The sequence below is a fragment of the Aphelocoma coerulescens genome, chromosome 1 (genome assembly GCF_041296385.1).
Source record: "Aphelocoma coerulescens isolate FSJ_1873_10779 chromosome 1, UR_Acoe_1.0, whole genome shotgun sequence".
NCBI lineage: Eukaryota > Metazoa > Chordata > Aves > Passeriformes > Corvidae > Aphelocoma > Aphelocoma coerulescens.
Window position 1 is genome coordinate 66,336,060 of NC_091013.1, and position 144,179 is coordinate 66,480,238.

The 144,179-nt window shown below is 41.5% G+C and overlaps 3 protein-coding genes and 2 long non-coding RNA genes across 10 annotated transcripts; 3 read left to right on the top strand and 2 right to left on the bottom strand.

The window, feature by feature from the left end:
* Window positions 1–23,815: 23,815 nt before the first annotated feature.
* Window positions 23,816–29,704, bottom strand: LOC138118881 (uncharacterized). 2 transcript variants are annotated; one of them, XR_011155317.1, is made up of 5 exons: window positions 28,752–29,704; window positions 28,272–28,522; window positions 26,231–26,495; window positions 25,889–25,972; window positions 23,816–25,428 (listed from the first exon to the last, which is right to left on the bottom strand). It is a non-coding gene; the product is annotated as an uncharacterized lncRNA (long non-coding RNA). The 2 variants fall into 2 exon arrangements; XR_011155316.1 differs by lacking the exons at window positions 28,272–28,522; window positions 28,752–29,704 and having other exon boundaries at window positions 26,231–26,641.
* A 410-nt stretch (window positions 29,705–30,114) lies between these two features.
* On the top strand, window positions 30,115–33,988 carry LOC138118889 (uncharacterized). Of its 3 annotated transcripts, none has more exons than XR_011155322.1 (4): window positions 30,115–30,378; window positions 32,196–32,305; window positions 32,633–32,673; window positions 33,396–33,988. It is a non-coding gene; the product is annotated as an uncharacterized lncRNA (long non-coding RNA). The 3 variants fall into 3 exon arrangements; XR_011155318.1 differs by lacking the exon at window positions 30,115–30,378 and adding an exon at window positions 31,293–31,360; XR_011155323.1 differs by lacking the exon at window positions 30,115–30,378 and adding an exon at window positions 31,487–31,542.
* An 810-nt stretch (window positions 33,989–34,798) lies between these two features.
* Window positions 34,799–79,855, top strand: RNASEH2B (ribonuclease H2 subunit B). 3 transcript variants are annotated; one of them, XM_069011191.1, is made up of 12 exons: window positions 34,799–34,839; window positions 35,058–35,452; window positions 47,648–47,719; window positions 50,644–50,751; window positions 53,017–53,093; window positions 55,636–55,756; window positions 62,208–62,272; window positions 63,472–63,577; window positions 66,619–66,697; window positions 67,478–67,520; window positions 72,538–72,618; window positions 74,557–74,688. In XM_069011191.1, the coding sequence occupies exons 1-12, from the start codon at window positions 34,814–34,816 to the stop codon at window positions 74,662–74,664; spliced, it is 1,281 nt and encodes a 426-aa protein (XP_068867292.1). In that variant the 5' UTR covers window positions 34,799–34,813; the 3' UTR covers window positions 74,665–74,688. The 3 variants fall into 3 exon arrangements, with proteins under 3 accessions (XP_068867292.1, XP_068867301.1, XP_068867310.1); XM_069011200.1 differs by having other exon boundaries at window positions 55,639–55,756; XM_069011209.1 differs by lacking the exons at window positions 72,538–72,618; window positions 74,557–74,688 and adding an exon at window positions 77,910–79,855.
* A 3,030-nt stretch (window positions 79,856–82,885) lies between these two features.
* Window positions 82,886–85,372, top strand: LOC138117375 (uncharacterized). The gene has a single exon (XM_069027606.1). It carries the CDS (start codon window positions 82,886–82,888, stop codon window positions 85,370–85,372), a length of 2,487 nt encoding a protein of 828 aa, XP_068883707.1.
* Window positions 85,373–123,392: 38,020 nt separating this feature from the next.
* On the bottom strand, window positions 123,393–127,721 carry C1H13orf42 (chromosome 1 C13orf42 homolog). Its single transcript, XM_069027620.1, has 3 exons — window positions 127,308–127,721; window positions 124,429–124,576; window positions 123,393–123,634 (listed from the first exon to the last, which is right to left on the bottom strand). Exons 1-3 carry the CDS (start codon window positions 127,719–127,721, stop codon window positions 123,393–123,395), a joined length of 804 nt encoding a protein of 267 aa, XP_068883721.1.
* Window positions 127,722–144,179: the final 16,458 nt, after the last annotated feature.

A 144,179-nucleotide genomic window follows, 5' to 3' on the forward strand; every position in this document is an offset into this window, starting at 1 on the left:
TTGAGTCTTGGTGGTGTGACTCACTTTCAGTACTAATTAAGGGCTGATTTCACAGCAACTGCACTGTTTCACCAGGATGGAAGATCCGGGGCAAGGGAGCTACAGGTGGATATGTGAGCCTTCTGATGCTGCTCCTTTTGTCTAGGAGTGCCGAGCCTTCTGCCCTGACCTTCCTCTGTGCTTGGCAGAGCAGAAGCAGCATAGCATAGGGGCAGGAGAAACTTGCACAGTCAGAAGTTTTTTTATTATCCCTCCTTGCCAATCTGGCACCTTTTAAGGACACTGTTTTCTTTTCCCCCTTAAAGAAAATACCATGACTGTTTTGCAATTGGGATGGCTATTTTAACTTAGCATGATTTATATTCCATTCCCTTCTGGCTGCCGTTGAGATTGGACCAGTCCTATCCACTACACATTTCTGATTTAGTACCGCCCTCACAACCCCTTGGTAACTTCAGCACAAGAGACAGGATGTTATCAAAAAGCTGGAGTAATGCATAGCTGCACCTGAGTACAGCCAGGGCAAGCCGCATGCTGCTATTTTGGGAAGCTTTTATGCCTTGTATTTTTCCTTTTCAAAAGCACTCATATTGCTGCTTAAAATACAGAATCTATTTTTAAAAGAGTCTGTTCTGTTCACCTTGGCAGTGTGTAATTACAGGAGAGACAGTGTGGACATTAATACAGGGCGCCTTTGTGGAGGCAGAAGGCACGAGGAGTTTGATTGTGAGTGCAACGCCAGTAATCAGCTGGGTAGGCAGTGGGGTGAAGGGGACACCTGGGTCCCAGGATAGGGGGAAGAGGCCCCTTGCCCTTCCCCATCTCCCATCTTCCCTTTGGCTAAGCCATCTCTACAGTCGTACTGCAAATTCAGTAACAACACGCTTGCTGTCGATAGCAAAAGATTTGCTCTGAATCCTTGCGAGGGTGTCACTTTTCATCAGAAATGACCACCTGCCTTTTAAGGGCTGAGGACTAGCACTGTCTAATGCGCACCGGAGTGCAGCTCACCGTGTTGTTCCCAGGACCTACAGAGAATGAGCTGTTTTCACTGTGTTCTTCCCATTCCTTGATTCTATATTTTCTTCAAGCCTATGTCTGTCTGTTTTGGGACTATTTTATAGAGTGATTTTTTTGAACCAGTTCAGCTGATAAATCAAATAATTAAGGGAAAACAAGGAACAACCTCAAAGCAAAGGGCTAACAGGAAAATCAGGGTTCCCAGGAAGGAACTGAAAGAGACAGAACTGTAGTAATAAATGAGAAATATCAAATACTGACTACTATGAGTAGTACTACTATGAGTAGTACTATGAGAATGAGTGAGTGTCTCTGAGACAAAAACCTGGAGCTTTCCTTCAAAAACAATGAGTGGAGGAACATGTTATCAAGGGCTGCCGTTTTGAAGGGACTTTGGCCAATTCATCAGCTTAGAGCTTACCTTTAAGGGCTTGTTCACTGGAATTTACAAACAGGTTATAATATAAATGGATCCTTTGGAATCCAATTTACCTCAAATTCAAATCTGCAGCAGTGAAACTACTTGCAATTAAAGGTGTTAGTTACCTGTGACACAGCGTATGAGGAAACCTGTTGTAGAATGTATGTACCCTCACTGAAGAAGGATTGGGATGGAAAGTCTCAGAGCTCAACAGTTCATGATGATGGGTTTTCAGCAAAACCAGGACCTAACTTAGCTTCAAGTAGAATATGAAAATCAGAACCCAAAGTAAACTGTATGCCCAATGGTATCTAAATACATGCTTTCATACAAGTAGATATTAAAGCTTTTCTGGGAAAGAAAGAAGAGAAAGAAAATAAAACCTTCATTGAGATGGCTATATTTCATCAAGCTAGCAAAACCCAAATGTCATTAGCCTTGTTTATTTTAAATTACGAGCAACAAAGAAGTTTTACTGGAAAATTGGTATTGCAGGATTCCAATCTGTCACTATTCTCTCATTTTTAAGAATAGCATCGAACTATTTAATTTGATTTTTTAACACACTCTTTTTAGTTTCCAGTATCATCCCTTCCACCTCAGCATGTATTTATTTCTAGTGGGATCTTGGGTGGATCTTCCTGGAGACTGAAAATATTTGGATCTAAATGTTTAAAGGTTGCTTCTTATTCTTGGTGACTGAGCTTATGAGTGAGTCGTATCTTGGTTTGAGATAGCTTGGATTTAATTTTTAACAAATTTTGAATAATCACGAAGCTGTACGCAGTACACATGAAAACAGCATCCTGCAATATATCAAGTTCATCACCCAGATACTGAGAAAAAAAAAAGCAAAACTTCATTCACAAGTATTTATCCACCAGATGAGACTTTAAAGTAGTAATGTCTTTGCTGCTTCAGTTTGCCCCACGTTGTACTGGTCTGTACTGGGAAGGCTGGCATAGAAGCAAAAGAGCAGATTCTAGTTTTAGCTCACCTGGCCCAGCAATTGGTGTCTTCTACTGATGGTGTTTCTGTGACATGCACCTTTGGTACTAAAAATTGGATAAGAACTGCCATCTTGTTCTACATGGTATACCGAAGACATAATAAAGTAAAAACCTTTTGGAATGCCAAAGTAAACTGACTGGGGACAAGACATTGGAGAGATATTGGACTCTAACAACTAAACCTATGAATTGCAAACCCATACCTAGGCTTTTTCTTAGACTGCTTCCTGGGCTAATATGCATAACAGTTGTATTTACTGGAAAATTGAGGATTTTTCCAAGTATATGTTCATTTGGCCTCTGATGCTGGATATATAGTGTGTCAGTTTTGAACAACTGTGAACTCTGGTCTGTGAGGTCAGTCATATTCTACTTGCAGGTTACATCTCTGCATCATGTGTTGCTTTTTGGCTCCTTGAGGACTGGAGTTCAGAAGAACATGAATAGGCATCTTAAACTTCACAGTTTAAGACTTCATGTGTATTTCTAGAAATTTAGACATATGAAACTGGCTTCTGAGAAAGCTCTAAATAATCTTTCCAGGCTACTGAGCATGTCAGTAAGCCTTCATTCTGCCAAAAACCCTTTTTTATCCCCTGAACTCCTGTGATACAGCTGCACTTAACTGTCAACTAACTTCTGTTTTGCAGGCTTTAGACTTACATTACTTAACTGAAAATTACTGTAATTGAAACTCTTCCAGTTCATGTGGCAAGACCCAGTGTATGCAATTATGGGTGCAGTCCACTGCCATTCTGTCAGAAACCCAAGATCAGTGTACTTCTTGTCTCACTCTTACTTAGGGTTGGGTGGAGAGGCAGAGGATGCTGCTGTGTAGACAAGGCAGCAGGAGATGTTCTACATGTGGAAGATGAGAAGTTGCTGCTACTAGTAGGGACATCTTGCTGCACAGAGCCATCTCTTGAAATGTCTCACATCTCTCCAGCCTTGGCTGGGCCAGCTTGCCTGACCTGGGCTCACCAGGGCTGAGACATAGGTCTCTACTCTCTTCTCCTTCCTTGGGGCTTTTCCCCAGAGCTTTTCTCTCTCCTTCCAGTCCCTGAGCCCCACCATGCTTGGACACCTCCCCCTCCTCTTCTAGTCTGTGCCGAGCTGGGCCAGACCTGCTGATGCTGGAGGTTTGGGTGCTGTGGGGGCTGTGGGGGAGTTGAGGGGCTGCAGGAGCCCAGAGGATGAGGAGAGTCCCTGCCTGGTGCCTGATAGACAAAGCAGAGCACCCGAACCAGCCATCAGCATTCCCACCTGTCTTCCTACTCCAGAACTGGGTGAGGCTTTTTTAACCCAGTTTGGCGCTTTCTCTCCTTCTTCCCTCTTATCTCTGGCCCTGTGGTGGGTAGCCACCTGCCCCACCTGCCTCTCCAGCACTCCCTGGAAGGCAGAAAGCTATGGGTCCCTGGGAGGAACAGGCAGGTGAGTCCAGAGCTTGGGGTTGCCAAGCCTCTTGCACAAGGTGGTGTAAATCCTCCCGTAGTCCCTGCTGGGAGTGGGCTTGCCATGGCTGGCCCAGTCAAGGGGGTGAGGTGCATGTGGAGTCAGCCCTCCAGAGTCTGCATTATAAAGCTCAGTGCAGAAGGATTTTACGGTGTTTTCAATGTGTAATTTAAAACAAGAGCAAGGACCAGGAGCAAACCCCTTCGTTCCAGACCCCTCCCAGTTTGGGGGATGGATCTGGTTGATACTGCTGCATCCCATGCCAGGTGCCTCCCAGTGACACCCACATGGAGAGGCAGAGATCCCTGGAAATGCCCAGATGGGTCTGGCCATCAGGGTTTCCATCCAAAAGGCTGCTGATAAGCCAAAACTTCTCAGACTACCCTCACTTTTATTACCATTATTATTATTCACAACCCCATCAAATGCATCCAAACCTGTCAAGCTGAGAGTACCCCGTTTGGAGCATGGAAAAAAAAAAAACCAAGTCTGAAGTAGGAAAACAGTGGGTTGGAAACGGGAAGGCTGAATGAGCCCCACCTGAAATAACTCAAAAAAACGTATTTTTGGCTTTAGCAAGTCAGCCAGAAGGATCCTATATGTTTTTGTATATAGTTCCCAGAGGACTTAAAACTGTAAGATTTGATGCTAAACCTATTTCTGTGCTGTGAAACCAGGGACAGCTGTACAAATATTTGCTGTTTTTAATTAAACCTAACATTGCTACTTCCTTCATTTAAGTTAGGTCAAAGGACTGGCAATTTTATGCTTTGATAGATGAAGAAAAACAGTTGTGGGTGTTGTGTTTTAGAAATATGTTATAAAATAAGAAGTCTGAGGGAAAAGGCCTCTGAGGCTATAATAGCTCTACCCTTGTGCTTTCTTCTCAGAGATGTTTTCCTTGTCAAATATTTTGCCTTATCCATATAGCAACTATTTCTGCTGTAATTCTGCTCATTATTTTTCCTTGAAAATACTTTTATTTAAGCTTTCCATATGCTCCCTACTTAAATTTTAGGTTACCTTCTCTCAGCTAAATTTTTTATAAATTTAGATAAATCTACTTTGTTAGGGGGAAATAAAGAGGGGCTAGCCAGGTCCCAGTCTCTTTAGACCCCTCCACTACATTGCTTCACTCGCTCAGCAGAATTGCTCACAATAATTCCCACTGGAGAAGTGCTGGTCTTTCTCCTGCTCATTAGAGAAGGGCTTTATTGTCACTATTTCTTCCAAAATCAGGGCTAGAATTACAAGCGATCAGTTCAGAGACCATTTTTTGATTACACAGGTAAGACCAAAGAGCACTGAGCTGCAACTAGCAGGAGGAAGTTCTCATTTCAACTCCATGGTCTGTTGCTTGTCCTGGGGCAAGTCCCTCAGTCTTCCACTGTGGCAAATGAGAATAATGATGTTGATTCCCATGGTGGCCTGTACAGTGAAACTTTCAGTTATTGGAGTTAATCAGGCTTTTAGAGGATGGCAAAGTTGACTTAGAATTAAGCAGTTTTCTTGTTGTTAAAAATTCTGCATTCATGAACATGCACTATATGTTGGAGAAAAGCCATTTTCTTTTTTGTTGTTGTTTAAAAATCAGGAAAAATGCACAGAAAGTCAGAATAATGCATTTAAACACCCAAGCAAATATTGTAAAGTTTTATTTTATTTTAGTGCAAGTTTTTTAGATTGCTTTTAAGTCAAGGTATAGACAAAAGACACCAAGAAGGAGTAAGATAAATGTTTTTCTTGTGTTGATCCATATTTTTGGTTTTGTACTGCTTTAGATTTTCATTTGCAAAAATTTTTGATATTTCAACTTTTTATTCTAGTGAAAAATCTCAGATTTTTTTGGGGGGATGAATGAAAAAGCACCATTTCTTCCCCTCTGCTACATATAATGAAAGGAAATGAGAGATTTTCATTTCTGCCTAGTTTTTTATTTCTGCTTTAAAATCATGTTTGATTGTACTAAATGAATTCAGTATGACAAGATTTAAGGGTCTTTAGTATGTTCTCAGTAAAGCTTGTCGTTATTATTATCAATGTTAGCATTTTATTACGACTGCCAGCAGTTTTACTGTTGCTGTTGCTGTGGTGCTGAGCATTAGTGTTGATGTTAGAAGAAAATAGTTGTTTTCCTAAAGAGGTAAACCTCATCTATCAGTTGATAAACATCTGTCAGCAGATAGATATCTGTTCCTTCCTACTGAGGACTTTCAGACTGGCTTGGCATCAGTGCAGGACCCATGTCAGGCACTCAAATCAAACTGCAGATGTGCTAGATAGTAGAGAATGGGTACAGGAGTGGGGAGAAAAACATGCGGATTTGCAGTTCATCAGCTTGATCACTTTCTAAGCGCTGGAAGTATGGTCTTCCTAGGTGGTCTGAAGTTTTGGGCTGGATGAACATTTTTATAATACTTTTTTTAATACACTTAAACTTAATAACTTAATAATAAACTTAAAAATGTTCAAACCATCTAACAAACCCGTATCAGGAACTTTCTTAAAGAAATACTATACAAGGCCAATTGCAAAAATGAGAAGTGGAAGCGTGTCTTTATTTCCAGCATCTGCCTCCCTATTTGCTCTTTGTTTATCTGTGTACCATGTGGAGTCCTGCAGATACTGAGCCATTGGTCAAGTAGAGAGTAAACCATGAGGAGATCATGACAATGCTAAAGAAATCACATGCTGTGACAATTACCTTTGTTGCCACTAGCACCTCCCACCTCACAACTAAAACCTTGGCAGAACGGGTTAGTTAACTGGTTTCAGCATGGTTCAGTGGGTATCCACAAGCTCAGAGGTTCTCTTCCTGGCACTGCTGCTGTCCCATCTGCATTGCCAAGCATGCCTGAAGGGGCAGAAATGGATGTAGGAGCTTTTGCCCCCCACTCCAGGACATAAAGGGAAAAGCCAGGTTTGTCCCCTGTGTACTTGTGCTGTAACTGAAAGTATTTCTATACTCAATGAGTTTTTCTCAATGACTTAACCATCCTTTCAGAAAAATAAGATGAATAGCTGCTTATTTTAATCTGGCAGCACTTTGAGCAAATACAGCATTTTTTCTGTCTCATGTCGCTCAAGGCTGAAAACCCAAAGAGCAAGAAAAGTCCTCTTCCCCCCTCGCCCTTCCAAAATGAAAGTCAAGATTTTGTGGGATTCAGCACAATCCATGGGATTTATGTTGCACCTGTTGAATTCTCATAAGAAATATCAATTAAAATACTGTGACTTTGGAAGGAACATAGGAAATCTGCAGGGAGACTCAAACTCCGTGTCTTTCCTGCACCTGCAGCAGTCTGCCCTCCCTGCTCTGTGCCTCTTGGACAAGGAGGGGCTGCCGGGCTGGTGCTGCGTGCCACTCCTTTTCCATTGGCGCATGGGGAGGAGCGCATTTCCCCCACCTGCGCCGTGCTCACTGTTTCTTGTTTGAGTTGGCACACGCTGAAGGTATCGGGACTATGAGGCCTTGCAGACATAATGCTGGAGCGTTTGGTGGTGTGGATTTGGGATGCTCTCCCTGCCCTTGAGTGTCTGGACTGCAAGGAGGGAAGGGGAGGCTGAGATTTTGTAGCAGTTGGCTCCAAAGCCCAGTCCAACCTGATACTAATTTCAAAAAAGCTCGAGTGGCTGTGAGTCAGTAAGCCTCTGTCCTCAGCTGGTGATAGTAATATTTATCAGAAATTTGAGTTCTGCACTGCTCTTGGTTGCTGCTCTTGATCTTTGCACATTACAGTGCTGGTGGCATGGCCCCTGGGGAGCAGGGCCTTAGGGAGTACTTATGCTCAGGACAGACTATGTTTCCAGGAAATGTGCTACACGTCTTCCCAGAATTCTGCCGTTCTAATTTGAACTTGATTAGGTTGTCCTGATTCTTTCCCTTCCCTTCCCTTCCCTTCCCTTCCCTTCCCTTCCCTTCCCTTCCCTTCCCTTCCCTTCCCTTCCCTTCCCTTCCCTTCCCTTCCCTTCCCTTCCCTTCCCTTCCCTTCCCTTCCCTTCCCTTCCCTTCCCTTCCCTTCCCTTCCCTTCCCTTCCCTTCCCTTCCCTTCCCTTCCCTTCCCTTCCCTTCCCTTCCCTTCCCTTCCCTTCCCTTCCCTGTTATTATACAAAGGAGGGTGGAAACTACTGCTGCCCAGCATGGAGGTGCTGGGGGTTGCTTTGCTGCTGTGCAACTGCCCACGGAGATAAGCCTCTAGGTATTTGTCCAGAGAAGTACCTGCCCAGTGGATATTAACAGAGCTTAGGCATAAACCAGGTGCTGAACAATTACAGATGTTCCAGAGAATTTCAGAGACCCAGTAAAATGCTTATGAAAAAGCAAGCGGAGGCTTTCAGGAACATGGTTTTGAGCACAGACATAATTTCTGCCATTTACTTGTCCATTGCTTTGGCTGGATGTTGACAGCTGTGGTGGTTTAGATCTGAGTAACTCAAGCCCACATTCAGAGGAACAGGGGATACCCTCAGTGTTTTCCCTGAATGAGGCTCATCCCTAGCATTTTGGTAGCACTCATCTTGCAGCTGTCCCCAAAACAGGCAACTCATCTCTCAGAATTGTGGCAATGGGGGTCCACATTTGTGGTCTCCCCCAGGGAAAAAGAAAAACAGTGTCCACATTGGGATGCTTGTTGATGAATGAGAAGAGGCAAGTAAGCTGTAAAGTGTTTCCACAGTCTCTGACCTTTCTCAACTAGAGGCATTTTTTTGTTCCTGTGACAATTTCTTCTGTTTAGTAACCCATGGTAGATCCCTTTCCAAGTGCTTGTCCACTGTCCCTTTCAACCTGTGGAGACACAATGTCTTTTGGCAATAAAGTCATGCCCACTGGCTACTTGAGGAATCACTTCCTTATGTTTGTTTTTAACCTGGCTCCCTTATAGCAGATCTGTCTTGTACTGAAAGGGACAAGTCAATAGTCAATCCTTCTCCTCGGCAGACAGCATTTTGCAGACCTCTTTTTCCTAATGTTCCTTTCCAGCTTCTTCCCATTCTCCTGCTACAGGTTAGTGTCCCCACAGAGGGCCAGCTGGGATTGTCCCTTCTCCTGAAAGCATGGAGTCAGCCCAGTACACTCACAAAACTATGAACAACTGAGTTAGCATGGGTGGCTTAGCACTGGTGTGGTGCAGACAGCCCACATGGCTGGCTCTGCTGGCTCAGCTCTGGGGTCTGGACTCTGCAGCCAAGGGCCAGGCACAGCAGCTGGGTGCTGCAGCCTCTTCCACCACTGTGGCTCTTCCTGTGGGGAACACTTGACCAGACTTAGGTGTATGTTTCTAGGATACAAACACAAAAATATTTTCAGTCTCATATGTGTCGTTCTGGGGAGACATTTTGCCCTCAGAACCGCCCTTTTTATATAACATCAACTAAATACACATTGCACCTAAGTGGAGATACTCTGTTAGAAACAAATGTGCTTATAAGCATTTGGAAGTGTAAAGGTGATATTTATAAAGTGACCAGAACACCCACTATGTGCTGCATAAGCCAGTGAAAATAACAGCTGCTGAGTTTTATCAGCTTTAGAGCACCACAGGAGCAGCACACAGAGTGGTTCATCTGTGATGTGTCAGTGCTGAGCACAGCTGACTAATGCACTGCTGTAGCTAAATACAGTGTAATCATACAGACACTATAAGTACATGATAAAATGAGTAGCAGTTTTATGGCTTTTCAGATGCTTTCTCCTAATATCCACATCTGTACTGTATTTGTGAGGGTAAAAGTAATGAAAATTCCTGCAAGTGAAAATAACTTTAGAGTATACCTAGGGGTGTTGTCTTCCTTCCAGCCCAGTGGTAAACATGTTGATGTTGGAGTAAAGAAAGGATTGTTATTGTTCCTGGATGAGTGAAGTACAACTTTATCATTCTGCATTAACTGTTTCATATGCTGTATACATTTTTTAAATTACTAACTGAAGGTTCATAAGTCACAGAAACTTTTTTTTTAAAAATTTTGAAACGATTAAGAGCTCCACATAAAATCTAGGGTGTAAAATCTGACAGGAACTGAAGAAAATGCAATTACCTGAAGTGACTGTTTTGTTCTCAGAACAGTTTCCACCATAGAAGGTTATTATTTTTTTAAATTTTCTGTGTCTCTGAAAGAGCTGTAATTTTCCTTACATGCAACATCAGGTATACTAATGGAAGCTGCAATTCAATGGTCACTGAAAGTCAGTATAAAGGGGCATTGATGCTGAAAGACACAGCCTTACCTTCTCCCAATCTGACCTCGCATTCCTGCTTGTGCATCACCTCCTCCGCCATAGTTGTGCAAAGAACTGGAGTGAGAAGCTGATCTAGGTTTAAACTTACCCAGCAAAAACACTTCAGATGGATTCCCTCCCCAGAAAAGCTAATTTTGCAGATATGGAGGCTGCCGTGCTAGCATAGGGAGGAATGCTGTGAGGTATGAACAAGTGATGGAATATCAGAGATTTCTTTCCTTAGCAATACTTTTGCCAATTTACAGTGTTCATCAGACTGTCACCACAACTAACCTAAGAGTAGAAATACTAATATTAGCCAGTAATAGTGGGAGTAGGTATTTATTTCTTAAAAACCACAAATAAATATAGTTCTGTGTCTTTAGAAGAGGGGCCATGAGAATGGTTCACATTTTTCTGGAAGTCTAAATACACATTATTTGGCATGGAAGGGAGTTGCTACAGGCTCGGTCTCACCTGTGTTAGCCACAGTTCTCTTTGCAGATGTGCTGAAGGATGTTTCACATGTTAAGAGCAAGTGACTCATAATTGGACCTTCTGGGAAACATTATGGGTCACCTAAATTCAGCAAAGAGTCCAGAGGGAGGAAACTGAGCTTAAAAGACCTGAGAGACTTGAGCTTGTGCTGAACACAGGATATCAGATGGTGGAGGAGGAACTGACTCTGACCAGAGGGGCCTGGAAAGGAGACTGGTTTAGTAGGGACAGACCTGTAAGTCTCCTAGTGAGAATATGAGCTGGGTAAAAAAGGCGGGAGGGAGTCTCTGAAAAATTTGGAATTTTGCAATAATGAAGCTGGCTTTCAAAGGGGAAATGTTCTTGGGAAAACAGGAAGAGAAAGAGGTTGAAGCAGAGCCAAAAATTAGGCTGGGTGAACAACAGAAATCATAAATCTGTGCACAGTTTTTACCTGCTCTCGAAAAATCCCAGTCATGAAAGAAAACTAAGCTTTCATGCTTGAGATCTGCACAACAACACATGAGCAGTTTCTGTGGGTGAATGCTCAGCTGAGCAGCTGAACAAGAGGCTGCCTCTTAGTTAAGAGTTAGTGACTGCAAACAGAGAGCTGTTTATGTTCACAGGAAAAGAATGGCATACAAATATCCTACTGTTAAAGAAACAAGGTCAGGTCAGGTGAATAAAATGGATAAGACATTGTTTGTATAACAAAAGGGGCTGAATCAGGACTTCAGAGTGGGGTGTGGATGAAGTTACATAAACAAAAACATTAATAAATCTGCTGTCAGTATCATACACTTGCCACTTATGCATGTGGGTTGGGTAAGGGGCCAACTAAGTACACATTCATCAGTAGATTCCTAATTTTAGCTGGATAAAACTTTAGTGTACCACTCTAAATGGAGTCATGTATATTTTCCCTTTTGTCAATGGAAAAAGAGGCAATCTCACATGGGGACATATTGCGTTGTCAAACTGTCACAGAACTCCCTATAAAGGATGTTTATAGATGGGTGGCTCAGAGTAGGTACCTTTTTTCTAGGTGGCTGAGTTTAAGCAGATGAATCCCAACCACAGAAAGTACTTTTCCTCAGAGTCATTGTGGAGTTTTCAAAATGTAAAACTAATTCCTGAGAAGCTGAATGTAGCTTGCAGTCACTAATGCAGTACATTTCCATCTCCCCAAAATTATTTATTTCTGCGTCTACCCATCTTCCACATTTATGATGGCAGCCCCCACTAGATTTGACCAAAGAGGTATTGTTTTGCCATTGATGCTCCCACGATACATGAGTTCATCCGAGTCTCCTGTTTGGAACAAGCATGCAAGGGGCCAATCCATTGAGCACAATTTATTCCAGATCTTTGCAGAAATATACAATGCTCTTGAGCCTGTACAGATGTCTAGCCAATAGGGAGTTGTTTGGCTACACAAGTTTTTTATATATTTTTCAACTAAATCAGAAATCTGAATGCAAAAGTCAGCACTCAGATGTCTGCATGGATTTGTGACTCTCCTGCCTGAGTTCTAAGGTTATAAACCAACTGAGGGATTAAATTCATATGTACATTTTTTTTTATCTGTCAGACCTAAGATGAATAATACTGCTCATTTACAGAATTAGAGAACATTTAAATGGGAAAGGTTTCTTTAAGCCATTGAGATTAAATCATGGATCTTTTGAGAGGGGTTTTAGGCTGGTTTTGATAGCATTCAGTGTCACTATTTTTCACAGGAAGACATCTCTTCTGCTAACTCTGATGGTTTCCCATGTGTATTTTTCAGAGCCTTGTCCACTCCAGCTTAAAAATACCCAGAAATGGGACATATGCTGGCAATCCTGAGGTGTGTACTAACATAAACCAAAGTCATTTCATGAAACTGTAATACAGTTCATTTTATTCAGTCCTTTCAGGAAGCCATATGTGAAAGAAATGGAAGACAGTAGAAAAGCGAAGCCATTGGCAGTGAGTGCACAAATGCTCAGTTGCTTCAACCCACAGAAATGGGTTCAAGGATTATTATAGCTCAGGATGTACACATCAGGTTCCTGAATCTTGTCAAGCCCATCCCTCTGACCTTAGTGCTGTCCTCATCATCAACCCACCAACAGCTAGTCAGGTGAGTACGTGAGGATTGTGTCCCACCTGCTGCCAAGCCCTCATGCCAGAAAGGGGGGTCTGGACTCGCCACAGGCAGTCCAGAAGCAAGAAGGTGGATGCAAGCCTGAACTTCTGCCCTTGGGGAATATGGCCCAGTGGGACCCTGGTGGATAACTACCCCACCTCTATTTGCAATCACAGTTCCAGCTGAGTTAAATGCTGAATTGCTGTGTCCCTCCACCCCTGCTCCTGCTGCTGGAGAACCTCTCTGAGCTGGGAGGGCAGCACAGGGCACTCAGTGGGTAGGATAAACTCTCTTCATGCCTGTGTACAAGCAGCACAACTTAAATCCAGCAGTGATGTGGAACATCTGGCCCAGTGTAACTTATAGGCAGACTGTCCTTGCCTGCAGATATTAATTGCAGGCAGCAGACACAGCTATGCAATGCCACTTCTGAGTATTTGTGGGGTGCTAAGGAACAGAGGACCAGGAATGAGTTCCAGTACTGGATCCTTTATTTACCCACTCTACTTACTGGTTTATTTTCTCCCTGGCTTTATTTTGGACCCCAAATAGCTCTGTCCAAGATAGTGCCCAATCACAGGTTTTAGTCAAGCCTGTGCTAGTTTTGCTTCTCTCCATCTTATACCACTCCTTAATGCTATTCCAGCAGACTTTTCACTGTCAAACTCCCCCATATGCTTTTATGTCACAGTCCAGGGCATGAAATGTCAACCTCACAGTCTTGCTGTAAAAACATCACTGATGGCCTTGCAGGCTTGGCCTACACTTTTTTGGCAAAGTTCAGCTGAAAAGGTTGCACTGAATAATGCTGACACCTGAGGGCAAGATCTACACATGAAGCCTGCAGGAAATCCTGAGCCAAGGTGGCATGGCTTGGGAGAAGGCTTGCCCCATGCAGTGTAGACTAAAGCCAGTTGCCGCCTGCTAAATGGACACTCTTAATCTAGTTAGACCTTTTGCCAGGGTCCAGATTAATAGAAACTGGAGATTATATCTGTTCCAATTTTCAGATGACGCCCTGACTTCCCTTTAGCTTAAGGTGCTTTTCAAATGAACCCTAGTTTTTCTTGGAGTAGTGGTGGATGTTGCTGCCAGGAACATATCACAGACCCTACAGCTGGGGCCGTGCTGGTAACTACATATAGGGTATGGGCGTCGACCAGCCCATGCTGCTGAAGCTTCAGAAAAGACAGTCCCTAAACTCCCATGCCTCACCATTGCCTGATGAGGGAAGAAGGAAGGCTGTACCTTTTACAAACAGCTGGAAGAATCCATTATGAAGTGGTGAGGCAAAAATAGGGTCAGTCTGGAAGAAAAATTTTATATGTGCAGTTAGCTTTTCAGTATAGGAAGAAGTGATGACAGCCCGTTCACTTCCATCCAAATCCCTCTATCATCTAGTCTTGGAGAGGACCAGGGTCTCTACATGGGGCACACTATATTTTTAATCCAATTATATTATGGCTCAGTCCCTTTCCTACAGCTCAAGCTAAAGCACTAATACAATTAGACAGCAACTGAGTTTAACAGCCATAGCCATAAACTTGATGGTTTGCATAAATTAGTTGGGAGTTTCCTTAGAGATTTGCTTAAAATACTGAACTTTGGGTTTTGTTTTTGTTTTTCTTCCAAAAGTAAAAATGGAGGCTGTTACAAAGGCTATAAATACAAAACTGATTTCTCTAGAAAGAGGGGCCTGTGCAGTGCATGTTCTTATTTTGCAAACATTGTCATGAGCTGCTATTAAGTTCAGTGTGGCTTTGCATCTCAGGTAAGAGCCTGCAGTTTGCAGGATTGGCCTTAGATCCATGGAAGTGCATGCCAGCCCTTCCACAAATACAGCATTACCTGTTTTCACCTTGTATTTTTCAATCAGATGTGTGACAATCAAATGTGCAATTTCTACAGACAAATTGAAGAAAGTGAATAGAAAATAAAAAAGGAAAAAAAAAAACAAAACCCAAAACACGACTGTCAAACTGATGGCAGGAGTCAGGGATGGGCTTACAAGGGAAGGTGAGGATGATACGGCTGTGCTGTTAACATTATCACCAGCCAGAGGAGCAGCATAACATGGGAGCCTTTGTGTAGCTCCACTGCAGGCCACCTCCCAGATCAGAGCTATATCTGACCCTGAAAGTCCCTCACAAAATAGTCCTTGCAACAGGAAAAAACCCTCCTCAATTACTGACAACTTCTTGGTGTTTGCTGTAGATGATTTGCTTTCTAATGCAATTATAAATTAACATCCCACTACTATAATATGAAAATTAACCCAGATTTAATTTTATTTTTGCTGCTCTGTTAATTTAATGCAATATGGTTTGGACAGGTAAGCATTTAAAAATCGTAATTCAATTAAATTGCCACTGCTAAGGTATGTCCCTGACCAAAGAGCACTGAGTTCCTTAGAGTGGAAATTTAGACAAAACACAATGTCTCCTTTTTGTTCTATGATTCTATTAAGGCAATGTGCCTAAATGGAATCCAATTCTATTAGATGTGTTAACAGGATTGTAAAACACATATGCATGTTTTGGTCCTGCTCATATAGGCAAGATGCTATAGTTTTTTTGAATAGTTGGAGGAAGTGGTTAGTTTTCCTGTGTAGATCTTCATTCATGCACTTTTAAAATTTTAATACACTATTGGACATTTTACAATGAATCCTCTGTATCTTCACTCACCTGAATGCCCCATGGTCATGCTGAAAGTTAACTGGAAGATGTAAAAAGTCCAGGGGTATAATTTTCTATTTTCTATTACAGGCCAAAAAAAGGGGGGAGGGGGGGGAGGGAAAAAAAAAAAGGAAACTTTTGGTTCTGGCAGACTTCATTTGAACCATTTCTGATTTTACTTACCTATAGATTCATACCATGTGGTGGGTTATTTAGAGTTTAGAGTTTATATTATGGATGGTTATAGTTACTTAATATAAGAACATTTGTAAAAGAAACATGTGCACTGGATACAATACATACTCTATCTCTTCACAAGTAGAAAAATCTTGCAGAAATCTTCTCCCTCACCCCTCCCAAAGATGTGGGACTCTGTCCAGGTGTCTGTCTGCTTTTGCTCTGAATTTTCCATGTGTGAAATATATGTAAAGCTAATTCTGTAGGTCATACTCATGGCAGAGCTAGAACCAGTTAAACAGGGCTCCCAAACCAGACCTAGCAGTTTGCTCAGCAGGTGAGTGGGGACCAGACAGAGTGGCCAGATGGATGTCAGATTTCTGCGACTTCATCTCTGGCTTCCACAGAACATGCATTGGTGAACGAGTTTCAGTTTTGGGCCTGAAAAAGGGTGGCAAAGAAGAAATGGTCTGGGTCAGCTGCAGCCTCTGAGGAGAGTGGGGTGCTGTAAAGGGTCCAAAGACATCCCCAAAGGGTTGACAGATGAGGCACAGGGCTATGGCAGACCAGCCACCTGCACCTGTCTAGGGCAGCAGCTGGAAGTCAGGAGAGGTACAGCAACACATCTCAGTCCCCACTGTGTGGTTATATTTAAGCAACAGTGTGCACTTTTTAATGTTTTGTTACAGTGCCTTGTACTTATATTTTTTCAAGTGATTTTAAATAACTTTTAAGTGACTAAATAAATAACCTCAAATGAAATATATAATTAGACTTTTCCAAACAAAACCTTTTTTTTTTTTTTTTTTTTGGTCTTTTTTTTTTTTTTTTTTTAACAAAAGCAGTGCTTTCCAGTATAGGTTTTTGCAGAGAGTACTGTTTCTTGTCTGGAAGGTCAGCCCAAGTAAAAAATTCCCAACAAGCTCTATGTTGAAAAAATGGTGGGGTTTTTTCAGCCTCTGAGATCCTGAAAAGTACAGTCTGGGGCAACTGTGACTTTTCACAGTATTTCATACTGGCTCATTTGTCTCACTGTTTATGTAGATAGGGGTTGCTAAGAAGCCTTTTCTGGACCTTCCCATCTCAGATGTCTGGGACACTTTTTACTCCTTCATTTTGAAATCAGAGTGAAAGGATCTTTTCTCCTCTCTTTTCACTTCTTTTCATCATGCCAAAAGCTGTCTTGAATTATGCAGCTTTTGTAAAACTCCTTGAAATGTGTTTATATAAGAACAAACCGTAAAAATTGAAGTGAAAGGACCAAATCCTGTGCTGCACTTACTCTCCATTGATGAGGTACTCAGGGAAAGACTGAATGGCAGCATGTGAATAAGGGCAGAAGAGAGATTAAATTATGCTCTAGAGGAGGTGAGGCACCATGGGCAGGCAGTGCAGATTCCGAACCTACTTCCCTATGGATCCCATATGCAATGGTGGATGGTTTATTCAGGACACTGACACAAAATAAAGATTGAGCTTCTTACCCACTTTGCATGGCAAACTCATGAGGTAGCTGACAGCTGTTTCTGTAGCAACCATACTTAGGCAATTTGTACACTGCCAAAGAAAACACAGCTTGTCTTCTCATTATAACTGGTTTCCTCATGGCTGGTGCACTGGTACTGCCCAGTATGGCATGCATGCTGGGCCATGGCTTGGGAAGGCACTGTGAGAGAGAATGGCCCCTACACAGGAAGAATGTGGACCTGTCGGAATGGGTGACAGGAGGGCGGCAAAGATGATCAGAGGGTTGGAGCACCTCTCTTACAAAGTCAGGCTGAGAAAGGTGGGAATATTCAGTCTGGAGAAATCTCTGGGGAGACCTTATACCTGCCTTCTAGTACTTAAAAGGGGAGACCTGGAAAAGGAAAAGGACTTTTTACAAGGGCATGTAGTGCTAGGACAAGGGAGAATGGCCTTAAACTGAAACAGGGTAGGTTTAGATTAGTTATTAGGAAGGAAGTCTTTATTGTGAGGGTGGTGAGGCACTGGCACAGGCTGCCCAGAGAAGCTGTGGATGCTCCATCCCTGGAAGTGTTCAAGGCCAGGCTGGATTGAGCTTTGAGCATCCTGGTCTAGTGGAAGGTGTACTTGCCCATGGCAGGGGAGCTGGAACTAGATGATCATTTCCAACCAAACAATCCTATGACTATATGATTCTTTATCCTCCTCGGAGAGAGGCTTGCAGGCTTGCAAATGCACTCCACAGCTATGTCTTGAAGGCCACCAGAGTCCTTTTCTTTAACACTCTTTGGCACTGTCATTGCCAACCAAATTTTAGTGTTTTTTTAAAACTAAAGTGAAATTACTAGAATTGACTTACTACAAACACTGCTTTCTGACCAGTCACTGAGCCCCCTCCTCTTTTACCAGTGTATGGGTAAAGAGTTTCTAGGTGTTGAAAACGTGTAAACCCCAGTGACTTAGGCTCTCTCCAGAGAAGACAGATAGTCTAATTGTTCCAAAATTAAAACTTACACTTTAAATTGCCAGGGGCAGATCCCCACTTTATGGAAGCAGATGTGCTTGCATAGGCATCTGGGGGAATTCATGCCAGAGGAGGAACTGGGTCTAGAATTTGATCCATTTTAAAGAGACCCTTAACAAAACAGATCTCAGTTTATGCTTCTGGGCATGAAAAAACATATACATTTAATTTTAAACATTCATTTAATTTATTATCATATCAGGTAACATTTTGTGGGGGTGGCTTTTAGTGACATTCATTCTGTTTATTCCAAAGAAACTGGGAGGTCATCTTTGTAAGAGACCTCTACTGGAAAGCATAAATATGCCACAGCAGAAGTCATGAAGCCAAAATAGCCCATCCTCTGATTCTCCCCTATGAAATAACAGCTTAGTCATAGCATTTACAGGACTCCCAGAGTGTCCAGGTATTTTGAAGCAAGATGCAACTCTGTCTCTTACTCGAATTTACTGCACAAAAGTAAGTTGCAATAGCCAAATCTGCACCTTCCCACTCACGTGGCAGCTGTCCTGTTGCGGAGACCAAAGAACTAGCTGGCTCTAAGAGCCTCCCTTGTAGCAACCATGAAGTGTACCTGGAAGACACAGCACTCCCCAGCCACACCTGACTGGTCTTAATCACTGCCACCCCAAAGCCACAGTATGGGGACTGTAAGGGACTTCAGCCTTCTGCTGGGGAAGAGACTGGAACAGAAAAGGGTTTCATGACTTTCTTGCCCTCCCACGGATCTGTTCACCCCCACCATGTCACCACAATACCTTACCAGCACAGGACTGATCCTCTCTGGAACCTCCCCCCTCCTGTGCAGTGATAAGAAGCTTCCCTGCTCTTTACTGTCTTATAAATAGAGGATAATGCTTGGCTTTATGAATGTGACTTTGCCTGATTTTTGAGATACTGACACAATGTGTATTTGCAAAGACTGTTCCTTCCTCTGGCCATCTGAGTACAGTGTTAGAGAGAATATTTATGTTTGGATATGTGAGATCAAAGACTTAGGCAAACAAGGGCTTCAACAGAAAAATAACAAATAGAAGACACTTGTAAGACCTGAACACAGTTGAAAGCAGAATGAATATGAGGATAAATACAGGTTCCTGTGCAGCTGTATGCTCGAAGGAAGAGATCAGCCATAGACACAACACTCAGGCACAAAGGCAGAGTGCTACAAAGCATTTACAATATTGTGTTTGCCAGGGAGTGTCTGAAATAGGATCTGAACTGGGTACTGGGAAAATCTATGCATAATGATCTCAGCCAGCACCAGAAAAGGCAATGAACATTCCTACTGAGGTCTGGAAGGACCTAGAACAAGCCCCAGAGATTGTGTTTTCCCAACCTGTCATAGCAGAGTTAGCAGCTGTGTTTTGCCAGTCTGCTGGCCAGCACAGCCTTTCCCCTCTGGTACCAGGGGACTGTTACTTTTCAACCTGGTTTTGGCTGACAGGCAAGAGATTTCAAAGGACCACTTTTCTGCAAGACAAAAGGGCACGTGGAGTTACTGAGAGATGATGTCAGTGGTTTTGCAGCTAATATCTGCATGCTGTCTTTTCCCCATGGTAGCTTACTTCTGTCCCAGCACAGTCTAGTAGCAAAGCAAAGCTGCATTACAATTAAATCACTTAGGGGAGAAATCTCCCCCAGACCCCTGCACAGGTTACAGTGGCCCTCACCTACCCTCCAAACATAGACTCTATTGTTTCTTTCCTTCTGAAAAAAATAACCTAGAAGTTTGATTCCTACATTTTGTTTCCTGCCAAACCTTCCCATTCATTTGCCCAGAAAAAAAAACCAACCAACTAACCAGCCAACAACAAACCCAGCAAAAAAAACCTTCTTTCTTTTAGCTCTAAATAAATATTTTATAAGTACAAGCACTCTAAATCTGTTCTCTGAAATCTCTACTGACATACCTGGTATGGTCTAGAGGACAGCATAATTTGACAATAAATTAGAAAGACATGTAGATAAATGCCTGGCTTCATGCACTTTTAAGCTCATAAAGAACAGAGATGGACAATACTACCAGAACTCATGTTGCAAATGGCAGTAACTGTGTCCACAGAGCAAAATGTGGAAATAAAGGGACAAGGCACACACACATGCTGAGAAATGATTGTCGAAACTAATGTTGAACACAGCAAATTAGTCATCTTGAAGTAAGACACACAGAAAAATTAAGACAAGCAGAAAACAGAGGAACTGACATATTTCAGGAATTGTGTATTTTTCCCATGCAGGTCACATACCTAGGAGCTATGTGCTTTACAGGAATTTGTCCATTTAGTGCCTCGATGCTGATGGTTCTTACCTACACACTGCCTGAATGTGTGGTGGTTCTGGTTTGCAGTTCATAAAAGCAGTTATTCTGACAGCAACATTTTATTTCTGACCCATTGTGTTTCCATTTTCCCACTGAAAACCCCTAAAAAATACATCATGTCATTTTTTGAGGGTGAAACTGTTAATAGCTCATTCTTTTTATGCATGTTCACTATCTTTTCTTATTGTTTCTCTCAGGGATCTTCTGTTAAATGAAAAATAATATAAATGATATATATAAATAAATATATATATAAATATATAATGAAAAATAATCGCACAGATGCTATTAAATACTTATTACTAAATACTCAAATTTTAAAAATTACAATGATTATACAGTCAAGTGTTAGCTAGACAGCATAGAAACCCTGTAGAATATGTGAGATAAGTGAGGCTGGTTTACTGCATACACTTATACAGCATGGCCTCCTCAATATTTCATTTGGAAATTTAGGGACATGGGATATGTACCTCCACAATAAAGATGGGTGATGAACATATTGTTCTTCAAAACAGGGCTCAAAACTTTTCTTCCAGAAGCCTCCTACTTCTCAACTGCAGGTAGGACCTGGATCCTACAGGTGTCTATATGCAGGTATTTATCTGGGAGCATGTTGTGCAAGCTCCTGTTGCAGTCAGCTGAAATCTATTTGCTACTGTCAATGGAGTTCCTAAATATAGGTGTCTGGTTGAGATTCCATAAAGAGGTATCTATACAGGCTGGTAGACGTGACAGAGAGTTCGGATAGGACTTAGAGCAAACCAGAACGCTGCAGCAGCAGCAGCAGGATGCTGCAAAGATACCCTTTACTATCTGACTCTTTACTGTGTTTCAGCAACTCAGTGAAGCCCAGTGACTTCTGGTTTTGGCTTTATTGTGATCATAATAATTGCACTTTTCAACATATCATGCCTTTATTGAGTGACCTGGGCCTGATCCTGACATGCAGGATAATTCTGAAGAAGCTGTACCTGACACTTTCAAAGGGCAATGATACCCTATGATGCACAGCAATGAAAAAAAAACCCCACAGTTCTTTCAGACTAAGGGCTGCTCTAGCACTGGTGGTAATCCCGCTTCCAGAGGGAGGTTACATTGGATAACCAGGAAATCTTTAGGCATCTCTTCCAGCTGACATTTCTATGATGCTATGGGCCTGGCTTACTCAGTCCTACACAGCAGAGCATCTTCATAATCTCTTCAAGAGATCTGTTCCATTCTTGATTGGAACCTGAAGTCAGTATTTACATTTTTCATAACTTTTTTTTGAGTCTGAATTGGTTCAACAACTACCCTGGCCATGGGCTGTGTCTCTACATTTGTAAAGGGTCCAGCATACCCTCTGTGCCACACAAATAACAATGCTTCTAGAGACTGCACCTGTCCTTCTTCAACTGGATCTAATTATATGGAGGCCTTACATTGAGAAATATCTCACCAGCTTAAGGAAAAGCTAAATATTACCTTAAAGCTGATCATGTATTTAAGTGGTTTTCAGAACACAGGCAATCAAAAAAAATAGCAGGTATTGATTTTAACCAGACCAAGACTATTGTTCCATGAGCAGGAAATTCTTCCTGATTGTCACAATTCATTGTATTTATATAATCTTCTGACAAATTTAAGCTGTTAGGAAGTGTGAAGGTGTGCTGCTACAAATGGAAGGAAATAAGGCTGAGCTCGAGCACGAGGTGCAGTTGTCCCCACTTCTTCACTGTTAGCTCCTTTTCTGCCTTAGCTCAAAATAGTTCTCCCCAAAGCAAACATAAGGGAGAGAGGAGTTGTAAGCAGGCTAAATGGGGGCACTGATGGTTTCTCTCTTTTATTTTGTAGTAGAAAAAGCACTGGTGAGACAAGCCTAGAGCAGCTTGGGCTAAGAGATTTCACAGAAACTGCAAGCAGCAGTGGAAAGGGGGAAGGAAGGGTAGATAACACCGGTGCAGTAGGTGTGTTAGTCAGAAAGCACCTCAAGGCTGTCCAGCTTTGGGGGCCTCTGTTGCACAGTGTTATGGTGAGTACTTGTACAATTGGAACAGCTGCATCAGCAGTAATGCAACAAAAAGGCCCAGAAGAGGACATTTATATGTCATTTATCCTTTTCACCTAAGAAATTATTTCAGAACAGAATTAAATAACTGGATGTAATTGAACAGACATCCAGCTTAATACTTTTGTTTGTAACATGTGATAACTATTTTTTTTTTTTTTTTGAGAACATGGTGTTGGATTCTCAGTTGACTCATTCATTGTGCAACTATCCACTAGATTTCCAAACACTGAGATTTATTTCTTTTCATTAAAAGTCCACATTATTATTTATATGGTCAAGAACATAAGTAATGTTGGAAAAAAAAAGTATTAAAGTCTAAGAAAAAAATATTCAAATCAATAATAACAGAAGAAAAGAAAAATATGTAGTACATATTAAAAATGAAAACAATTGTTATAAATATAATGGCCTTAAATGTTTGCTTTTATGTGACAGATGTTTTTAACAAAATGTCTATGTTGGCAGTTTCAAGCACACTTATGATTTTAATTTGTGTAATATTCCCTTTTAGTATTGATGTCTATTTACAACATCTGTGAAGGGTCTGTAACCTGAATGTGACAGGGAAAAACTAACAGACTGCTATTGGAATCTTTCCACTGGATCCATGTAACAGACTATTAACAAAAACCTTAAATAGCTATTCTAATCATCAACAGCAATCTTACACAAATTATATCAGACCCAAAGGACACGATTAACTTTAAAATGCCTTACAGACCTGAAGCATAAATTTTGCTCCTCCTACCTTCTTCTGTAGAGTCAAAATCAGATCATATCACAGGCACTGGTTTTAGCTAGGCACACACAAAAACAGTATGCAAGGGAGGCTGCAGACATGCAGGCAGGGTTCCACTTTCATGACAAGGAAAGCACATTTCTGAGTATTAAAATTAAATGTAATCCTTTTTTTTTTTTTTTCTGTTGCTGTTCTATAAATCTCCAACTGGAATTCCCATTCTGTAACAACTCTTTCAAACAGCTGGAACTTGGACAACATCCTGGCATTGGGAGGCATTAATATGTCATTGAAGTGATACCACTGATAGAGGCAGATACAGGACTTCTGCTGGAGAAAAGCCAAGTCTTACCAAGATGGTTTCACATAATAGGAAAGTGTAAATGAGAGAACATGGGTTGGGGTTTTTTGCTATTAATTTCTTAATATTTGCACCAAAATTTGAAACGCTAACTGTTATTGTTATGTCCCAGAGGTCTTTTCCACAGAGTTCTTGCTTGTTCACGCCTTCTAAGTCAGGAGCCAAGATTCCCCCACCTTTTGCCACTTAGGCCCTCTCTTTCCCTCCCCTCCCACACATACCCTTTGTTTGACCCCATCTATACTACAATAACTATTTAATTAACAACAGTTGTTAAATTTGTTTATGGCCTGACCTTGTAACACAGTTTGGCTGGCCAGTTAAGATGGAGCCAAACTGTTTTATATCTCGGTTACAAAAAAAGCCTAGGTAGAGACCTAAGCTAAAGAGCTTTTTTTAATAAAACTGAAAATCAAAATGCAACAAAAGAAGGTCATTCCATTTGAATCCCCCGTTGGCCTCATCTACCGTGGCTGTCCAAGCTGCATTATAACCAAGACCTTGACAACAGAGCCCAACAGCCATTGATTGCTAAAGTTTTCTATTTTTCATGCAGTAGAGGAGAAGGGGGGCAGTCCTTTGAAGGTTTTTATTTAAGGCAAAGCTTTTCATTTAAGGTAAAAAGCTTTCTTCATCTCTAACCCTATTTTGCTTGGCATTTGAAAGTTGGGTTTAGTTTCTGTCAAGACAGCCCCAGGCTCTCTGACAAATCTGGGTCTCTGCTGAGTACAGCTGCTTCTGTCTGAGCCACTGACATGGTCCCATGGGTAGGAAATGTCTGGTGTTCCCTGCAGTTACTCCTTCTTTCTCTCTCACTAGACGTATTTCACTTCTCTGTTTCTTTCTCTTTTTATCCTCCTTTGCCAAAATCCTCCTTATTTCTTGTGGGTTTATTTACAATTGCTCTTTCCTTTTTCTGCTTTTTGTCCCTCAGAATTTCCACATTAAACCACTTAGGACTTGAGCATAGAAGTCTTAGTTTACAAAAAAAAAAAAAAAAAAAAAGTGTTAGCTTTGGTTTACCACTCTACGCCTAAGTTAAATGTGGGAGTCCTGTGAGGCAGAACTAAGATATCCTCCCCAAGGACTGATACTGTCCTAGATGTGTTCTATGTAATTCACAAATTATATATTGCACAGATAAACCAAGTGGATTTTTACATATTTCTTAGGCTTTCTTCTTTTTTCAGGTAATAGTTTAATACTTCAGTAGTTTTAATACCTCAGTGGAAATACCTCTCCTTGAGTCCAGGATGGTTCCCCAAGCATTCTGCTGTTTAAGCAAAACTGACTTGTAAAATTTTATTTCAACGCTGTAAAGAAAAATGTGACTGCAGTTGGGTCTAGAGCCAGACCATAGAAGGCTTAGAGAGTACTTGCATGGTGGAGAAGAGAAGAAGCGAAGCCTCGCTGCAAGCAAAGGAACTCACCTGCTTGCCTTCTGAAGACAGGTTGGTTTTTGGTGGCAAGGAGAACTGCTCCTCCTTGTGCCAATGTCACTGCTCACAGAAGAGGACTCAGCACTCCTGTGAGTGCTGTCTGTGAAACAAAGCCAGCCCAAGTGATCAGAGATTTATTAGCACTTTTCATGAATGCATACCTTGGCCAAACCAGCACTTAATTAAAAAAAAATAAAGTGAGCATGGGTGGACAAATAGACAGGCATTCCGTACTGTGACTGTCAAGGTCTTATAGCAAAGTCTTCAGACATTCACTGAAGAAAATGAGGTATTCTTACTCCTAAACAGCTCACTTCTTCTGTTGTGAAATTGAGCTCAAAACAGGCTTCCTGTGAGACCTCATCCACTTCCCAGTCACATTGGTGGTTGAGCTAAGCACAGTGGAACGGCCATCAGAGTATCTCCTCGCTCCGGCTTCATCCTAAGAGGACAAGAAGGCACAAACCTTCATTTTATAGTGTATTCTTTGTTATCCAAATGTGCCAAAGATTTCAGCTTGAAATCAGTCAGATTTTTTGACTACAGGCTCAGCTGGTTTCTTCTTTTATTCAAACTGACTTATTTCCAGTTCTGTTACTGTCCCTTTGAACCAGCAGTTCTCCAGTTCTTTTGTGCATGTTCCAAAAGAGCTGAAGAGAATTAAATCATAAAATAGTAGAGGTCTGATCCACCTGAGTGTCAAGGAAAAATTAAAAATGTATTTTGGAGAAAGATTAGGGAATCACATCAGCCACTGGTCTGGGTACTTTCAGAAGACACAGGTATATTAGAAAAGCTGAGTTCAACTGGTGAATGGCTTTTCTACAGAAGTTTGCGTTCAAGAAGTTTTAGTCTTCTGTTCAACTCACTAACAATGTACATAGCAGAATCAGTTCCCTTACCTGAAATGAAATCTTGGACTGAACTCTTCTACATTTTTGAATTAAATTGTTTCAGATAGACACAAGATTTGGACTTGTATTCAACTATTTAAAAAAAAAAAAAAGTTTTAATGAAACTAAATGAAAATTTATTCTATTTTTCCAGTATTTTTCTACATTATCTAGAGCAATATTAAAGCAGATAAACCACTACATTAAATACACGTGCTTCCTAATTATAATTAATTTTAGCATAGTTTCCCATAATTCCCACAATGCGGCAATCTGTCTGTCTGCCTCTCCTGACTTCCATGGACAGTTTCAATCAAAATAGAAAAAATAAGGCTCAAATTGGAGTCTTACCTTAGGTTTTTACCTTGACCAAACATTTCAGGAAACTGAAGAATAAGCTCTCCTAAAGAAAAGTTTACAGTCAGTGTAGACAGTTGAATACCTTTGGATCTCTCTGAAGGCAGACCTTGTCTGCAAAATTAGATGCCTGGTCTCAGACAAGCAGTGATGATCTATTGTTCCTTTTGGTAGGGCAGAAACGCTGAAACAAGGCTGGCTTTCTTGAATTTAAGCTCAAGTTAGGTCCCTCAGGCAGGCTTAAACCCCTCTCAAGCATCTACAAAACAATGAAGTTTCTCTGGAGGACAGAGGTCCTCAGACAACTTGCCCCCACTGAGACAGAGACACAGTGAGCTCAGCTATGGCAGGGCCAGGGGGCCAACAGCACACCCCAGCCCTGAGTAAGCTGCAGCATGTGATGAGTCTCAGCTGGCTCAAAAAGTACAGAGGACCTGGGCAGGGGAGCTGGGGTTATGATGAGGGAGGCTGAAGAACAAAGACAGAATTCCATAAGGAACAATTTGTTCCTTTTAGAATTTGTTTGCATTCATTAGTTCTGCTGCTCACGAAACAACTTATTCAAATAAGTCAATTGCTTTTGTTTACTCTCGTAAATGCCAAATGCATTCCAAACTCAGCTGCTGGAGTAATGGGTAAGCCTGTCCTTACCATACCAATAGCTTTTCCAGGACATCAAATGAAAATCCTCTGTTGTAGGAATATATCTTTTGTGGGCGGATTTGCTGATATTGCAATCCAAATGCCTAACTCTTACAGGAACAACCATTGCACTGACTCTTGCTTACATTTTTAATCTTTCTTTGGCCCCTGGCCATATCCTAAATAAATGAAACATGCCTGTATTGTTCCATCCAGCAGACAGATGATAAAAGGTCTGTTTCAGACTATGGGCAAGTCAGTCTTCAGCCAGTCACTTCTAAAGATATGGAACAAGTACAGCAGTCTTTAAGTTTAATACAACCCTTTCACATTTTAAATCAATTTACAATCTTTCTTTGTAATCAGTTTGGTTACTTCCCAAATCCAGTACAGGGGATGTTTTACTGCCAGTTCTTCATTTCTGGTATGATGTTCTTGATAAGGGTTATGTCAAAGACAACAATTCTTGATCTGTGCAGAATCTTTGAAACAGCATCTCACACAGGTCCTTTGTTTCAATAACGCTGTGGATGGTACATAAACCTTAACAACTTATTCTTCTAATTATCTGCCTTGAAGGTCACAAAATACTGTTAATGATGTTCCAAGTAACAAGGACCCTTTGCCTCCTGGAATTCCCCTTGAGAACATACTTGGCTGAAATCAAATTTTATGTATATTAACAATATAATCTTTTTGCAGAGCTCACAAAATAAGACTTACTTGCAGTAGTGAAGACACAACACTTCATAAGCCAATACATAATTCAACTGAGAATACTGATTTTCAGTCTGAATTAAAAGCAATATTAGAGTATAGCTAGTTTCAATATGATTAACACATGCAGCAAGCTAAGAATTCACCAAATACCTAATTACCAGTAAGATTCATTTTGCACATGAATTCAGGAGACTTTTAAAAGATAAATGAAAAACTGTTCTGAAGTGAAAAGTTTTGTATGGTATAGGAGCTGAAACCATTAACTCAGAAACAACTGAAAATCTTAAATTCTTAGATATATCTTCATATTTCCACAGAAAAGAGCCCCTTTTTTTTCCTCAAAATTTCTACAGTCAGAAAAAGAAGAACATAGTCAAGGATTCCTGCATGCCTGGCTGTCCATTTGGAGCCATGGCAATCACTTTGCCTGGGCTGGCAGTTCTGGGCAAATGGACACAGTGCATGCTTCAGTACCTGCACTCATCTGCAGCTGTTACACAGTCTATTTCACACATTACAGATGCAGATGTACAGTAAGTTTTCTTCATATGCAGTAAGTTTTACACTTCCAGAAATGTCAAGCTCACAATGCATTAACTGGCCATTTCTATGAAATCTTCACCCACAAGTCCTAGAAATGGGTGAGCCTTGCAAGATCTATTTGACTACTGACCTGTCATGCCTGCTTGCCGTAGAGTCCCATTTGGCAAAAATTCTCACTAGGCACATTATGAGCCATACTGAAGCATGGCTGTGTTTAAACCAGTAAATAAATCAACCCAGAGTGCCTTCCATGGACCCAAGGGAAGAAGGATGATGCTGATGCTGTACTTTTTCCGCAAAACAGGGTGGCCCTGTGTGGTGAGTTGACTCTGGCTGGGTGCCAGCTGTCCACCAAAGCCACTTTGTCACTCGCCTCATCAGCTGGGCAGGGGAAAGAAAATATAAGGAAAGGCTTGTGGATAGAGGTGAGGGCAGGGAAAGATCACTCTACAATTACTGTCATGGGCAAAACAGACTCAACTTGGGGAAATTAATTTATTGCAAATCAAAACAGAGCAGGGTAATGAGAAATAACCCCAAATCTTAAAACACCCTTCCCTCACCCTCCCTTCTTGAAGGCAGGGCTCAACTTCTCTCACAATTTCTTTACCTCTTCCCTGCCAGCAGCGCAGGGGGATGGTGAATGGGGGCTGCAGTCAGTTCATCACACATTGTCATCACACATCCTCAGCAGGATGATTCACTCTTTCCCTGCTCCAGCGTAGTGTCCCTCCAACAGGAAACAGTCCTTCACAAACTTCTCCAACATGAATCCTTCCCACAGGCTGCAGTTCTTCATGAGTTGCTCCTGTGTGGGTCCTTTTCATGAGGTGCAGTCCTTCAGGAACAGGCTGCTCCAGTGTGAGTCTCCACGGAACCACAGGTCCTGCCAGGAGCCTGCTCCAGCACAGGCTTCCCGTGGGGTGACAGCCTCCTTTGGGCACATCCACCTGCTCTGGGTGGGGTCCTTCACAGGCTGCAGGTGGCTCTCTACTCCCCCATAGATACCCATGGGCTATACCAGGGGCTGGTGCCTGGAGCACCTCCTGCCCCTCCTTCTCCACTGACTTTAGTGTCTGCAGAACTGTTGCTCTCACATTGTCTCACTCCTCTTTCTGCCTGCAATGGTGCAGGTTTTTCCCCCTTCTTAACTCTGTTATCCCAGAAGCACTACCACTGCCACTGCAGGGCTCAGCCTTGGCCAGCGGACGGTCTGTCCTGGAGCCGGTTGGCACTGGATCTCTCGGACATGGGGGAAGCTTCTGGCAGATTCTCACAAAAGTCAGCCCTGTAGCCCCTCCTGCTACCAAAATCTTATCATGGAAACCCAGATCACACTGCTTATATTACTTACTGGGGCAAAGTCGTCTTGTCCTTGGCATTGTGCTAGTGCAGTGTCTGGGAAGTTTACTAGTTGGCACAGGACTAAGCCTGGAGTTGCTACCAATTAGACAATACAGATGGTTTCTGGATGGTGTTTGAGGCCATGATCTAACCCTGTTTATTTTACTTCTCCTGATATCACTCACAGTTACAGTAAAGAAGTCACAACCAGGAATAATGGAAGAGGCAGGCAAAGCCATCTGTGTTCTGTGGGACTTGGCCACTCCAACAGTGGAAGAACCAACAATTTTTTTTTAATGTTTCTTCATCTGTGAGGGCAGTGTTTATATTCTGCATTAAATGAGGCTTCTTGGACTTAAAACTCAGGTGTCTCAAACTGCTATAGACCTTCCTGTTCTTTCTAAACTCACTCATGCCTGTGCCTTCTGCTTACAGCTCACCCTGCTTTCACCTGTAGGCAAAGTTCGGTTCTCACACAACCACTAAACAGCCCACACTTCTGGCCCCATGGAGGGATTTCTATGCATAACCACAGACGGGCATAGGCAGATAACCCCTGCTATTATTTGGGTTTTAGAATAACAACAAAACAGTAGTTCCAAATTCACCAGTGAAGATAATTTTCTAATGAATTTGAGTTCTGTAGGTGATTGAATTTTCCTTTGAACTATGGCACAAGCTCAAGTTCTTGTTAGACATCACATAATCCATGCATATGTTAGCCATTTTACAAATGCTATTATTCAAAGCTGGGAAGCCTTCAGGAATATTCACACCTCCACGTGTTGTGGTGTAACCCCAGCTGGCAGCTGAGCACCATTGCAGCTGCTCACTCATTCCTACCATCCCTGGTCAGGAGGAGGATCGGAAAATCTTCAGCCTCATGGGTTGAGGTAGGAACAGTTTAACAATTCAAACAAAAGAAAATATATTAATAATACTAATAAAGTACTAAAATACTATAATTAATAAAATAATATATAATATATAAATTTTATATTTATACATTATATAAAATTATATAATAAAGTTATATAATTATAATAAAAACAATATTCGTAATGAAAAAGGAAAGGGAGAGAAATAAACCCCCAAAAAGCAAGCAGTGCTCAATACATTTGCTCACCACATGCTGACTGATGCCCAGCCAGTCCCCAAGCAGTGATCAGCCTCTTCTGGCCAGCTCTCCACAGTTTAAATCCTGGCCATGATGTTCTGCTGTATGGAATATCCCTTTGGCCAGTTTGGGTCAGCTGTCCTGACCACGTTTCCTCCCAGGTTCTTGTGCACCTGCTGGCTGGCAGAGCATGGGAAACTGAAAAGTCCCTGATTCAGAGTAAGCACTACTTAGCAACAACTAAAACGTCAGTGTGTTGTCAACATTAAGATATATTCTCATACCAACTTCAAAACACAACACTGTACCAGCTACTCAGAAGAAAATGAACCCTATTGCAGCTGAAGGCATGACAACAAGAAAGAATAATTACAAGGGAGAAATCTTGGCTGTGATACTTATATTCCACTGCCTTATGGCATTTGAACATCAAAAAGCTCATTACTAAGGCATTTAGAATTTGTATTTCTTTATCTCACAACCCTCTTCTTCCCTAGAAGGGTCACTAATGTAATCTAAGATACCCTGAAGTATGTGACACATGTACATGCAACTAGAGATTATGACAAAAGACCTATGAGAGGCAGTGCCCTACTGGACCAGAAGTGGGTGGCCAGGTGTTCCCACTCTGCAACCAAATTGAGCCTGCAGTCAACAAATGCCATGAATTTTAGAGAGCTGAAGGGCTGTCCAGAGATGGGCATCTGTTTTAGGGGGAGATCAATGTCACCTGAAGGATGTTTCTTTCCTCAGCCTAGGTGTGTGCTCTGATAAAATATGGAGCTGCATCAAAGGTGTCTGAAGTCAGTGACCACTTACTGATGGAGGAGTCAGACATGCATACAAATACACAATATGCTCCCCTAAGCCCCACTTCCTTAGGAGACTGGGCTATAACCTTGTTTACTGCAAAGGACAAAGTGATTTCTGCTCAGAGCTGGTTAGAATATTTTTCACCATTGCTTGAGTGCTTTTGAATTAATACTGTTATTTTCCTTAAAATGGACTACTTTCAGTAAGAGAAGTACTTGCTTAGACGAATGCTGTCATGAACAACTATTTAAAATAACTATTTTTCAGCTTGACAGATTGAACTGAAATTTCAGTTAGAAATTCAAATGATGTTTTATTGGTTTACAATGTTGGTATGTGTTCTTTCAGGTCAATGCCATCTCTGTGTTTGGCCTCCATATTTTCAAGTTGTTTCAATGCTGCACATGCTTTGTTTTGAATAAAACCAAACAAAGCCCATGATGAACTTAGAACAGTATTTTATACTAGATAACTTAAAATGAATCATAATTATCTTGGTACATCAGCTAAAGTTATATGTATCACTAGGCCTTTTACTGGGATTAAAGGTAACCCTTGCATCCATATATACAGGTGACCCTTAAATGTGCAGAGCAATGGATTTAAAGCTATGCATGTAAATGCTTGAACCACTGAAGCATAAAATAGATAAACATAGCCCATATTTGTTGAAACAGTGTACAATGAAACCTAATCATGTGGAAATATTTTTGTCTTTTAAATGACAACCTTGACTTAAAAATGAATCACACTTCTTTCTATACATTCTTTTGTTTCTAGCTCCGAGCAAAGTTTAAAAGTGCCTTCACTTAAAACTAGTGTAGGGGAGGAGGAAGAGGTAAATTCTGCAGCTGAAGGTGGACAGAAGTAGCATTTCTTTGGCAGCAAAAGTAAGTAATTTTTGTTTGGCAAAAAGGGATGCTTGTATTTGCACAGATATTTGGATTATAAGAAGGAGCCCTAGGAGAAATGAATGAACAGACAGCATGCAGGTGAAGTCTGAATGCAAATCAAATGGCTCTGAAATGTGGAAAACAATTGTCCTCAGATTGGACGCAGTCCCATATTGGATGCATTTAACTTTCTGGACTTAATGAGTCATATGGACCCAAATGAGAATACCCATGTGCATGAAATTAAGATCTGAGTATTTAAAATTATATCACCACAGCAGTTCAGATCAGTCTAGTGTTTTAAACTTCAGCATTTTCTTTCAGGGAGACACCACTACAGTTTAAAAGTGTTGGCAAGCCTGAAGGTAAGGTATTTAATTCTTAAGCAAATAAGATTTTAGTATCATCAGCTCCTGACAGAAATCCCTAATTAGTTTATCTTTTGCTTATAATGATATAGTATATCCTCTGTTTATAAAGGGGAACAGTTTATATCAAGTGTGCAGGAGTAACAACAGAAAGTTTTAAATATTTAACATGTATAAATTACTGCATTGTTTTTATTCCAAAACTGATGTCATTCTAGAGCCTTGTCCAGGCCTATTTGAGAATTTCTGTTTAGGCCATTTCAAAGTATCTGAGAAAAACATTTCTATCTGAAAGTTCCTGGAAAAAGACATTATAGATCCCAAGGCCAATATACATCTAGAGATTGTGGGAGATGCTCATAAATCAAAAGAAATGAACAGCTGAAATGTTCATTCAGCTCAATTAATGGTAGGAGTACTCAGCACCTCTGAAAATTAGCTTACTTACCAGGTGCCTAAATAAGGATGGATTGGTACTTTGAAAAATGTGAGCTTAATAAGTCACTTTTGTAAACATTCAGCAATGTTTGCTACAGTATTTCCATCACCCACTACAGTCAGGGAGGAAATAGGAGCTCTGGAACAACTGCAGCTTATGCTTCTAGACTTGATCCTGACACACACTGCATCTGGAGGCTTGCAGACTTGGATTGCTGTCTTCTCCAGAGCTTTGTTAAGCTCAGTGGTGTACAACATGCTAAAATCGTTGTTGTTTTCAGGACTAGAAGCCAAATTTTATGGAGAACCCTTCTTCTGCATGCAAGTCTTTCCTTCTAGGAAGGTTTCAAACACAGCAATCAGCTCTGTTCTGCTCTTCCTGTGGTATTGTACAGATTACAGTGGAACTGGCAAGCATCCTTCTCTCTTTGCTAACACAAGTAGTGAGGAGAGTTTTACAAGACCCATCAGTGAGTGTTGCAATCCAGGCATACGCCACGGCAAATTGCAATCACTCTAAGAGCAAGTGATTTCTCTGGGGACTTCAAAACACATGGTGCAATGCGGTCTTTGGCACTTAAACCTTGCCTTACTTCAATCAGTGGAAAAAAAGTCAGAAAAATTAAAATAAAACAAATTTAGATTAATGTAATCTCAGTGATGAAGGTATATGCTCAAACTTCAGGAAATTATTTTTTTCAGCCTTACATCAGCTCAGCTGTTTTGCATATGCTGGCCTTGGTTAGTTCTGCTCTGTTTTGGGGAATAGATGTTAGTATGTTTTTAATATTTGTTTCATATCTCTGAGATTTACAATTGATATGTATACTTTAATACTTTTGATAACATAGTATTTATTCCTAAATCTCTGGGAAGGTGGCCATCCCTTCAGTCTTGTGTGGGTAAAGCCAAGTTTATGTACATATATATCCACGTGCATGAAAATAGGCATTTTGTGTTGTGGTTATGGCTCCTCAGTGCGATCTGGAGGCAAAGAACCTATTTAGCAGGATCATATTGTACACTGGGTACGATGACTGCTGCGAGAGAACTGTGGCTCTGCCCACAACCAGCCTTACAGGACTGAGGTTCCATTGAATGGCCAAGGCTGGCAGGCACCTCTGGAGAGGGTCTAGTCCAGCCCCCTGCTCAGGGCTGGGCCAGCTACAGCGGCTGCTCAGAGGAACACCCAGTCTGGATTTTAATACCGCCACTGATAGAGATGGCATGGCTGTTCAGGACAACCTGCTCCACTAAAGACACTTCTTCTTACATTTAAATGGAATTCATTTCAGTTTGTGCCCTTTGTGTCAAGCCCTGTGACACTGTGAGACAGAACTACTACAGTACTGACAAGTCGTGAGAAAGAACAAGGTGTGGCTGGAGATGGGGGCCATGCGGAGGTAGGGCAGCACTTTTCCTGGACAAACACCCTTGTTCTAGTTCCTAAAGACGAGCATAACAGAGTACAGTGCAAGCACGGGAATGATGAAGCCAGGAAGTGGGCATGGACTGCAGAGAGACATCAAGACCACCCAAGCCCCCCAAAGCCCTCCCACCCATTTCCAGAAAGGTCTGAAAGATCGGACTGCGTTTGGTAACTAATTTACATGGGAAGTGAGAAACCCGTCTTCAGGGTGGAGAAAACCTATCCATAAAAAGGTACCCTTCCCAAGCCGGGGCAGCAGCCCACAGGACCATGAGCGGGATCAATGCTGGAATCAGGTCCGGCCATGTCTTCTCCCTTCTCTTTTCCTCTTTCTTTCTCTCTCTCTTTCTCTCTGCCCCTCTCTAACTCATCTTTTCCTTTCTTTCTTCCCTTTCACCCTACCCCTATATCCAAAACCCACTAAGCCGTGTGCTTACGTAACAGGCCACGGACTAACAAAACAATTTCCACGCCAAGCGAGCAATCACTAATGAAATTTTCTGATTGTTCGCAGACCCTGTGACTTCTATCGCTCCTTTGGACCACGAGCGTTTACGAGCCCCGGGTGCTCCCTTCGCCTTGCGGGCGGGACATCACACGCACCCGAATCCCGCGGGCCGGGAGGAGAGCAGAAGCTTTGCCGCCGCCGGCCCCGCCCTCCACGGCCGTACCACCCACTCCCTGCGTGTGTCGGGAAGGGGAAGAGGCGGAGCGGTGGCGCAGCCGGAGCCGTCCCCTCGCCCCGCTGCCGCCCGGCCCCTTCCCGGCGCGGCCCGCCCCGCCCGCCATGTTGCAGCGGGAGCGGCGGGCTGGCGGGCGCACGGAGCATGCGGGGCGCACGGAGCGGGCAGGGCGCGGAGCGGCGTCCCGCGGGCGCGCACCCCGCGCAGTGGGTGCTCATTGCCCCAGGTAACCCGGCGGGTCCGCTCCGCGGAGGGGCGGCTCTGCCGCAGCGCCGAGCTCTCCCGCCCCGCTGGCCGGCTCGGGCAGGAGGCGGGCGCCCTTCCCCGGCGGCTGGGGCCGGTGCCGCGGCTGCTGCGTGCGGCCGGTTCCCGCCCGGGTGTGGTAAGGCGGATTTGAGACACGGCCTCTACACGAGGCCCCGCAGGGTACCCGCCCTTCCCCTCCAGGGGCCCGGTTTCCCTCGCTGGATCAGTGCGTTTGATTTGTATGGGTCGTTAGGGTTTTGCCACGTGCTCTTGCCACCGATGTCCCTGATGGGTCTCGCTGTCCCCTCCCTGGAGCTGGCGGCCTGTCTTGCCTCCATCCCCTCAGTCCATTCCTGCATTTTTTGAAGGAAGCGGTTTAGTGCCCTAAGCCACAGCTGTCAAACTGGCTTCAGCCCTAAGCCAGAGTGAGATCTCCTCTTTATTCTGAAGCAGCAGAGCTCCACATGGCAGCTCTGCAGGTATCCACCTGCCATATTCAGGTGCAATAACCACCAAGGCCTTAAGCTCTGTGTAGTGGAGGCTTAGTCTCTTCCACTCAGCCCTGAATCAATGGGAGGATGCCTTTGCTCCCTTACATGTATTTCTGCCTAGTATCAGGTTTAAACAAGGAGATCACAAAATGCTTTTCTGTTAAAGAGGATGAGTGAAACAGGATGTACTCAAATGCCAAGACACTAAGAGGAAAGAGACATAATTGCCTTTTCTAGTTTGCTTTTTAAGGAAATGCGACTTCCATGATTATCTGTGGGCTGGCTTTGAACTGTGGCTATTTCTTAGCCCCACCCATAACTTAAAAGTGTTAATAACCAAACGTGATAAAAAGGAGGAGTTCTTTGGAGTAATTTTATGAGCTTTGCCTGTGATGATGTGAGAAATGTAAATGGCATCACTGAAGGAAAAGTATAGCAAGAGCTTCGTTCAGCAAAGGTTGAAAATAAGGCAGGAGCTCAGTCTTGAGACATACACCCATAAGAAACCAGGCTTGTCTAGTTATATGAGAAACAGAACCAGTTGTTATGATTTCACTGATTCCTCTCTTCCTCTTGTTTTAACTTTTTGCTTCCACCCTTTGGTATGTGACATGCTTGGTGCCTAAGAAAGGAATTAATAAAGTGAGTAATTCCTTTTTTAATACTGACTCTACGCAGACTAGGATTTAAAGCTGAATCTTGTATCAAATGACTGGTTATGCTAACAGATGTCCATACTGTGCAAATATTTACAAATATGCTTAGCTTATGCATGAGTAGTCAGTTCTGTGCAGTAAGTTAAATTCTTCAGTAAGTGTTTGCAGGATTGGAGCCAGAGCTTGTAACTTTCATGAAGCCAGACAGTTTGTATTACCAATTATGCCAGCACAGCTCTGACAAAATTTATATAGTACTCCAGACCTGTAAGAAAGTTTATTAAGCCTTAGTTGAACTTCAAAGCACATGGTGATTTTAAAAAAAAGTCTGTGGCTGATAAATTCAGAACTCCATAGCTGATGAGACTTGCCAGCCATATGAATGAGACTGCTGAAATGAAACATTTAATGATTTTAGTTTGGTTTTAGCATTTTCAGAAAAGAGTTTAGGTTAATGTTATCACTTTTCAGACTTGTATTTCTTAACTGCTTTGTTGAATGAGTCTCAGAAATATTTCATTCACTGTTTAGCAGAATGTGTAGTAGGAAGACGTGATTACTTTCAGGAATAAAGATGGCTGCAGTTGGATTTAGAACAAAAATGCCCTTTGATGGTAAAATTCTATTCATATGACAATCTGTATCTTCATCATACCTGTATGGCATTGTGCTACATACATACATAAAAACAACTGGTGCAAGTAAGTACAGGGTTTGTTTCTGGATGTGAGTTGAATGCCATTTGTTACTGAGTCTGCCAGTACCTTCTGGTTGTATGCAGCCTGTTTATGTTCTTGTATCTGTGGCCATTATCCTGTGCATAGCAGGAAGAAGAGGCAAGGTGTGGTTTCATTCTAAGCAAGAAGCTCCAAAACTTTTCTTGAAGTAAAGGCATTTTCTAAGGTCTTGGTTTCAAGTGCTTAAGTTAGTTTGAACTAGTCACCTGGGTGGCCTGTCTCCCAGAACACCTTGAAAGGTTCATAACATACACCATCCTGCCCAACCTAATAGCATCTCCACCTGGATGTATGCCATTTGTCTTGCTTTGATTGTGACTAGTTCTGCAAGGAGACTAGATATCTTAGTCTAAAAAAGAATGAGGTCTGTAAGGAGTATAGAAGTAAAACAACGGGAACTGAAACTTGCCATCTTAAGTGTCAGGATTTGTCAATCATTCAGACTTAGAAGTTCTACTGTAGCTTCCTAGAACAAGGCAAAGATACAGCTGGAGGTCTGAGTGATGGTGCATGTGTTGCTCTGATTCCTTACTGTGTGCTAATCCATTTGACTGTGGTTTTACTGCTGATGTGACATGTAGAAACACTTAGCTGTGAAAAGTACTTGTAAAGCAAAGGTGAGACCCTTTCTTACTTGGCTTTCAGTGACTGACAGCATCAGAGTGATACCAAACACGGCAGCTAGAAAGCATGCAGATTTCATTTCCTAATTGCCATAGAAAGTGAGCAGAGTATGCTGTCTGCTTTAGTATTGAAGGTTATGAAATTACTACTTTTTTTTTTTTTTTCAGTACACACCTATTTGCTGTGATATTGCATGGACAATAAATTGCTGCTCTGCCATTCAGAGCATGTGTGATGTCTGAGGAGATAAATTTTGGTTTTATTTCTGATTTCGTAGTTTTTATATTGGTTTCAGTGTTCTGGAAACAGCTCAGAAACAAAGAATTTCTTCTGTCAGGTAGAACTGCCCATGTTCTCTGCTGAAGTCATGATTCTGGCTAGAGGAATAATGCAGTCAGAGTGGGGTTTTTTTACCAATGCTGTGAACTGTTTTTAGAGGGACAGACTGTCACTTTCTGTAGCAAGTGATTAATTCTGTCATGTTTCCAGTACTGTAAAAGTTTGATAATTAGTGACCCTCTCATGCCTGCAAATCACAGACAGAGGTACAAACCATATGCTCAGCAGTTAATTTGCATGGTTTGTAGAGGTGGGTGAAGGTGGGGAGGGGAAGCAGAGTTGACTAAGCTGAGAGACAGAGCTGATATTCCGTCAGCAGGCCAATCTTCCTGTGCTCCATTTCAGTCAGTATTTGCCTGCCTTCAATCTTTCCTATGGCATTCTTTCCTTGTTCACTGTTGTTATCAGCAGGCTGGTAACAGTCCTTGCCTTCGCCAACCCTTCTGCCACACCAAGAGACTTGGGCTGTTTGGCATGGGAGAATCACACAAAGGGAAGTCCAAGTAGGAAGGGAAAAGGAGGGTCTCAGACAGTCATATCTGAGCTGACTGCTAAGCACTTCTAGGTGAGATAGCAAATTTTACCATTAGAAATGGTAGCTTGCCCTCGGCCTGCTGAGACATCTTGTGTGTTTCTGCTGATACTTGCTTTTTTTCCATGAAGGCAGGACAATTTGACATGCAAATGCAGTCATATTTTTGTTTTGTTTTAATAAAAGCATAATGGTTCCTTGGTTAGGGATTGAACCACCAAGGGCAGAACAAAGAGGAAAGCCAGAAGTGGTGGGAGAGGAGTTAGGAAGTGCTGGTCTGGTTGAGAAGGTTGGGTGAGAAGAGTGGTTAACCATGTTAATCACTCCAGAGAGGCTGGAAGCTGCTGATCTATGTTGTGCAGCCTTATTGGGAATGTGTAGTGAAAGATTGAGAAATGGATGTGAATGGCCAGGAGAGAAAACAATGGACAAACAGGAAGAGGGTAGATGGAGGGATTGGTCGTGTGGAGGAAGGTGAAAGGACAGAAAACTTGGGCATGTTGGTAGTGGTAGAGCTGTGCATGCTGGGCTTGGAATAGAGTCAACTCTTCAGGCTGTTTCTGCAGTTGCAGATTAACTGTGCAGTGGATATACAGGCACCACATTTAGCCTGGGGCAGGCTCGGCTCAGAACTAGCAGTTTATTAGTTCAAGTGCTGTGCCATGTTAACATATCTCTGCTGTTTCCAGAACCAGCTTTGCTGTGCAGCTGCTTTCAGGCAGTGTCTGAACTAATAAGTCCTGATGGACCAAGCTGGCTCTGTGTAGACCCACTTGGGTGTTTCTGTGCTGTGCTCCATGTTCCAGGAGATTTTATTAGCTTGGCTGGAAATCTGGATCCAAGCTTGCTTTGTGCGGAGTGGTTGACGTCGATGGTTAAGAAGACCTCCCGAATCTGGAGTTCTGGAGGAATCATGGTACAGAGACACCAAAGTGCTAACGACTCCTGAAGGACACACACAGGCTTCCTCGGTGGATGGCTGAGTTTCCAGATGGTGCTTTTCTGCATTTCTAGTGGTACTTGGGTAGTCAAGGCTGTTACATTACCCATGTATCCAAACTCTGCTTTACCCTTGAGAATGTAGAAATTCCTGTACAGGCTTTCTGTTGTTGGTCTAGCTACTGAACAGGTACAAGAGAAAAGTAGTAGCTCCTGGTGATTAAACTGTGTCTCTCTCATGGCTACAAAGTTCCTAATGGTGTGCTGTAGTAGAGCAGATTTCTGTCTGTATTTACTGAGTATCCATGTACTTTAAAAAAAAAAAAAAATCCTGCTACTTTTTTGTGTGAATATAGGAAATTTCTGCTTGCCTTTTTGAGCTGGTCCCATGGAGCTACCATTTTTTATGTGTTCTCTGAAAATCATAAGAGCTAGAAGTTATTTTCTAGACTGAGAAATACTGCTGAGACCCTATCTAATTTTAGGGCTATCTAAATCTAAGGTTAGGGCTTTGGAAAACTCTTGAATACTGTGGTAAAGTCACTGTGTATGACATAGATCTGATCTGGGCTCTGTATAACAAATAAACATTCTTACATAATGGCTTCAGAACCAGTCTTAACCAGAATCACACTAGCTGCTTAACAGGATTGGTGTGAAGGACAGTCTCTTTTTCAGTATTCCTCAGGGATAGGTGTTATGTCAGAACTGGAACTATTTATATCCTTCACTGGTTTTAGCAAAGAGGTCAGGAACTGAAGACAGTTTTCTAAGTGTGGTGTTCCACTCTACACCGAAAGTTAAGACTGATGTATTTAATATAGTCTGTCTTTGTCTGTATTAGGAAAATAAGTAGGGTTTAGCTGCATGCTGAAAATTATTTTCAACCTTTATTTTTCTGAGCTAGACAAGTTTAACTGAGCACATTTTTTCAGTCTGCCGTTTTCTTCAACAGTAAATTGATTAGCTCTTTTATTGTTTTATGGGAACTGCCATATGAATAGAACTGAAAGGGTTGCAACAGGGGAGGGAAATTTAACAATCCTATTATTTTTAGGAATTACTTATTCAAAAATAAAAGGAGCAGTTTCACATTAGACTTGGCAAATTGTTTGAACAAATCTCATATATGCCGAAAGTCAAATGGAGGCAGAAATAAATGGACTGTGATGCCAAACCATGGGGCATCAGCACATATTAAATTAATCCTCCATCCTTTCAATTGAGACTAAGAAACTTTTGTCTCCATGAAGTAACCGAGGAAGTATTTGACTTGAAAATTTTGAGAGAAAGCGTCGTAGCAAAAGAAGCTGTGGAATACTTAATTCATGAAAGTAGTTTGCTTTAAAAACAGAAGCAGGTAGGTTTTGCATTAATTTTTTTTTTTCCATCCTTGCACTTGGATACATGCTTTCATTTAGTGTTTAAAAAACAATTCAGTTTATCTGCTATGAAGTAGATCACACTGCTGGGATGTTAGGGTACTTGAATCAAAAATTGTAATGAGTGTCAAAACTGGGCAGAATACTTGAACATTAATACTTTCCAGAATAATTTAGGTAAAGAACTTGGAATAATGTTTATGGTAAACAAATATGTATTGGTTTTAACAGCTGAGTCAAAACATCAGAAAGCCTATATAAAATATGTGCATATATTGATATACCTTTTTAATAAGCTGAATGTGGATATGCTTAGTTTAGAAGTTAGCATTCTGTGGGTATATTTTACTAAACCTCCCTCTGAACTGGCATTTGCATCTCCTGAACAAAGCCTTTTGCCTGCAGGTAATTTGCACTATTTCTTACATGTCATCTCCTAAAAGGCATACTGAGCTCTGCTGTGAATAAAGCAGATAAAACTGGCAAGCTAAGGAGCCAGAAGGAAGCATAGCAAATAAAATAACTGAAAAGAGATGTTTTAATGTGTAACACCATCTCCCACTTCTGCTTTCTGCCATCTGGCTTGGAAGAGACCAGCTTATGCCAACTTAGGCCTCTCTGCACATGGGAATAGGGCTGATTCAGCCAGTAATACAGCTGCACCAGTGGTGACCCTATAAATATTGAGAAGGGAAGTCTGTAGTTTTTATCCTTTCAAGTGATAACCAGTTCTTGAACTTCTCAAGACTGACCTCCCCTTTATTCAGCTGAAACTGTACACATTCTGCCAAGCATCTAGACTTCAGTAATGGATGAATTAGTACTGTCCATTGCTAGTGAGTCCATGAACATGTTTTTGTTTCTTTTTTTGACATAAGAAGTGAACTGTGCCAGCATAGGGGGAAGCCAAAAGATGCTTTCAGGCATAAGTCTTAAAATTTAGCTGTATTGCATAGCTGTGTCCTGGAGCAAAAGACCATTCAAACTGTCTAGTAGCATTTCTTTGTGAAGCAGTGGTCAAGATAGAAAACAGTGCAATTTTTAGATACTATCTTTTATTTTAGAATGTTCTAAATTATGTCCCATTGAACATTATTTCCTTACGGCCCCAAATAATAAATGCCATGATAACCAAACTGATAATCATTCTGTGTTTTACAATAGGCATGCAAAAAGTCCCCTTACTGAAGCGAGTGCTATGTACAGTCAAAGAAAGAGTAAGGTGGTGAGGTAACATCAGGTTTACATAACTGAATAACAATTCAGATATTTCCAAAAATCAAGTGTGGGCAAGTACAAACCCCTACCCTCTATGTAAGCACCTGTAAAATTTGCAGACGTACTGTTCAATGCTTCCCTGAGTATTGTGAGCCAGGGAAGCAGCAATGTAGTCCTGTGGCTCATCTCCTGCTTTCTCAACTCTGTAAATTCATGTGTGATCTGGCTCTCTAATTAGTGTACACTGGTCAAAGACACCTGTGTCACATGTGGAGTAGGATATATTCTATACCATCTGCTCCTGCCGTGGGTTCTGTCTCTTGTTCCATTGAGCTTACTGATAGGATTGAAAATTACTTCTTCATTGTGGCTGGTTATTTCTCACCTGGATCAGTGAACTGAGCTGATTTGCCGTGGGGCCGTGAGCTTGCTAGTTTTGGTGGAAAAAAGCAGCAGAGATGCAAAACAAAAAGGGAGCAGAGTTGGGGATCCCAGGACTGCACTTTTCTATGGCCTGTTGTAGGAACCCAGATCTGTGTCAGCCTGTGGTCTTTGATCCTTTGAAGCCATTTATGAAACTGTATCCTCAGTCTGTGCATACCTGAATTCATTTATTATGCTTACAGTTAATTACCTTGTAACATAGAAAAATTAGAAAAAAATTGGGTGATACAAAGTACTGGATTTATTAATTAATTTTCACTGGGCTTTTTTCAGGGCATACTGCACGACAAAGGACATGGGCACTGAATTGAAGCCATTTTCTTCAGGGTTGAGATTCTAAAAAGAGCACAAACAAAATGTTTATTAGATCTAACCTATCTATATCCTTAGGCTACATAGTTTAAAGTCTTCCATAAAATGTCTATTTAATGGGCTCCATCATAATGTCTCCATCTGACACACCTTTCATGCACAGTTAGAAGTTAAGAAGGGAATGGAAAAGACTTGTGTAGGTGACGTATGGTTTAATATCTGTTTTTAAATGAAATCTTAACTTTATATTTCCAGACTTAAATAGTCCTTTTTCTTTGCAGGGTGGTGGTGGTTGGGAAATTTGTGCTCTCAGAGGGTTTTTTCCTCTTACGCAATTGACAGATATTTACAGCCTTTTTGCTTGCTTGGCTGGCAGCTCTTTGCATGGGAATTCCATATAACTTGATATTAGTCTGTTATATACAGTATTCTATAAGCATTTTTTTTTATAAAAAGAAGGTGAACAGACTTTGCATCATCCATAACAGTGTCACAGAATCTTAGTGGGAGTTTTACATTGTTTTTCAATTTATTTATGTTCCTGTACCAGGTAACACTTTTTCTTTTAGTGACCAAATTCATTAGTGCCTTATATCTATCCATTGTGGAAGAAATTATTGCCAGAAATCCTTTGACAGCTGGTTCATTTTCAATTTGTTCTGTTTATGTATCTTACAGAATTTGCCTGGTTGTATGTCTGACCTCCATGAAATACAATAATCTTTTCTCCTTTTCTGTAGTGGAAAGCTTCATTTAAGCTTCCATAGTCTCTTTTGCTCAGCTTCAGGATTCTGAGGATGTGTCTGTAGACTCCAAACTGATGGATACATCGTGCACATTTTTACGTGGACTTTGTGTGATCTGGTTAATAGTGCACAAACAGTAGACAGTAACTTGAGCAAAGGGGACATAGTTACTGGCCCAGTGTTGGAATTGTCCTGGACTGTGTTTACCTCGGGACTCCCTCCGCTGGTGTAGCTGTGGTGGTGCTGCATCCGGATAGCACTGCAGTGCCAGGGGTGTCTGCAAGCAAGGAGACAGAGCCATACACTTGCAGGGGATGATAATAGGTGGAATTAAGCTTTGGGTGGGTTCAGCTGCCTCCTGGAAGTGTCTGCCCTCTGTCTTCCCGGGCAGTTTGAAGACTGGCTTGCTGGCTGGGATGCCTCCTTGAGACAGGATTAATTTAGCCCCTCTGTACCCTTCTATCAGTTTTTTATATCATTGTAGTCTATGTTGTCCTAGGAGAAAATCATGCTGTAATGACATGTTAGTAAGGCGACCTGACTGTGGGTCACTGTTGGTAGAGAGTGTACTCATCATCTTACCTCTCTCCCTAAGTATTCTTGTAGATGAGCAAGTTTCTCAGGGCTGAGCTATGGGAACTGTTACAATAACCATAGTGGCAGTCATCTGATGTTTTTCTTTAGAATTTAACAAAACAGCTGTTCCTGTAATGTTACTTTTTTGTTTGTTTTCTATAAGGTGATTTCTTATCTGGATGTGAACTTTGAAATTGAAAAAAAATTCCCAACCTAGTTTAACTCTCAGTTTTGCTAGAAAATGGCTACAGTACTGCTTTTAAAGAAGTCTGTGTTTACTTAGCTGTGAGAGATCCTTGCTGAAATACAAGGACTGATAAATGTAATGGCATTAAAGAAATCCAGTTACCTTTCCTGGATAAAGTCCAGAACACAAATAAGTTAGGTTTGGACACCTAACATCAAAAATCCCTTGCTCAGCATTTTCCTAGCCATGAAGTATTTAAATTCAGATAAATAGGGCCTTCTTTGCCCTTAAGGCCATGTTAATGTTGCATTCAGTTTTCCAAGCAGGCATTCTCCCAATTGCCTCTTTTTTTTGTCTGCCAGCTTGACATATAGTAAAGCCAATCTGTAACAAAAATATACTTCAGATGCCCCTGGAAATGGAGTGGAATATTGCCTACATTTTGAGGAAATTGAATGTTAAAGAAGCTCAAAGCAACCATTTTTGCCTTTGCCCAGTCCTTCCCTTCTTCTTGTGTGTGTGTATGTCCCTTCAGGCAAACTGTTTTCCATGGCAGCTGTGTGGAGAGTGTGACATAAACTCTGATCCCATCGGCGTGAGATACTGGGACAGAAGCCTACAACTCAGACTGTTTGTTAGGGTTTGATCCCTGCTGTCCTCATGCAGTGGTGAACCCCTTGGAGCCTGAGAAGCACCAAAGAACTCCATGGGCAGTGCTCTTCACATGGGAAAGAGCTCCTGGGAGGGCCAGAGGGGCAGAGCAGAGGGTGCTGAGCCTGGGGGATAGCATGGGGCAGACCTGGATGATGGAGGGCGGTTATCTGGGTTGGGAAGGTAGAGGATTGATGAGGAATAGAAGGGACAATGTATCCTTGGGTTTGTTACACTGAGTGCTTCCCTACCTACCGGAGTCTCCCAGGCTTAGCCAGAGATGGATAAATTCAGTGTTCAGGAAGAGAACATCTCAACCTAGTAAAGACGCGAATGTCATTAAAAATAGCAAATTAGGAAGGATTGTCGACTTAATTGTTCACAAGATGCAACTTCAGGCTCAGCTGGACTCATTCCCAGTGTTCATCAATCTATGCATGAAGAAAGCAGAGCAAGTGAGCGCTAAATGTTCCTTTGGGTTTTTTTTTGTTTTGCTTTTTGTTTTAAATTTTGAAACTCACATTTACTGTGTATATTTTAACATGTTCATGTGAAACACATCAAAGTAAACACATGCAGCATGTTTCTTGCACTATCATTAATCACTTCAGTGTTTTAAAAAGTAACAAAAAATACACTAATGTTAAACTGTGGTCAAGAATTGAAATATACACAGCTCTAGAAATTGGAAGGTCGCCTTTGCCAGGGCAAATGTAGCTTGACAACCGTGTGTTTATGTATCAGCATATGAAGCAAGTCTGGTTAGCGAATACGGACTTTTTCCATTAAAAGTCCTCAACTTTTACTGAAACTTTTTGAAGCAGTTTTTCAAGCCACCTGAAGACTCAGTTAAATTTTGAAGGGAAGAAAATTACTCTAAATTCTCTGAGCCGCTCTGAGAACTATTACTCTCTATCACTTTTATCACTAAATACATTTGGTTTTTGTGTCCTGCATATGTCTTTATTTGGGCAGCTTCTGTTGGTGACACAACTGAATAACAGGGAGTGAATGTGAAGGTTGAGAGTTATTTGGGGCTTTTTTTTTTTTTGCCCCTGAGGTGTCAGTGAGCAGCCAAGAGTGAGAAGTCCACTCGTCCTTTTCAGGTATGTTGGGGCTTTCAGCCAGGGTGGAGGACAGCTACTTTCGGTTGTTCCTACTTCCCTGTTTGCCAAAGAGCTCTGCCAGCTCCCTCTTCACAAACCTGCTGGATGTTACTGAAAGGGGAAGGACAGTGTGACACTTCTGTTCCTTTGAATAGTCATGCGGTCTGCCTCTATTGCTCCTGTCTGCTTTTCTCAGCAGCACTATAGCAAACATCAGCCTGATCCCTGTCAGTCCATTGTCTGGGGTCTGGATACTGGTTATATATGTGAAATGTTTTTAGTAATTTTCCTTGCTCTGATGAATGCCTATATGAAAGGAATTGGGACTGAACTGGCAGTGTGCAGGCTAAGAAGGATGATGCTGTCATGGTGCTCTTTACTGAGATATGGGAAGTTGTTTTCATAAATATAAGTTAGACTTTCCCTACAAAGAGGACTTGGATAGAATATAATTAACTGGGGATACTTATAGATGTGGTTTTTTTGTACTTGAGTCAGCGTCCTTGTGGTAGCTGTTTCCTTCTTTTTTCAGTTTCATAGAAAAAAATATACTTTTGTGGCTCTGCTTTTTGTCTTCTGTTTGTTCAAAGATACAGAAAAGAGAATAACTGTAAGGGGCTTAAGCCAGAGGTGCTATATTCTCGCAGCATCTTTTACTTGTGGGGGGAATTAAATGCACTCTTTATATTTCAAGTTTGTACATAACAGATAAATGTGTGCATGTTTTTCACAGATGTAACAACTAGAATAAGCTAATTCCTGCATAATCTGACTTCTTGAAAGCTTTAAAGGATCACAGTTTCTTCCCAAGTGTATTTTACCTTTTGCACTTTTTTAATGTCCAGATTGTGCTTGGCCTAACTAACCAAAGCATTCTCATTGTCTTTGTGACTAATCAGGGCAGCATATCAGTTCATCTTACTTAACTGGGATGTCAAATTTAGGAGCTCTCTTGCCTGAAGGCTCTCTAGGGGGAAGTGGTTTTCAAAATCTAAATCATCCCCAGGTGCATATCTTTCCTGTGACAGATAGAGAGTGCCAGGAAGTCTGGAATCATAATTTAAGTGCCTTGATCAGGTAGGATGAATTTGGGTTGAGGCATATAACTTTTAGGCAGATGTGTGTGTGTGTGTTTTCAAAAAGTGTCAATCCAATTAATTCTGAATGTCTTGGAGAAGCAGATGTGAAATACTTCACAATTTAATAGTTCATAACTTTTTCCTCTCCCCTTACAGAGGCTGCTATTGACCCCCCTAAGACACCTGACAGCGAACCCTTGTTTACAAAACTGCGCAATCCAAGCACAGGCAAGTTCTGGAATTGTGACATGAGCCGGTTAAAATTCTGGTTGATACTCTCCACCACCAAAAGATTCATATTTCGCAAAGCTGAAATAATGATGATAGATACACGTTTTAAGTGCCAAAGATACTGCTCTTTATGCCAGATAGTTAATGCTGTGCAAACATTTAGGATTTCTTTTATAATTTTAATTGGTTGAACTGTTTATTCATCAGGAATATTGGCAGCACAAAAAAAGGGGTGTAATTTAAGTTCTGTTTTTAAGTGCATTAGTTTTGGGGAGCTTACAGTGTTGGGTGTTGAGTCCAGGCTTTTTTTTTAAAATCCAAATTTAGTCTTCTTAGCATTCATTTTATGCTTTAAAATAAATAGAGTTAGAAGAAGTGATTCAGTTGTACTTACCAAGCTTTTTGGGTCTTCTCATTTTTAAGTCTTAATTTTCTTTTCCTGGCCCAGATCATGGTGTCTCTTTTCTCCTTAATAGAGGACGAGGCACTTTGAATTCAAAATACATTGGAAAGACCAGCAAATGCAGGCAATAAAATGACACCACCATCCCATGGTTACTTTCTTCTAGTCAGATTGTTCTTTTTGCCAAGGATTTTTATTCTATGATTAATTAATAATTGGAGTATGAGATACTGCAACAGAAACTTGCAGTAAGCCTTTGTTAGGGTTAACATTCTGCTTGAAAAATGTTTGTGCTTGCAAGATATTTCATGCTGGTTTTTTATCTTTGCTTAAGCTCGTTTATTTTCTGTAGATTTAAGTTTTATGGTGTTGGTCTGAAATTGACTGCTTGTATTTCTATGTATTTACATATATATGTGTAACTGAAGTCTTCAAATACATTTTAGTGTGACAATATAGGAACTGTACTTGTTCTTGAAAGAGGAAAATTGTCCAAAATAATAATACAGAAGGTAAAATCACTTCTTCATCCTGTTACCTATTTCTTGATTGCTCAGATTTACAGTGGGAATATAAAGCCACATCTATTTTCCACCTGGGTTATTATTTCTTGCTGTAGCGTATTGACTTTGTAGTTTGTTATGTTTTTAAAAGCATAGATGTTAATTTGTTTTTTCCTCTGTGTAAAAAGAGATCTGTTTACCTTGTAGAATCAGAGATCTTGGGAAAGTTTTCTGGGGAAAACCTAAAGTGCAATGATTGCCTGGGTATGTTCCTTTAGAATTTACAGGACCTTATTTATAGGCCTGCATAAACTTTCAGTTATGTAGCCTGTTACAAATATGAAGTCTGAAAATGGAAGAACTGAGAACACACTATTAATGTATTTTCCTTACCTTTGGGTCTAACAGATGAATTGTTGATGCCAGATATTGTATAGATAGGCACTGAAGGGCTCAGCACACTACAGAATTCATGCTAACCACGTTATTAAATAAAAGCGTGGTTCATCCTTTATATAGACAGGTAAAAAGGACAAATTTCTATCACTTACAAAGACTATAAAGTAGAATCAGACTGCAGTTCAGAAGTACCACAAGAAACGTCGGAGAAATTGTGAGCAAAGCTGCCCAAGTTCTCTCTCCATCCCCTGGAGTTTCTGTCTAACAATACTGTGGTGACTGTCCTTTTAGCATAATGACATAAATTAAGGAGCTGTACTTAGGTAATAAGAAGAGTCCCTTTCCTAAGATTTTGTAGCTCACCACTGGATTTGGCTAGCACACTCACTTGTAGGAGTCTTAAGTTGTTCAGTCAGCACTTCTGTGAGTAGTTTGATGTGGTGCTGATCAAACTGTGGTGTAGACCCTTGTTGAGGGTGCACATGGTAATGATTGAAACCTCTGTTCCCCCTTACGACTACTCGTTGCTCCTTTCCTCCCCTACCCAAAAGAAAAATTATCAGAGAGCTGAAATTATATCCTTAAGTGAGGTTAAACATCTGGCCAGCCTTTTGGATAAAGGGGGAAAAAATGCATTATCAGTCATTTTTGGGAATTCATGTGTCTGCCCATTTTAGCTGACCTCCCTCCACACCTGGGGATGTCTGCAGACTGAGAAGAGCAGTGCTGATGTCAGCTTTCAGGGCTTACACTGAGGCTTCTCTGAGCCAGCCCATGATCTGCAAGTCAGTGCAGTTTTGCAATTTATGTGTTTTGAGCAGGACAGCCGTGCTGTAGTTGCTCTTGTTTCTTGAAGATAGATTGATAACCAAGACAGAAGCAGACCAGCCAACAGACTCAGCTGACCACATTTCAGTGGCCCCTTCTGTAGGTGTGGCAACTTCTCATTTTAGATATGGAAAATGCCAGTCCTGTTTGCAATGTGTTTGTCACCCTTTCATTGTAACCCAAAACTAATGTGAAATGGTAGAGCTGTACTATGGGGTGACCTAAAATAAAGTTTTCTTTTCCTTTCCAAACTTCTAAGGTTCGGATGGGCACTTCAAACCAACTTCTTCTAGCTTCCTTGTTTACTTTATGTATCTACCCATACTGAGTCATCACAATCCATTTTGGTGCACAAAAAAAAAGTATTTCAAGTTGTCCACGAAAGGTTTGAAACTTTTGTTCCCCTAACCCAGAGTCTGATATCTTCAAGACAAATGTGATGGAAGGAGAGGGAATTCTCTTGTTTTCCACCTTCCCCCTTCACTACAGAAAAAAAGCTGATTTCTTGAGTGATTTTGATTTGGGTTTGGATCAAAGGCTTTGTGTTGTAAGATGAACTATTCACACATCTTATTTATTGATTCAAATTCAGTTTCGTTTATAGAGCTGGTAAATGAACATCTGTATATAATAGTGTTTTTGTCTGAGCTCTCTTTGTAGTGAGTTTATGTAGAAAGTGTGTATGTTTGTGTGTCTGTATGTATATAAGGCACATTCTTCAAACATATTGGGTATTCTTTTGATTTTTGTGAAAGCTTACAAACACAAACCAGATTTCTTTTCAACAGGGGAAGCAACCCTTTACTTATTCAACAGTGGTGCACAGCAGCTGTTTGAAGTAAAAGCTTTTCACGAGGAACATCGGTCCTGGTTTATAGGTCAGACTGTTCAACAAGGTGAGTTGGATAATGAATCTTTCCCCCATCTTTAACTAATGTTTGTACACAGACCTTCCCTCTCTCTTCTAGTAAATTTACAGGTGTTTTTTCTTGTTGTTTGAGGCATGCTGCATCATATCCCCACCTTCTGATAGACTCATTTGCCATATGGATTTAACCAGGGCTGGGGGCTTTGTCAATTCTCTTTAAAAGGTTGCCTTTGGCAGCCTCAATTAGACAGATGTTCATTTGTCATTTTTTGAAGGGGAAAGGAGGGGTAAGTAATTCAATTGTATTTAAACTGAAGTGCCATAAAATACTTAGCTTTCCTTGTCAATCACACCAGCAAGTCCTCTGTGTAAGTTAGTAAGTATTATCCTATGGGAAAGAAAAAAAAGGGCTAGAACGCCTTAGCTAGCTGAGCAAAGTGGTGTGTTAGAGCTCCAAGCAGTGGAATGTATGGTCTTGCATTCTTTTAATTATGTCTTTAGTCCCCAGCCTGAGTGCTGGGTTTTCAGGAGAGGCCTGCTGTCTGAAGCTGCCATTTCAGTGTTCTCTCTGAAGTGAGCTGGTCTGTACCCTCTTGGACATTCTGTGATCCTGCTCGCTGTTCTGAAAATGAGGAGGAAACCTTTGTAACTGCTTGTGACGGCTTTCACAATGCCTTTTCAGTAAGGATGTTGTTGTAGCAGTGTTTCTCTGCCACCATGTCCACAGACCAGCATGTGCATAAGTATTAATTCGGGAGATTAAGGTATATTTATTTTATTCCTTTTCATTAGAGAAAAGTCCATTTATAGTAATAAATAAAAGCAGCCCTTCCAGACATATGCCTTCTTTAATGGTAATGTCCCAAAGTGTGTGCTAACTTTTAAACATCCTCTGCAGGCACATAAAGCAATGCAAGCAGTATGTCTCTGAGCTTTTCCTTTTTCCGTCTTGGGGATGAGCCAACAGACTGGGTCTGCTCCCTTCTCCCAATCATGTCCACATTGTATTCTCTTTCTCCCTTTCTAACCTTTATTTTGGCCCTTGGAAAACAGGAACTTGGATTGCCTTAAGGAATCATGCCCTCAGTTTTTTTTTAAAATACAGTGGAAAAATGTTTCCTGAATGTTACGGCTGCTGTATCTCTGAAACGGTCAGAAGAACAGCACAAAATGCTGTGTGTTTGCAGTTAAAACAAATTACCTGGTTATCTGCAGAGAAGGGCAGAGGTCTTTATACACCTCTAGTGAGTCTGAATCTTTAGAACAAAGAAAAATAACTCTTCCTGGAGGTTCAGTGGAAAGCAGTTGAGTAGAAGCTTTGAGAAAGTGGTAGTGGTTTTTTTTTCCTTCCGGTTTCAATATCAAAGCTTTCATGTTTGTAAGTAGTTTTGATGCTTGCTTTGCCTTACATGGAGCATAATGTTAGTAATACACGTTAGGTTGGATATCAGCTTTGCCCAAACCACATTCTTCCAACATGATCTTGTGTTAGTTTTAGGGCCATCATAATAGCATTTCCTTTTCTCTAATGATCTTAGTCATGTGACTTGAAACAAAAAGGTTACATTTATTTGCTTTTGGTTTGCTAATTACTGTCAAATTGTCATCAATTATTTGGTCTCATTAGTGAATTTCCTTGATGTTACATTGTTTCCAATTATCTGCAATTATACAAAAAGCCTGACTAAGCCGTTGTCCTGCAATGAGCTCCAGATGGGCAGAGGTGTCTGTTTCAATGGGAGACCACGTTCTTTCTTTGTGTGTAACCTTGAATACAACACACTGAGCCATATTTTCTGATCTGGGTGTTCCATGAGGAGACTGCATCAGATGCTGCCTTTACTGATGAGAGGCAGCTCTAAGGTAACTAGCTCTTGAAATTCTTTCTTGTCCTGCCTGTCTCTTCCATCAGCACAGCGTTGCCTTGGCCAGTGTTGGAGGTGGAGTATTGCTGAATCTCCCTGGTATCCCAAACCAAGTCTCTGTTGCCCCCAAATCTGCCAATAGAGGGCAGCTCCAATTTTGCTGGGTTTAATACAGTCCAGAAAAAAGAGAAAACTCAGAGTACATGAAGCCAGAAGTCCTGAAGTGGAACTTTTGCTTTGGTTTGGCACGGTAGAGAATTGAGTTATCTCTGTATTTTTAATGTAAAAGTACAGATACAATTTTCCTGTTTATTAAAATACGGGATACTTACTAAAAAAAAAATGCTCTTCACACTCTAAAAAGCATCCTAAACCCTCAAAAAAGTCAGTATATTGTGTAAGCTTATTTTTGTATTTCTGTCACCTAGATGGGCGCCTGCTGTTTGTTACACCAATGGACCCCTTATTTCTGATACTTTACTACCTCATAAAGGCAGACAAGGAGGTAAGCCTGCTTTACTTTTTTCTCTCTAATTCTCAGGAGAAAGCATTATTTCTGACTTCAGTTCTGGAGAAGTTATGTTAATTTTACAAAGAATGGCTTCCATAATAATGGAAATTTGATTTGCATTTAAAGCAGAGTTATCTTAATACCTAGAAGTATTTTTATTTGCATCAAGTTTTTTGGTCGCTAAATTATGTTACAAGAGTCAGCTTTCAATCTCAACAAGCACTAATCACCTCCTTTTTCAGGAGAATAAGAGAATCTCTTTTGTCTTTTTGTGAGAGCCTGTCCCAGAACTATTGAATTTAAAATGCTGACATGTCATCAGATCAAAACAAACTAGTGCCCTTTCTGAGACATCAGTAGACTGGTTATTTTGGGAAAAAGGGAAAAAGAAAGAAAAATTTGGGTGCTATGGAGCGGGAAAGAGGAACATTTCTGTGGCAGTTTGAACTTAAAAGGAAACATTGCCTTTTTAGAAACAGTATTTGTAGAGGTGCTGTATCATAGAAGAGCAATGGGATGATCGAGTATCCAAAAGTTGGGTAATTAATAAATGGCTTCATTGCTTTATGGTGGGTGTAGCAAAACCTCACTTAAATTTCTGAAATATGTCAAAAGTCATAGGCAAATTTACTGATTTATTTTTATAAACAGCATGTGAAAAAAAAGGCACAAAATGAAATGGAGATGTTGATTTTTTTTTTTTATTTGTTTTGTCTTGTGGAGACAATAGTTTCACTTTATGCAGCCTAAGGGTTTTTGCTCTAAAAAAACTAAAAGGTTGCTTGCTATTTTCTGCTTTAGAGTGCAAGTGGAAAATGCAGGAGAACAATTTTTATGGTGAAGATATAAAGTCTTCCTACACCTTTGTAATAGTACCTTATTGTTCTGTAATCATTTTTAACTGTTTAAGATACAGGGTGTGCAGAGGTATTCTATGTTTCAGTGGTCAAGATGGTCCACCAGAAGAAGTCATTCCACAAGGAGTAGTTCAGCTTGTTCCCTGGGCACTGTTTGAATTCATCATACCTCTGAAAGCTTTATACCAAACTTAAATTAGGGAAGCAGTAAATCTCCTCTCTTTATGTGGAGGGGTGCCTGAGTAAAGGACAACTCCTGCTGCTGTTTCTGTGCATAGGAAGAGTCCTGTGCTGCCCTTCACTTTTTCAGTACATTGTTTTCTGGTTTCTAGGTGAGGCATGATGCCAGAAAAATGCACAGAGGTGTTCTGGGTCCTAAAAAAGGGCAAATGCGTTCCTGCAGCACCTTGCCTAAGTTAGTGTATTCTACAGTAAAGGAAAGTCTTGTTGCAAGGTTTGCTTGAATGCAGCACGATCACTTCTAGCTTGAACTAATGGATATCATTGGATATCTTAGGATCATCCTTTGCACTGTCCTTTGATTTTGATAGTGTGATGCAGGATTGCTTAGTATGTCTCTGAGCAGAGCCATCTCCTATACAGCACCTTGCTTGACTTAGGCTCTGTGCCCGTGCATGATGTAAATGCAGCTGCCTTGCTTTGGGACACAAGCAGGTTGTCTATAAGAAAGATCTTATTGCAGTTTTATTTTTGTGTCTTCTAACTTCTTTTTGCCCCTGTTACTGTGCCTTTTCCTTTTTAAGGAGAAAAAACCCTCTAAATACTTTCTGGTTTTGCTTTTTGTGTATTTGGGATTTTTTTCTTGTTTTTATTGTGATTTTTAACAATAGATGGTTGCTTTTATTAAGCCTCTGACTGTCTAGCAAGAGAATTAATTAATAATGAAAGCAGTATATCCCAAGTGGGTTTTTTCATGCAGACCAATATAATGAGTTCAGCCTTGGCTCCAGAGACCACGTACTCTCTAAGCATGAGAAGCTCACAGAGTCTTTGTACTGATGCGCTAAAGGATCTTTCCAAAAGGAAGGTTGCCAGTTGTGCCAAACCATGCTGAATGATTATGCATTGTTTGGCAATGGCAAAATTTGTTTGATGGTTCTGTCATGTGTGGGGCTATTTAAGTTGTGCCAAAATCACTTTATATCCTTACTCTGGCCAAACTGGAATTGACTTTGCAGAGGTGAAAGGTTAATACTGTGTTCCAGAAGCTGCCCTGCTCCTTTGAGATTTATCTTTGTGGAAGGAAAAGCAAAATTAGAATGGAAGCTATGACACTGGGTTTAATCCAACAGGTTTTGGTCTAAAACACTATTGGCACACACTGACTACTGTGTCTTATGTCATCTTCCAAAAAATCCTGCTGTACTTCACATTAGTTTCTCCCCATGTTGTTCTAAATTTGGCCTTTTAAGTGCAGTGTTTGAAGAGTTCAGCATTTTGCAGGTATTTACTGGTCTGAAATAAATATTTATAGCTTGCTTTGTAATCAGTTTCACAATGTGTCATGTGTTACCATTCAAAATACGATGTTCTTTAAATCCTTTATTTTAAAATCACGGCCATTGCATGCATATATATTTATATATATATGTGTAGTGTGTATATATGTGTCTTAACATTTTAGTAATGCTTTTGTAATCCCTTTGATGTATTTTCAGCAGCAAGGAAAGTTCCAGCCACTTGATCAAGTTGTGCTAGACTCGGAATACCCTAGCTGCCCATTGCTGCTGAAGTGTGCAGATGTTAAGCAGTACATACAGCATGTAACAGAAGAAAAAGGTGAAAAAAAGGGGTGGGGGGGAGGGCAGTAAAAAAAAAAAAGACTCAATTTGTTAGTGTCACCTCATTACAAGAAAGATTTAAATATTGTTTTTTGTTTTACTAAACAACCAAAGTGCTGGACACAGCTGTACTTTAAAAACAGAAGCTTAGGTTTAAAGCTTGTCGTTGCAGTCTTGTGAATAGAAATGTGTGGATCTCCGATTATCTGCTGCAACTCTGCAAAACTCATGCAGTCTTGTTGCTAGGTGTCATACAAATGATAAACTGATCAGAGCTGGCTTCTTGACATTACTGTATATGTTGTGAACTCTCTTTGACTTGGATCAGAATTTTACCTCTCTCTACATTATTTAGTGTAGGATGGTCTGGCATGGAAGAAGTGGTCCATTTGACTTTTTTTCACCCTTTTCTTACAAAGCATTGAAACAATAAGTAGAAAAAAGCTGGAGAAGAGTGCATATGCTGCTGAGAAAGGAGAATACAAGTTTTCTGGCTTTGCATAATTTAGTGTTGTGGGTTTAAGCTTAAAGACTTAATTGTTTTAAAATACAAAAGTTGATTGGGATGCATAAGGATATGAGAGAGAAAACTCAAATGGAAAAAGTTAGCAAGCTATCAATTCTATACATAGTTTTCTCAACCTTTGCTCAGAATTCCCTTTGGTGTGGGGGCTTGCATTTTATTTGAGGACAAATATGTGCTTTCTAGGGAAGGGAAAAGGAGCATGACATAATTTTCGCAGGTTTGGAGATCTGCAAAACGTGCAAGACCTCAGTTTTTATTTTTGGTCCTTTAAATAGCATTCTGCTTAGGCTTGCTAGCTCCCTGATAGGGAATGGAGATTTCCCTGCATGCACATGGAGATCTACAGGAGAAGGTACAGGAATCTTTTGCACCATCAAGTGCAAAACCAGTAAGCTGTCTGATTCTTATGCACTAGAGCTCCTCCAAGGAGTTGAGGTTAAAGTTAAAGGATAGATTGAAAGCTACATACGTTAAGAATTTTCTTTCATGAAGCAAGCTGGCCCTTGTCATTTATATATATATGAAGAAATATTTAAATGATCTACAGATAATTGGGAAGTGGCTAAGGAAAGGTGATGGAAGAATAAAAAGTCTGCTAAGTAAAAGACCAGACCTCCTCCTAGCTGTATAGAACATTAAGGTATTTGTGTGGGATGGAAGCTGTAAGTTGATTTAGGTGCACACGTTTTTAACTATTTCGGGCTTGATATGGTGCATATGCAATAAGGTGGGGAAGCTGCATTTGAACTTCAGAGCAGGACATGTTTCCATTGAAAATGCTCACTAACAAGAGAGAAGAAAATTTAGGTAGCAAGGCTGATGTCAAATTCTGTTTGGGACTGGGGTGGTTGGAATTATGTGCTTCTATAAGCACGTAATTGTGGAGTAATACTACTGTTCCTCCTGGATTTCCGAAAGAGCCTATAGAAAACATTTGGTGACGTTTGGTATCATTTGGACCAAACAACCTTTTTCTTTGGGTGAGTTCTGACCTTGGAGAAGGCTTCTTTAAAGACAGGTGCATCTGAAATGCAAAACCCCTTTTTCCTTCTCATGAAGTGATAAGTATTTCCATTAAAAAGTATTTTTAAGCTTTCAGGCAATTGCTGTGCCCTGCAACTTGTCTAACACTGGATAAGTAGCCAGGGTGAGAGAATATCTGTTAAACTTCTGTGTACAGAATCACAGAATCATCAAGGTTGGAAGAAACCTTCAAGATGATCTTGTCCAAGTGTCAACCTAGCACTGCCATAATCACTCCTAAACAGTTTTTCCAAGTGCCACATCCAGACTTCTCTTGAACACTTCCAGAGACTGTGATTCCACCACTGACCTGGTCACTTCTTTCCAAGGCCTGACCACCCTTTCAGTGGAACAAATTTTTCTAATATTTAATGTGAACAGCCCCTGGTGCAACTTAAGGTCATTTCCTTTTGTCCTTTCACTTGAGACTTGGCAGAAGAGACCGACCCCCACTTCATTGCAGCCTCCTTTCTGGTAGATGTGGAGAGCAATATGGTCCCCCCCTGAGCCTCACTGAGAGTAAACACCCCCAGCTCCTTCACCTGCTCCTCATCAGACTTGTGCTCTAGACCCTTCACCAGCTCCATTGCCCTTCTCTGGACTTGCTCCAGCACCTCAATGTCCTTCTTGTGGTGAGGGGTCCAGAACTGGACACAGGATTTGAGATGTGGCCTCACCTGTGCTGAGTACAGGGGCACAATCACTGCCCTGCTCCTGCTGGCCACACTATTGCTGGTACAGGCCAGGATGCCATTGGTCTTCTCGGCCACCTGGGCACACTCTGGCTCATGTACAGCCACTATCAACCAGCACCCCCAGGTCCTTTTCTACTGAGCAGCTTTCCAGCCATTCTGTCCCCAGCCTATAGTTCTGCAGAGGTTTGTTGTTTGTTGACCCAAGTGCAGGAGCTGGAATTTGGCCTTATTGAACCTCATGCCGTTGGTCTCAGCCCATCAATCCAAGCTGTCCAGATCCCTCTACAGAGCCTTCCTACCCTGCAGCAGATCAGCACTCCTGCTCAACTTGCTGTCGTCTGTGTACTGACCGAGGGTGCACTCAATCCCCCCCATACAGATCATTGATAAAGATATTAGATAAAGAATTGGCCCTGGGGTCACCACTAGTGACCAGCTGCCAACTGAATGTAACTGCTTTCGTCCCCCCTCTCTGGGCCCAGCCATTTAGACAGGTTTTTACCCAGTGAAGAGTGCACCTGTCCAAGCCATGAGCAGCCAGTTTCTGTAGGACACTGCTGTGGGAGACAGTGTCAGATGCTTTTCAGAAGTCTAGATAGACAACATCCACAGCCTTTCCCTCATCCACTAAGTGGATCACATTGTCATAATGGAGGTCAGGTTGGGCACCCTTCTGAGGAGGTGAAAAATGGTGCCACATCCTTTTGGCTGTCAAACCTAAGTCTGCACAGGAACTTGGGTTTATTTTTTTGAAGGGGCACTTCCTCCAAACAACAGTACAGCCTTTGGGCAGTATCTATGTTCCCAAAACAAAACTTTAGAAAAAAAAGTATTTGCTATAGACAATATCTTGTGTCTTGGTCTAACTTCTGTATCCATTCTGATACTGTGTTTGCAGTTGTTACCTGTTGGAGCATCCTCCCATAAACTGCATTCTGTTAGACAGTAGTGAAGATGCTTTACTGCTTGGGTTTTTTTTCACTTTCAGTAATGTATTATGTACACCTCTAAGTTTGTGTCATTTTGCCAACAGATTATATTAGCTGTTAAGGAAGTTGTCTTCACTTCCTGGGTTTTGTTTTGAAATGTGAGGTGAACAATGCTTTTGTCACAAAAGCTGTACACACACGCACACATCAGCTTTATGTGATGTTCTTGGATTTTCCCAGGCATGTACTTGCATGTACATGCTACTTTTTTCTTGTTCAGGTTTGGATTGGGTTCAGAGTAACAGTGAGGCTTGTTCTTAGGATTTCTTTCTTTTTTTAGAACACCAAGAGTACTGTTATGCAACAAAACCATTGGCACTTCCTTGCCTGTCATGCACACATCACCTTTCTGTTTAATCCACTTCTATGTGTTTCATATTCTCATGTCTTTTATTGCCTGTAAAAAATACCAGCATTATGACTTAAGGTACTCGCTCTTTTCTTGCTCTTAAGACCTGTTGTCCACTTTGTAGCCTTCCTTGTTTAAGGAGTAGAGCATTAGGGCAAGAAGTATCAGTTGTGTTAAGGCTTCTGCAGCTCTGTTCTGCTTGACAGAACCTAACAACATAATTATTTCACTCTTCATTCAGTCTTAAGACATTTAACATCTGTCCAACAAATTTCTTACCCCAGAGCACTCACAGTTTACACTTACTGAATTAGCAGAAAATCCACCTTCCCTGGCCTCATTCTTGAAGGGCACTGAAAATTCATTTAGCTGAATTAAATTCTGAATTACTTGCTTTAGTAGTTGTGGAAAGGGTGCGTTGCAGCTCACTAAGTCTGGGTGAGGCAGGTTGTTTGCTAATAAATTTCGACATTGGATTGAAAGTACAGTAGAGATGGTTTAAGAAAAGGTTATGAATTCCAGTTCTAGAGTGTTACTCTTTTTCATTTTGCAAGGCAAAAGCTGCACTGTGATCTTGTCTGATGTGATTAACATGAAGAGCCAAGAAAACTTACCTGATTAGAATAACTAAATAATATTGCCAAGCTTGTATTCCCAGAAGGAAGGAAAAAAGGGGCCATATAAGTTTCAGAGTTATGGAAAACACTGAGAAAATAGATTTTAAAATGTGCTTTAGGCAGTTTGCTCAACAATACATCAGGGAAACTTCCAAGTCTACATAGCGATTACCCGATCACTGAACATATTATTTAATTGTAGAACCACTTATATTCCATCTGTATTTCTCAAACCCAATCTTTCCAGATGTCTCAGACCAGTTTTATAGGCACCAGACACATTAGGGAACAAAAGGCTTTCCAATATATACTCATATTATCAAACATAGTCACTAACTCTCACCAATATCAAATGTGCATCACATGTTAAATCCACGTTCCAATATTGAATCCTTTTGTCAGCAGTTTGTGACTTTCTTAACTCGGTTTAATTCTTCAGAGGTCTCAAATATTGTCAGTTTCTAGAGTTTAATAGTCAAAACTGTCAAGCACACAAAATATTTTCAAACAAAGTGATCTCTGAAGAGTTCAGTGTAATTATTTTTCACATGTTTTAATGAAAATGGCTTCACAGTTCTACGTTTCCTTTCCCCTAACTGAGTCACTCTGAGTCATGCTGTTGTGGGGGAGTCTGCCTGGGAATCCAGACCAGAATTACTTTTCAGCATGGGTTGGGGAATGGTGCCTGGAGGATGTCCCTTCCTCGAACTTTCTTAGATAAGAGAGGAATCCATGAATTGTACTCACTGTACTTGAACCCAAACTGCGTTAGCCCGTTGAGAAGCAGGTTCAAGTACCAGAGCGTTTCTCTGTTTTCTGCTTCTTTTCTTTCATTTTCAGAGCCATTTAAAGGCTTCTAAGTCCTGAGGGCTGCAGCCAACAATGTCACAGCTAATTACTTTACCTGCAACTCATCATAAAGCAAAATGTATATTAGTGTATTTTTCATTTTTGCTCTGATGAATTTTTGTATTTTGCTGTTGTACAACTGTTGAGACAGATTTAAACTTTTATCTTGCAGATAGCTTTCCTCGACCTCTCCATACCCCCTGCCATGCATACAGAAAGAGCACATAATAGTTCACTATTTGTGTGCAATTTGAAAGAGCCAAAATAAACTCCAAAGAAGGAAATGCTGAAGGAATCATAAATAATATGTTGTTGTTTGCTAGGGAGAAGGAAAATCCATGAAATGACTGTTGGAATATGACGCTGTATCAGTAAATGACATGAAACAGATGTAGGTATTCATGATAATGGTACAGGAGATTAAAACTTATTGAAATACCTGTTAAAGAAAAAGACTGAAGCAGCACGCTCCAAAATCTCCTTTGAAATCTTATTAGGCATCTCATTCCATTTCCCAAATGCAGGTTTCTGCTGAATTTTTATACTGAAGTTTCCCTGAGCCTTTGTAATTTTCTCTCTTTTGCCTGAGTGTTTTGAACCCACATATCTGCAGATAGCTGATCACCTGTGAATAGCAAGTGTTCACGATACCCTCGTTATCGCAGGGGAAGCACTCTCCGAAATTCTTATATCATCGAGTTAATTTGTGTTTCTCCATAAATCATGAGTGAATCATGTACTTCCTCCCACAAGGAGTGTGTTTCGCTATTTTGAGTTCCGTATTTTCTTTTAACGTTACATTGAATTATGTAAAAGGTGGATAGAAGTAAAAATTCTGCTTTAGTCACTCTGACATCAGAGAGGAAGAACTGACAGGGAAAGAGGTTATTGAAGAGGTGGATGGTTTAGCTTCAGTAACCAACTCCCTGTCATAGCCCCTTACTAGGTGCTGGAATTCAGCACACAGAGATTTAAGATAATATGTTGTTAAAAGAAAAAAAAAAAGAAAATTGTGGAACCAACATTCTGTGTTGTGAACTATGTAGTTAAAATCACCAGTCTGGTGACACAGGACAGTGAAGGTGAAGTGAAACTACAAGGGCTTCAGAAGAGTCTTAGTGAATTCAGGCAGCCCAAGATTACACATAAATAAATAAAATATGTGCTTTGCTGGATTAGGTTCTAATTAAAGAACGGTATAATTGTTCAGACCTGTTCATATCACCTTAGTCTGTTTATTTTTTTGTTTCCAATATTTTTGAGACTTACTGCCCTGGTATCAAACATGTACAAAACACAAATTAACTTTTATATTGTATCTACAAGTTAAAAGATTTTAAATATATTGGAAATGGAATCCAAACTAGATATGACTTTTTCCTCTTGCTTGTTTTTTGTCAGAGATTGGCAATCAGAAATTCCACAAATACAGCCAAGAGAAGACACTGAAGTGGTTAAAGAAAAAGGTACTGTGTTTCTCTTTTGCTTTAAAAATTGCTATATGTTTAAAATGGAAATGCTTATTAGCTTGTCCATATTTGCATTTCAGCCATGTGCGAAGGTTCAAGGTACATGTCCTGTCCAAGAAGGACAGACATCACAGTAAAGTTGCTGCGCTTGGGAATGTGATAAGGTGTTAGAGATATTAAAAGCTTGTTGCATTTCTCTTTTTGATGGGACTGGCCATAAAAGGGGTGTGGGTAGGAAGAGGAAGCTGTCAGCTTATTGCTGAAGGCTTTGCATAAGGTGAGGGGCTTGCCTTTTGCTTTGTCCCTTTCCTAGATGGGCTAGAGGAGAGTTTTGATTGTTAGAGCTTTTAAATTCTGCCATGCTTTGAAGCTGGACAGAACTGCCTTGGTTTTGTGCTACAAATGTGTTTCCTGAAGGTTTGGCAGAGTTCACTCAGAATGGTCCTGGTTTGGTTGCTATTATCCTGATCCAATCACGCTGTTCAAGAGGTCTGTACAGTATGCCAGAAGTAAACTAGTGTTAAAGCTAAGCTTGATGGGGTCTTTGTTTTGGTATAAAGGTGAATTTCATTTTACTCATGCACATGTGCCCTTAATATGATGGCACTCTGTAGAAAAAGATGGTCTGCATCACATGATGAGAAGGCCTTGTCATTTAAATTAATCAATAGAAGCACAAAATCTGGTCCACTTTCCACAGTGCTGAGGCATGGGAAATACCTATTTTGCAATGACTACCTGAATGTATACATGTGAACAGGTACCTGTTTGTGTTGTTGAAAATACCTGCTTCTGACAGTTCTCTCTGTTGGATCCAGCACAGCAGTGCCCTGTAAAGTCCTTAATCTTTGATTTCCACCAGGACTGCCTTTGCCATCTTCCTGAGCTCAGGTGTTCTCTGAGCAGGTGTATTTCTCACCTGTACAATCATGACTGTTGGATCTGAGTAGCTAAGCTCATCTTAGGGTGCTGCAAAAGTGGTTCTGTGTTTCCAAGGCAACATGTTCAAAGACATGCTAGTTTCTTTGAGTTTTTTGAGCTCATATGCTAGTCATTACAAATGTATATTAAATTTCACCACAGTCCATAACTTGAGTGTTTTATATGCTTGAAACAAAATTACAAGAGCTTTGTCACTGCATTAGCATGTGCAGAACAATACTGATACAGACATTTTATTCTTTGGTTTTCTGTAGGTTAATCAAACAGTGAAAGCACTTAAAAGCAACAGTATATCAGTAGGTGAAAGGGTGCTTGCAAGTACATTTATCAACAGTAAACAGATCACAGACACTCAGGAAGGTAAGAAAACGAAACGTGGTAATGAATTCCATTTTTGTGAAGTCACATAAGTTGAGATAAAACACATGATTAGAAACTAAAATATATTGAAATTGGCCTTTGCAGTAAATTTATTCCTTGTACAGAAAATTCCATGTAAGTTGTGACTGTGTGCTTTGGCTTTTCCACATTCTTTGGTATCTTCATCAGATGACATTGTAATTAACAGTAGGTCTCAGCTGGGGTTCTCTTAACTTCTCCACAGTTCAAGGAGAAAACGTTTTTTTCAGTGAAATATATGCTGAAGTGCTTTGCTGAACTGAGACTGTCTTAAATAATAGGACACATATTTATGAGTTCCCACCCAGTAAGTGTCTCTGTATTAGAACACGCTTCTTTTTATTATTATTTTTATTGGGATGCATGGAATATTAACATATTAGCATTCATAGAATTCTTCCAAATGTTGAAGGGATCTTAGGAAGTCATAATCACAGAGAAAAAGCTCCTGGTCCAAACATTACTTTAGGCAACAAATGCATGGTATACACAAATGTGTAGTTATTAAGGGCAAAATTTTAGTAATATGTGTACTAAATTGTAACAATGCTGTTACCAAAAAGTCTGGTGAGATCCTGTTTGCTTCTGTTCACCATTTTGCTGAGGAGGGCAATGTCCTGGATGTTACTGGTACGAAATTTTGTAGAGAAACCTGAAAATGGACTCGGAATAAAATCTTCAAATGTTAATGAAAATTAAGAAAAGTTTAGAGCAAGATGAACCAAAGCAAATTGTTTCTTATTGCAAAGACATTCAGAAGTCTTCATGCTGTAGAAAATTAAGGAGAAACAAAGCAGCTTGCTGACAAAGTGGAAAATGAGCTACCAAGTAATGATATCAAAGGAAACAACATAAATGAGATTTAAGAGGCAAATAGTTTTATAGAACAGAGATGTAATATACGGTTTTTAAAAAGAGACAAAGTTGCAAAACTTGTGACTTTAACTTCACAGTAGCTTTTAATCTTTTTCCCAACCCCTGTTTTTTTAAAGAAAGGGGAAAGTGTCCTGGCAACAACCACCCTGACTATGCTTAAATACTTTTTCTCTGGAATTTGTAATTAAATGTTTCATCTGTAGCAGTTTTTTTCCATCTTTCTCTTTATTTATAATGACATGGTTATAATAGTCTTTTTAAAAACCTTGGGTTTTCATATTTAAGAGAGCAACATTGAAATTGGGAATACTGTGGTTGAAAGCAGGTGAGTTTTGGAGGCAGTCCCACTGTATGTGGCAGGGTGAATGACAGGAAGTCATATGGACATTACTCAACACTTACTTCTAATAAGGCTCATTTTCTTGTCTGATCCTTTCATTGCTGTGACAGTGTAATTTATTTCTGTAGAGAATTGCTTTCATAGGGGTTATTATGAAATTTCAGTACCTTAAAAATAGGTGGGTATATGTAGTTAGCATCTACAAATGTTGTAGGGCAAAATTAGGGGAGGATATAATGAGAGCAAATACAGAAGTTGGGGAGGTTTATCTTATGAGACTTGAATATTTCATTCAGAAGACAAAGGAGGGAGGTGTGCAAGTATGCCTGATGTTTGACAAAAGGTTAATAACAAAGCTAGGCTAAGGTGAGAACACAGACTCCCTAGGAGGCAAATAGTGGTATTTTCAAATTCGTAAATGAAGTCAGTGAAGATTGCTTCGAGTCAGAAATGCAAAGGGAATGGATTTTGTATTTAGTATGAAATAATAGCAGTTGTCTTAGACTCACCATTCAGTGTCATAATGAAAAGAGTGAAATTATGGGAATATTTTTCTTAAGCAATAACTTGGACATACTAAGTACTGAGGTGAAATTGTCTTGGGTTGGAATTATTTCTTGTTCTCTCCTGACCCTAAAGTAGGCTTAGAGAGTGCAAATCCTTGATGAATTAGGCAATGAGAGAAGGAGAAGTGCAGATAGGTGATAGCAAGAATTTATTATCAATATAGTTGAAATGCATATGCTGCTGTCAGTTTTTTTAATGCTTGCTTCTTCGATGCCAGTTTGCATTGGGTTTTTTAGGTTAGAAAAAGAAAATGGAGAAAAAAAAGGAGAAATTTATCTCTGGCACTAAAGAAATAGTTCTTTGCCACCTTAAGGTTGGTATACCATGTGCTTCTGAACTCTCTAAGTGTTTGTAGGCATATGAGCAGATAAACTGGCCTATTGGAGTTGGAATTCAGAGGTGAGATTTTAACTTAATGTCTGTCTGGCAAATGCTTCCTGTGCATGGGTGCAGTTACTCCCTGGCAGCCTCAACAAGAGCAAGTTTAAAAAGTCCAGCCCACGATCAGTAAGTGCTTGTGTAGAACGTGACCAGAAAAGATCTGGTTTAGGACTTCATGTTATAAAAGGGTCACTTTTTTTTTCCTCAGTCTCTCAGAAAAACATTTATAGCAGGAGTGCCCTGTACTGAAAACAGCTTCTAGTAGTTCATATTTCCACAGATAATTATCCTGTCTTGCCAGTGATGTTTAGATAGGCCTTGGCATTTTCTATAAAGTACTGAAAATTAAGTACAAGACTTTGAAATAGACTCATTGTCTCATCTAATTGTTTTCAGTTGAAGCCAAAAAATGTTCTTTAGTACTGAATCCCTTGCCAAATAATTGTAAGATCCAGATGCTTTAAAATTAATGATTGCATGTTCTGTTGAGTCAGCTTTTTACTTTTGCAGGTTTTTAAAATTTAATTTCTTTGGAAAAATACATGATATCTAGTACTCTCAGAAAGTGAACAGCTTTTGTAAAGTACATGCAGCAGATATTAATAACATGTGCTGACAAAGTGAGTGTAGTAAGTCTTCACTTTTTAAATAAACCTACAAGTGTCATATAACATAAACTACTCAACACAGAGAAGCATCACAGTGTATCCATTAGAAGTCTGTTACTATTCATTCAACCTTATGCTTCATGGTAGCACATGCAACATGGCTAGAGCAACATGACTATGTAACATGAATGTTCTTTTTCTTCTTCTCGCTCCCTGACCTCTTCCTGAAGACTATGTACGGTATGCCCATGGGTTAATATCAGAGTATATTCCTGAAGATCTGAGTAAGGAGTTGTTAAAATACTTGGGGTAAGTATTGTTCCAGCTAGCTTATAGCTATACATGTCATGTATTAATGTCCATTCAGTCATTTCTGTTGAATACTGAGATTTGTTCATCAAGGTTGCAGTGAATGACGCAATGAGATTATATTTGCCACACTTCAAATGTGATTTTTTGAAATGTAGATTATGTCTTTCTGGCTTTCCTATGGTGTTAAGGACTGTGAGCTGGAGGAGATGTAATATTAAAGTTGGATATGTCTGTTATCACTGTTGCATGATGAAACCCTGAGTGATATATCCTCTTTTAAAGCAAGTGGGAAGAAAATCCAAAAAACTAGTTTGTCCAGAATTGTCAAGCACAAACAAGCAGAGCCAGGAGTAGAGTCCTCATCCCCAGTCTTCTTTCTTTTCCCCTACTCACTCAGTGCTGCTTGGGTTTGACTTTACTTATCTAACCTGTGCTAGTTTATATTTAAATCTGGAAGGTAAGCCAGCATCCTCATCCTGGTGTTCCCTGCCAGCAGCAGTCTTCGCTTGGAGCATCACTGGGACTCTGTACCTACTTATCAGTTCAATTCTGTTCAAAGGCTTCTGTTATAGTGGCCTTTGGAAAAGTAGAAGCCCCATAGCTGAACAGTTTCATAAGTCAGAAATACAGAGTCCATGAGCTGCTTTTTTTTTTGCAAGTGCTTGCCACATGTGAACAGCTGATAACCAAAGCAGCCTTCATGAGGAAGGAATTCCAAACTTTAGGTTGTGCAATTAATCCGTCTTAATTTATAATTTAAAATCTTTTGTTCTGCAGGCTCACAGAACTTAGAAGCCCAGCACCAGAGCCACCACTGAAGGTAGGAGAACATTAAGATATTGATAGATACATTGTGTTGTAAGTTAATTTTTCTGAATTATTATTGAAATTGGACCAGACCAAGCACTGGGTACAATACAATAAGTCAGGTGGCCTTGTGAAAAGCCAGTCTAAAACACAAGAAATTTAGCAGGTAACTCATATTTTTTAATATGGAATATTTTGGTTGGTTTTCCTTTTCAAAAAAGGGGAGGGCAAGAGAGAGGTATATTTTATGGGTTTGGTCAACAGTCTTTTCATACATGTTTTGCTTATTTAGTTTTATTGAGGTTGATGGGACAATATGACCTCATAGGTTTTCTTTCATATATAATTTATGAGGACCCTGAAAGGGACCTCCTGGGTCATGGATTCCCAGACAACCATGTTGGATAATCTCTCATACACTGACCATTCTTCACTGTAAGTCTCATTAGGATTTTTTTATTTCCATTACTTCTCCTGGAATAGTGTTTTATAACCTCATTCCTCTGATGCTCAGAAACCTTTCTGTAAATTCCACCTTGAATTTATTCATGGCCAATTTATTCCCCTGCCCTTTTGTGCTAACTTTATCATTCTTTTTTCAAATTGAAATGGCTCTTTTCTCTTTTCTCCCTAACATTAGTTCTTTCAATGTGTAAAGGGAAAACATAAATGCTTTGCGTTTTCATTTTGAGAAGCCAACTTGGTTGTGTAAGATGGGTTCTCCATTCCCTCATTCTAGAAACATTTCTTTACACCTATTCCAAGTTGAATTCAATTGTTTCAAAGCAGGTGACCAGAAAAGTGTGTAATTATTTCTGATAAAACCTTTACTCATACAATATGATGACATTCTTCCCTTCTTGTCTTAACTAGAAATACTTTGTCCCATTACAGACTAGAATCCCAATTGCCTCTCTTGATCTGTGATGTACCAGATAGCTCTCTGTCATGCTGTGAATAGTTAAGACACACAGTTGGGGTTTTTTTTTCCCACTGCAGTTTTTACTTGATCAGCCCTCAGATTTACAAGAAATTCATGCAGTTAGTTGCTGTGTACATGACCTTTCACTTCTTCTGTACATTTAATCTGGTTTTAATATTTCCAGTCTTGAAGGTTCCCTGGCTTTTTTTCACAGTGTTAAAAGCTCTTTAGGTATTCATAATGGTACTCAGTGGTGTACATTCAGCAAATGTTAGCATTCTATTATTATCTTCAATTAGCAATTAACTAGTAACCTCCATCTGATCCAATCCCTTTCTGCATTATTTGCCTTTGTTTCCCTTTTTCCCAGTTTCTCACCTACCTTAAAATACTTATACAGTATTTGTTTTCTGTAATTTCAGCTGCTTAAGTGGCACCATGTCAAGTCCTCTGGCAGTCCTTCACATTCTGTCACCAGAAAATGTGTTATATTTGAGAAAATAAAGAGATGTTAGTGGGCATTACCTGTGTTTAGTTTTTAGGCTGAGACAGGCTGAGAAGGTTGGGGTTGTTCAGCCTGGAGAAGAGAAGGCTCCAGGAAGACCGGTATCTAAAGGGGGCTACAGGAGAGCTGGCGAGAAACTTTTTACGAGGGCATGTAGTGACAGGACAAGGGACAATGGCCTTAAGCTGAAAGAGGGGGTAGGTTTAAATTAGATGTGAGGGTGGTGAGGCACTGAACAGGTTGACCAGAGATGATGTAAACTCCCCATTGATGGGAGCATTGAAGGCTGGGTGAATGGATGGGGCTCTGAGCCACCTGGTCTAGTGGAAGGTATTCCTTCCCTTGGCAGGAGGGTTGGAACTACATGATCTTTAAGGTCCCTTCGAACCCGAATCACGCTATGATTCTGTGTTTCATTTACTCTTTAATTATTCTTCCTTCTTTCACTTTTTTTCCCACCTCGTTCTCCTGAGACTTACCATGACTTTTTCTTCCTTCTTACATTAGAGATGGGTCCATGGCTATTCTGCACTAATATGGTCCCTGCCTGATAGAACATATGCCAGGTTCTGCCTCTCATCTTGTGATTTCTGGTGAGGTCTTCCAACTGGGTCAGCATACTGAGTTTTACTTCTATCTTGAATAGAGTGATTTTTGTCCTCTCTTCTGCCCCTGTGCGTAACCTCTTCATTTTTATTGAAAATGATTTACGGAGGCAAAGGAGTTCGTCCATTTTGGGTCCACACATAGGTTAACTTTAATATCTATCCAATCCTTACAGTATAGCAGCTTCACTTTCTCTTTTTTTAATTCCCTTTTTGCCTCTGTGGCTAAACAACCTTGTACTGTTTGTTTTAATTTCCTTTCCAAGGTCTTAACTCAGCTTGACTTTTTGGCAGCTCTTACTTAATCCCAGTATTACCTGACTCCTAAACTGATCTTTTTTTTTAATATCTGTTTTTCCCCCAGTCTTTTTCTTTCCCCATCCATTGCAGAATTCTACTTACACATAGTGTCAGTTGGATTTTTTGGGGGGTGGGGGTGGGTGGTGGAATATGCGTGCATCTGTGTGAGCCAGGAGCTGCATTTATAGTGCTTGGTCTGAGAAGCTTTTCCTCCAAGATTTTTCACCCTGTTTGAAGTAAAGGATCCAAAATCACTTCTGTCTTTTACCTTCCAAGCATCTTCCTCACACATCAAGTCCCTTTGCTTTGCCTTAGACAAGTAAGGCATGTGGTTTGCAAAGTTTGCCCCCCTAGAACCAATAACCCCTCTTTCGATTATCCTTTCCATTTAATTTAAACTGAGGCACTGTATGTCTACTGAAAGGAGATTACGTACCACACTGGCCTTTCCTGCAATGTCCCTGCTACTTACCAAAACAAAGTCTAAAATAACCTCCTTTCTGGCCGATTCAGTGACTGTTCTGTTTAGCAGCATGTCAGCTAGCACATAGAGGAATAATTGAGCCCTACTGTTATTAATAGCATTTGTTCTCCAATGGATATCCACAGATATGTTATTTCCATGTGGCTGGACAGTTGTTCTGGCTGCAGAGTTACTTGGCCCTTTGATTCAGTTAAGAATTACCTTTATGCATTGTAAGAAATATTAAGCACACATCAGGAGCCAACTGATAGTCATTAGCTATATAACCATGTTAAAACAACTGTATTAAACTGCATGTGATGTACATTCCATATTGTGTACGAATAGCTTTTATACAGTTGGGATAGTTCTGAGAATCTATTTTTAAAAACAGTTTTATTTCAGCAGTTTGGTTACAGAGGAAATGAGGCCTAGAACTGTTCAGTTGTTGGGCAGTGAGATCTTGCTGAGGATCTGATTAATTTCCAGAGCACTGACCAGGGTGTGTATGATGTTTCTGTATTTAAGTCTTTGCAACTTCAGAGATTAAAACATTCCTTTATTTCACAATCTCAAGAGGAGCAAGGTAGGCTTATACACGGAAACTTCTAGTCTCCTTCAGACTATTTTTAATCACTTGTGTTGACATTTCTCTTCATGAGGGCAAGGTGTATTAACAGACATAATATATGGTTATTGCAAATAAGAAGGTTCTGACATGTATTTCCTATTTCGGAAAAGTAATTGCATGTTTGGAAATTATGTTAAACTCTGAAGGGAGGAGAGATGTAGAAACTTCAGTGATTAGCAGAAAAACAACTACACATTCTTTTCTTGAACAAGAGCGAACTGGGTATGGCCTGGACTTTGTGATTTGATGATTAAATCAAAATTGCATGTTCTTTGTATTAATTGTAAGCCGTTGATCTTGTGTTGTAATCATCGCACTGTCCGGTTTGTCAGCACAGTGAGTCCGGCCATTGGCAGATGATGAGAGACATTTACAAAGAGTATGTAGGCTTTGCTACAACTAAACAGCAAATGTTTTGCTGAAATGCAAACATTTTTGTTGTAAGTTTTAAAAACTTGTTTATCAGACTCCAAAAAGAGGAGAAAAGTAATTTTTCATTAGATTGTCATTTGAAAATGTAATCACAGCACAGTAAACAGCCTCCTAAAGAGGCTGATCCAGATTCCATTGAAATCAAAAGAAAAGGCTGCAGTTGGATCTGGTTCCAAGAGCTGAGAAATCTAAGCTGCAGACCTGGCTTGTGTGCCAAAGAGAGAGAGAGAGGGGGAGAGAGAGAGATATCACAAGCACCATAAACAAAATGAATAAAACAGGATCTTAAAATGTATGGTACCATCCAAGTTGCTTGCAAAATCACTCTCCTTGGCACAAAAGCTGGGAAGGCCACGGTCTAGATTTCACAGGATATTAAGGACAGGGTAGTAATATCAGATATATAATAATAATAAAAATACAGTGTTGTAAAATACTACATACTTTTTTTTCACTTTTGGAAACATACCAGAAAGTTTTCACCTTTAAACTAAACACATGCTCACAGTTTATGGAAAGAAATATTCATTTTTACGGCCTGATCATGTGAAGTGCCGAGAACTGTTCACTTGTATTATTTCTGAAGTTAGAAGGCACACAGCACATGCAGAATCAAACTTCTTAATATCCTGTTGGATTCAAGTGATGAGTCAAGTCAGTGGAGCTATGGCAGTGTTTCACTGTTGCCAGCCTGTAGAAGCTAATTAATTCTAAAGGCTGTGAACAGACAACAGAGTAGATGATGATCCACTTGTGTTGGCAGATAGCTACAACACTGGAGTTGCTGCTCAGGTCCATGAGATCATGAGCACCACAGCTCCTTGACTGTTAGGCACTAACTTCCAACAGCTGCTCCAGAAAGTTCTCTAAATAGACTGACACCAAAGTCCCAATCATGGCTGATTTCTAACAGTCATTCTTCAGAAGGCTAGGAAGAAAATGCTTCCCATGACACTGAATGGTCTCTTCTGAATGCTGTAAAGATGGTAAATATTCACATGTAAAGAAGACGATTGCAGACGGAAATCTTCCGCTCTTGCTGCTGATTCTTCAGTTGACTGCCAGTCCTGTTTTGGTGCTATGGTTACGTTTTAAAGCCAAAGCTTTGAACTTCCATGTGTGTACATCATGAAAGTGGTTGACAGAGCAACTTCCTCACTCTAACATTTCAGAAAAGGAAATGGTCAGATGTCCCTGTGGAACCAGAAGAAGACTATACTAAATTTAACAGTGACAATCTGAAAACCAAAAAGGTAAGCAAGCCTTGCATTCATACACGTTTTGCTAAAGCGTAGATTAATAGCAACTATTAGCACAGAGTGCTTAACTTTCCCCTTCAAAACACACCACAAAACTAAATACAAAATTGTCTGACATCTGTAATTATATCTCTTCGAACTTTTCATTCAGATTTAATATGACTTTGACAATTTTAATTTCCTATTCTTAACTGTTTTGTGCTATTTCTGCTGGGCTATATTTGACCAGTGAACATTCCAGTGAGCCTCGCAGACTCAGACACACGTGTTAAGGTGCTCAGCTAATGTTTGTAAAGCTCTTTGAGATCTTTACATGAGAAATCCTATGGCTTAGTGATAGCAACTGTTAAATTTCAGTTACTTGAAAAAGAAACGAAGATGGCAGCATTTACTTATGGAGGGATGCTAGGACATGCTTTATTTTTACCTAGAAATATTGCTTGTGCACTTACTTATGTCAACTTAATGAAGTTAAATCAACACAGAACTTACTGATTGCCAGCTCCAACGCATGTTTGGAGGCCAGTCCAAATCTGAGTCCAGCAGTGCCTGCCACTGTACTATTCCTAGGAGAGCAACAGAGATGTGAAAAGAAATAGATCCTCTCTGCGTGTGCCAAAGCTGTGAGGCTTGTACTGGCTTGTTTCTCTGAACATTGAAAGAAAATGAATCTTCCTCCAATCCGTGGGGAACCGAAAAGGCCCGCTGTGCTGGTCTTGTGACCTTCAGTCTAATGCTGACTACTCGTTACCCTTTGCAAAGAGAAGCAGCTGGTGACAGATACATTCCTTCCTCCCCCCAAAACCCCAGATTTTTCTGTACTCAGTGCACATTCTAGTTTTGAAGTAAGAGGATTACCCCCTAAGTGAAGGTGATAAATAGTTTAAAATATGCATGTTTCCCCCCCTCCGCATTATATACTATAGCTTTTGAACTTAGCATAAGGATAGAAATAATAATAATAATTCATTTTAACATTAAATGTGATTTATTTCTGAAATAATGAAGTACATTGATGAGAGAATCTGGGAAAGAAAAGACAGCCCTTGGACTCTGTACAGTATACTACTCTTTTTAAAATCCTTTGGCAGTAGTTTTGTTTGTAGAGTAACACAGACAATCATACTGTTGTTGTCTATCTCCATCCTATCCATAACCATCTAGCTGATCCCAAGTACTGTTATTGAGAAGTCCTGCAGACTGAGGATTATCATAAAGAAAGTTCAATGCAAAGTTTTCTTAATAGGGAAAGCAGCTAGAGATTTAAAACCTAACACTTTAAAATACAAGAAAGAAAAGAGGTTGGCTCTATAAAATGTGGTTCATAAAATGTGTTTTAGGTGTAGGAGTCTGGGAAGTTGTCCCAGTGGCCTCAAAAGTGCTTTGCAAATGTTAGTTACCTTCTTCATTCCTTGTTCTTCCATCTCTTTTCCCTTGATTTCACTGTGCATAGAGTCTTTGATAGTAAATCAGTGTGAATTATTCATCATCTGTAATGCAAGTCTGTAATTCAGCCTGCTGACAGCATAATCATGAGATTGAGTCGGAGGGTACAGAATGCATCTGCTCTGTTGTATGCATTATTCCTCTTAATGTACACTCAGGGATTATCCCAAAGTAAACGTTTGATTTGGGATACCTCATTGTGCAGAAAGGAAAGATGTTTCACATCCTTGTCCTTGTAGTTGGTTTTCTGTCTTTGTCTAAGGTGAAGTAATTCACAACAAGTATTCTTCAGTTTGAATAATCTCAAATTTGTTTTTTAACGATTTTGTCCTACAATTCAAAGCCTGCATAGCATTATCTTTATAGCTGTATACTAAAAACTCAGTTCAACTTAGTGCTTGACTTCTGTATTTAGGAGGTTGTAGCATCTGTTTCCCCCCTATGGAGATGCTCTTTAACTGTTTCTGTTTATCATTTCACTCACAGGCAAACACCAAGATGTCTGCAGCACAGAAGGCTCTGGCCAAAGTTGATAAGAGTGGAATGAAATCCATTTCTGCTTTCTTCAGCTCCAAACCTAAAACATCAAAATAAAAACTTGTTATTGAAAGAATTTTATACAGGTTATTTTTATGTTAAGCTAAAGAGGCCTCCTGGAGTTTTTTGTTAGTATAGTGTATGCAGGGCATGTCTGGGTACACGGTGGAGTGTGATGGAGAGGTCTGTGAGCTGGAAGGGCACAGAGCTGTTGAGCCTTAGTGGGACAAGGCAGCACCATGATATCAGATATTCCATCCTGGACTGGGAAGATGGCCCAGCTGCAATAACATGGTGTGGTGAGCTGAGAAGTAAGGCTTAGCAGGGTACCATACTGTGCTGCTGCTTCTTCTAGAGCAAGCCTAGTCAAGCTGACCAGAGTTTCCTCCATTACACTTCATTCTGGGCTGAAAACGTGCCCACCTTTGGTGACTTTTTTTTTTTTTTTAATTGATAAGGAGCATTATTTTTTAGACTTTCTGAGTTTTTTACCCAGTATTACACCAGAGTAGGATGGCATCATTGCATTTTTATTTTGACCCAAGTATTAAGTGCTGATGTAAGCGTTGTCATTGGCGGCATTTTATCGAGGCAAAGATAGAGTCTGTATTGGGATTTGTGTTGTTTTCAATATGCTGGAAACAAGTGGCAGTTAATGTCAATGTACATGTAATGCAATAAAGTGCTTTGTGTAACAAACTTGTGCTTGCTGTATTTACTGTATGCTTCAAGAGTTAGGTTGGGTTTCAGCACATTTTTAAGCGGTTTTGGTATTTTCCTATTATAAATTTTAATCCTTAAAGAGTTATGACATCTCCTTGGCTTTTGTGATAAATCTCTTCGCACACAGCAATATAGGGGCATTTTTATGTTTAGTTCCAAGGTCAAGAGGTCCTTATGAAAATAATCAGGAAAATTTGATTTAAAGGCAAGAATGGACGGGGTTTTTTTTAAGAAGCCTGTTTGGAGTTGGCTTCAAAAGCTTAAGTATGAGTGTCTTATCAGATAAGGTTTAGTTTTATGAAGTTTTGCACAAGGTAGGACTGTTACTTAAAATGCACTACCCACTCTTTCCTGTGTTCTTTCATCATTAGAGTATTCCTGTATATTTAGAGGGATTGCTGATGTTGCAGCTTCCCTGAATCACAGAACTGAAAAAGAGATGGAGTCACTGGGATCATTTGTACATATCTAGCCAGTTCTGCACAGTACTCAGTGTCATCCACCAGTTGTACTGAGTCATTACTATGGATCAACTACAATGTGTGTTTTTGAAAGACTTAAAACACGTCATTCTTTGCTACTTCAGCTCAGTAGAGAATCTGCTTGTATCCCTTGATAATGTGAGTTTCAGAGAAATTAGGAAATCCCCCTGTTTGAGTTACTATGCAATTTTTGCACTTCTGACTTACTTGCTGCCATTTACAACCCTTGGATTACAGTGATGTCTGTTAGGTTAAAAAGCTCTGTGGCACTCTCCAACCAGAAATGAAAGAGAAGCCTTGCCATGTGTTCTGTGCATTTTTGTAGTTGTTGTTGGGCTTTGTATGCCTTTCAAACTGGTAGTTTTTACAAAGTGTCAGATGTAGTTTGTAAATCCAGAGAGTCAGCATGGTTGGGATTCCAGATAGAGTAAAATACTTGGAAATTGATAGAATTATTATCTCTGATAATAAGTAGTGTTTGGTGAGCCCAGAATGAGCAATTCTGGTTATGAACTGGAAGGGCTAAATTTTGGAAAACATTCAACCTCCCAAACTCATGTGAATAGAAGGGATGTAGAAGTGATGGCAACTTTTGAAAAACACCCATCAAAAATGCAGGATAATGATATGGGAAAAAAAGGAAAAAGAACAGGCACATTCTGTCATGTTAATGGAGAAGCTCTGTGCAGTAAGCAACAAGTTAGGGAGTGTTTTGATAGAAAAAAGGAGTTATGTATCTGTTAATGAAAAGCCAGCTCTGAGCACTAGAAGATGCTGAGAAAGCAGACAAGAATGGGATGGGTGTTTGTTGGAAAACCAAGAATGGGAGAGAATTATGTTAGAAACAGGAACTATGAAGCAGAACAGATACATGGTAGAAGCTCTTCTGGATATTTAAATATGCTAGTTTTAGGGATTGGGGTTTTAACAGTTCAAAAGTTTAGTGAAATACATTTTGCAAATGCACCTTTCCATTGACTGAACTGTTCAAGAACCTTCTACAAAAAAGTCCCAGTTACTGTGTTCAGAATTTGGGACAGACAGAACAAATCTGGTAGAGATGAGAGTCCTTCGTGTTGACTTCTGAGCTGGGGTACCAGGTTTTATTTTTTCTTGCTCTATACATGACTTTCACATCTGCTGCTGTGCTCAAGGACTAAGTCTAGAGTTCTTCCTCTGTGCAAAGATGCATTGTGCTTTAGTGCCACATCTCTACTTCAGCTGTCAGCTATGCCGTAACTTACCACAATAGTAATTTTATTAGTGACTGTGTTTTTGGTTGAGCAGGAATTTGTGCGTGACAAAAAAAATAAGCCATTTCCAAAAACCATTAGAGCTTTCATGGGAAAACAAAAACTCTTTTCCCTTTAGGAAAGCATGAAATACATTTACTAACTTTGAAACTTCCTCGACATGTAGCTGTGAGAAGTTATGAAGAGCATATGGTGCCAAGTGCATAAAACAATATTTCCTACCACAATAAGGATTTAAATATAGTTACTCTGCCTGGCCAGCAGTAGCAGCAGGTCGTTACGAAGTGCTGCTTTGCTATTTCTTCCTTGGTTAGCATAACAGGGAGCAATATGCCAGCAGTATTATAGAAATGTGGTCTTACTTTATTTCTTTTTCTGGGTTAGCATGACATCTCTACATGTTCATGTAAATATCTGATGAGCTGTGATGCTTTCATAGTTGTTTATTTGGGATTAAACAACTCTTACATTTTCACTTTTTTAGATTTGCATAGCAAATGGATTGACATCAGTGTTCATGGAAAACATGAAAATACAAGCACTGACTTGGGGACATGTAAGGGTCAAACTGGCACATAATTTTCAGTCTTAAGTAATAATAACTAGTTCTAAAAACCTAGTTCTATTTGTAGAAGTGACAATTGGTGATTTGAATATTTTCAGTGGAAAAGGTGGCATAGCTGGCAGAACTTGCATTCAGATCTGAAATCTGGAAGGATTCAGTGTGCTTGTTTTCAGGTGTTAGTTGCATCTGACGTGATGTTTATTGGAGCAAAATTAAATGCATGGATGGTTTTTTGAATAAAGTAATGTTTTTGACTAGGGTTTTCTCTTTCCTTTGTAGATGCCTGAGAAAAGACGTGCAAAGAAGAAATGAAAGGAGCATAAGGAGACTCACTAATATTATTTTAACTTGCCATAATCACAAAGCTGCTTTTGAAGGCTTTTTTTACGCACTTTCTGAAAAATAAATGTGTGACATTGGACATGCCTTGTTCCAAGAAAAAGCAAATCTCAGCAGATTAGCATTGTTAAATACGCGGTGTGTTAAACATACACTGCTTCAAATTTTATAGCTTACACTCGATTGGTCTGTCGGGCCCTTCCAGGAAAGCACTTACGAGCATGCCTAATGTTAAGCACATGAGCAGTGATCCTAAAGTCAGCCGTGTTGTTCATGTGGGTAAGTGCTTTGCTGGATCAGCGCCTGAAGTCCTGTTAGGTGCTGAGCATCCTGATCCATATCCAGCAAAGCACTTACATCCATGCTTATCTTGAAGTGGAAGAGCCAGTCTAATATTTGTGCATTAGTGTTCACCATAAAATCTCTCTTGGCACTATGACTCATATGCTTAAAATTAAGCACCTGCCTAAGTATTTCACAAGGTCAGACCAACTACATCCTTGAGCATTCATGTCTTAAATACTTGATTTTCTAGGAATTTTTTTTTGGTACTCATTTTTTTAACAGAATATATGCTTTTAGTGACCGTATTTACATGTTTTAGAATCTGTATAGCAAAATATGTTTGTATAGAAAATATGTTGTATGTAATTTCCTTCTTTCTTTTTCAAAATCTATCCAAATTCAGAAAAGTGGCCTTTTTGGACTAGGAGTCCAATGTTCAGACATAAAATCAACCAAAATTAAAAAAACCCCAATGTTAACTCTTTTTAGGACATTTACATTTTTTAAAATAATTTCACTGAGTTTCATTTACATGATTTTGTCCAATGCTGACCTGTTATACAGAAGGTGTCACCTAGCCTGGGTTGTGTGGACAGTCTGACTCTTAAGTACTAAAGCATTGGGTAGGTTGTGTGTTCAGAAGGGCAGATGGAGAAGCCGTATTTTTTATTTTACTTCTTTTATTCTAGGGAATTGAAACCTTACAAACATGTATAAAATAACATGTACATTTTGTGTTAAGAACTAAACCAAAACCTATGTAATCCTTCAGGTTAAAAAAAAGATATAATTATCCTTTTTTTATTAATGTAAGTGACACTTTCTGTGGAGCGAACTTCAACCAAAATGTCAGCCTGAGTCTACATAAAACATGCAGAAGGTGGATGTTAATGAGATCCTGAAGTGATTTCTGTCAGATGCAGTCTGATGTTCTTAACTTAAATACCTGTGTATCAAACTACTATTAATATCTAACTCTTTGCTAGAAAAAAATTTTAAAATTAATAATTGACAGGATTTTGAACAGAATGAATGTTTACTTCTGTGAATTCCAGCTGGCACCCCTGTTCACAGACGCCTACAGCAAATGACCAAAATGTTCAGTAAAGCTTGAATGTATTTGAAGCATCCTAGGTAAAAAGTAAACAAATATTTTACATCACCTCTGGCAAATTTTGCCTAACTTTGAGTAAAGAAAAGCTCCAAGAAGACTTTATCATGACCTTTCTGGAAACTAAATTCTAAGGCAAGAGGCAATAGCCTATTCAACTTTTCAACTGATTCTGTTCAACTGTTTCCAAAAATGAAAAACCTGAACTGTTAACTATTTAGAAATCATATGTGAAAGAAAATGTAATCTGAATGCCTATTTTAGGAATTTGCACTGAATTATTTTTGTTAGTCTGGTTAGCAATGGGCACTTTCCTTTTTAAGGAAAAAAGTATTTATTTTAACATAATTGTTAGGAATACTGCAAGAATATTATATGGGTCCAAAATGAAATTTCTATTTTTCTAGCTTACATTTAAAAACGCTTGATGTATGAATTAAGATGATATATTTCAGTATGTGGTTCCATATTTTTGTAATATTTTATTTTTAATTCATGTACAAGAAAGAAATAAATGCCTTTGGAGTAATTTGTTGATTATTTCTTCACTAGCATCACAGAGAAAATGCAAAGAAAAATGTGGTGCAGTCCAGCTACTGATGCTGTTACCCTCCACAGGGTAGTCAGTAATTTTTGGACAGAGCTGAAGGAAATAATGAATCCTGATATAAATATGAATCTAAAAGTTCATTAAGACAGATTCAGTGATGCAATTAGGCTAATCCCTGAGTACCTTACTGTACAGATGTTCTAAAGAGAACCCATCTCTGTGTACATTCAGTTGTTGGCCTACATACTCTGGATATTTTCATTTTCGTGAATGTGGTGGTGAATCCCTGAGCAACGGTGGGATGAGGAGAGTGAGGGTGAAGAAAATGATGTGATACTTGTGTACCTTTTTACATATTTCACATTCTTCGCCATCACATATGTGATACATAGGCGCTCCGTGACAGACTTACAGAGAATTGATAAACAATTATTTTCCATGTTTTTTTATGGCAGACAGTTAATCAAACACAGCGGGAAAGCTGTTCCTCTGCCAAAACATTATCCCGGTATCACCCTGATACTCTTAAGTTGGTGACATGAGGCTCCAAGGCTGTTAGGAGAGTTACAGCCATTTCATTTATAAAATCAAGACAACAAGGGGCAAAGCAAAGGTGGTGGGTATTTTATTTGGCTGTCAAGTTGGTTTATTGGTATTAATGAAAACCAAACAAGAAAAGAAGTAAGGTTTGTACCATTTCATATACCCATCACTCACCAGCACTTACCCAAAGAAAGAGAAGTACCAGTGCAAACGACAAAGCAATAGGGCAGCGTCTATTTAAATATGAAGTAGCATTTACACTTCTTAGTTCAATGAAGTCATCTCGCGCAGCATTGCAAAGACTAAGGAAAACAGCACATTGCTTTACATTCTTAAAGATCTTCTATAGCCCAGGTGTCTCCAGCTGAGCTCTCTAGTACCCCCTCTCTGCACAACTGTTGCCTTTAAGGGTCTGTCTTTTTAGGCACTGCAAATTGCACTAATTTTTCCAAAGCTCCCTTTTAAAATGCATTGCATACCCTGAGATAGTTGCAGAGCAAGCAATACTGTGTCAGGTAAAACACTGCCCCAGTGAGGCTCATCGGTTTTTAAAAGGGGAAAGTAATAGGAAGGTGAAAAGGTCTGCTTTAAAATTCGGGTTCTGATTTAGGGTTATGGTCATTGTTTTGTTCACCCCTCCTCTCTTATATCTGAGGGCCTGATTCTTCTTCAGAAGGTGCTAATTTGTTATAACCCCATCTCCCCTGACTTCAGGCCAACCAAGCAAACTGTATCAGAACAGGAATCCACATTCATGAAGACAACCAAAATCAAACCTCTCTGCAGCCCCGGTTGTGAATGGAATCTTCACCACTTCCTCTTGAATTCCTTGTGCAAGCTGGCATTGCTACAGGTTCATCCAAAACAGTTGAGACTTGACTCAGTAGGGGTGAAAGTGAAAAAAACCCCAACCTGACATACTTTCTTATATTGTAGTCAATCCTACGCTGGACAAGCTGAGCAGAACAGTTAGAGGCACAACAGTGAGGATGGAAATGAAGAAGACGGCAGCAATGCTGGCTCACATGAAAAAGTTGATGTTAAAAATGAAGGAAAAGTAGGCAGTGAGGAGGAAAATAGTGGAAAAGGAACTGATGAAGTGAATGTGGAAGAAGACCACAATGGGGCTGGACACAAAGAAGGGGCAGCAATGCTGGTGCAAATGAAGAAGACTATGTTTAATTTATGCTGAATTTCTCTATTGCATCAGTCACGCTACAGCCTTGCCAGGCATCGTCAGGAATCTGGTGCCAACTGAGTGGGCATGCTGGATGCAGGGATTGGGCTGCTGTCATCAGCAATGGGATTTGCTGCTGCACCTTTGCTCCGGATGCAGATACAGCAGCACTGAGCTCTCAATCCTGCTATTTCTTCCATATGAGGTAGATCCCCAAGTGCCGTGCCCTGTGCAGAGCTTACATCATCTCCAGGCAGCGGCAGAGGACGCTGGGCGGTTTGCATGGTGTCCGCAACTCCTTACATGTTTCACCCTTCTCCTGGCTTCAATTCCCTCCCCCAGCATCCTGTCCCATCACATCATCTCTTGGTGGTGCAACCACTGGACCACGCCCTTTGTCCTATTTCAAAATATCTGGGTGCCACCAGTGCCTTTAGGGCTCCTAATTAGTGAGTACCACTTGCATCAAGTTAGTGGTGCTGCGGAGATGTCTCTTTGCCTTCGCCTGTGTCCTCCCTGGGACTTGTATCAAACTTGAGGCCTTGTATCAAACTTGGAGCCTTGTAGCAAAGGCTCCAAGAGCACCCCCACAAGCACAGGGCTCAGCACCAAGGGAACCAATCCCGTCTCCTCGCAGGGGATGTCCAGGAGCAAAGTATCCCTGGATCTCATCATGCAGTTGTATATTTGACAAGGGTTTGCGGGGGCTTTGTCCTGTTTGGTGAAGGAAAGCCGTGGGGGCCCATTCCAGAGCGGTGGGTCTGCATTTTGTGGGTGTCAGGGCTTTGGCTGCCCGGGGCCATTCCGAGGGGCTGAGCTGGGGTGGGAACAAAGGGCAGGGCTTGCCTGGCTGTGATGTCTCTGGTGTCTGTGTCATCACAAGGCATGTCACAATGGGGGGTGCATAGAAACAACACCAGCAGGCAGCGCTGCCCCAATCCAGCCTGGGCGAGCGTCGAGTGCTCACGCAAGCCAGAATCTGTGCTGGACGAGAGCCGGAGCACAAACTCGGGCATCCGGGAGAGTGCTTCCCATCCTGCATCCGGGGCCCAGCCCCTTGCAGGAGCTCCTTGGACACAGCACAGCGCGGCTGCTGCTGCTGTGGCTGTGGCTGCAGCTGGGCCTTGGTGCCTTGGTGCCTGCCAGCTGCCTGGCTCTCTCTCTTCCTGTCCCAACATCCCTAAGGCTCCCACCCCCACCTCAACACCAGTAGCTCCCCTCCTCCTCTCTCCCTGCTCCCCCTGGAAGCCATGGCAGCCTTCATGTTCCTGGTGTGGCTTGTGCACAGCCTTCTCCAGTACCCACAGATGGTCGGGGATGGACTGGATGAGGACACACGCCTGCTCATGGAGTTGCGTGCCAAGTACGAGGAGCTGCAGAGGATTCGGCTGCTGCAGGAGCTGCAGGAGCTGGAGCAGGCGACCCTGGAGCAGAGTGGTGGCCTCTGGGGAACGATGTTCTGGGCTGCCTTGCAGCAATGGCCGTTCTGGGCCGTCGCTGCAGTCCTGGCCCTGCTCTTGGTGCTGTGCTTTGTCCTCTGGCAAAGGTGCTGTGAGCCAGAGAGCAGTGGCCAGGAGAAGAAGTCCAGCAGCAACATGGACAAGAGGGCAAGTGATAAAGAAAACAATGCTCTGGCAAAGAAAGGAGAAATCAGCTTGGCAAATGTGGAGAAAGACAACAATGCTGATGGCAGCGGAGAAGGTGGCAGCAATGCTGACGCAGCTGGAAAAGACAATGTTGGAAGCGAAGAAGTAGAAGGCAGTGAGGAGGCAAAAGCTGGAGAAGGAAACAATAATGTGAATGTGGAGGAATACAAGAAGGATGACGGAAATGAGGAAGAAGACAGCAATGCCAAAGTCACAAATGAGAGAGACAATGTTGAAAATGAAGCAGAAGAAGGCACTGAGGAGGCAAAAGCTGGAGAAGGAAACGATAATGTGAATGAGGAGGAAGACAAGAAGGATGACAGAAATGAGGAAGAAGACAGCAATGCCAAAGTCACAAATGAGAGAGACAATGTTGAAAATGAAGCAGAAGAAGGCACTGAGGAGGCAAAAGCTGGAGAAGGAAACGATAATGTGAATGAGGAGGAAGACAAGAAGGATGACAGAAATGAGGAAGAAGACAGCAATGCCAAAGTCACAAATGAGAGAGACAATGTTGAAAATGAAGCAGAAGAAGGCACTGAGGAGGCAAAAGCTGGAGAAGGAAGTGATGATGTCAGCGTGGAGGAAGACACCAAGGAGGCCGGAAAGGAGGCAGAAAGCAGCAATGCTGTCTCAAATGAAAAAGACAATGTTGGAAATGAGGAAAAAGAAGGCAATGAGGATGGAGATACTGGAAAAGTAAAGGATGATGAGTATGTGGTCAAAGACAACACTGAGGCCGGAAATGAGGAAGAAGGCGGCAATGTTGACACAAATGAAGAAGACGAGGAGGCCAGACATGGTGGAAAAAAATGCAGTAAGGGCACAAATGAAGAAGAAGTGAATGCCAACGTGGATGTGCAGAAGAACAATGCTGCTGGCAACGAAGGAGAGAAATCTGACACAAATGAAGACAAAGAGTGGGATTTTGCAGGCGAGCTTGGAAGGCTTGTGCAGGAGCACATGCAGTGGGCTCTCATGGACCTGGACAGAGGTTGTGCCATGGTAACTCTCCTGATGGACAACTTCACACGTGCCTTTGGACATGGCTCGTCCAATCACTTCTACCCAGTTCTGCAACAAGCCATTGGAGTGGACAGTGCCTTTGAAGGCTGGAGGCCCCGCACAGAGGGTGCGTTGTACCACGTGCTTGTACCCCTGAATGCGCCCGCGGGGCACGCCTTCCGTCTGGAACCGGACACTGGAGTAAAAATGCCAGGGAGGAACTTCCGCGTCCGAGTGGAACTGGAGTGCACCTGCGTGAGGGAGCAGCTGGGCGACAACACCATGCTGTGCTTCCTCCACCACTCCAAGGAGGAGCTGAGCAGGAAGCAGGAGCCCAGTCTCCTAGACACCCTCTGCACTGGACCCTACCTGGATGTGGAGAAAACTGCCCACTGGCTGTACCGACTGGTGAGAGCAGACTGGTTGCTTTTGCTTCAGTCCTCCCACAGGCTTAATTTAACGTTGCTGCCCTCCAGCCGCTCCTGCAAGATGCAGCTGAGCAAGGGCAAGGAAAGCTTGGTGGTAGAGGTACTGTTTGGGGTGCGGCAAGGCGACTCGGACATCTACGTCAGCAGTCAGCCCACAGAAGTCCACTTCATGCCGAGCACAACCTGGCACGAGACCTACGCCGTGGCTGAGGCCAACTTCTTCAGGCACGTGGCCAGGCAGGTGCCGCAGGACAGCTGGCACTGCAAATGCCTGCAGTTCCTCACCGGCGTTGCAATGGGCAAAGGCTTTTCTGCCTATGCCTTGAAGACAGTTGTCATGCACCTCCTGAACACCAGACCCCTGTCACAGTGGAGCAGGAGGGATTTCCTGAAGCGCTTGGTGGACATTGTGGACTCCCTGCGCTGTTCCCTGGACAAGAAACGCCTCGACCACTTTGTCATAGGCAACCAGAGGCTTCCCGGGGAGATCAGTTTGCCGCCAGAGCTGCAAAGGGTTGAACCACCCAACCTGTTCCAGCACCTGGCGCGTGATCCAGACGCCTACAGAGAGGTGGTGCAGGAGTATATTAGACTGCGACATCATCTTAAAGAACTGCTTCTTGCAGCCGTGAAGGCCAGTGCTAAGGGACAGAGATGAGCTGCTGGGGGCTCACGCCTGAAGACAGGCTCTGTATATATAAGGAGTAGTCCATGTTTAAGTATTTAATAGGTAGATAGTGCACCCAACGCCCCCCAATAGATACGTAGTTAACGTGTAGTTAGTGGACTTATCGCCAGTAGGGATAGTTAGCGCATGTATTGCAGGCTTCAATAAAACGTATTATTCCAAAATCTGGGTTGTGCAGATTGTTTTTGTAGTTGCCAGACCTACAGTGCTGAATTGGTTCTAATCAGAAATTCAGCCTATTTGCACCCAGTCCATTTTATTGCGCATGATGAGCTGGAACTCGGCGGGTGGGTTAGTTTCTGCTGAATTTTCTATTGCATCAGTCACGCTACGGCCTCGCCAGGCATCTGGTGCCATCTGAGTGGGCACGCTGGATACAGAGATCGGGCTGCTGTTAATTTGCTGCTGCACCTTTGCTCCAGATGCAGATACAGCAGCACTGAGCTCAGTCCTGCTGTTTCTTCCATATGAGGTAGATCCCCAAGTGTCGTGCCCTGTGCAGAGCTTACATCATCTCCAGGCAGCGGCAGATGACGCTGGGCAGCTTGCATGGTGTCCGCAACTCCTTATATGTGTTTCACCCTTCTCCTGGCTTCAATTCCCTCCCCCAGCATCCTGTCCCATCACATCATCTCTTGGTGGTGCAACCACTGGACCACGCCCTTTGTCCTATTTCAAAATATCTGGGTGCCACCAGTGCCTTTAGGGCTCCTAATTAGTGAGTACCACTTGCATCAAGTTAGTGGTGCTGCAGGGGACATAAACAATTTTAACAGGAAATAACAAGGTTCAACAACAATTATCAACCCTGTTTAATCACTTAAATGATTATTTTTAATTATCTTAATTAATTAAACCTACAAAATCTAGACATTCAACCATGCAAAAGCCAACTCCATACTTTCATGAATAACAGGATTATTTGCAAGTTGTCCCTGTATGCATATGCCTGACTTGAACATTTCCCTTCCAGAATTATTGGTTAGTGACAAGCAGCATGGGCCAAATGATCTACAGAGATCAGAGGTTTTTGCTGTTGGTTTTTTTTTTGCAGGAAGATATACTTGAAAAAAAAAGGCTCAAAGGCTGCCCAGGAAAATCGTGGAGTCTCACTCTCTGGAGATATTCAAAACCCACCTGGATGTATGCTGTGTAACCTCCTCCAGGTGACCCTGCCTGGGCAGGGAAGTTGGACTACATGATCTCCAGAGGGCACTTCCAACCCCAACAATTCTGTCACTCTGGTAAGATTAAAAATAAAGGAGTAGAGGTAGGAAGGGTAGGGAGAAGAGAGAGCTTAGATAGTACAGGGAAGCAAAGAGGGCCAGCACTTTTCCGTGCTCTCATTTTGTCTGGAAGTCGCGCTTTAAATGTTCTTCTTTACTTGTGCCAGCAGTATGTGCAAACCACTAGGTAGCAGGCAACTACTTAAAAGCAGTAACTCATTAGAATGGACATGCTACTCCATGACAAGAAGAAAATGTTACTGGACCTTTTTAAGAGAAAACCACCATAGAAATGAGTTTGCCAGTAGCACTTACAAGCATCAGAAAGATTCTTGGTGCAGTTTGCCAGGGCTTTTTTCAGCAGTTCTTCATAGAAGAGTATTTATTTTTAAACTGTACAAAAGAGTCCTACTTGGCTTTGAAGCCACTGAGAGATGAGGTATCTGTCCCAGTGGACTTACAGACTGTGACATTCTCAGATGTCCTCGTACTTGTGTCCATGTGTTCTATGTGTGTGTGAGTATTTTCAACTCTGCCAAAGTGTAACCACACAAATCCTATTGGGCAGAAAGGGAGTCATGTATCTGACTTCTGCCCTGGGGTTTGGAAACATTGAGCTTAAACTAACTGTGTATAAACAGTTTGTTTTTAGGTTGGCAGAACCTAAGCCATTATGCTCACAATATCTGGTCTCCATGAGTGAAGGGAAGGGCTTGGAAAGGAACAGAGCTTCAATGGATAAACACCTGGCTGCACATCTGGTGCCAACAGGAATCAACATGCCAACATTGACAATTATGGAACCCACTCTGCAGACTGAGACCCGATAGGAATAGGTGGGACCCATCTGACAAAGGGGAGAGTTTGCCCAAGTGGAGAATTGTGACGGATTGATACAAGCTCAGGAGCAAAGCAGGGAAGATGAAGAGAGGGATTGTTGTCTATGTGAAGCAGCCTTTTGGATTATGGAGCTCTTCTGAGGAAGAGATGGGCTTGCTTTCTTCCTTGTTCATGAGGTGGAGAACATAACCACCCTCTGTATCCCAAGTTGTCACTTTTCTGCTTTTTGGGGCAAAGTTGAATAGATTGGAGATTTTAATTCAAAATCTGGATCCTACTCAGGATTTTGTAGTTCAATACCCAAGAATCACATTCTCCCTGCTGGCCACAGTATTGTGGATGATGAGGGTGGTCCATCAGTGGTACACTGGGCCCACACCACACCTTTTTCTCACATTCATTGCTTCCTGGCATGGCCTGTGCTCTTTACACCTGGATTTGGCAGCTCTTCATGGATTGCTTGTGGCCCACTGTCCTGACACTGTCACTAACTTGTTTACCTCCTTTAGCACTCTATCAGATGCAAGTATTCCTAGGAAACATTTTGGACATTTTGCCAAGTTGTTGTAAAATACATATTTGCAGAGGGCCAAAAAAGGTCCTGTGTCCCTCCATCCCAGCCTTGCTTGACAGAAGCCCAGCTGATGCTGATACTGATTCTCAATCTGCACCTACAGGGAACACTATCATTTGTGTCTGTTGGTTCATTTTTCCCACCTGATCTGTGGGACACTGGTTTTCCCTCTTGTTGATGAAGCTATGTGGTATTAGAGCAGCACTTGTTTGTCCAGTGATCTTCAATCTCTTCAAGGAGCACTTCCAGGTCTCATATGGTTTATCTTCTGCAGGCGACAGAGAAAGAAATAAATGAGACAGGAAGAAGAATGAGGAATGGTGTGTCTTAATGAACAAGAGAAGGAAAAGAATTAAAACTAAAGCCTGTGACTGGGGTTGGTGAGTAGGCAGGAAGAGGCAGAAGACAGGAAAAGAAGGGTTCACATCTGAAAGCAAATGATATCAACACTGCTTCCCAGCTCGAGAGCTATGGGTGACAGTAGGCACAGTTGCCCACTGAGCCTCCTTGGGCTGCAGAGATGGGGCAGGGTCTCGTGTTCAGCAGAAGTGTCCAGGTGCCCACAAGTGTTTCTGCCTTGCATCTCTAGGAGCAGCAGGCCCAGGATATCTGCAGCCAGCTGGACCCAAGCAAACAGCTGTGGGCTTTATTCCCCTCTTGCATAGGTAAGGATGACCTGAATGGCCAGAGGAGGAGCCCAGACTGGCATCTTAAAACTGGGGGTTCAGTTCTTCTCTTGCTCCAAAACTCCACTGAGACCTGGGATGATATACATATCTTTTTTGTCTCATGGAGGGGAGGAAGAATAGAAATTTCTACTTTTCCCCCATCTCTGGTTTTGTGGTGCCTTGCATCTTAATATGAACTCCTTGAGGCAACAGCCATTTTCTCAGCCATCTTCATGCAGCTCTTGGCTTACAGAAGTCTTGATCTTTAGTTATTCCTCTCAATCTCAATTGTAATAATTTTGTTTTATTCAGGGCTACAGGATTTGCCCCTCTAAAATATCCGTGAAACAAATAAATTCTCCTTGAAGAGTCTTAAGTGCTTTTTTGATCTTTTCTAGAAATACATTTAACTGAAGTGTCATAGGTTAGCAAGGATAGTCCCGGAAGGGATGTCCTTGCTAAGGGGTGCTTACAGCTTCCTCTGGGACCTGACAGAACCTATCAGCTGGCCAGTTTGAATATGGACAATTCTTTAAGCCACTTAAAGTTGTGACCGCCTCTGTGATCCGCACTTAAGAATAGACAAACTCCCCCCCAAGCTCTCTCTCGTTCCCATTGCTGGGACAGGTGGCTGCAGGCCCCATGCGGGGACCAGTGGGCCCGGCCAGGCCCTGGCCATCCTGAAGCCATGGGCTTGTTCCAGCCGTGGAACCCCCCCCACTGCCTTGCCGTGGGCAGCCGGAGCGGCTCGGAACCCCCCCCCTCCACTGCAGCCAAGATTTCAGCAAAGCGGCACCTCTGTCCGGCAGAGGCCAGGTGACCAACAGCGATAAGCAACATTCCAGCTGCAAGGCCGAGGTGAGATTAACCCTTTTATTGCTGTGAAGAGCTGAAAACCTGAGGGAAGAGAGAGAGGAGATGCTTAAAGCTGAAAGTCTGTTGTGAAGCTATGATATATCAGAGTATCCCATTGTAATTTCATGAAGATATGGGGGGTGGAGTGTTCAAGTTGTAAGCAATAGGCAGATGCTGATGCAGCTGTAATTTCATGAGAAGCTTGGACAGGGAGAGATGAACCAGATGAGGACTTTTGCTCCAAATGGGAAAGGAGAAAACCTCAGTTCCTAGAGATGCTCCCAGAGATAGTCCTAATGATGAAGATGAGGAAGACCTTTTGCTCCCAGGGAAGGAGAAGGGCCTCTGTGTTTTTGTTTCTAAACGGCTCAACCTTAAAATTGTACCCCAAAAACTTCAAGAGTGGACCCTCGAAAGCAGTTGCGGGAAAAGCTGCAGGTCGGGGGAAGGGACTCACATCGCGAGCAGAGAGACTCCTCTTCCTAAATGGATTGAACAATATTTGGAAGTGGGCGGCTGTCTCATTGTGATAATGTTTTCATAGCATGAGCAAGAAGAGACTTCTCTTTCTAAATGGACTGAACAAGGTTATGATGGAAGTGGTAAACAGACTGAACATCTTAAGGGTTGTCTTTTTACATTGTCAGTGGGAGAAGGGAGGAAGGTGGGGGGAGGAGGAGAGTTCTGAAGGTGGTATAATTTTTTTTTTTTCCCTTTTCTTCTTTTAGGTCTGTTAATAAACTTCTTTATATTCTTTCAAGTTGGTGCCTGCTTTGCATTTCTCCTCATTCTTATCTCACAGAAGATAAACAGTAATGAGTATTTTAGACCAAACCACTACATGAAGGCTTGGTTTTGGATGTACACTGCTGTGCTTCTTAACAGACCTTTTTCTAAAATGTGAGGATTTGATTGAAATATTTTTAAAATACTTCATTTTTTTAAGATAGTCTCTTCCTTGGGCCCCAGACTTCTATTGCTTTTAACTGGGCACGAGTACAGCCCTTTGCCTGAGCTCACTGGCTTCTGGCTTTGGACTGCTGTTGGTCTATTAAACCCGAGGGAGTAGTATGAAGCTAATGACCAAGGGCAGAGGAGAGTTACACAAAAGGCTGCTGAATAAAGCCTGCAACAAACCAAAAATAGCTGGGGGAAGGTGGGAGGAGGAGGAGGGAAGGCGGGTTGTGCTGCACGAGGCTCCAGATGGGCCCTGTGTGCCGCATTACAATGATAGAGCCACGGGGGGAGAGGGAAAGGTTCCCATCCCTAGAGGATATATGGCACCAACCTGCAGCACACGTTCCTCACCAGGTGAAGGATTCCCCAGCTCCCTGTCCCAAGGACACCACCTGGTCAACTCGGCTAGGGGGCTGATATTCATTAAACTGGGAACCAGCATGGCTCTTCGCTCCTGCAGCGCTTGTCTTGGTCGCTAATTAGACCAATTCCTAAATAAGCGGTACAAATAGTAAACATGCAGTAGCATCCTGTTTTATCCAGGAGTTGAAGATAGTGTTGAAAGCATTTATTTGTGTTTTAAACGGCTACTGGAAGGCTCCTTTTCAAGGATGAGTTAAGTAGCCTCATTGTCAAGTTGCTTCTGCATTTTGAAGTTAAACAGCTCCGTGATCTATGAACTCAAATCACACACTTAATTACCCCACATTCCCCCTTCTTGCTCCCCTCCCTCTCCCACTGTGCTCTTGAAATACATTATATTTCTTTGACAGTCCACTGAGAACAATGTCTGCTTTTGTGACAGCAACATTGCCAGTGGTGTAAAAATCTACGCGTCTGTCAGGTTTCCCCATGTGAAACATAATTGCTTAATTTCCATTTGAAAGTACATCCCTGACATTAGAACAACGTAGACACACCAAGGATAACAATGATTTCCTGACACCTACAATGGGGCATAATGTGGTAATAAATATGTGTGCAAAATGAATGCTCCGCACACAGAGGGAGCAGGTCTGAATTTACAGCTGCAGATGAAGTGTTCCTCAGGAAAAAAAAAATAATAAAAAGAAAGAAACCAACAGATTAGCATCAGTGTGAGTCTATGTCAACCAGATGGCTTGCTATGGAAAAAGAGCTTCTCTGCTTTATTCCAGTAACCCTGGCTAGCAGGCTGAATGTCTGAGATGAGAAGAGAAAAATGATCTCATTCAGTTGGGTTTTTTTTCCTTCTTGCATGCATACAGTTTGAGCTGGAGCAGAGTAAAAGCTCTGAAAAGAACACAGAAGTTGTCCACTAATGGTGGTGTGTGGTGGACCAGGAAAGCTCCCGGACACAGGTTCAAGCATGCCAAAAGCACAGTGGAAAGCACTGCCAGCTGAGAGGAGGGGAGCCCTCAGGGGACAGCCACTGGGTCTAGCCAGGCGTCTACTCTGCACCTTAAAATGATGATGTGCTCCTTCCTCGGACTTCTCCCTGCTTCAGATGGTCCCTAAAATATTTGGAGCAGAGGTCATCTCCCCAAGGCCCCAGTTCCTAGTGTCCTCAGATGCTAGTGGGATGCCAGTCATGGCCTGGCATGTTGGTCCTAGCCTGCCAAGACTGGACTTGGCACTGGAGCACATTGGCAGTTCATGTGGAGACAGCTACACCAGGTTGCTGCCTGGTCCAGGCCACCTCATCTCATTTTAGGCATTTAACTGAACACTTAGTTAGGAGCAGTTTCCTCCAGGGTCATTGGGGACAAAAACATGTCTTCATTTGAGTGTTGACAAGGAGTCCAGTGGTGCCTCTCTCTACAGACTGTGGGAAAAACTCCTAGTGTAATAAGACTCTCAACTTGGCCTGAAGTGAAATGGGATGAGTCCAGGCTCAGATGTCTCCCTTCAGGGTGATGAGTGCTGTCCTTTGCCAGAGCAGGTCAGGACATCCTCATCATCAGACTGTCTGAATCACACATGGCTTCTCCCCAGAGACACCACAGTTTGACAGTGAAGGAAGGGACCTGTAGCTGACAGTTTGAAGAAGTCCAAGTGCACTTATCTTTTCAGGCATTTGAGACCCAATACAAGATTTACAGTGTTGGCTTGCTGCTAAAGTATCATTTCACAAAAGCTCTGGTACAATGGTTCCTAGGAGAGACATCATCTTTGGACAATGTGCTTCACGCAGCAGGCAATTTTGCTTGGAGTTTCTGGATTCCAGTGAGAGCTAAGTGCATTTTAGTGACACTGTGGTGAGGGTTGTCCTACAGAGAGGTTGTAAAAATAATCGGGGTGATTTGACCTCTCTTATCTGCAACAAATGATGAGTTGTGACTGTGCACCAAAAAACAGGAGATGAGAATCTTTCTTCTCTTTGGAGAAGTTGTGACACCATTTGTTAAGACCTCCTTCAAGGCTAGGGCACCATTCACAGGGCAAGAGTTGAATAGCTGTTTTTCACTTTTCTTTGTTTAAATTCTGTTCCCAATGAAAATTTCTCACAGTAAGAAGTGAGGAGGATGTTTCACTTTGATTTGGTCTATGGTAGAATTAATGTGCATGAAATATCCAGTCCTCGACTCTTTACTTGTCCTTGGCAGTGAATGAATGTCTGTCATTGCGAATGTCTACAAAATTACTGTTTTAATGACCTGTTTGCTTCAATTAAGGCCTGGCTATTATCTTTCCAAGAGGCAGAGGGTTGGGGAGGGTGAGACAGAGCAGGAGAAAAGAGCTGATCACTAGGACGTGTGAGTAGAACATTTAAGGGGCCAGCTGAAACTGAGAGTAGATTTGGAAAGACTGTGTGATGAATCTGTGACATTGCAATATTTCAATCATCACATTTCAGATTCTGGTTCATGCATCATTTGCTATGAAAGTTTTAAGATTTTAATCAGTGTTTCAAGAGTAAATTGATACAGCCTAATCATTTAGAATCTCTGGCACAAGGCCAAAGTGTATTATGTTAAGTGTATGTTATGTATTATAAAAGCTGCTTGCTGAAAATTAATTGAGTATTCCCGTGCTAGATAATGTTTCTCCATTCCCCAGAGCCCATCCCTTTGCGTGCGAGTATTTTCCCAAGTGCAATGCAGATGCCAGAGAAAAGGTGAATATATAACACATGTAAAAGACTGGCTCAGTTAGACATAGCACAGTATCAAGCCTGCCAACCTCCCTGGCTGGATTGTGGGGTTGTTTATTTGTCTGCATGATGTGTAGGAGGAAAACTTCCGGGTACAAAATGACAGAAAAATGTATTTTCCATAGAAGCAAAATATAAGAAGGCCTGTAAAAAATTGGAAATATGTTTGCATTTCTACTGATGGCAGAACAAGCAGCTCAAGTAAATTACCCAGTTAGCAGCCAGTGGGTCTAGGTAACAAATGTGCCATCACACTGTATATTGAAAGTATCACTAAATTCTCATGTTGTGCTTGTCCTGCATTTTGTACCTGTGGCAATGCTGATAAAAGGAATGTGTTCTGAGATGAGGAGTTGGGCACACCTTTGATTTGCCAAAAGACAGCAGTGAGTGGCCACCAGCATTGTTTATCCTCTGTGCTGACATTTCTGGTACAAACTGTTTCCATCTGCTGAACTTGGTTTCTCAGGGGGATTTGGGCCCCTTTTGCAAAGAGGGGTTGTTTTTGGAACTTTCCCTGTCTACCTAGTACAGAGGAGAGAGGTTCAAACACCCCTTCTGCCTCCTGCATGGTTCTGCGCAGGGACTCCCAAGATGAATCTTCCCACCATCAGGATATTCTCCCCAGCATCCTGGTCAAAGTTGTCCTAACTCATTTATGGTTTTTAGTCATCTTCAATGTCAGGCAAAAGAAGAGGGGTGTTTGCTGTCTGCAGTTGGATCTCACTTCCTTCAACTCCAGTCTCAAGTCCTCCTCATCACACATTTACCTTTTAGAAAGTGGAAAAACATCAACACCCAGAGCATGTGTCCATCCTCTCATCTTCTCATAAGATGTCAGTGTAAGTTCATTAGCCTGAACTGGGCAGATCAAGGATTTGAAGCCCATTTGTACATATCCCAGGCAAGACCGCCCCCCCCCCCCCCCCCCCCATATCACTGCTGAAGTCCTTAAGCCACAAAGTGAGGAGAATGGCAACATTTGTCTTGATAGCTTTGGCTAGGATATCTAGCCTCCCTCTTTGGCTGTCTGTCTTTTCCTCTCTGACTTTTTTAAAGCCCAAGGCATTGGAAGTAAAGTATTTGTTCGGGGTCACTTCAAATTCTTCAGTCAGACAGAATTAATTGTTTCATTCTGCTGAATATTGGAATTTCTTTTTTTTTTTCTGTTTCAGTTTAATGGATAGTCTCCTACCCAAGTGGAAAATCAGTAATTCTCAGTGGCCTTAATTTAGGCACACTCATTACCAGTGTTGCTAAGATCAGATACAGTCCATAAGATGGAGGAGGGAGATAGGAAGGAGGTCATTCAGCTCTCCTGAGGAAAGAACATCTCAAAGGACTCAAGCAACTCCTTTCTGCTCAGAAGGTTTGTAGTCCCTTGCTTCCTCCCACGGCCTGGTTTGTATCACAGAAATGCCAAAAGTGTATGCACTGGGTGCACACACAGATCTCTCATTGACTGAGCAGGGAAGTCCCACATCTGGCTTCCCACTCAGGGCTCCCTGTTGCCCTCCAGTCATACAGCTGCAGTTCCACTCTGCTGTACTCTCTGACCCCTCTTTCAAAGGACTGGCCTCCTTTGTCAGCAGCTTGCTCATCACCTGGTGGTCACAAAACAACAGAGGGGTGCCTTGGCAGCAGACCCCTTGCTCCCAAATGAGTCCTCCTGCAGTTTAGGGCTGTGGCCTTTGCTCTGCTCCCTGGCTCTCTGGCATGCTGTCTTTGATAACTGGAGAAGGTACTTGGGTGTCCTGTGGGAGAGGCTTCATGCTCATGATCACAGGTGATCTAACATTGCAAGAAAATGCAGCTTAGCCACCAACTCTTGTAATTAGTGTAAATAATCCAAACGCTTTTTCATCTATTCTCTGTTTATAGTGGCACCCTCTGATAGGACAGTAAACAGGAAATAGAAATGGAGTATCCAAGAAGCTAAAATACTCCTTAGATTCACAACTGATATCCTTCTTCAACTCTTGGGGTGAAAGTTCTTCCCTTTAGGAATAATTTAATGATTTAGTCACTACGACATCCTCATTTTTTCCCCTTGTGTTATTGAGACAACATTTCTCCAAGAATAGGAGGCCAAGCTCTTTTTTCATATATAGTGGAAGAGCTTGAAAAACTTCTTTGGAATATCCTTCAGAGGCATTGGAGTCAACTCCAGATGCCAGAAGACAAAAATGTTTCTGCTTCATTTAACACATATGTGGAATGGCACAAGCTTGGGCTGCTAGAGGTGAACATCTCCTTCCTGAGAGTCCGTTTCTTCCTGTTGCTGGCTGCTTATTCACCATATGGCTGTGGCCATCCAACCACACCTGGTCCCCTCCTTGCCTGTCCCACTGAGCTGGTCCATAACATGGGAATTTCTCTGATCCACTATAATGCTATTGACAGGTCTCTTGTTTCTCCAACCCCATCAGAGCCCATAAGCTGTACCACAATTACCCCATTCCTCTCTAAACTCATCTCTGCATCCTCCAGAAGTGTGAAGAGATGAGATGGCATCAGGATTTTCCTTCTGTCACTTATCTGGAGCTCCTACAATGCAAGATCTAAATTGCTTCAAGGAGCAACCAAGCTACCATGAGCTGTTTATAGAGTCTGACCTTGGGAATGCCTGCAGCAGGAAAGGAAGAAGTCATTGGCAAAATATTCACATGGGTCAGTGCAGACATCAAGGAGTGATAGAACCCATCACCGTGAGATGCAGCTGTCAGGGCCCGTAATCATAGCTGTACGCAATTATGTAGACTCGAGACTTCCAGCTTTTCTCTTCCCTTTTTACAGATCCCTCAAAGTTTTTCTGAGGGAAAGACATATTGCTTTATAGAGAATTTAAGTCTGCTAACAAGAGGCATTCCTGGTCTCAAAGAATTCAGGTAGAAGATCTGATATAGCTGTAAGTAATGACTCCTAGGTGCTTCTTGTTCCAGACTTTATAGGACAACACAATCTCAGTTTCTTAGCCAAGGTATTACATGGGTCACCTACTACCGGACCTCTGGCTCATCATTGCTTAACTTTGTGCTCTGCTTCACTTGTGAATGAAGTCACGGATGGCGAGCCAAAGTCCATGGTCATTGTTACTCTGAACTTTCTGTTTCACACAAAGGACTTGGATTATGGCTCTAGATCCAGCTTGAAGACACCTGCCCTCTTGCTGTAGGTTTTTTATTAAAATAATCTCTCAGTGAGTGTCATATTAGCAAACTGAAATTTGGGGGCCCTTTCCTCTTTTAAAGGGCAGTCACTGTGTCATGACATTATCATTCATGTTGAACTTTATATTAGCAGCCAAAGAGAAAGGCTGTAGACTGTATTTGATTTTTAAAATACAGGTAATAAAACCTCATCTTTTTTTCATTTTGGGACATGAGAGCAAAAGCACTGAACACTTCTGTTTACCTTTATTGCACAGTATTGGCATTCCTAAAGTCTGGACTGAAAACTCATCATCTTTTTTCATTAAAGTGCTTAATATCAGGCTTTCTTCAATTTATTGTTCCTTATTTTCCATGTATTATGACAAAACACTAATCCTAGAATGTCTGTTGCCATTGCTAATTGGAAAGCCACTCTTCATTGTTCCTTTTTTTTTCATTCTCCATTAAGCCAACTGGCTTTAGTTGCTGGCAGATAAAAAGTGAGAACAAAAAGAAGTGTTAAAAAAGTGCCAGGAAAATCTCCAAGCAGTCCTCAGTGTGAACAGATCTAGCATGTCTGCCACCCCAGGAGAAAACTCTGGTAAGACTGATGAGACACTTTCTTGAGCTCTGCGCCCAGCTCTGGGACCCCCAAGATAAGAAGGACGTGGACCTTCTGGAGCAAGTTCAGAGAAGGGCCACGAAGATCATCAGAGGGCTGGAGCACCTCTCCTATGAAGGCAGGTGGAGGGAGCTGGGGCTGTTCAGCCTGGAGAAGACCTTCTGGCATCCTTCCAGTACCTGAAGAGGGCTTACAAGGAAACTGGAGGACGATTTGTTACGAGGATATATAGTGATAGGAAAAGGGGGAATGGCTTTAAACTGAAAGGAGTTTTGTTTAGGTTAAATATTAGGAAGAAATTGTTTACTGTGAGGATGATGAGGTGCTGTCACAGGTTTCCCAGAGAAGCTGCAGATGCCTCATCCCTGGAAGTGTTCAAGGCTAGGCTGGATGGGGCTCTGGGCAACCTAGTCTAGTGGAAGGTGTCCCTGCCTGTGGCAGGGCAACTGGAACTAAATGATCTTTAAGATTCCTTCCAACCCATACCATTCGTTGACTCTGTGATGATTCTATGCATGTGCTGTCCTGTGGGATTCGCTCATTCTCCATGGCAGGGCTGATGCATTGCACTCAGCTCTGTCTGACAGAGCTGTAACTTTGCTTTTGATTTCTTTTGTCATCTGCAATATCACCAATACTACAGGTCACATAGCAAAAGCAGCAAACCCAAAAACCTCAGAGCAAAATTGTGCTAGAAACTTCCTTATGGAAGATGGAGGAAGACAGGTGGAGGTGGACCATAACCAGGCACAGCAAATGCATGTGAGGTGGCTTGAAGGACCATATCAGAATGAAGAAGTGGAGTGCAAAGCCCTAGAATTTTTTTTTTTTGTGGCCATCACCCAGCAGACCGGAGCTTAGGAAGCCATGTTGTAGAAGCACAAGGTGTCCACATCCTTAGAGCCATTGTTTTTCTTTTGAGCTGTCTGACTGTTCTACCTTTGATTCCCCATGTAGCCGGTAGCAATTTTACAATGTCTCCAGGAGACTCCAAAGTCTTCAATAGCACTCTTGAAAACTCAGTGATGAAGGTGACTTGTGACTTTGACGTGAGGCTGCTGCGAGGCAAATGGCTAATAGAGAGGCAGATGATGCCTTGTTCTGCACAATGTAAATGGCCCTCATGGTCACCCATCATCAACCTGTAACGGTGTGAACTCTGCAGCGATCAGACCAGATTAGTACTGTATTTAATGTATTTTATGCACAGTGTTCGGCGTGAAAAAGGCCAAATCAGATTATAAAGCTGCTTGCACTTGTGGGTCCCACATGGTACAAAATTGGAAATCTGGTGTTTAGCATGGCTTTCTGTGATGGGAACTTAGTAGTGATGCCCTTTAACTATGGTTGCGCTCAGCACTAACATAAATCCATCTGCCAAATCCCGCTGCTGCTGTGCAAGCTTGCCAACCTGGAGCAGAGCTTTCCACTGGCATTGGTGATCAGGAATCTCTGCCCTAGAAACAGACAAGGCCCAGGTACAAACCCAGGTCGGCAAAAAAACCCACAGTTTCCATTTCTTCTCCAGTCTCTCAAGATGAGGTAAGTCGTTAAGGATGTGGGGACTCCAGTAGCAAAGCCGAAGGGACAGATTTTAAGGGGGCTTAGTTCCCTCTCTCCCAGGTTAATCAGGAGGAGTGGAGCACATAAATGCTGTAGAAAAAGAATTTGGGCCTCAGGGAGCTATTTGCTGTAGCATCCAGATGAGGTATGACCTGGCTTTACTAGGCTCATCTCATCATCCTCAGCCCACCTCCCCTTGTGTGAAATAAAGTATCAGGACCATTTTAAAACAAGCCTCTGACAAACTCCCTGCCGGCAGTGCCGCCTGTGGTAAGCAGCTGCTCATCATAAGAGTGCTCTGTAACAGTGACCACTTCCCTGTCCAGGCTTCTGGCACCACCTGCCTCCTGAAGGGCTTAGGGGAGGAAGAAAGCAGGGGTGACAAAACACAGTGCCCTGAGGAGCCAGGAAGACACGGACTCCAAAGCAGGAGGGAAGAAAGGTTTTTAAGGGCCAAGTTTTCTCACGTTTTCTTTTTATTTAATGAGTACAGGCTTGCTTGGATCCTCACATCCACACAAAGGCATGTGTAGTTGCCAAGTTGGGTTTGTGTGTGCAGCTATCACATAGCTATGGAGTAATGTATCCAAAAAGGGATTAGACAGATTCAGAGAGGGTAAGTCTGTGGTGGCTGTTAAACTTGGTGGTCTGGACACAACCCCAGGCCTAGAAAGCCTTTAAGTTGCTGATTGCTGGAAGCCAGGACAGGATGCCAACCAGAGCCTTAGTCTCTGCATTTCCCATTCTTAAAGATCTTCCCTAAGGATTTTCTACTGCCTCCTTCTAGAATGCTGACCTAGACAAACCTTTGATCTGATCATGTTCTGCCAATTTCATGTTGTTATTCCCGTAGATAGCATGGGCACAAAAGGTGGGGAGTGAGTGCTGTCCTCCTCAACGCCAGCAACATCCCCAGCATGCTCAATGCTTGTATAGGATATGCGTTCCTCACATGTGCTGGCTAAAGGCTGGTGGCTGCATGCATTGAGGAGGAATTCATAAATATGTTACTGTTTTCACAGTCCTGAGGTTCAAAACACTGTCTTTGCCAGAAACAATAGGCTTTTCATCTCTCTAGATATGAAGTGGGATCCTGCTGACTTGCTCTCTGCCATGAGTGCTCCTGCTCCATCAGAATTTCACTCTAAGGTGAGGTCCCATCCCTACATGCAGTGATATATGAGCCAACAAACAGGCCAAGTGTTTGGATCTGGACCAAGGCTCATGGGACACTTCATGGTACATTGCTGACATTTGTTTCATTTATGGCAGGGTAGGAGTCAATGCCTCACCCATGGGTATTTCAAAGACAAATCACTAAGCACGTGATGCAGTGAAATCCCCTCCTCTCAGGGGCAGACGTGTTAGTCACAGACAGATTTTGTCTGTCTTCCACTGGCAGAAAGTAGGGTGTACATGGCCCAGTGAGACACACTTGTCTGTGCAAGCATAGGCTGCTGCGTGTGAAGATGAGGGGCAGTCCATATTCCATGTCCTGGGGCTGGAAAAGGACTCAAAAGCAGCCATTTGAGTCATGTTTCTAAATTTTAACTATCCCTTAAACTTCCCTCCCCTATACCCTGCAGAAAATTTCTATTTGCGCTCCTGACCCACTGCCAAGCTCTTTGCCTGCTTCTTTGTCCTTCTACATGTCTTTCTACTGGTTTACCCAGATTGTTTCAAGACATATTCCCCTATTCCTGCCTCTGAGTGCTTTCTGGCTCTCCTCTCCCCTTCCACTGACACTCTCAAAAAATATTGAAGTAACTGCAGCAAAGAAACTTTAGCACTTATGTAATTTCATATCCTATTCACACAGGTTTTGTGTTGTGTCCTCCAATTCCAGGTGCTTGGTCACTATTGGTTTTGGGCCAGGGCAGTGTTTCCCCCTTTTTTCTTGTATGGTTTCCACAGCATGGTGAGGCATAGATCTAATTCTACGTCTGCTGCATTAATTTTCCTCTATACCTACTTTCAAAAGACATCCTGCTGTCTCATTTTCATATCATCCAGTGTGTTCACTGACAGCCAACAGGAAAGGGGAAAAGAAGCTATAACTGGGCACTGGAATATAAATTGAATTTCTGGAGAGATTTTCTTTGGGCCTTAAATGGAGAATGGCTGAATTGCTTGACACTTCAAAATAAATTGAGCTTGCTACCTTTTCCCAGAATCCAGAGCAATATTGTTTTAGCTGCTTTATATTGGGCCAGCAGGCCTCCTGTATGAACCTTTCCATTCAGCCTGGCTGCAGGGAGGCTTTGATTTCATTCTCAGTTGCATTCTCAGTTGCATCTCAGATACTTCCCTGAAAAGCCCTGTTCCCTTTCACTTCCTCTTTAGCTTCTCTTCTTCTATCTATTTTAAAGTTTGCCATTTGGCAGATGTCTGCACAAGAGAAAATGTGGAAGTTAGGATAAGGAAGCCTATACCAGCATGGGGACGAAAAATTATTGAAAGGAAATTAAAAAAACTGAAATGACAGAGCACCATCATTACTGCTGTGTACATTTTGATGGCCAGGGCAGTGGTACCCAAGGCAATAGTTTACTGTTCTAGGTCAGTTTGTGCTGTAGTTGGTTCTGGGTGCAAATATCTTCCTATGTACTATGATCTTTTATACAGCATGGCATAAAAGCACCTGGTAGTGTCAGCCCCAACCTTCAAAGGAGCCAATACACCACTGTTTGTTACTTCTGATAAGGATCTACCTGCACTGAAAGAGATACCAAAAAACTCATTTACTTTGAGAAAGGACACCAAAAAGCTGGATGGAAGACAGGATTTCAAGATACTTAAGAGCTGTACAAAAGAATTCAAGCAGAATTCAGTAAGTAGAATTCAATAACCCCTCAATAAGTAGTTTCTAATGCACAGCACATGGGTAGACAGCTAAACCACATGGAGTTCTTCTGCCTCTCTCCCTGTACATGTAGCACTCTGCCCAGGCATGTCATGTTGCAGGATTGGGGCTCAGCAAAGTCTTCTGTAATTCATATTTCATGTAAGTATCCAAATTTCACACATAAACCAGGAAAAAATGAGCCGGTAAAAAAGAAAGTGTGAGGGTCCATATTTGTGGATTCTGGTCTGATTTTTTCAGTTTCTACCAGGAAATCTCTATCATGAATGCCAGCTCTGCAACCATTTGGCCTCTGCTCTTTTCTGGCTCATACATCATCACCAGAAAAAAAAAATCCTCCAACTGGAATTTAACAATTCCACTGTGAAGCATGAATCAGAAAGGAATCCAGAGTTCTCTCCTACAGCACCATTAGCTCTGCAGTGCTAGTAAAAATTATTTGTTGCTAGCAATTTTTTTGAGCAGAAGGGAGCTTTGCAAGGCTTCTCAGAAAGGGATCTGCTCTAGACATTTAAGGCTTCATTTGCACACTTATTTTCCTGTTTGTTATTGCACTTTACAGTAGTTATTGATGGTGTGAAATATGTGAAGGTATTATATGTCAAGCACAGCAAGCTTTATTTCATCAGTATTTCTGTCTGTTCTTGCGAGAGCATGTGTCAGTAACTCCCAAAGCAAGTCAAAAAGACTTCATGATGCTCAATTCTGAAAGTGCATTACAGGAGCATTTTTTTCCTCCTTTCTACAACAATGAGTAAATGACTTTATCTCACAAACTGGGCATTGTTTCTCCTGCAGATAAACCCAGAATCGTTCTGGGTTGCATGATTTGAAGTGATGCCCAGTGTGACTGGGATATAAGAGCCAGATGAGAACTTCTGGTTTACACAGGGGGCAGAGTGGAGCATCTTCAATTCAGTGTCACCACTATGACAACTGCAGACCAGACTTTAGGCTCCTGTGGGAAAAAGTCCCACTAACATCAACAGAAATTTTGCTTAGGTGTGGAATGCAGAGTCAGACTCTTTTATTTGTTCACTAGGGGACGAAGTAATGCCACAGTAAGAAAACTGTTCTTGTAAGTTATTTATTGCTGAGTTTAGGGTTGGTTAGGATTTGTGCCAGGTACTAAATCAATGCAGGTCATGGAAATTTTATTTTTAAGCATTCCTCTTTTGGATGCCCCAAAAATTGCTTTAGCTGTGAATTATTCTGAAAGACCATGACCAATAAAAAATGTGCGAATCGTAAATCAAAGACAACACGTTCCTGCTGGAGACCCTGAGAATATAAAATAGGAAACCAGAATAAGACTACTAGGAAATAGGTTTCTTTTTCTTCTGCAGGTATGGGTAAGCGCAAATCCAAAGCTGTTGTTTTCACGGGAGTTGCCTCAATTATTCCACAAAATCTTTAGGTACCTGCTGAGAACTCATGTTTATGTGCCCAAAAAACTCCTCTGCATCCTGTATATATTTTGCCTTCTTTACCACTCTATTCTGTGCTTTCCCTTTGTTGGACATCCACAGAAAGTCTGGTTCCAACTCATTTGTCCTGCATTTAGCACTGCTGTATTGCACCAATCTTGCAGAACTCCTTCCAAGCAGCTCTAGAGAGGACAAGTCTAAGATACTCAAGGAATCTCTAGATCCGGTGTCACTCACATTTCTCCAGGTAGAAAGCTGAGCAGAAAGAGAGGAGCCTGCCAGCAAAAAAGGCCAAACACGGAAGCCAGTGGATGTTACACCCTTTCCAAGTTATTACCTCACTCAGTATACCCTGTTACTCTGAGAGGCCTTGAGCCCATGGAAACCTGTCCAGGCAGGGAAGCACGCTACTGCTGAGAGGTCTGGATCTGTCTGCCAACAATCTGTTCTTGTGTGAGTAAAGCAATTGCTAGGATTTTTACAAGGTGAGGGTTAGGAGAATCTTACTCCTCCATTTAAGCACCTGGATTTTAGGTGGTGGGTGGAAATATTAAGTAATGTGAAAATATTTCTCTTCATATGGTATGTGTGTGTGGGTGGCAGTGTTCACACCTCCACTTACAACTTCCCTTGATGTCTCTCTTAGACATGCTGGATTATCCCCTGAATCACCTACCTTTTTCCACTGACTCATGTTGATTTGACTGACCTTAGGGACATCCCCAAAATGAAATCTCCAAAGTAGCCTGCTGTAGATAATTCCAAAATTGCCCTTGCTGTATGATTGCTCTAGCCGAAAGTGACAGGGAAGAAGATACTCAGGTAGGTTTGCTCCATCTGCACTTCTTTTTCCGTACCTAAAACCTGCTGAGCTGAGGTGGATGCTCCTGGAAGACTGTGACTTTTTCTCCAGTAAGCTCTGTTGACAGTGTCTCCTAACAAGCAGTGCTGTGGCATTTTCTCATCACCAGCCCCAGCCAGAACTGGTCCAGAGCAGATCCCAACTCTGATCAGCTGTAAAGAATCAAAAAGGAAATATCATATCAGCTTCTCATTGTCGCTTCCTGGAATATTTAGTAGTCCTAAAGCAGACAGCCATGCCCCGCAGAAACTTGAACAGGCTGGTCCCCACTTGGCATTCTAGGGCCTAAGTTACAACTTACTCCTCTGTAGGAACCTGTGCACTTCCTTGGAGAAACAAAGCTATAGCCTTGGGCTAATGACAGAGAGGGCAGTGTTTGTAAGGAGATGATTGAGACTGTAGCACCTTAGTTGTTTTCCTATCATCTTGTGACTGTCACACTTGGGACAGCAATTCTGGCCATCCTGGCAGAAGGGAAGAAGGGATTACAGCCCCAGTGCACCCATGAAAAACATCACTTTGAACATATCTCCACTGGACTATTCTCTCTTCCTCACAACCCAGCATGCTAAAGTCAGCCTTCTGTGTTTGTACAATTAATGTTTTGCTTTTGTAGCTGGCTAATGAAGAGTTGTAAAATTGCATATTTTCAATGAGCAATTTAATGTGTCCTTGTATAAGCAGCTCTTGCAAGCAAAAAGCACATGCAAAATAAATCATTACATCAATTATTTTGCATCTGTGCATGAGTTACTAAATGACTTTCTGGTTACCCCTGAGCACAAATACCAATAGAGACAGAGTTTGTTTCTTAGAACTTGTTTCTCTAAATTGTCAGTGAACTGACTACTTGGCTATGGTTAATAGCATGTTTTAGTGCATTATTGAATTCTGGACTGCGAGGGTGTTCCTGCTGCAAAATTAGAGTATCACAGCCTGAATTCAGCATGGCATTACACACGAATATCAACCTGAAGTACAAGTATGTTGACATTCACTGGAACTTGAAGTCCTGCTTAAATATCTGCTGGTATATAGCATCTGTTTAGGAGCTAGAATCCAGTCATACCTCCCTGACTGGGCTCCTCTGCCATGGGGTTCATGATCTCTTGGAGGCAATTCCCATGCCAAATGCAAGATTGGCTGCTCTTCGTGCATGGCTGATGTTGGCGACTGTGATGCCTCCAACCATCATCTCCTACTGTTTCATCTGAATAGCAGGAATCTACAGTCAAGCAATGCCCAATCCGTATGACCCATTGAATTTAATGGTAAAGCTCCCAAAGGGGAGAGATGGACTCTGACAATGTCCCAGTCTTAGGATGTGCTAAATGCTTCCATTGTCATTGAAGGCATGGGTATCAGCCATTGAAAGGATAAGTAGTTATCCTTAACATGGACAAGCAATTTTTAAAATATAATTTCGAAACTTCCCAAAGTTTTAGTTAGTTGGATTTGTTTGGGTTTTTTTTTACATAGATAAGTGAAAGGGACATTCAAGAAATCTCTAAACTCATATCTCAAAGAACTGAAAGGAGTGAAAGAGTATTTACAAGAACTGATGTTTGAAGTTCTGAAGAAACTCTGTACACCCCACATTTTCAGCTGGTTTCACTTTCTGTGATGACATCAGGTTGTGTTGGGTTAGACAGAAGAAAGCTTGCCATAAACCCAACCCAAGCAAACAAAATACACACAAAAAAGGGTCACCCACCAAAGAAAACAATAATGGAAACATTTACTTTGTAAATTCGATGGACATTGCCAGATCAATCAAACTTGGAATACATTGAATTCATCAGAGTCACTGTTTGTAAGGGCTCCCAGACAGAACAGATATTTCTGATTGTCATAAATCACTGAAGAGTACTGTGCAGGAATCAAATTCTCATGAGAAAGAAGTCAGCTCTTAGATGTACATTTCTCCATAAAGGCTTCTATTCTTATTTGACTAAGTCAGTAATAGACTCTGACAACAGATTTCTGTAACTTGCCAAAACTCTATTAATTGGTTGGATAGCTGAAGAAAAGCTTACTGTAAGGATAGGAAAAATTCCCATCTTTCCCTGTTTGGTAGCTGAATTACACTGATTGAAGTATGGACATCTCCCTTCAAAGTTTGACATCCCAGCCTGAGTATTCTAATACCCTCAGCCATGTTGGACAGAATTTGGGTCAATTCTATTTTGCATCTGTTTATAGACTGGAGTCACCTGAAGAAGTGCAAGTGCCCAGAGCCACACAGGGGACCTTATTCTAGAGGCATAAATTTGCAGCATTAACTCCACATCCACCCTCCCCATTTTATGCAGACACACTGAAGCTCGGAATTCTAACACAAATAAACACATGCACAGTGGGCACTAAATTACTGCGTGCTAAGCAAGAAGCAGTCAGACACCTCTAGCTGGAGTGGCTAAAAAGGGCATGCTTAGCAGGTCTTGTATGGGACTTTGCTGAGTTGGTATACTCCAGGTTGAAGATCAAGCAATTCCTATGCCGGAAATGCCCTCCCTTCCTGCTATGAACTATCTACTTTGACATCTACTTCGTAAATAGGGTTCTCTTTTAAAAAGCTTTGTATCAGTGGTATCAGGCGTGAATTTACAACGCAACTCTCCTAGCAGGAGTTCCCAGGCAAGTTCCCTGTTCTTCATGTGCAGCCATCTGTTCCCCATCATCACAGCTGCAAGTGTCCCTGATGATGCTTGTATGCTCTGGGTGTTGTAATTCATCGTGTGGAGAAAAAGAATACCTTGGAACTGCTCTGGTAAATGCGCTGTTACAGAGGGAACTGCAAAGTTTAAGACCAGATATATTAGGAGAACCATAAGGAGAGGACAAGGAAGGAACCTCCAATACCTGCATCCACCTTTTTCCCTTCCTTAAGCTGATTCCTTCAGCTTCCTTAACCTATTGTGTTTTGGCAGCATGGCGTACAGCATGTTCTCTGTCTTTTCTGCCTCCAAATTCTTGGACCTCTTCTATTTTTCCTCTCCAGATGGTTTGAAAGCTCTATCTCTGCCAGGTGCCACTGGTTCATCACAAGAAGATTTTTTTTGCCGCATCATGAGGTGCAGTGTCAGGCAGTTTCACCTTCAGCTCCTCTAGTTACACCAAGCTACAAATCTTGAGGGAGCACAAGTGCATCATACATTGCATGGACTCCACCCAGATTATCCCAGTTTATCCTTTAAATAAAAGCATGGGTCAATAACACTATTAGCACACACTTTTTTTGCTCCTTTACACCTTTCCAACTCATGTTTTAGTGTGTGATAGAAACAATACAGTCTAGCTATGCTTAATATTATTATTTTATACTTATCCCAAGATTCCTTGGAAGGAAAGTTGCAGTAACAGGCTAGTATAAATAACTGAGGAAAACCTCCTGCACAGGCTGAGGCACAGCTGTGTCTTCAGCTCATCACACTCCCCCACAGAGACAGCTATACCTCATTCATTGGAGACACTATACTCTCTCTTTTTTTCCATGTCCTAGAAGTAGACAATCAACTTCCTTATCAATCTGGCTGGTGCACCTGGCCACAGAACAGAAGAAGACCATATCTACCCATCCAGGAGGAGCTCTGTATACCCAAAAGGCTTTCTAGGAAACAAATCCTATCCTTGCTGCAACACTTTACCTTCAGTCCCTGCCCTATGACACAATAAATGCAGGACTTGTTTCATGGAGGAGAATCAAAGACACCTGGAAGTTTTTCCAGGCATTTTAATCAACACCTGTCATTTTCATGGAGACATGGCCAGGATGTTCCAAAAGAAGAACAAAGGTGGAGCTAACCTCATTTGTAATGATGCATTAATGAAAAGATTTTTTAATGTGTTCATTGGCAACTTCTCTTTGTTCCCACTGACATCAGAACTAAATTTTTCACTGGGAGCTGCCATGATAATGTAATGAAACAACAAAAAAGCCCATATCATGTCAGAAAATTACATTTAGGATCTCAAGTGCTTGGGAATGAATGGAGCTAACAAAAAGTCTCCAGAAAAGCTGATATTTTGCATAACATTTGAGTTTATATAAAACATACATTCACAAATTCTTCAGTTGCTCAATCTTTTTGTTTGTTAGATTTGGGGTTTTTTTTTGTTTAGTAGTGGGATTGTTTTTTATCTTCTCCTCTCTCTGATTTCTTCCACAACCACACAAGCAAAAAGATACTTCTGAGCTTCAGCATGGACAGTGTTTCTCCCTGTGTGAGACTAATTTTTTTCCCTTTGCTTTGAGAAAAAAGTTGACAATACATTTTTTCCTGCTGAAAATGGGGAAGGTAATTGGTAGATGGATGACAGCAAAATATGGAGGAGAGGAGAGGAGAGGAGAGGAGAGGAGAGGAGAGGAGAGGAGAGGAGAGGAGAGGAGAGGAGAGGAGAGGAGAGGAGAGGAGAGGAGAGGAGAGGAGAGGAGAGGAGAGGAGAGGAGAGGAGAGGAGAGGAGAGGAGAGGAGAGGAGAGGAGAGGAGAGGAGAGGAGAGGAGAGGAGAGGAGAGGAGAGGAGAGGAGAGGAGAGGAGAGGAGAGGAGAGGAGAGGAGAGGAGAGGAGAGGAGAGGAGAGGAGAGGAGAGGAGAGGAGAGGAGAGGAGAGGAGAGGAGAGGAGAGGAGAGGAGAGGAGAGGAGAGGAGAGGAGAGGAGAGGAGACTGAATGACCTGCAACCCTGTTTCTCAACCCCACTTTGGAAGAAGGGCCTGCTGCTGCTGTTGTCCTGAGGAAAGGTCTCAGGAGACCAATGTTTATATCAGTACTGTTCATGCCACCTTAAGCCACTTAATGTAAGGACATCATCACACAATAAAAGGAATGGTCCCTCTAAGTTCCCTCTGTAATCAAGGGATAAAGACAGGCAATTGAAAAGCTCTGAACTCTGAACCTCTGAGGAGGATGTTCTGGAAGATCTTCCTCTCCCTACTGACTGTAGAGGGATCCTTGGCCAGCCAAACCCTTAATTTCTGTGCTTCAATCTCTAACAGATTTGTGACTCCACAGACACCAGACTTCTATCAGACTCAGCCCCTTCCCTTGGGAAACACTAATGATGAAGGTGACAGAGCCCCAGTCTCCCAGCCCTGAAACACATCTCATTTTAGGAATGCTGTCTAAGCTGATTTTCATTTCCCAGGTACATTTATGCAAGCAGCAAATTGACAATGTGGTGTTCTTTGATTTCCAACACCCGGTAAGAAAGAGTGCATCAATTTTACAGAAGGCTGGGGCAATTTGTGCAGGTAAGGAGCCAGCCCATAGACTTGTGTCTCTGAAATAAAGGTTTAGCTCCATAGTTAATCTATAAATATACTGGCCTGCTGCTCCATCAAACACAGACTGGGAAGCAAATGCACAGCAGAATCTCTAATCTTTAGCCCCAAGCTTCTCTGAATAATGGGATTAAAAATAAGTTAAAAGTTCTCTGTAAAATAACATAATAAGACAAAATAGGGACACAAAGACCATGGAGAGGATTTCAAGAGGCATAAATGGTGCTAAAAAAAACCAAACCAAACCTTGCTGAAGGTCTTGAATGTCTTTCTGTTCTTTGTAGCTTCGGAAACCTTCTTTATCTGTAATAAACTTGTACCAGAGTCTCAGCTGATTAATAGAAAAATATTTTTATTTTCCATGAAACAGAATATCTTAACAAAACTGTTTTGTAAAAACTTGTCAATTTTTTTCATGGGATGATTTTTAGGGAAACTAGAAAACAGTGGTTTCTGGAGGTTGTAGTAAGTCCAGAAAACAAGTTTTGTGAAAATGGTGACAGAAAAAGATCCTGAACATAGTAACACAAACATGGGTTTTTTATTGCTATACAAAACTTCTTTGTGTAACACTGGAAACTGCCTTCCTCCAGTGACTCGTGAGATGACTCTTTCTTCATGAACACAGAAAAGCAATAGTTGCAGTTCATGTGGTTTGGTAGAAAAGGCAGCATTTTGGCTGCCACAGCCTACTGAAGTTCTGTGGCTGGCCAGTGGAATAGTTCAAAAAGAAGAAAAAGAAGCTGAAGACAGTCCCCCAAAAACAGTGAACTGTAGCACGTCTGGGAATGTATACATATTGTACATAAATCCCAGCACGTTCTGGATCAATGGGCCTTGAAACTGGGATGTTTCCTTTAGCCAGTGTACTTGTACGTCTGTGTGCATATAAGCACTAGTGGTGGTAGTAGACAGCCATTGACAGTGCATATCTAAAATTTAAGGAATTACCATTCTGACAAAGAATAAACAGTTTCTTCCTCTTCACCGTCATTCCAGACATCAATTCCCCGTCTGACAGCAACTATCAAAGATGTGTTGCATTTTTTCACTTCAGACACTTCTCTGGAAAGCTAATCGGACCATTCTTGTCTCCTTCTCTAGTTGTATAAGCAATCACAGCAATTATATAACTGCTGAAAAACCAACTGCCTTTCAGGAGAAATGTACACAAAAATAATTGAAAGAAGGAAAGGGGGATCCAGAATACTTATTTTTCCTGAGAAGATAACCCAACACATCACAAACATAAGCTAAGCAAAAAGTCTGCGACAACCAGAAGAAAATAAACTCACTGCATATCATGGTCTGGCTGCATTTAGACAAGAAAACTTCTCCCACCAAATCCAAACTCTGCAATCCTTGCATAAATCAATGACATCACCTTTGGTGACTCACTGCTTGCAATATTTATATTCAGCAGGCTGTCTCCCTCATAGGAAAGTGTCTGTACTGCTGAGACCCATAACTCATTTTGATCCTTGTACAGGAGATAAAGAGGATGTTCTCTCGCCTTAATTTCACACACTCTGCATGATATCCCAGTAGGATTTCTTTTCTCAATTTCATGACAATGTTGAACAGACCTTTGTCTGCTGTGAAGCTTCAGCTTGTGCTGTCTAGGGAACAGCATAGAGAAGAGCATATGTGAGTGTGCACATGTTCCTGTGTATGACATGAATCATCTTAGTAGACTGTTTTAACATGATGCACTTAGATAACATGAAGGCTGAAAGATAAGCACTTACTAAACATGAGATGGCAGTGGTGTATGCAGGATTCATTTTGCTTCAGTCTGCAAAAGGGTGATGATGCATTCTTTCATTACATGCTCATACACTTATTCTCAAATACTCTCTTGGACATTTTTGTTATGTTTTCCCGTTATCTGAGCTGGTCACCCCAGGCTTCCTTTATAGCCAATAAGAAGAAACAAGCATTTCAGCAGTGCAATTCATCTCATCTGAAAATAGACATCTAAAATATGACAGCTGAATCACACTTGATAAGTAGCTGTCAGTCGTTTACACCTGTATAAAATACAGTCACTTGACTTGATTTAGCTCACAGACAATTGCCCTGTGTGAATGGCAAGATAAAAGACAATCCAATTAATTCATGCCCATCCCTCTTTAGGCTTCAAGGCTATAATGTGTGTTATTGCTGAAATATTTCTGGTAAATGAAAAAAATGCCAAACTGGAATAGAAAATTGTAAGCAATTTTCCTCATTTCTGTAAATCATTGAATGCACCAGATTACCTTTATGAAAGCCTCCATTTGCTAAATTTGTGTCTATTCCTGTTTTCCTCTTTGGGCTGTTAAGCTTCTGCAGCACAAGAAATGCTACATGCTTCTCTCCCTCTTTGCACTCTTCTTGATTAAAAATTTGCACTGGCACTCGCTGTTGAAGAACTCTGGCAACAGACTCTAGATGGCTTCATTTAAAAGCAGTCATAGCTTCATATTATGTCCTAATGATTAAAGTAAATTATTCTGTGTCAAATCCCACCCAAGTTTATTGATTAAACGTGTTTTCTCTTCTCTCTCTGGTTCAACCTACATTTTACCTCTTACCTAGCACATCAAAAGGAAAATTAAGTATAAAATATGCCACATAAGGTAACATCTATAGCAAGATTTAATAATGATTTATATTCCTATAGATTTGTAAAACTCAAAGAATATTAGTCAAGGCACAATGATTCCAGATTTACACCAGAAGAACCAAATTCAACATCTGGATCATAATTTCATCCAGAGTAAAAACTTCAAATGGTGAAGCTTCTGTGTGCGTGTGCTGGGGCAGGGTAGGGGGTGGGTGGGAGGGTGTGTTCAAGATGATGTGTGTCTTTCTGAAATGGAAACACCAGGCAATTTTATTATTCTATTCATAAAATCTGGGAAAGCAAATTGTGTCTCACACACCTAACTAAAAATTATAAACAAAAAAATACTATGTTCATCTGACTCTTTAAATGTTACTGAAATTATTTTCTGCCTAAGGTATTTACAGAGTATCTGTCACTGCATACACCAGCTGAATAACCACCACTATTTGGATATAATAAGTGAAAGTCTTAGGACTAAGAGAAGCAACCATTAAATTCTGGGGAGGAGTAGGAGGGGCCTGGAGCTGAAAAACTGAAGTATTTTCTGTTATGGATTCCTGCATGTTACTACTCTTCCTAAGCAAGTGTCCTCTTCTCAGTTGTCCTCAAAGCAAGACTGTCAGGGCATCCCTGGCCAGGTGCAGTACAAGTGAGACCAGCACTTTCCTGGCATAACATCACAAAGGCCTCCCCTGGCAAAGGAACAGTGAAGAAGCATTTCTCTGTCTGTCCTCCTTTCCAAATGAAAAGATAGTGCGTTCATTTCAGAGAAGAACTTCTGAAGGCCTATAGACACCAAGAATAGCTTGGACATACCAGCTGCTAGTGGAATCAGCATGTTACCTGTTTGACTTAGGAGATAAGTCTTGAGCAAAGATCAGGAAAATAAACTAATCTACTGGAACGAGGCATGCCCTTCATTCTGCTTGCTTCATGGAGAGTTCTATTTGTATTTTGAGATACTGTTAATGAAAATCAAGGCTAGTTTGGGGCAAGCCTCACAGAAGTGCTACTTCTGTCTCATGAGTTTTGGTTGTCTACAGAGAGACACAGGGAAGGCTGTTGGTCTTGTGCAAGTGTGAATTCAGGGAACAAGGATCACCTCCTCACACAGAGGTGCTGTGCTGTCCATGTGCTGAGTGGTTGTGTCCCTGTCTCCATCACTCTGTAGGGACAGCCTCTAGGACAGGCTTAAAGGCTCCTTCTGAATGAGCAGACAGGGTCTGTAGAGTTACTCCATTCCTGGAGGAGCTGTATACATCTGGTCAGCTGAATAACTACAGACTCCACTTGATTCATTGATGAGATCTCCACCACCACCATCCTGGAGCTTAGACTTCTAATTTAGGTGTGGGCACTGACATACAGAAGCCTGAACTTCCTAACAACTCAACATCTCAGTATGACAGCAGGGTCTGCCAGGAGACACTGGGATACATGTGCTCTCCAAGCCATAGAGAAGGAGCAAAATATCTTTACTTACTCAAATGTGTTACTTGAATCAGTAACATCATCATACAGAGCACAAGTCATGAAGATATTTTTGATTCCTTCCTGGGTTCTGAAGAATCCAGGGCACAATGATTGAGGTAAGATACAGGCAAAATCATCCAATCTAGCTCCCTCTGAAAATATTCCTGCCAGTGATAGGGCTGGATACAGGGGAGCCAGAAAGTAGGGCCCAGAATTCTCTAAACTTCTTGATTTTGTAAAAGCAATTTCCAAGGAAAAATAAAGAAATTGAATCAATCCCTGTCAAGAGGTCTTTGGAGTGGTAGGCTGAGGGGAACACAGTGGGCATGCAAGGGTTCCTCCATCTTTTGCATCTGAGCAACTTCCAGAGGTCCCAGACAAGACCTTGGTCCTGGTGTGTCAGATGCTACAAAAATCTAACTAAGAAAGTCTCTGGCCCAGTGGGAGCAGGGAAAGGCTGAGAGGAAAGAGAGGTAGCATGAGTTTAGAGGAGTGTTTAACACCAAGGTGTCAAAAGTAGGGTTTGGATTCCCAGCCTTAAATAAATAAATAAATAAACAAACAAATAAATAAATAAATAAATGTCACTCTATCTTCCTAGTGAAACTCCTGAGAGGGATAAGTCCTGTCATGATTGCTTTCTAGATCTTCAATACCAACAGCATAAAGCAGCCAGGAGTAAAGTCAAACACCTTCCGAGTGCATCTACTGACATTGATTTAATTTTCAATTCTTTCCTGATGGCTCTGTAAGCACCAACAAAGCAGCATGAAAGCTGCAGAGGGAGAGACAGAGGTATATTTAGGCTACCTACAGTGTGCTTAAATATATGACTCCTTTCCACCTACGATCAAGAGCTCTGGATTTGAGCAGCTCTGGGCAGCAGTCAGGCTGAACTGCTCTGAGATATCACACATGTTGCAAAGAAAAGATTTGCGATTCATTTCACCTACCTTTGGATTGCTAGAAGTCATGCATGTAGTCAGAGCTAATTGCCTAGAGCCCTTTATGGATTGTGAGAGGAAGGTATTTTGAGAAGGTGATTCATGCTACCCATCCCACCCCCGAGATTAATATCCTGCATGAATGACTATCAGCCTCTGGTGACTGCACAGGGAGCTGAGCCATGGCTTGTACTGGATGCCTAAGTCCTTAGCTGGTAAGAGCCATTCCAGACAGAGCTATACAGATTGAAGAGGAGACCATGTAACCTGTCAAGGAGAGTTTGCAAGTCTGCATTTTTTATATGCAATAGAAAAATTCTTATATCAGTCAGTCCACTTTCTCTGCATGCTCTTGTATTTTGGTTACACCTATCATTAAATTTTTCTTTCTGTTCTGATGTTGATGCAATAAGGCACTACCAGAGAAATATAGTTTTGGGGGTGTGGTGGGGGTAGGAGAAATAAAACACACTGAGTGCAAAACCATTTCAGAGGCTGAGAACAAAAAATCAGAGCACAGGCAGAACAGCCTGAGTGTTTCTGGCGAGCTTGCAGGCACAACACAAGTAAACATCTGAAAGACAAAACTACTATCAGCTCAGCATAGAAAGCAAGCTGCCAGATCCAGAAAAAAATGAGTGTGAGGCCCAACTTAAGCATGTGTGTGCATGCTGAAAAGAGCCAGAAAATCTCTACAAATGTCACCATCCACTCTGGTTTGATATACGGGCCCCAGAGGCCAAGAACTTGACTCTCAGGTCTTTTTTTTGTGCAAACTGTGACATCTCAGACTCACATCAAGAGCTTTCTATATATTTTGGCTCAATATCTGCACCCAGTTATGTTGGTGGAAGGAACTTCAGATTCACACCAACCTAACAGAGTTTATTTTGCCATCTGTCTGTGTTTAGTCTTCATATTAATAATTAAGTCAAGCAATGCAGATTGGGATGGAAATTCCTTCCTGAGGAACAGAGCTGTGTGCTGTGCCAACCACCTAGCAGGCACTGAAACTCTTGTTTCAAAAATTACTAGTGAGAAACCTAACTACTCATTTTTACCTACGTATCATCGCTGTTAAGCTGTCCATTGCCATGGGCCTGTTATTTAGGATTTCTGCTGAATAACAACATGCCCCAAAAGTTATGAGCTCAGTTAATGACATGCTATGAACTCGTTGAGGATTTTTTTGAGCTCAAAATGTATTTTCTGTGGTCTGTTAATGAAATCATCCTTCTTGTCAATGAACCAGGGCTGTGGAGAGGAGAGTCACATGAGTTTCCCAGTGGAGTATTTCCCAGCCCATGCCACAGCACAGGGCAAGTTGCACAGAGTCCCCTTCCCTGGCTCAGGAAGTTCTTCCAGTCAAGGCCATCTCCCACAAGGGATCGTTGGCATTTGGTGTGGCATTGGCTCACAGCTTTCCTCCACCCAGGAGAGGGTGGAGGGTCAGCACCGAGCCAAGTGGGTCTCTGTGAGCTGTTTTCTGCCTCCTGATGCAGGCTGTCCAAAGGAGCAAGTCTGTTTTATGACACTCGGCACAGGAAATCCCAGAGAGGCAAGGTAAACCTGGCAATAGGTAAAGGCATTATTAATCTCATGGGCAAATGAACCTGTCACCACTGATGGGAGATGTCTTTGCCTCTTCCGAGTTCTTTCCTGATTTACATGGAGCACAAGTCACTCAACTTCTATGGGGATATGACTCAGCACGGAATTTTGGCACAAGTTGCTCAGAATTAATTGTAATTGTGAATTTCAGAGCTGTTGGGGCACCAATTCTATTGATAATTCTTCTCACCAAGTAATCAGATTTTATCCCCTTTTGACCCCATTACAAAAATTCTCATTTGGACCAGTACTTCTCTTCTGGAGGATAAAATACATTAGTTTTTTGCAGTTCTCGTTGCCAAAGGTCTCTATAATGAGATTTCAGACATGAATTGATAAATCCATACTAAAGGAAGGGAAAACACTAACATATTGTACCTCAAGGAATAAAAAGGGAGAAGCAGAGCTCATGAAATGCTAGTTGAAGTGCGATGGCTAGACCCTAAAAAAACAACAGTGCCCTCATTTTTGTGTACACTTGTTTTTTTAATAGTTCTGCTCATTTTGACACCCAGTCCTAAATTCTTCACATCAAAAATTCAACTTTCCATAAAGAGAAAAGTAAATTTTGAAGCAAGAGTGTGACTAAAGACATGTTCAAGAAAATAATCTCTGGGCAATTTGATTCCTTTTAGAACCTATATAGCCAAACTATTGACAAAATAAAAAGAGGAAATTAATGGGTATCATACCAAATTTGAGTGGAAGGCAACTGGTTTTTTTGGGAAAACCATACAAGAATTGGCATTTTTATCTGACATTCAAAGCTTGCTGTTGGATTTTTATTCTCTCACTGCATATTTTCATGTTAAACAGTGATTCTGGAAGAAGCTCACCAGGGTTAGACTTTCTGCTTGCAGCTTCTGCTCTCTCCTCTTTGCAGCAACCAAGTTGCTCCTGCTTGTTGCTGCTCTGGCACAGAAGATGTGAGTTTCCTTTCTTCTTCATCTCTTTTTTTTGAATGCCTCTTGTAAGAGCCCTTGGACATACCTGTGTGAATATAAGAGCAATAGTATTTCTCAAATTCACACAGCATTCACAGAAATTCTGATTTTGTGAGTAACTGAACTTTGAGGAACATTGTCAATGAATTCTTGGGGTGCAAATTAAGTGGGAAGATCAGTAACAACTGCAGCCCTGCAGGAAGAGAGCAGCAAGGGCTGCAGAAATGGGACACACCTCTTTCTCTCAGAATTACACAACTTGAGGGCTTAAAGTTAGTAGGCTTAGAGGCAGACAGACTGGGCTAATTCTGGACTTCTTGTGAGTCTAATTTAATTCCTAGAAGTGGAGCTGTGTTTGCTCAAGCTTGGCTCCAGACCAGCTTTTCCAGAAGCAGTCAGGCACCAGTGCATTTGTCAGAGTCACTTTACTCCCACTGATGCTAGTTACGTGCCTTTTGAAAATCCCACTAAGGGTGTCTGCAAATCTTGCCCCAAGTGTACTCACTTGGGTTTATTCAACTGCAATTACAGGTCAGCTCTGCTTGCACCAGAGTCCTTCCACCAAACTCCTTGCTTTCCTGGCACAGCAATGATCTGTATCCCTGATGTGAGGGTGGTAAAATTAATTCTGCATATTGGAAACTGAAAAGTGAAGCAATTGAAGGGTAAGAATGCTATGAATCAGTTCTCTCAGTGAAGTAATACTAAAGCTAGCTCTAACTTAGGAACAGCATGTTAATTCTTGATCAAGCCCCTTTTCCCATTGCTGTTCCACACACAAATACCTGAAGACGATGGGACAGTGTCTGTCTGTTAGAAAGGACACAGTGTCGCATCAAGCCACAACCAACCACAGACTGAGAGCCTGCATGTGAGCAGGGCCGGAGCTGATGGGCCTTTCTAATGCAGGGAAACTTATCAGCAAGAACATTTTGAGACCACAGAGCCATCTAAATCCACCATTGCTGACTTGTAGTCATAAGTAGTGCAAAGACATCTTCCTTTTTTTCCCCCTGTAAATGAGTATTTTGGCATAAAACAGAGGAAAAAATCTAGAAGTTTAGCTTGCATGCCCTAAATAGAAACATACCCCTGGAAGACACAGCAGCAGCTGATGCAGGAGCAGGTTAGTTTTTGACTAACCAAACTGCCTGGATTAGCAAATTCTGGAATAACATCATTACAGGCCCCAAGAAGCTGAAAACCTCATATATTGATTCTCCTGGGCCTTGGAAGAAACTCCAGAATCAGGCCAGAATCCTTAGCTCAGACCTATCTCAAGACTGAACTTCTGAATCTTAAATTCCTCTGCTTATTATTTTCAATTCATCTTTGTATTTTCTGTACCTTAGAGTGCATTATTCCTGGTGATGACATTACTTTGTCCGTTTGTTTCCAGGCACAGTCAAAGGCAAGTGGTCACCATCTCAGACATGATTTACTGAGGTCTCTGTGTCCCCTATGATGTCATGGCTATTTATATCCTAAGGAAATCATCTCCCTGGAAAAGTAAACTCATTTAAAGAACTAATGTTGATTGGAAAGTGCCAAACAACTGCCTGGGAAATAAGGAGCCCAGAAGTGAATAACAGATACACACTGACTGTCTCTTGATGAAGTAGGAAAAAACTTCCCTTTTACTTTCATCCTCAGTTCTCTTGTTCACAGAAATAGGAGGGCTGCAGAATAGCTGGGAATGAACTGCCACCGTGTGGCCAAGGCACAGTTTGAGCTACCTTTCCCGAAATCTTCAAGAGCTGATGCTGCAAGTGACAGTCTCCAGCACTTAATAGTGGACGGTTTTTGCTCAATCACACATTTTACTTTGGTGTCTTGTGCAGTCTCCCTATAAGTGCTCATAAGCTTCTTGGTAAAGTCTTGCTCTCTTCTCAATCTCACTTTAATAAAAGGGTGGAATACATCACTTTTAATTCCATCAATTCTTTTTATATTTTCACTAATAAGTTACCTCATCTTCTGTGAGGAGTCAGGGTATCGTAATCACTGAGTCATTCGGGTGGTGATGCCTGGTCTTGCCTTATAAAAGATGGACAATATTTTAATATGGAAAGTCTATTAGCAGAAAACTTGTCACCATGCACCAAATTGATGCTAATCAAATAACAGGCTTTAGCTTCTGCTTCTCAGTCTGGTCTGAAGCAGCTGGGCTTGTTTGTCATGATTTGCCCTCAAAATTCTTCCAGAACATGTTTTTCTACCTGTTAAACTCACAATATGTAAAGAGTCATTCCACTGACTTTATGCAGCTTGGTTTCTCTTTACCATAGGCATAATTCAGAGCTACAGGCCAAAAAGGTGGCAAAAGCCTCCTAAACACAGCCTGCTGTGACAGGTCAGCTTCGTGTGGCTTTCATCTCCTTGTGGACCTGCTCCACCACGAAATCACAGCAGGCACTCTCTCAAATTTACCCAAGCAGAACAACAAACTGACCCTACAGCCGTGAAAATTTCCAAGACACCCACTAGGCGTGAATCTAATATTTTTAATACACCCCCTCAAAGCTGGAGCAGCAGATAACCATGCATTTTTCTATTCATTACCTTGGAGGACTTCCTGCATTACTCAAGGCGATGCTGACACCTTCTGCCTTCATTGTAACTTTATGGCACTGCAAGATTCAAACCAGAGCATACATCTTGTCCAGCTGCCAACTTTCCATTAGCTGCCTGTATTTCTTCTGTTTCTGCTGAAGACCCTCATAACTTCACCTCGCCTACATGCATTGCAATTACACTGAGTTGCTCAACACAAAAGGACAAAACGATTTTGAATCATCCAGGACATGATTCCTTCAACAGTCTTCACCTCTCTTCTGTTGCTGAATTCTTGTACACTGTGTCTTTAGTTTCTCAAAGACAGCTGGGGCTGTGGCATCACAGAAATTTGTAGCCAGGGGCCCTTCAGAGCTAGTACTCAGCAATGACACAAGCTAGAGAGACTTGACATACCCTAATACTTCAGCTGAGCTTGATTTGAAACAACAAAATAAGGGATCCTTTTCTAAAGCTCTTGGCTGTTATTTAAATGCACTCTGGGAAAGAGCTTTTGGGGATCAGTGCTGCAGGGAACACTCACACACATCGGCCTTGATCGACAGAGCTCCTGTTTGATGCGCTTCATTACCATGGCCTGGGGGCATGGCTGAAAGAGCTCACTAACAATCTCTACAAAAGATCTAGGTCATACCCAGCTCTGCCGGTCATGAACAACTCTTCAGTATGATTGGCATTGTCAGAACACCTCTAGCAGGTGCTTAATTTCTAGGTTGCAATGCCTGAAAATAACTGCATGTTGCAGCAAGGTCGTTTAGAGGATGTTCCCATGGCAGAGAGAATCCCTTCAGTGTCCATGCAGAGATCTCTGCTTACAAAGCCACGAGGGAATGATTCAGAGCAGATGGGGAGCACATTTGTAGGGCAACCAGCTTCTCCTGGAAACTGTGTGGAAAGCTGCTTATGGTGAGCCAGTGTTAGGGGGCCGGGGCAGGGTTCTCTCTTGGGCTAATACAGAGGGTGCTGCCATCCACACTAAATCCTTCTTTGAGGAGGCAGCTGACACTGGGGATGGAGATGCTCCCCTTTCCTCTCTCCTGCTCCCTTTCTGCTTAACTGCCTGCTCTAGCACAGGTAGCACAAGACCCTTGAACCCTCAGCTCCCATCTCCCCAGAGTACCCTAAGATGCAGGGACTGTTCTCCATAGCTCTGTTGGAGCTGAGCCATGCTCAGTGGGGAGCATACATGGGCTAATACGTTAGAAGAAGAAGAAGGAAGGTGCCTGCATTTATGGGACAGATGACAGAACATGTTCTCAGAGAAAAACTGGTTTATTTTACTTGCTTAATTATAATTTCCTAAGATGATGACTGGCTTGAAGTGACCTTTAAGAAAAGGGGAAAAAATTAATCACAGACTCCAAATCGAAATTATGAATCTGATTTTCCCCCCTTTGTCCTTTATTCATAAAAGCAAACCCAATTTCACACTGAAGCTTGTATACTGGACAGCAGGGGGACCCCCACCCTCTGTCACAGACAGATGAGCAGAGATGTCTCTGTTGTGCAAGGACAGACAAGAGGTCACAGGGAAGGTCACACATGCTGAAGCAGTCTGGTTCTGCACATCAAAATGCGTTCTTGAAACAATAGCAAAGAGATCAGTTACTCCAATGCATAAAACCTTGGCACTATGAACATGAAACACAGCCCAGGGCAGAAAAACATTGGAATCCTTTTCTTCTTTCTTTTCATCAGTATTTTAATTATGCACATGCCTAATTCTGCTATAGTACCTCAAACAAAATGGTGAGATTTTCTGTCAGCACCCATCCATGTTGCAGGTTCTAGTAGCAAAAAGATGCCCACACACCCAGTAAAAATGTTCCTCGGCAAGTTCAGTATGAAATTCTGTTTGGAGAGGAGTTTCAGGGTGACACAGTTGCCAAAAATGTACTGTTTTGAGCACTGCCCCCCTTCTCTCACACATACACAGAACTGCAGCCTTGAGGCATGCCAGAACCTAGGGGTGTGTTTGGAACATGCTGTGCTCTGGCTATCCCACCTGGCATTGTGGCATTCAATGATCACATTCAGAGGCAGAACAATTTTAAAGGCATTCGGCTCAGGGCAGTCAGTACAGGACTGGGAAGGTACAAAGGCAGCAATACAATATAAAGAATACAGACTATTGTGAGAAGAACCAACAGCAGGGAGACAAAACCTAGACCTTATTTAAACTCTTCTTGAATACGTATCAATTATGTTGTTTAAACCAGTCATTTTCAAGAGGATGCAACGTAGGCCAAGAGCAGCAAAAGCACCTCTAGAATTAAAGTGCTACAGAAACAATTCTTCCCTCCCCATCACAAACATCACTAGAAAAGAATCCAAATGCTTTAACCAAACAGGAGATGCCAGCTCTAAATGGAGGAACATATGTTTTTTGGCACTTTCCTATCTTATGACAGAAAGTGGCCCAGATCATTAAGTTCAGAGAGATACTTGCAACCCATGGCAGAAGCGCTGTTTGAATAACTCAGTCTCAAAGACTGGGAACACAAACCAGCAAGAATTGCCACGTGCCAAATGTTCTGGGTGGGGGCGCAAGTTTATGGATGTTTTGGTATATCAGATGGGCTATATTGATCCAGTGCCTTAGGAAATTCATACAAGCCTGTGGACACAAAACCTACTGATCATAGAAACAAGAAAACCCTAGCAAATGACCAGCTGGTCATACCAGTGCTGCCATGGTCCATCTGTCATAGTCCAGCGCCAAGTGAACAATGCCAGATGAAAAAAAATCAGAGAAAGTAAAAGCTTGATCCCAAACATTTTAGCAAATACTTAAGACAAAGTATGAGCTGAGTAAAACAGGAAGAGCATGGGTCTTATTAATTCCAAGTATCACATGGAATACATATCACCTCTAAGATGAAGAGGAACACTTCCAGACTGCATTTGTCCTGATATATTGTCTTTAATGATGAAGTAGCAGAATTCCAAGTATTAGGTATTATCCAAAGGTGTGGTGGCTTTGTCTGCAAGTTGTCTTCTGCCCCTGAGAACAACCTTTGCTCCAATTTATTCATAAAATGTTCTCCATGACATTAAGCTTTTCTAGTGTACACTGGGATGTCTAGATTCATCAGCTGGGTGTTAAAATAGATGAAAACTAGCACATGGTGTAACCATATGAAAAAAGTTACATACATTTTTGCATGCAGTGAATCCTTTGATGTATCCAACAAGAGAGCCATTTCCAAGCAGAGTACAAAACATACTGGAGCACACTATTCCTCCAAACACGAGTTCCTAACGCTGATTCCTTCACTGTAGCTCTTTTCTGCTTGTACCACACACTGAGTGTATCTCGGTGCTGCTGCATACTCTCAGAATATAGAGTCAATGATGGCACGTACAAATTTGCACAAGCAACAGAAGGAGAAGTTTTTGCTTCACTGCTCTGACATTGGAAACACTGCTGCAAAAGCTCCAACATATTCACTGAATTCCTTGAACTGCTTTGCAGTACTGGAGTCAGAAGAAAAATTACTGCACCAGGCAATCTCTGAATCATTGCTTTCCATAACAGCACTAAAAAAAAAGGCTTGTCAAGCTGGAGTTCCCCCCAAGCTGAATGACGAAGCAGTATTGTTAGGCACAGAAAATTTGATGAGTTAAACCCTCGTATGAGTCTAACATTGGAATAGTCATGGCTTAAAATATGTCCCCCATGAAGAACCTTCGGTGACTGCACAGGTCACTTCTAGAGTGTAAGTGATGGACCAGTGTTAAAAAAAAATAAAAGTGCAGGTCTTACATGCCCTATTTTGTATATTCTAGTGAAGAGCAAATATTCTTCTTTCAACATTCTTTCTTGCGTGTTTTAGGCTTAAATTTTAAAGTGCTGTATGCCCCTTCCACAGCTTTGGGCAAGTACATGGGATGCCTTTCCAATCTCTTCCTAGAGCCAGTGGTTCTCCGCTGGCTGTTTCTTTGAGACTGGTTTGCAGCCTTAGCTGCTTGGGCAGTATCTTGTGAGTATCTCCGAGGAGCACGAAGGATCCAGTTTGAATGCAAACTGTGTTCACTTGTACTGGTAGCAACTGAAAGACAGAAGATAATCTGGGGTTAACAGTTCGTCAGAGACATTTTTATCTACACAGTGAGAACAGGGTGTTTGCTGGGTCCTTCCTGGAGGTAAGGTCAAGAAACAAACCTGGTTTCTCTGCAGGATATCACTGGGGATGGGATTCATCCTATCTAGAATTTCAACACCTGCAGCATAAATATGTAGTTGAGAGCTAGTCCCTTCAGACACACTCCTTGGGAACAGCTAAAACAACCTGCTTCAGATATTCACCTTAGCTTGAAGCAAAGGTGAAAAATATCTGTATCCCTCCACTGGTTATACAGGAGAGATGACGACCTTAGATAGGCACATCTTCATTTCTTTGGGCAATCCCATCCTTTCTGATGGAAACATCCAGTTATTTAGCCTAATCACTAAATGACTTCTCTTTTGATAGTTGGAATGGAATCATCCAGCCATTTCTCAAAAATAAAAAAGAAAAAATACATTTATACTTTTTATACTTCTCCAAAGACAGTCTGAGGTAGAGATGCAAGGGTGGAGCTCAGCCCTGAGCAGAAGGCAAGCACTATTTCAACACTACACATGCTACCTTTGCCATGTATGACCACACATAAAATAGTTGCACCCATTCAACGGGGAACAAGTGGTGTATTACTGTAATTTCACATACTGCATGCAATGGTCCTAGATTTGGGAGGCAAAACTAGAGGACAATTGCGTCCATTAATTAAACAAACATGATCTCACAATGCCATTCCTCCCTCTACCCTCTGCACACCAAAATTTAGCTGGTTTATACCGCACCATCAAAATCAACATCCACATTTGGCAGATCCATGTCAGGAACTCTCCGCCATCTCTCTGAGTCCAGGTCTGCAATGACTGAGTCAAAGAAAGCTATCGCTTCTCTTACATCTGAACTGGACTGTGGGCCTTTTCTTTCCATGGATGCCTTTTGATCAGACAAAAGAGAAAAAAGTTATCCAAGGGTTGGGCACAATAATTTCTTAATGAGCAAACTCTATAAGAAAGATGTATTTGATGCTGTACTTCAGGCTGTCAGAAAAGAAACACAGGTCCAGGCTACTCCACAGTGTAGAAATCAAAGAAAGCAGGACAGCAGTCTAACAAATATCCATCCTGTTACATGTTCAACACCAAGTATCTTCCACTCAGGCACTACTAGCCAGGTGTTAGAAAATCCCTCAGAATCCATGTACCAGGCCACTCATTTGGGTCACTAAGTGACAGCTGGGTTTTGCGGCCAAATTTATTCTGCCTAGCACTAGGCTCCTAATGAGGCACACAAGAGCAATGTAATCATGCAGGGTTCCTGCTGTAATTAATGCTGGGCTCCAGTACCTTCAGAAGATGAGTCAGGCCTTAAGTAGGCTGAACCCTCCTCTGCAGGCAGCTCTTTCTCTCAGCTGAAAAGGAATTGTGGGGTAACTTTGTTACTAATTTAAGCATCTTATTAAAATGCCAAGGTTAGGTGAAATTAATCCAGATCTAAATTGCTGAAGCTTTTTTGAAATGAAAGAGGATGGTGTGCACTAAAGTATGAGTCATTCAACACTGTGATAATTCCCACAGGAAAGCCACACAGTTTAAAATTAGAAGCCTGTCTTGATAAAAAAGCAATGCCTATCTATAACTGCTGAAGCAGTCATAATACCTTGGTTAGTGATCCTGAAGGTACATATGGGATACATAATTCCTGCCAGGCTCTACCTAATGAAGGGACATATATTTTCCTTGCCAGTCCAAGTCAGGTGTTTTGTCAGGCTGCAATACCAAGTCAGAAAATTGCTACCCTGGGTTTCAAACATGAGAGCAAAGGATATGTCACACCTCTGAAGGACCAGCCCGTTCCCTGTTCTGTGGAGGCAGAGAGATGAACTAGCTGATTCCCCTCCTGACATTATGGGTTGATTGACATCCTCAGAAGTGCTAAAAGATAGCTGCTACCACACATCTACTGGAAATAGTGACTGCTATTATGACTAAGCCCTTATTGGTTAAAAGGCATTTTAAAGAAATGCCTATGTGCTCTCAGCATCTTACCCATCTCTCTATTCTTTTCTTCCACTAGACACAAATGGTACATTTTGAATCCATGGTCAGTCTGTAGTCCAGGACCCAGGGATCTTTGGATTAAACCTCCCATGAGGACAGGTTTGTCTGGACAAATTACCTTCCCACAAATCATGCAGCACTCTAGAGAAAGAAGTGAATTTCCACTGACAGGTAATTTAACAAGAACAGGTAGCTTGGGACAAAACCATTCAAGCCTGGTGATAACACAAACCTTGCAATCTGTGAACATAAAATGTATTGTAGGAAGAATAGTCTGAATCTTGTAAAAGTCTTCTTGACCTCTCCCTAATTTTTACAAAGCCAGAGGCTTGCAGCTGTGACTGCCATTTGTGTTGGCGAGAATGATTCATATGGATGACATATCCTGCTGATGTTCCTGTCTGTTTCCAAAGGGATGGTTCATGGAGTGAGCATGGCAGTCAGTACCAGGACTGTTCATACACAGGAGCTAGCTGGCCATAGTCAGATGACAGCACTCTTAGCCTCAGACTGTGGGAAATCCAATTGTTTGCCAAAAAACAAGTTAAGCTTTTGGTATTTTTCTTAAGCAGTGTTTTCAGCAGCAAATCTCAGAAGTTCACAAACCGTTCTGATATTCTGCTGTGACAGAACATCTAAATATGGCAGCAACATTTTTTAAAGTCAACCTAATCAGTATGGCCTAATCAGTAAGTTCAGCCATACATCCCTTCTTCCCACCATCACATTATTATCCAGTTTAAAGACTGCACTGGATAACCTGTGAGTCTGCTGTCAAAGTCTTCTTTGCGGTCGTGTTACCTAAACAGATCATCCCGCTTGCTGCAGTCCTTCGCTTTGCCCTCACCAAATCAAGTCTAGAGTCAAAGTAACCACTGAACTGTCTAGTGGCATACAGACCTAAAAAGCTTTTATTTCTAGGATACATGTAAATAATCTGCACCAAAGATGATATTCCAGTTTTATTTTTGTAGTATCATTACAGCAAAGGGTGAAGAATTACAGTGTCTAGAAATGACCCACCAACTTATTAATGAACAGAGAAAGGAACCCTTAAGATTTTCTCATGCCCCACAGCCCATCTACCAGTAGAGCTTGCACTGATGCTAAATGTAGCATTGGCAAGATAACTGTCTACTTGGAAAAAAAATCCTATTTGTTTCAGTAAATTTATAATTATTTTGTGTAAGTGATTTTGTCAATAAAAACACTGCCAGGAAATCCAGGGATTACTGCACTTGTCAGTCATTAACAGCTATAAAATAATCATAGTGAAGGACTCCAAGGTACTTAAGTAATCTGTCAGGGCTTGCTCTTTCATGACTTGTTTTCCATACTCTCATAACTTTTTCTTTTTCTTATTTTCTCTCTCGCAACCTTACCCCCTCCAAGCATAGGCATATACATTTCTTTCCATGACCAGTCATTCATTCTTAATTTTACACTACTTAGAAAGAATCATAAGGTATTTAACAACATTTCAAAGGATGCAACAGTAAAATGACAGCTGGCTGAAACCAGTAAAGCAGAAAATCAGTATAGCACATACAGCTTCAATGATTTTGTTGCTTAAGACTAAGCACATGGCAAAAATTCTTGGAAATTACCTTAGAAGACTCTTTGGAAGGAAGTGGAAGAAATGACTTTTTTCCAGTTTTGGATGATTTTGTGGACGCTGGAGAATCTGCAGCCATATGCATGGATTTCAAGTTATTGATGTTGTCAAGATATTTTTTCCTCAAGGCTAGCAGATCCTGTAGGTACTTCAAGCAGTCTTGAGTCTTAGAGTACATCCAGTCTCTGTCTTCCTCTTTTGGCTGAAAGCAAGAGTCAATGCTGCTTGTACTTCTGCATTTTTTTAGTGGTTCGCTAACTTTTTCCTGCTCACCTGCAAGGACGTACATAGAAGTGCTGCGGATCAGTCTCACTGCAGAACCTGAGCCATCACAGTAGGGGATGTCATCTGTCACGTTTCTTCGCTGGGAGTTGGGGTGAAATATAGAATGGATCTTTTTGAACATAATGTGTCACTTCCTCCCCTTTATTATTTTCCTCTTTCAGCTCCTTAATTTAACACTAGATCTGGTAATCAGCAGCTGTTACCTTTGCCCTCAGCAGACAAAAATTCTGCCACTTACTGTAATGAGGAGAAAAAAGAAGCCTATGGCTGCACTAATTGTTTTCAGCCTAGCACACTGTGAGGAGCATGATGGCAATGCAGAAATGTCTTTTCTATTCTCTTAGTGTCAGTTAAAGAGCTTTGTCCTTTCCTCGGTTTAAAATATAGTTAAGGAGGTCAAATATCATGCTTTGATCTTTTGTTTGGCGTCTGGTCCCCATAAAAAGCATCAACATGGAGTCAGGAATTCCCTCTCCCACGATTCCTGCGTGCCCGTGGGTTCCCCTGGGCGCCGAGCGCGGGCGGCCGGGGGGCGCGGGGCGCTGGCCGTGGTGCTGATCCGCTCCCGCCCGCCGCCGAGCATCCGCCGGCCGCCGCGGGATGCTGCTCGGGAAGAGCTTGCTGGGATCAGCCTCCACAGGGACGAAAGTCTGGGTGGGCAAGAATAGTTTCTGTCGAGCGGAGTTCAGCTGCTGAAAGAAGTCGCTCTGGGTTTCACCCGGCGGTAACCAGGAGATCGCTACGGCTACCTGACACCACAGCGCTGCCAGGAACACAGTGGATTCAGGTGTCAGGCTCTGTTACACCCAATACAAAGATGCCCTGTGTAAGGGATGCTGTAAAATAAAACACTCTTCCAAAGTACTCCTCTGGTAAAATATTGCAGACAGAAACCTAAGAATTTGTACCTTTACACTTTGGTTCTTCTCTTAGATTGATGCAAGAACATTTAATACGGCATGTTTGATGACTGATTTTTGGCTGAAAGTACTGAGAACCTTTGACTATTATTGGCATATTCAAGCACGGCTAGTATTTGTGACTATGTGACAACATGATGTATGCTTCAGAGACAAGCAGATAGTGACCTGAGGCAATCAACAACTATCTAAAAGCAAGCAGAGATGCCCGGATTTGCCATGTTCAAAAGAGTTTTCGTGAGTGATCCTGCCCAAGCACTGACTGCTTGAGAAAAATAATTATTTTGAAGTCAAATTGATATCACCCTGCAAACACCACTGAGAAAATTTCTTCTGAAGCCTCTGGAAGTGCTAATTGAAGGCTTAAGCATCCTAAGATCTGTAGGATCCCAACAGGAAAGATAGGTCATAATGCAAATATGTGCCTATTGCTTTAGGAGCTCTGATAAACTGGATGCTAAACATACACCACAACTATCTTAAAATGTGCACTTTGTTCTTTTTATTTGTAGCTAAAGTTGAAATGTCCTTATAACAACTAAGAATTGAGGAAAACTAGTTTTTGCCACTTTTTCTGCCTTCTAATATTAGCAATTCCCATGGCAGCTGAAAGCAGCCTAGAAATTGTTCTGAAATTTATTCAGCTGCTTGGTATCTAGTACTTGTATGGAGGTATTCCATTATTGATTCTCTCCAAAGGTCTACTCAATCCCCCAGCTAGGTAATAGATTAAGCTGACTTTATGCTAGCATAGATCACTAGAACTATGAAAAAAATATGAGCTTTCTCCCCAGAATTACCTGTCTGAGATGGATAAAGTTTTGGGTCATCAATACTAACACAGAATAATAATGATAATAATAATTCCATCTACATATTGATTTCATTTTCAGAGCAAAAGGCTGTAGGGGGGTTTTAATGTACTGTGCTGAGTGGGTGAGGTAAATATCTGTCATAGCCATTCCAGGCAGTTTGTTTACTAAGTCAAGAAAATGAGATCTTTCCAGAATAACCTTAATGAAAATTTCCTTAGATTTGTTGTGTGGGATACTGGTCTTTGTTTATGGACGTGATTCAGTACCAGTGAGCGTCAGAGAGGCACTCTAAGTGACGTCTTAGTCAGAAAACCTGTAAATCAAGAAAATCAGTGGGAAATCAAGAAAATATTGATAAAGGCTTGAATCAATAACGTTATTGGGAACTCCAGTGAGAAACTGCTTGCAGTATCAGACATTGCCTTTCAATAGCAGATTGATTTATAAGCTCACCTGGGCTTATAAATAGCTACAGGGTAAAGAAAAACCAGAACCAACCAATCAACCAAAATCACCCCCCTAAGGTTCTGTTGATGAAGCCACAGGAAAAGGTACATCTGTGAAGAGTAAATCTGATGATATGCACTGGGATTTGGAAAACATTTCATATGGGCCATAGCTTTTCCTGCCCTGCTTCAACTAAATACTGAAAACATATGCTGGCATCTTGCTAATTTAAAAGAAAAGCTTTCAGGCTCTAAAGCAAGTTCTCAATTTCAAACATATTCATTCCCAATTTTTTAAAAGCTTTCTGGGTCACATTCATTCTGTGCCAACATATGTGTCATTCCCATTGTTCATGGTGTTGTTAAAATAAGGAAGTATTAATAAATGCATGAAACAATACAGTAACTGTATTATAAAATAGAATTTCATTTGAAATCATAAAGGGTCATTTACAATTATTTCAGACATGAATATTTTATTCCATGCTTTGGTTATGGGCAGTGAGACAATCTTTCTCTCCTATTGTAAAAATTAATATTAATTTGTTTTCTTCAGAGAATCTACCGCAATTTAAATAGCTCCATGGATTTAAAAATTTAAAGGATGAAATAATGGATATACTCTACTTTGTTTTCTAAGAAAAGAAATGCCCTTAGAAATGTCTTTTTAAGATGTTTTCCTAGAAGGTGTTTGCATTGAAACATGTTTCTGGAGTAGTTCATCATTTATTTAAAGTCAAACTCTGTTCCCCACACACCTGTAAGTGTCCCTTTTTAAGTAAATAACAGGGCAATTATAATTCAGCCACCACCACAGATCACAAGTCTCTTCCCCAGAGTTACTGCTGTGGACTGAATATGCTACTGTTATCTAAGACAGCTGGTAATTAAAAGTGAGGGTCTTATTCAAGAATTATTTCCTTCTGCACAGACACTCATCAAATGCCAAATATGGCTGAAGAAGAAAATTTAATTCTCTTAATTCAAAGTTCCAAATTCATGGACAGCTATTAAATCATAAATAAAGACCTCCCAAAGAAAGGTCTTGTGAGAAGCAGATCAAATAGACCACACTAAATATTTAATGGCATCTAAGATTACTGACTTTGACAAGGCAATGCTCACGCCTTGCTTGTTCATTTGGCTACTTGAATCTGGCTTCATTTACTCAGTGTTTTTTGTTTAAAATCACTTTTTTTCCTATTACTGCTCTCAATAAGTCTGTTTTCTTTGTAGCTACATGAGTGTGATCTAAGTTCCGTTTAACAACACCCAAGAACTCCCAAAACTGATTTTTTTATTTAGCCCTGGCATTCTGTCAGCTCCTGATCAATCATAACTGGATAGGAAAATCAAGTTAGAAAATCCAATATATGTGCTTTGTTTAACTCAATTAACTACACAGTTGAACAAAACCCCATAAAATCAAATTTATAGATAAATATACTTAAGTATTTTTATCAATAATTATTTGTCAAAATGCATTTTTATCTCTCGAATAACATGACAACATGCATACAAATCTATCCACTTGATAGTTACATTTCATCATGACTGATACAAAGGAATGTCAAATCATCCTTGAAACAAAGTTCTGACTTCAAAGAAGAAAACCTTTGACAACCTGTAGATGACAACGTATTCTTTTTCTATCATAAAGTTTTATCAACCTGTTGTATCAGATCAGTTAGGATAATAGATTTTATTTTATTTTAAAAATAAAAACAAAACCACTTCCTTTGTTTTTAAAGAAAAAAAAATCCATGCGTAAAATACATGAGTTATTGGTTATTATTAGCAAAGTTATTGAGACTTGCATTATTTCAGATAGTTCAGAAATCAGAGTGCAGCTGTCAGTCTCTGTGGAACTCTGCCATGTCTATATAGCCACATAAAAAGTAAATTGTTTGGACAGAGCTAATTGAGAGAGTCCAACAGAAAGGAAAACAGAGCAAACAATTTATTACAGCAAGTACCAACACTTTGCTCCCTAGTCCCTGACTATTTAATACATTCCCTTGAAATCCTGCAAAGACACACACACACACACACACACGCACAAAATCTCTTAAATATTTAAGAGAAAGAAAACAAACGAATGAATGCTGAGACCACAGCTCAGTTCTAAAAATATTAGCATCCCTACCTGCATATGGTGGTTGTTATGACCCTTAGTGTTTCAAAGATCACGCATACTTGAAAACATGAGTCGGTGATGCATTCCCAAATCCAAAATTAGGTGCTGATTGTCAGTGTTTTTGGAGGGTGGCAAGAAACAGCCACTATTAGAGGTACAACACTACAGGTTCCCACCTTTCACTGCCTAAGAGGGAAGATGGAAGAAGAACTGACCTTGTTATAAAGCAAAGAAGAATCCTCAAGAATGGTTATTTCTTTTCTTTCAGCCCACAGAGGTAACAGTCTGTTGTGCCTTCCAAAAACTGCAATCAGGAACTGCTTGATATTCTTCCTCTTTTGGGAAGTTCTCAAAGTGTGGGAAAAGAGATCGATTCTGATACCATGCATTTCAAACATCTATGACTGCTTCTTTGAGGCATTAAATGGGAGAAATCAGTGCCTCAAGAATGAAGATACAGATTTTCATTTGAGCTTATTCAGATGAAAATGCAGTGAAATCTCTCTACGTTGCCCATGTGATTGTCTTGATTTTTAAGTGTACATGCTTGAGCTGTGTCAGACAACATTGACCTGTCAAACCAGCTGAGTCAGAACATTGACTCTCCTATCAGAAGAAAAATAGATTTTTTGTAAATCTGGAACATCATCTTTCCATGTAACCTAAATTTTAATCCACATATTACTATTTGACTTAGAACACGTATACTCTCCATAAATTTTCACCACATGAAAAATTTCATCCATTGAACAAGTTTCATTGCAGCACAAGCACAGCCTGTGACCAACAAAAGCAGTGACTGCACTGCTACCAGGCATGAGGAAATAAAGAAATGCCAATTCATGTGCAGTGACATGCATGGGAAATGATTACACAAATGAGATATCAATACTTAAAAAAAATTATTATTATTATCATCATCATCATCATCACTGCTGGGAAAAGTTTTGTGTACGTTGTCTGACAAAGCAATAAGATGAACACTAGTGAAACACACCCTGCTCAGACCTATGTCTACAGCTGTTGTTTGGCAGTCTTTTCAGAGGGTGAGAGGTTACCACACTTATCCCCTGCTGGATCTAGCCTCCATCTTCCTTTTGTTTCCTCAAACAACCCTGCTATCATTAAAAACTCCATCTCTGTGACAAGCTTGACAAGGGAACTTTGTCTTGTCTTCTGTCACACAGGGTCAAGGGAACAACCAGTTGGCCTTGCTTGTTTCCTTGGAAGAATTCATGTCCTTTTAGTGGAAACTCTGTTAGGACCTTTCAGAGCTTTTTTAGTCTTTGTTGAATTAGATATTGTCTCGCCTCTTGAGTCCTTTGTTCCCAAGATGGCTGAAGAATTATTGTGATGTCCAGCTTGTTGCCTGTCACATCCATCACACATTGATAAAGTCTTTGGCAGGCGAATGTGATAAATAACCAAGATTCCTTCATGATAGCACAATGAGGAATGGAGGTTGTAAGCAGCAGTTCTTCAAATTGGCTTATAGAAAGCAAACATTTAAATGACCTGTCTGTCTTGATCTTTAACTGGATCATCGCTTTCTCATTCCAGTTAAATTCTAATACACTATTATCCTTCCCACAAAGGATGTCCGTAGGAGGATTTATGAAAGGGGACAGTGTATCTTTTGGTAAGTCACGGGGCTGCCAGACTCTATCAGTCACTCCCGGGGAAGGCCTACTCACAACACCTACAGACTTTTTCATAGGCCCTCTTGATCTCTACTTTCCATTCTTATCTCCTTCCTGCTCTGCTAACCTAGTGAAACAGGGCAAAGCTAATTTAAGTGGAGAAGCAAAGAAGGAGCAGTTTGTCTGGTATATCTGACAAAGAGAGGCTCAGTACAAGTGAGGTATCATTTGAGCACTAGGGAGGATGAAAAGACAGGACAACAGAAGAAATACATCTTGAGCACTTACCAATAGTTGGGTTTTTGCATGTTAACTTTTTTTTCTGCTGACATCACAATGTCTCTGCGGAAAAATATATCTGTATATAGCCTGGAGCACAGGGGTTCTGCCCTGTCCCTGCCCCTGCTGCCACAACATAATTAATAAAATGGGGCTATTATCTTTGCTATAAGTTTCTTCAACACATCTCCTTCAGCACCTGCAGAAGTACTTTCCAAGTGAAGCAACTTTGGTCATGCTAAGGAATACAAGGAGCCAGTCAGGGCCCTTTCAGCAGGTAGCAGTTACACCTGCAATGACACCCTACAAGAACTGAATCCTACAGCACCATCACTCCCATGAGTGTACATCACCAGCTTTCTGCTCCAACAACTGCTGACACTCCACGCACTGTGAGAATGGAAAAGGTTTTACTGATAATATGTAGCTCCCTGAAGAGAAGCAACCCAAAATAGGCAGGATAATTATTAAGCAGGTTTGGTAGGAGCAATTTTTGTCACCTCTCTCTGAGTGGTCAGTAAAGAACCAGGAGAAATCAGATTCCATGTTGTTCTTTCTCGTTTGCCAGCTTTAACATAAAATATGGTTGCTGGTAAACATTAATTCTTTCTCCTTGGATAATTTGATCTTCTGCCTCTACTCACTTCCCACCTACCCAACCTTCCACTGCTCTTGTAACACAGCCTTGCCGGTCTACATTGAGTAAGGCACATTCAAAGGATTGGGGAAAGACAAGAAGAGGTGGGTACACAGCCTTGCCTACCACTTTCAAGCTAAACTTCAAAAAGCATTTCCCCTATCCTCACTGTGAACAGTCAAATCATGCACACAGGTGTGACTATTTGCAGGGGCAAAGAGAGTTAATTTAGATCCTCTGAGGAATTTTCAATCAATTAACACCATCTTCCATAGTAGCTGACCTACAACATGGGATCTAAATATGAGCAGAAAAATATCATACTAAAGCAGTGGCTGCACAGAAGCTGTAGAGAGGCCCACTGCCAGCTGGTTGGGCACAGGGTAACTGCTTCTTGGGTATCTAGATTCAAAAAAGCCCTTTGGCAGCTTGCAAAAGTGGACACTTGAGGTGTCCCTGGTATAGACTTTGTTTGCAGTGAGTTCACATTTGAGATGGCTCATCAATAATACTGAGGAAAGTAAGACAAAAATAATTAAACTGTTATCTACTCATAGTCTTAAAACAACCTGGAAAGTCTTAGCAAAGGTACCTGGGTGAGGCTTCAGACAGGCCAGAAAAAACACTGAGATATAGGCACAGGGGGGCATGTATGGTGAAACGAGTTTGCAGCTTGACAAGGTGTTTGCAGTAATCTGCAAAGCCAAATGAGAATTTCCAGGCTAAGCTACACATTAAATTCACAAATCTTGTAAGTCAGCTTAGTCTGTGTTCAAAAGAACATGGAGATTTTTTATGCCCGTGCCCTGAAATGTGGCAGAACACGTGCCTTTGACCCAAGGTGGCCAAAACACAGAGGTGCTAACTTCATTTTTCTCTGAGACCTCCAGGTCAGGCAGGAGGGAATGAAACTAGGTTAAGTGAAACAGAAGGAAATATTTATGTGAACTCTGGTGAACTGGAACAGCTGAGTCTTACAGGCCTGTAATCTGAGCATCAGCGCAAAATGAAAGGGACAGTCAGAATGGCAAGGACTGAGGCAGCCAGCATTCCTCTTGTGATTTTTTTCTAAAACCATTATTCAGAAAAAGCATCTCCAGGAAACTGTGGTAGTTACAGAAATGCACAGGCCAAAGTTACAGATCAAATAGGGGCCAGAGCTGGCAGCAACCAAAGGTCACTGCATCTCAGAGTCAAAACACACTCAGCAAGGACTTCACGGAGGATCTTCAACACATTCACTGGGGCTAAGCAGATACAACAGGAACATCCAGAAGAATTTGCTGCAGTGGAAATGAACTGCAATCTACCATCTATAATTCTCCCTGCATAAAATGAAATCCAGCTGTCTGAAAACATGAGGCAGCAGAAACTGAGTTGATATTTCAATTTAATTCACTTCAGTTCACCTTATTGACTTCAACAGTATGCAGAACACTATCTTTTATCACTCAAGTGTCACTGTTCTTCATTTTTTCCATAGTGAATATGGTTATGGCTATTGATGTGCTTATGAAATATGCACTTAGATTTCTTCACCGCTTGCTTGGATGTGTGCCTGTGGATATCAAAAATTGTTCTGTGGTGGCTGGGTGGGTTTTCGGGGGGAAATCGAGGTGGTTTCAGGGGGCAAATAGGTAGGTTAATCTCACAAAACCAACCTTCACAAGGTCACGGACCTCTTTCTTTGCAAAGTTCACTGCTGTTGTGGAGCCTTTAATGTCGTTATATTTTCCAAGAAGTGCTCTATTTGTTCCATTTCACTGGCATAGCCTTGCAGAAGTGATTATGTTGTTCTCTCCACTCTACATGACAGACACTTTTTTTTCTGAAAAAGGAAATCCGAAAATCCAGGTCACTGTGCAGAGACCAGGCTTTGCTTTCTGCCATGCCTGAGCCTGTGGGTCGGCTCACAGCTCATGCAGTACCTCTACTATCGCCAGAACAGAATGTCCTGCCTGGCTTTCAGTAAAAGACAGCAGGGAACCGTGTTCCCTTCTTGTGTGAATTAAACTGTTTGTCCCAAACTTCAGAGATGCTGGGGGTTGCCTGGCTTTTTTTTATCGTCATTCTCTTCTCCTCAGTCAGCCATGGTTTGGAACAAGAAGGAGGATGCTCACAAGGACCGCAAGCAATGCTCATTCCCGTGATCTGCTCCTTTTGCACCTTTTAGTTTCACCACTAGATGGAAGCCTTGACCTCCAGAGTTACCGCGTTAGGCTCCGGACCATACACTTGCACGCAAGAGCTTCTTAGTAACCTGGTTTTTTACCTGCACTAAGTCGATATTGAAACAACGATATTCGCTGGGCTCAGACATTTCTGTAGCTCATTGGCTGGTGCACGGAATATATAAAACTGTATAGACCTCCCAGGTGTGGTGGTATTCTTAGACAAAACTGTCGAGATTACTACAGTTGTATCTGTACAGGTGATACAAAGCCAGATAGGATTGGCCGTGGGTAAACAAAGGGAAGAGAACGAAATCACTGCTTCCCTCCAGTCTCAGCACAGGAGGTGATCCTTGGTGGTTTATAGCTGGGCTTACACTGAGGTCCCCAGGGCAGCCCTGAGGTCCCAGGACATAACATAAACAGGAGCTATATATTCCAATTTTCCCACAACATTTCTGGCTGCAAGCACCGCATAAATGAAGAGTGAGCTTTCAACTGTTGCTATAAGAAATTACTCACCAAGTGTTTCTTATGAATGAATATTTTTTTATATCTTATTTCCGAGCAGTGAAATGTGAATTTTATGGTAGGGATTCAAGGTGCTTTGGACACATGGCTCTCATGGGAACATTCTCTGACTGAGGAAGTAGCTCTCAGTAATGGGACATGAACTGCTGAATAATCACAATTATGAACTCAGAATTTGCTTTTGCAGAAAACTCATGTTGGCATCAATGAGATCAATGGGAGATATTCCCGCTCAATAATGCCAAGTCAGAAGCTGAGAACTCCACTGCTTTAGGAGACAGCAAATTCATTTCAATACTTAGAGAAAGCAAACACAAAACACAGTTTATAGAAATTTGCTTAAAGAGTCAGAAGACTGTGGAAAGACTTTCTCATGCTCATGCATCGTTCGTCCTTACTTTTATAAGCCATGAGAAAGATCCGTGTTTCTTGCTCTTCAATTATTTTTGTAATAAAAGTGCAGGTATCTGATGTAATCTTGCTGTATATCTCTGACCATTCCCACGCACATATTGCAGCTGTGGTTTCTGTAGTGGTGCTAAGCTTGGAACAGTTTAGGTCAGGTGTTATGCATGGCCACCAGTGGCGTGTGAGGCTACATCTGTGCAGGAACATCACATGGGGAAAGGTCAGGCCCCCGGCTCTGAGGGCAACAGACAGAGCATGGATTACATCTACCTAAATAAATTATCTTTTTTCCCCCAGAATATCTAGATTTGCCTTTTATGCCAGCTGGAAAGACTGTGCTCTCGCCCAAATTGCGAAGTGCGCTGTTTAGTGGAGCTCTAGATGATACGAGCAAAAACTACCAAAAAGCACATAGCCAGTGTGGACAATCACAAACTTGGCATGATTGCATGGGGACATGGGCCTGTTCCATCCAACTGCCCAGGCACAGCTCCCCAAGGAGCTGTACAGACAGCCCTGAGCTGTATAGACAAGCTAATTCAAGGGATTTGCTCCCATTCACTGGAGTCAAGTATTTGGCACACGCTAGCAGAGATCAGTACAGGTTAGGAAAAAAAACCTATGGATTTATTTTCATTATAAAATACCCAGGAATTTCATATTTCCATTTGTAAATTAATTGTGTGTAACACAGAGAGCAGAACCAACACTCTCATGGGCCTCACAAGCAGCTCTTTTCTCTTGGGTGGCAGCTCTTTTCTCTAGAGCTCTGCTTGGGATTAGAATTGTGCTGTCATTACTCTAGATGTCATTAATCCATTCTGTTCATTTAAGTCTATCTTTTTTATAGTCCTGCTTGGTTTTATTGGTTATCTTTTTTATGGATTGGGGCAGAAGGGGGGAGAAGTACCATCTCTGTGAAGCAATTGCATTTTAATACACAATACTGTTGCTTATTACAAGAAGGAGAACACCTTACGTGTATGAGCTAGTCCACACCATATAGTTGTTCTCTCAGTGGGATAAACTACTTAAAGTTTACAGGTAGTATATCTAAGACACTCCAAAAACATTGCTTTTCCTGGAAAATTGTTCATTTCATGTAACCACAGATAACACTGGAGATTATTGTAACTGAAATGGATGAAAAATCTTGGACTTTGGCATGGTGTCTTTGCATATGTGTTCCCATTCATTCCAGTGGAGCATATAACATGGGTTACAGCATGGTTCTGCACCAACTGAAGCTTCTGGTTAAACTTGCCTCAACTTGAGCACTACAGGACAATGGTCTGAACTAATGATATCCAGCTCGTATACGTATTTTATATGGTAACAAGAAAAGAAAGAAGCTATAGCTGAATGGAAAAAAAAAAAAAGAATACACAAAGCACCAACTGATAGGAATCATGAGTAGGTGCACTGTCAGAAAACACTCTGAATTCATTTCTGAAACTAAATGCCCTTCAGATTGCCAGCATCTCTATAGGAAGTGCCATTTACTGTGAAAGGCATTTGCAGGAAAAAGCAAAAGGCTCATTTGCAACAGTATCAGTACTGATTGATGGATGATGTCACTATTTCATCACTGCCTTTTGTGGCAGGAATTGTGTTTATTGAATGGAAAACTGTAAATAATAAATACGTAGTGAGCTTCTATAAACAGCACCTTTTTGTCATACTAATGATTTTCAGCTTTCTGTGATTTGCAAATGCCTGAGATTTTTCAAGTGGAAAATCCACACAGACAGAGTGGAAGCTGTTATATGTGAAGAGGTGAGAATGCCAGTCTGATGACTATAACTTTAATTCATAATTGATTTCAGTTTTATTTTAATCTGTAGTTATAACACAATCATGTGAACATTGATTTAATGGGCTGAATTGCTTAATTTTTTTCATCTATTTATAAGCCAACTGCTGCCTAGACATGCACTAAATTCAGTAGATTCACAATCTGCTCCTTAATCTAATTACTAATGAAAGTGTCTGCAGAAAACTTTTTTGGATTGCTGAGTTTTACAAAGTTTAATGTCGTTTTACCAGCCAGGGATACAAGCTAAAGGCTTCACTGGTTCCAATGTCTGATACAATTAGGTTAATGGCATGAAGCCACTGGAGTGTGGGGATGCAGGCAGACTGCTCTGTGCCCAGGAGTCAGAGCCATGGTCATATTTGCCCTTGCTGTCAAAGAGAGGAGAACAGCAATGACAACAGTAGCTAGAAGGGTCTTTCTAGAAATAAAAACTGGCAGGCTCTCCTTGTATTCTCATGCCTGTAGGCAGCTGTCCTACAAAGTGCTCACACTTCCTAGAAATCTCAGCAGGTTTTTCTGGGCATGGACAGTGAACTTTTCAGAAAAAAAAAACAAAAACAAAAACAAAACAAAAAACCAAAAAACAAACAAAAACAAAAAAACCCAAAGAAACTATCTGGTCTAATGAAAGACAGGAAATGCTGTGCTCCTCATGTCTGAGTCTTTCCTTAGTAGGCAATAACATGAGAACATTAGGAGGGATCACAGTGAGGCCTCTATGTGAGCAAGAACTCATCTCAAACGACTTTCACACCCCTAGAAAAGCCTCTACCTTGTTAAACTTCTAGCAGCAGCTTCCCAAGTATGGGAGTTTTCTCCCCCATTTTCTTCCAGCTCCTCACCTCCATTTTGGTGAAGTTTTTTTCTTAGTTTCTATCCACCTGCTTCCAAGTTGTGTTTTAATTCAGCTGTAACAAACTCAGTATTGGACTGACTGGCTAACTGTTATCCTCAACCACTTTTCTGGCTATATTATGGCTTATCTCATTCATCATGCAAGTTTGGGACCAAGATCAAAGATGTTAAGTTTAATGTCACAGATACCTGTGCACTCCTCCCATAAAGGTTTCTATTCTACAGAGGTGTAGATACAGGCAGTTTCCACCTTGAACAATACCCTCTGTCATGAGGACTTGCCCGTGTATTATATGGGAATTATCACTAAGTGTTACTGAGAAAGAGCCTGAGGTGTGTGTGTATAATTTACACATGAAGCCTATTTTCATGAGTGCAGTCAGATTTCAGCTATTTATAGACTGGTAGATCTTTTCTTTCTTTCTTTCTTTCTTTCTTTCTTTCTTTCTTTCTTTCTTTCTTTCTTTCTTTTCTTTTCTTTCTTTCTTTCTTTCTTTCTTTCTTTCTTTCTTTCTTTCTTTCTTTCTTTCTTTCTTTCTTTCTTTCTTTCTTTCTTTCTTTCTTTCTATAGATTTTTCTCTTTTCCACAAGGAAAAAAAAAATACTCTCAGTCATGATCCTGTGCTTGTGTAATGTAGAAAAGGAGGTGACTAGGAAGGACTGGAAAACACAGAGCAGATTAGGGGGAACGTTCTCATTCTCATTAGTGAGGTGAATGATCACCATGTGACCACTCATGCAAGGGTCTGACTCTGCTTTTTCGCTGGCACTGAAGGCCAGATTATCCAGTCTGTTAGGGATGTTCCCTGCTGCTTAAGCATGAAAAAAATTTCAAACAGAGCCTTAAAGGAGCTAGAGATGACTAGAGAGAACCCCTTAATGTAAATCTGTCCTGGTTTCAGCTGGAAGACAGTTAATTTTCTTCACAGAAGTGCTATGAAGGTGGAAGGAAGGTAAGTGGATATTATATGGCTCAGGTCCCAAAGCAGTCTGTGTTCACATGGCACTGCATCCTGTTTCACAAACCTTGTTTCAGATGCACTGTTGCATGACTTCAGTCAGCATGATTTGGGACCTGAATAGCTAAGTCCACATGGCTTGGGAGTGTTCCCATCAGCTGTGGAATCTCAGAACTGTGCTCCGTTCCCGCATAGAGACATACCTTCCAACATCTTCCTTCCACGGACATGGATTAAAAGGTGTTAGACAAGGACTTCTGTCAGTACCACAGGAGTGAAGGTCACATCAAGGACATCTAATAGTAAAGTGGGAAAGGAAGCACTAAATAGCTTTTCAGTACACAGGCTTAGGATCTCACTGACAAAAGCTAGAGTGGATTTCTAATTCTCCACAAGTAGCCCTCTTCTTCTCTTGCCCAAATGTAACTTCAAAGCAGCAGAAAAAGAGGTCTCTCACTTAAAGAGATGTATTCTTACAAAATACTCTTGAGCTGCGGGAACTCAAATGCCTCCAGGAGATCCGAGGCATGTGACTTCTACAGATTTTGTTGTAAAACAAAATTTAGATAAACACGAGAAGCACCCTGTCACACAACACCTGCCTTCTTTGCATCTGCTTTCCATGTCCCCAGCCACCCTGCCAGAACTGGTCAGTTGACCCCTGAAGATCAATAAAAGCTCATGTAATTGCATGATGTATATGTACACATACAATGCAGCATTCCTGCAAACTGCGTGTTTGGTCATTGTCATCTAGACTTGAATTATGTGAATTTGCTGATTCATGGCACAAAATCCACCTTGGAGGCACATACATGGGATATTGGTTTCACTGACTCTAAGGGGTGATATTAGTAGTTTAAGATACCACCTACTTGCCAGAAGTGTGCTGCCTAGTACTTGGAAGAGAACAAATTCCTTTGCAGATGACTCAGAAGACCTATTTCTCCCCCCTGACTTTGAAGGAAGTCCAGAGGGATACATGACACATCCTGGGTGTCTAAACTTCATCAGATGGGCCACTTGCCCATGAATCTTCTCCAAGAACCTCTGCTACACGGGAGAGAGGGAGATCTCCCAACACACAGCCAGTCCTCCAGCGCCACATCTCCAGTGCTGTTCAGCACAGCAGACAGGCAGCCCACAGCCAAGGGTCCAGCTGTAACAGCCACAGTGATACCCCATCCCTTGTTCCCTGGGCAAGGCACTCAGAATCAGGGGAGCTCCTTTCTGTGCAAGGGATTTTTGCCAATCTGCGATGCAGAGGAGTGAGGGCTGGACTTCAGACATTTCTTAATTGAATGGAAAAAGAAAAGAAAGCCAAGTTGTAACTGAGGAGCAGTTCTAAAATTAGTTCAAATAACAGTATGATGGATATCATGGAAAGGTTTCCTCTTATAACCAGATCTGTACGAATAGTGAGAAAAGCAAATAGCAGTGTCTCTTTTTATAGACTAAATAAATATTCTGCTACTGAGGATGCTGTTGAAAACTGAGCTTTATTTCCAAATAAAGGTATAAGATTAGCAGCAGGATTCATAGTGTTTTAGATTTCACTAGCATATGCGAAACAACAAAGGCAACATTCTTACAGCTTTTCATATCTTCTTAATACCGCATAAATTTTACCTACCCCTTCAACAAAGCCATCAACCCTCTCAGTGCCCCAGCAAGATCAAACTTTAACCAGGCACTTGCTCTGTGGGAAGGTTGGCTTCCCTATGTCCAGCCTTTTGCCTCCCTTACAAGGTGGATTGATACGGCTCTTTGGTCACTCACTGTAGAAGAGAAACTACGTCAGATAAACCACTATAGAGTTATTGGACAGCAAACAACTGCTATTTTTTGTTGGTTGGTGAAATATTCCAGAGCCCATGCTTGGTTCCCTGAGCCATTGTGCTGGGTTGAGGTGTATTCTATTACCATCCTCATGAGCTGTTGAAATCAGGTGGGGCAGTGTTTCCTTGCCTCCTCCCCCCAGACTATCTTTCTGTTAATGGCCCATCATTGTCCTGCCGCATAACTCAGAGATAACTCCCTCCGGACTATCTTCTGTTAACGAGCCTAATCAACACCTGGCCTCATGACTCATTACCCCATTGTGAGATGCTCCAACCAGAGGGAGGAACCAAGCATCCCATCGTGGATATAACTGGGACTCTGAGCACAAAAGACACTGGCTCCTCTGGATTTCCAGAGGACAGGAGCTACACAGCCACTGCTGGATTTTCTGAGGAAGAGCAGACCCCTTCTACTACAGGATCACCACTTCAGAGGATTGCAGCCACCATTCCACCAGACTGCTACCACTACCCTGCCTAATAGGGACTCAGGTTGTATCTTGACTCTGTCAGTGTTTTCTTTTACTTTCTTTTCCTTTTCTTTAATTTCCATTAAATTGTTATTCTGACTTGGTGCCCCTCACTGGTTTGTTTTCAAACTAGCACAGCCATCTACTACACTTTCCACAACTATTGCAAAATTAGTCACAAGCTACACTATAAGCTTCCACTATTATCACCCCTTAAAATTCTTCCTAACTTACAGAATGTTTAAACATGTGTTATTATATCATGGCTGATATAATCATGGCTGACAATGTGGGTGGGGAGGTGAATAAGACTTTTTTGGTCCATTTACTTCTTCCACTGCCCAAAAGCTTTGCCAAAAACACAGGAAAGGAAGCAATCACTCAAACAATCCAATAAACATTTTCTTCATGTGGGTGATCTCATGATACTGCAACCACAGTAACTATAATAGTTACTAAATGAAACTTTTCTTCCTCAGATAAATGATCTTATCCCACAAGAAATGTTTATCTAGCAGAAGTAGGCAGTGTGCTGAGGCAGTTCCATTCACTGCAGTTTATAGATAGTATTATAAGGGTCCTTCAAGAATAAGGAATTCTGAAGTATCTGTGGAGAATACTATCATAAGCCTGGACACAGTTTCCCTACCACCC

Excerpts from the sequence above, each read along its gene's own strand:
- RNASEH2B (XM_069011191.1), top strand. The coding sequence starts at position 34,814 with ATGAGCGGGATCAATGCTGGAATCAG. Across the intron at positions 34,840-35,057 it reads GGGATCAATGCTGGAATCAG|ACCCTGTGACTTCTATCGCT; the intron begins GTCCGGCCATGT and ends GATTGTTCGCAG. Across the intron at positions 62,273-63,471 it reads TGAAGTGGTTAAAGAAAAAG|GTTAATCAAACAGTGAAAGC; the intron begins GTACTGTGTTTC and ends GGTTTTCTGTAG.
- LOC138117375 (XM_069027606.1), top strand. The coding sequence starts at position 82,886 with ATGGCAGCCTTCATGTTCCTGGTGTGGCTTGTGCACAGCCTTCTCCAG.
- C1H13orf42 (XM_069027620.1), bottom strand. The coding sequence starts at position 127,721 with ATGTTCAAAAAGATCCATTCTATATTTCACCCCAACTCCCAGCGAAGA. Across the intron at positions 124,577-127,307 it reads CTTCCAAAGAGTCTTCTAAG|GCATCCATGGAAAGAAAAGG; the intron begins GTAATTTCCAAG and ends TCTGATCAAAAG. Across the intron at positions 123,635-124,428 it reads TGTGGATGTTGATTTTGATG|TTGCTACCAGTACAAGTGAA; the intron begins GTGCGGTATAAA and ends TCTGTCTTTCAG.